The sequence below is a fragment of the Chelonoidis abingdonii genome, chromosome 21, assembly GCF_003597395.2.
Source record: "Chelonoidis abingdonii isolate Lonesome George chromosome 21, CheloAbing_2.0, whole genome shotgun sequence".
Classification (NCBI taxonomy): domain Eukaryota; kingdom Metazoa; phylum Chordata; order Testudines; family Testudinidae; genus Chelonoidis; species Chelonoidis abingdonii.
Genome location: NC_133789.1, coordinates 3,662,254 through 3,775,573, shown reverse-complemented (window position 1 = coordinate 3,775,573; position 113,320 = coordinate 3,662,254). Strand labels below are relative to the sequence as shown.

The window sequence follows — 113,320 nt, the reverse complement described above, 5'->3', positions numbered from 1 at the left end:
AGTTAAACACTGGAATAAATTGCCTAGGGAGGTTGTGGAATCTCCATCTCTGGAGATATTTAAGAGTAGGTTAGATAAATGTCTATCAGGGATGGTCTAGACAGTATTTGGTCCTGCCATGAGGGCAGGGGACTGGACACGATGACCTCTCGAGATCCCTTCCAGTCTATGAATCTATGGACTGTGCCCGGCACAATGGGGCTTCGGTTTTAGTCGGGGCCTGTAGATGTCATTGCACTATAAATGATAAATATTCTGTGGTGCTAAAATGTAGCCACCAAACTAGGCAATGGACAAGGGGCAAGTCCACTGGGGTCTTTGCTATTGCTGTTAGTTTAGGCAGCCAGACGCTACGGTGATGGGCAGCTGTATCAAACCCTGAGAGGGCGACTGAAAGATACAAAAGGCCTGATCCTCAGCTGTGCCAAGGCCCCCTGATGCCCATTGTGGATTTCTTAAAGTGGATCTAGAGTATCATATACCAAGGAAGTCACAGTTCCAGGGCAGGCGGGCTGGGAGGGGAAGTGACTTAAAAAGCCCCACCCAAGGAACAGCGTAGGGACTAAGGAGAAGGCATTAAAAGCTCCTCAAGCCGGGGAAAGGCCATCAGAAGTCCTGTCCACTCCACTGACCTGAAAAGGAGCGACTGGGCTTTGTGAGTGGCCTGGCTCATCAGCATGCGCAGCCGCTCCGAGAGAGAAGGAAGTGGAGACATGAGAAAGGAAGAGCAGATGAAAGGAGAGCAGTGAGATGAAAACCAAAACATGTCTTAATTGTGCTGTGGACTTTCTCTAATGGATGGCTCCCTTTCCCCTCCCTCTCCGCCCACCCCCTTCCTCGCTGGCCCCCTCCCCAAGCCACCTGGGAGTAGCAGCTGGCAGTTGGTCTGAGATGCAGATGTGGCCAGTGCAGGGTGGCATCAATCCCCCCTCCCATCCCCATCCCGGACACATGGGGCTGATTTTTCAGAGGGTTAATTCCTCCACGCCTCCCACTGCCGCTCCCACGCCAACGTTCAGCAGAATCCAGCTGCTACACAGACACCAAAATAAGGGGCTGCTTTTCCCCAGGGCTCAAACCCAAGGGTGCTCGTTGGACAAATCCCGCAGTGTCAGTGTGCGCTCCCAGATTGTGTCTGCCCGTCGTCTCAGGGTGTTGGTATTGGGGGTACCAATGAAAGGAAGGTGGGGTCTTCCTCCCAGGTCTGCATGCCTCAAAGAATTCTGCCCCTGCCCCACATTGTGCCCTCGATTGTAGGCAGGTGCCCAAGGTAAGGCCAGGTTTTAGGCAGCAGGTCTCTCATTAGCCAGATGCCCAAGCAGCAGCAGGACGCGTGACCCGCCCAGCACATCTCATCTGGGGATGATTCACATTTTTCCTTGTATTACGGTAGCACCGAAAGGCCCCAGTCATGAGCTGGGTGCTGCATCCAGAACAAAAAGCTGGTGTCCAGCTGGAAGAATTTACAATCTAAGGCACCAGGTATGGACAATGGGACCTGTGCTGTGTGGAACAGGGCGTCGCACTTTGTCCCTCCTCTTCCCCCCAGAGGTTTAGGAGCCAGGTAATTGCTGGTCCTTGAGCTCCCAGAGCTGAGCTCTGGCAGCACAGCTGCAGATCCCGCCTCAGTCCTCCTGGTGACCCGAGCCAGGGCATTGCTCTGTGTGTGGTGACCAGACCGAACTGGCCCTTCGTTCCAGACAGCTCAGGTGCTGTCTCCGTGCACGGGTGAGCCCCCAGGGATGGCTCAGCTGATGAGTGAGCAGCAAGGGTGGGCTGCTCCCAAACCCCACACGTGCCCACTGCCTGATACCTGGTGGGTTAGTCAGCTGTGCCGGGGAGGGGGGTTTTCCCCCTCCCCTCCTCACAGGGTGTCTGGCCCCTTTAAGTGAGGTGGGTCCTGCTCCCCAGGTAACCAGGCAGGTGCACCCAGCTTGGGCCACACGAGGGCTGGGGGGACTGCTCAGGTAGAGGATCAGAGGAGAAATGCCTGGCAGTAGAAGGGCAGTGGGAGAGGCTAAGGGGAAGGCCCTGAAGAGAGCTTGGGAAGGGGGGGCAGTTCGCTCCTGTGCTGAATACCCTGGGAGTGGGGCCAGAAAGAGAAGGGCCGGGGAAGCTGCTTGGCAGGAAGGTCAGTCCAGGAGTGGGGGCAGAAAGAGAAGGGCCGGGGAAGCTGCTTGGCAGGAAGGTCAGTCCAGGAGTGGGGCCAGAAAGAGAAGAGCCGGGGAAGCTGCTTGGCAGGAAGGTCAGTCCAGGAGTGGGGCTAGAAGGAGAAGGGCCGGGGAAGCTGCTTGGCAGGAAGGTCAGTCTAGGAGTGGGGCCAGAAGGAGAAGGGCCGGGGAAGCTGCTTGGCAGGAAGGTCAGTCTAGGAGTGGGGCCAGAAGGAGAAGGGCCGGGGAAGCTGCTTGGCAGGAAGGTCAGTCTAGGAGTGGGGCCAGAAGGAGAAGGGCCGGGGAAGCTGCTTGGCAGGAAGGTCAGTCTAGGAGTGGGGCCAGAAGGAGAAGGGCCGGGGAAGCTGCTTGGCAGGAAGGTCAGTCTAGGAGTGGGGCCAGAAGGAGAAGGGCCGGGGAAGCTGCTTGGCAGGAAGGTCAGTCTAGGAGTGGGGCCAGAAGGAGAAGGGCCGGGGAAGCTGCTTGGCAGGAAGGTCAGTCTAGGAGTGGGGCCAGAAGGAGAAGGGCCGGGGAAGCTGCTTGGCAGGAAGGTCAGTCTAGGAGTGGGGCCAGAAGGAGAAGGGCCGGGGAAGCTGCTTGGCAGGAAGGTCAGTCTAGGAGTGGGGCCAGAAGGAGAAGGGCCGGGGAAGCTGCTTGGCAGGAAGGTCAGTCTAGGAGTGGGGCCAGAAGGAGAAGGGCCGGGGAAGCTGCTTGGCAGGAAGGTCAGTCTAGGAGTGGGGCCAGAAGGAGAAGGGCCGGGGAAGCTGCTTGGCAGGAAGGTCAGTCTAGGAGTGGGGCCAGAAGGAGAAGGGCCGGGGAAGCTGCTTGGCAGGAAGGTCAGTCTAGGAGTGGGGCCAGAAGGAGAAGGGCCGGGGAAGCTGCTTGGCAGGAAGGTCAGTCTAGGAGTGGGGCCAGAAGGAGAAGGGCCGGGGAAGCTGCTTGGCAGGAAGGTCAGTCTAGGAGTGGGGCCAGAAGGAGAAGGGCCGGGGAAGCTGCTTGGCAGGAAGGTCAGTCTAGGAGTGGGGCCAGAAGGAGAAGGGCCGGGGAAGCTGCTTGGCAGGAAGGTCAGTCTAGGAGTGGGGCCAGAAGGAGAAGGGCCGGGGAAGCTGCTTGGCAGGAAGGTCAGTCTAGGAGTGGGGCCAGAAGGAGAAGGGCCGGGGAAGCTGCTTGGCAGGAAGGTCAGTCTAGGAGTGGGGCCAGAAGGAGAAGGGCCGGGGAAGCTGCTTGGCAGGAAGGTCAGTCTAGGAGTGGGGCCAGAAGGAGAAGGGCCGGGGAAGCTGCTTGGCAGGAAGGTCAGTCTAGGAGTGGGGCCAGAAGGAGAAGGGCCGGGGAAGCTGCTTGGCAGGAAGGTCAGTCTAGGAGTGGGGCCAGAAGGAGAAGGGCCGGGGAAGCTGCTTGGCAGGAAGGTCAGTCTAGGAGTGGGGCCAGAAGGAGAAGGGCCGGGGAAGCTGCTTGGCAGGAAGGTCAGTCTAGGAGTGGGGCCAGAAGGAGAAGGGCCGGGGAAGCTGCTTGGCAGGAAGGTCAGTCTAGGAGTGGGGCCAGAAGGAGAAGGGCCGGGGAAGCTGCTTGGCAGGAAGGTCAGTCTAGGAGTGGGGCCAGAAGGAGAAGGGCCGGGGAAGCTGCTTGGCAGGAAGGTCAGTCTAGGAGTGGGGCCAGAAGGAGAAGGGCCGGGGAAGCTGCTTGGCAGGAAGGTCAGTCTAGGAGTGGGGCCAGAAGGAGAAGGGCCGGGGAAGCTGCTTGGCAGGAAGGTCAGTCTAGGAGTGGGGCCAGAAGGAGAAGGGCTGGGGAAGCTGCTTGGCAGGAAGGTCAGTCTAGGAGTGGGGCCAGAAGGAGAAGGGCTGGGGAAGCTGCTTGGCAGGAAGGTAAGCTGGCAGGCCAGGGGGAGCTGGGAGCGTAGCTACGAAGGGCTGTGATTCCCCTGGGGTGGGAGGAGAGCCTCTGGGTTTCCTTTTGCATTGTTGGAAGAACTCTGAGGGCCCGTGCCCGGGAAAGGTCCCTGAAGAACCTGGTGCAGAGAAGAAGGGGATGACTCAGGGCTTTGAGATGAGCTGTTACTTGCTTTAAGGCAGTGGGGTGGGAGGTGGGAGCCCAGGGTTGGGATAGCAGGGGATGGCATGTCAGGATGAGGGGTCCTGGCAGATCTGGGGAGGGAGCCCAGGGCTGGGATAGTGGGGGAGGGGATAGATTGGGATGAGGAGCATTGGCAGATCTGGGGAGGGAGCCCAGAGCTGGGATAGTTGGGGAGGGGGTGGATTGGGATGAGGGGCATTGGCAGATCTGGGGAGGGGTGCCCAGAGCTGGGATAGTGGGGGAGGGGGTGGATTGGGATGAGGGGCATTGGCAGACCTGGGGAGGGAGCCCAGGGCTGGAAAAGTGGGGGAGGGGTGGATTGGGATGAGGGGCACTGGCAGATCTGGGGAGGGTGCCCAGAGCTGGGATAGTGGGGGAGGGGGTGGATTGGGATGAGGGTCATTGGCAGATCTGGGGAGGGAGCCCAGGGCTGGGATACTGGGGGAGGGGGTGGATTGGGATAAGGGTCATTGGCAGATCTGGGGAGGGAGCCCAGGGCTGGGATAGTTGGGGAGGGGTGGATTGGGATGAGGGGCATTGGCAGATCTGGGGAGGGGAGCCCAGAGCTGGGATAGTTGGGGAGGGGTGGATTGGGATGAGGGGCATTGGCAGATCTGGGGAGGGGAGCCCAGAGCTGGGATAGTTGGGGAGGGGTGGATTGGGATGAGGGGCACTGGCAGATCTGGGGAGGGGGCCAAGGGTTGGGATAGCCAGGGACTGCAGGGCTCTTGCTTAGCGCCTTTGTGGCCATTTCACCACCCCTCCCTCTGCGTGGCAGCGTTTGTGCACTCGCTGGGTGACACAATGCTCGTCGATGGCCACGGACCTGCACAGCCCATCTCGCTGGCTCGGGCCGGTTCAGCTCTCGGTGGTGGGTCACAAACCAGCCCAGCGAAGCCTTGTGGGGCATTGGGCTCCCCCCGGACGTCTGCGAGGTTTGCTGGGTCTGTACCCAGCTCCCACAACACAAAAGTGGCCTCGCCACTGGCACCGATCGGCCCCTTTGCTGGCAGCCTCAGCAGAGCCCATGAGCTAAATGGGCCACAAAACTGCCTCTGTCCTCTTGGCACCTTGTGACCCTGTCCAGGTGAAATCTGATGCCCATGGGCACCTTGTCACTGCCCCTGCTGCATGCACTTTGCATAGGGTAGAACAGGGGTGACCCTCAGGCCTTGAGTCCCAGCCGTGGACCCTCCACAGGGACATGAGCCACCAGGCCGCCCCCACCACGAAGCGGAGCTGACTCCACAGCTCTTTCTTGCTTCTCCCTAGCTGAGCCCTTCCCTGCAAGCTGCAGTTGTGGGAGAAGGGGGGGGAGCCCAGGCAGTGCCAGATGGAGCTGACGCCACACGGCAATATTTCTGGGAGGTGAAGGCTAGAGATAGATCGATGTGATAATGTGTGTAATGGAGCTACCGTCAGGGAAAATGGCAGAGGAGGGGGGGAGAGAGAGGAACCTTCCCCCTACACACACCCATCCAGCCCCCGTGGGCCCCAGATTCCTCCAGTGAATAAACGAGGCCTGGGCCCAGGATCCCTGCAGGGTCCGATTCTTAATGCTGCTTCCCCTTGACACAGATGTTCCTAATGGGCTCGAATCCTATTAATATCCCAACGGCTGCGCTCCATCATCCTGCGGGCCTTAAAAATAGATGGGAGCCGCATGAGCGGGTGCTGAATTTAAGGGGAGCTGGCTATCAGCCAAGCTGGGCGTGGGAGGGGCTTGTTCTTGGGGAGCAGTGTGGCCCGGTGGCTAAAACATGGGACTCCCGCCAGACTTGGGCTTTAGTCCCACCTCTGCCACTCACTTCCAGAGGGTCACAGCCCTGTGCCATGCCTCAGTTTCTCCACTTGTAACAGGTGGCTAATGCCACAGACCTGCCTGTGTTTTGAGATCTGTGAAGACAAAGGGCTATAGACTAATTGCCGTCCTTCTTCATTAGTAGATTTGACAGAGCTTCTCTAAGGGGGAGAGTATCATTATCTCCCTTATCCAGATGGGGAAACTGAGGTACAGAGAGGGGAAGGCACTTGCCCAAGGTTAGCCAGTGGGTACAGCCTGACTAGAACCCAGGGCTGCTGAAATCCAGTTCAGTGTTCCAGCCACTAGGCCACAAGGCTCAGCAGTGCGGTCTGACTGGCTAGTCCCTGCCCCAAAGAGCCCACCGTGTGTTTGGTGGGTGTCTGTACAGCACCCAGCACAGCGGGTTTCTGCCCCCAGCGAGGGCTTGTAGGCAGGCACGATGGTAATAATTCTTCTTGTTCCCAGGGCAGACCCCAGCTGGGAGGCTGTAGGCTCAGCCTTGCAGAGACATACAATGACCTACCTGGCTCATCTACAAAGTGGGGTGAGCTTTCGTGTTGGAGCAAAATATCTGGGGGTGGGGGGACTGTAGGTGTTCAGTGCTGGCCCCAAAATGGGTTGGGTTGGTTTGCCGAAAACGGAACATTTGGGGTGTAAAAAGAAGGGGGGGAAATTCCATATCCAACCACACAATGTTTTTCCATGGGAAACTGGTGACTAACACGAGGGGTTTGTTTGTTTGTGCTTGAAATTTTCCTTGGGGAGGAAATATTCCCCCCTCCCAGATGTATGAATCAATGATCATTATTGTGTGTGAGAGTCATGCCCAGAGGCCCACTGAGACTGGTGCTATGCAAACCTATGGGGAGAGAGATAGCCCCCGCCCTGAAGAATCTAGACTCTAAATCAGCAAGACTGACAAAGGAAGGCTCCTCACCCCCATTTACAGAGTTGGGGAAACTGAGGCAGGCACCCACACAGGAATCCATCTGTTGTTTCAAACCCAGATGTTCCTGATGGATCAGGAGCTCTTTGAGCAGGCCCAGGTGACTGATTCTGAGTTACTATCGGCAGGAGGAGGGGGCTTGTGGAAAGGACTTGAACAACGAGAAGGCAGTGGAGGAGAGAGTTAGCAGTGGAAGGGGCAGCATGGATGTGAGTGAGGAAGCAGATGAAGCACTGCAGGGGGTAGATAATAGGACTTTGCTGTTGCAAAAGGTGGTGTGGCCTTGCGTATAGATCACTGGCTTGGGCCTTGGCAGATCTGGGTTCTATTCCTGGTTCTGCCACTGGCCTGCTAGATGACCTCAAGCAGGTTGTGTGCCTCAGTTTCTCCCTCTGTAAAATGAGGCTCATGGTACTGCTTTCCTGCGTTAAATGCTTGGAGCTCTCCTGATGCACAGGGTGGTGGGGATTATTCCCTAGCTCTTTCCACAGATCTCAGAATGCTTCCTTAAAGCAGCTTGCTATCATTACCCTCCTGTTACAGTTGGGGAAACTGAGGCACAGCAAAGGGGAGGTGCACTTCCAGTGCCTTGCATGATGTGAAGCCTGCAGGTGCAGAGATGCCAATCAGCCTGTTTGCTCTGCAGACTCATGGTGAAATGTTGGCTCCGCACTTCCGGTGGTGCTAATTCCAGGTGTCTGTATCAATTGTGTTGCTGTTTCTGATCTCTAGCTCCCTGCAGAAGCGCCTGGCTCTGCTTCCCAGCTGTGCTAACCCTGCACCTCTGCTGGGGCCACGTTCCTGGGTCTGGCCTGTTTGTCTTCCTGCTTCCCAGAGGAAATTCTCCTTATTTTCAGGCGTGGCTGGATCCAGTAAAGCCCTGAGATCAGCTCCAGGACTTGATCCTGACCCAGCAACCAACTGGGCACTCACCTAGGCCAAAGGGGGAGGGGGGCAGAGGGGGTGAGCCAGAGTTTAGCTGATTTCCCTCCCCCTCCCACCACCTACCCATGCTCTATCTCGCTGGCCACTCGCTTACACACACTCAGCCAGTGAGACGGTTCCTCTGGGGAGACTGGCAGAGCCGGCAGCCAATCTGCCTTCCCAGCTAGAGGCGGGCAACTCCTTCCATTGCTGCTCAGTGTCTTGAGTGGGGAGTGGCAGCTGTGATGGGGGGGCGAAGGGGCTATCAGGCCCCTGTCTGTGAGGGGCAAGGGAGGGGCCCCTGCTGCTAAAAGAGCCTGGAGAGGGGGAGGTGAAAGGGAAGGAAACTTGAGCACAGGTTCAGTACTCTTGGAAGGGAGAGATCAGCGCAGGGTGCTTAGAGCTGGGCACAGTGCACGGTCTTAACAGGCACGGATTGGGTGCTGCCTCTCAGCTGTGACCCACTGCCCCCTACTACCCCAGTCCTGGGCTCCCCACTCCCACAGCTGTGGCAGTGCCCCTCAACCCGGACCTATGGCGCATACTCCCGAGTGCCCTCCCCATCCACTGCTCCAGGTGGCAGGACAGCAATCCCTAAGCTCCTGGCCTACGACAGGGGTTTACCTAAATCCATGAAACCCATTATGGATCTGTTTTGTGCCTCCCGCACTTTAAAATTGGCAAGCTCTCACTCCCTGTCTGTGTGAGCGGCCCTTCTGGGAGACAGTTCAAAGAGCCTGTTGCTCCCCCTAGGTTCGCTCTCAAGGAGACTTTATATTTGTTCTTTCTTTGCTTTCCTTGACTACAAAGCAAAATCCCATGGAACCTGAATGTGGGAGAACTAGTGGAGACTGCCTGCCCTTCTGTATTACCATAGCACCCCCCATTAGGACGCCACTGCGCTAGGCGCTGTACAAAACACAAGGTGAGAGACAGTCCCTGCCCCAAAGAGCTCAGTCTTGGCTACTACCAGGAGATCCCAGACCGAGCCACTTCTTATTGGGCCTGTGGTACTGCGCCACCTAGTGGACCCTGCTGGGATCTAACAGGAAGGAATCATGGCAAACAGCTGCTCCATCAGGGCACCTCAATGAAAATTCGACAAGCCTTGATTCTTCGGTCAAGCGAAGTCCCCAAAACCCCTACGCTCCCACCAACTGCCTCCCCCACTCCCATTTTATTCCCTCGAGCTCCCTCTACAGTCTGAGAACGTGCATGAAATTCACTCCTCCCTCTGAGCACCTGGGTAGCTCATGGCATGAAAGGGCTTTGGAGAGGGGTGATCATAGAGAAACTGAGGCACAGAGAGGGGAAGCGACATAGCAGGTCTGTGTTAGAGCCAAGGGTAGAACTTGGGCGCCCTGACTGCCCAGTTAATGCCCTCGCTGCTGGATCACACTGTCTCGCCTCTCTTTTCCCCTCTAAGCAATAGACACCACGCAAAGGCTGTGCACGTGACTGCTCCCTGGGCACTGGTAGCCCCACAGGAAGCAAACAACACACAAACGGGTCCCACTACAGACTTAAAACAGGATCCAAGCCCTCAGTAGGTTTCCTGTTGCATCTGATCTCCTCTCAGCTACAGCACCGTTGTCCCCCTGAGAATCCTGCTTTCTCTGTGCCTAATTTCCAGGCCAGTTTAATTGAGGCAAGGAGGTCGGCTCCCTTCCCAAAGGTCATGCATTGTGGAAGAGGGCATTTCAACTCCTCTGCCTGGTGGTCCTTTCCCACAATCTGCTGGACCAGAGGAATCTAGTAATTGCTGCAGCAAATCAGACCAATAGCTCATCTGGCCCAGTAACCTGTGGCGCACAGTGGCCAGCAACGGCAAGATGCAAGAACCCCAGCAGTGATTGGGGTGATCTGCCCCTAGGGGACATTCCCTCCTGACCCCTGTCAGCTAGAGGTTGGTCTATGCCCTGAAGCATGTGGGTTTGTAATGCTTCCAAAGTTTTTGGCTATTTTTAACTCTTACTATTACAGCTCCACCTAGTCCTGTTCTCCATATAAATGTTTGATTTTTCCCCTCCCCCACCAATCCCACTAAGCTCTTGGACTCAACATGTGGCAGTGAGTTCCACAGGCTGATTGCACATCACATGAAAAAAGCATCTCCCTTGTTTTACATGGGCCACCTTGCCATGTCATCCACTGTCCCTGGCTGTTGTATTATGAGACCAGGCCTGCATTTTACTGCCTCGTGGACCTGTCATTATCATGCCCCTGCTGATCACGATCACTCTGTTTCCCATGTATTTAATGCTCACAGCCGATCTCAAAACCCAGTGATTCAGGCTAGGGCCATGCTTTATTTGGAAGAATTTTTCTAGTGATACCTGCACAGCCCCTCCCTCCGCACTCTGTGACCTGGGATCTATCCAGTGAAAAAGAGGCATTTAAAAAAATTAACAAGTTCTGCTAATTGTTTTTCTCTTTGTTAAATGAAGGCAAGTCTAACACCCATGCCAAAAGTGTGTACCTTCCTTTGCTTGCCTGAGATGGTTAATGGCATTAACCGCAATTGCAAACTGTCTGGAGCAATGGATGGCTTGAGAGTTCGTACAGCACCATGAGCAATAGGTGCTGGTCCCTAATCAAGGCTGTGGTTAATTATTAGTATTTATTATACGTATTACTGCAGCACCTAGGAGCAGCCCCCCCCACCATGCCCAGCACCTTACACAGAACAATGAGAGGGTCCCACTCTTCCCACAAAAGCTTACAACCAAAGTCAAGTTAGAGTTTGGTCTAAAGTGCTTCTGTATTATAAATCGAGTGCTCTCCCAGGACGCTGATGGTATCATTTGAACTGAATCTATTGCACAGCTCTTTCTAAAGTACTTACGTCCACCCCATCAGGTACCATCTGAGCATCGGCAGAAGGTGGGCAAGTATTGTTATCTCTTTTTTACAGAGGGGGAAATGGGGGCCCAGAGCGACAGTGACTTGTCCGAGGTCACACGGACAGCCTCTTGTGGAGCTGGGAATCAAAGCCAGTTCTCCCAGCCTTGTGCCTGCATCACCTTAGCCCGCGCTGAGACCAGAAGCAGCCTCACCTGGTGCTGTATTAGATAAGCTGTGAGAAGTGTATCTCCAGCCACAAGGGGTGTTATTCCCAGCCCACACTGTTCTGACAGTGGTTACGTTTGTAACTGGACAATTCCCAAGTCATTATCTGCATAATCTGTGTCTTTAAAAATTGTTTACAAGTCCCCGGGTGAGTTTTGTAATTGTTGCATCTGGGAAAGAGCAGATCTCTGGGTCTGGCAATCTTGGGCCAGGGCTGGCCCCCTGGGTTTGGGGAGGGGCCTGCAAAAGCTGCAGAGAGGGAGAAGGTGTGCACTCTTTGGGGGTGGGAGGAGAAGGGAACAGTGAGAGACAACATGAATGAAAGAACCAAGAAGAACATGAATGGTTGGCAAAACAAATCCTGATCCTCTTAAAGGGAAATACCAGCCATCATTGTAATAGGAACAATACTGTCTGCTGATGCAGGTATCCCATTTCTGGCACCATCCTTGCCCCTACGCCCAGGAGTAGCAGCTGTCCCAGGCCTTGCAAGTTAGCTTCCCAGTGGAGGCTAAATTAGTGTGGTGGAGCCAGGGTTTGGTCTGTTCACACACTCACCAGTTCTGGACTGAGATGGTCTCCCCGCATGCAGGCAATCCCTACTCCCAGGGATCTCAGCTCAATAGGAACAACTCTGCCCCCAGAATTGGCCCTCACCATAGGCACAGTGCAAACTCTCCTGCTGCTCTTAGGGCTCCTGAAGCTGCCCCTGCACAAAATCTTGCTCAACCCAGAACTGACAGTGGCATGTCTTCCCAACTGTCTAAACTTGCTTGCACGCTAAGAACTGTGTGCAACAGCACCACCTGGTGGTGTCAGCTGTAATAATGTCCATGGTTGCCCAAAGGAATCTGAGGAGGGGAGGGAGGAAGCGCAGTGGGAGAGGGAGAGAAAAGATTTCTTGGAGGAAAAAAGTGGACATGGCAGCAGAGAGGGATCCTGGTGCAAATTAGCTCCAGCCTATGCTCACGATTTGGTGAGCAGGGCAGGCTGGGAGCTAAGGAGAACCACAGGGTGTGACTGTCTGTGTCCAGCTGCTTTTTTAAAATATCCCCCTTTCCATTCCTCACAGCTCTGCCCTGTCTCCTATTCTCACCCCATGAATCTGTGCCACATGGCAAGCCTGTGACATCACAAGCACTGGGCCGTGACCCCACAATCACAGGGTTGTGACGTCACACGCACCGAGCTATGATGTCACAGCCACTGGGCTGTGCCATCCCAAGCGGCAGGTGGTGATGGCTCCTTGGGGAAGGGCGTGGAGAGTGAGGAGGTCTGCAGGAGGCAGGGCTGGGAGGTTTGGCAGCATGTCAATCAGGCCATGGAGTGTGCTGATCTGGGGCCATTGGGAATGCAGGCAGGAGGGGGGCCAGTGGGAAACACTTAAACTGACCCTGCCCTATAGCGACAGGAGAGCCAGTTCCTCTCCTCGAAGCGCCCCCGATGCTCACAGCCCCCTCTTGTGGCTGCCAGGGAGCTGGGCGCCAGGGTAGACACATCCCCTACTTTGCCCCCACACTGCTTCCACGTGGATCTGATTTCAAGGGCGTTTCCCAGCCACCCCCAGGCGCGCGCGCACACACACACACACATACACACAGCCGCAAAGCCAGTGCACTCCTCCTGGAGTCGGCCGCCAGCCGGGCAGGATGGAAACGATCCAGGTTGAAGCCCAAATGCACCGTTGGCTCCCACACACCCACAGTATGTCATGGATTAACGAGAGCTCTTCTGGCACCAGGCACAGCTGGTCCGCGGGGAGCCAGAACAAGTGCGAAGGCCCGTTCCTCTTCCCCCTCCCCCCCATCCTGCAGATGGTGCCAGCTTAGTCCCCTTTCTGAAAACAGCGTGTGAGCGGTCACGAGCCCAGTGCTGCCAGGGTGGCAGAACCACGAGGCGGGAGCTGTGGGATGGGAAAGGGCCCCCCCACCTATCTTTCCCGTCCCCACGTGCTGCTGCATAGCGGGATCCACAAATTCTATCCCTCTGCTCTCTGTCACTGCCAGGGTCTCTCCAAACCCATGGGGCAGCACGTGGAATATTAAAGAACTGGCCGGCTGCCATGGCATTTGGAGCAGACTGGAAACGCTCCTGCTATCTTTGAAGCCTATGGCAGTGTACTGAGTCACGGCACACCTTAACTCAGACTTGGGGGGGGCAGAATGCCACCTCCTCTTTGCCCCCGAGGGGATCCCAATTCCACTTCCAGGGACCGGCATGACGGGGTCCGACTCATTATTGTGTCCTGTATTTATCCCCACCCACGCATTGTTGCCGCAGAGGCCCCTGCCCCAGCCTGGAGCACGCTCCCTCACTCTGAACTCCCCAGCCTGGAGCCCCCTTCTGTATCCCAATTCCCTCAGCCCCACATCAGAACTCCCCCCCAACCAGAGCTCTCACCCTTACACACCCTGTGTGACAAACTCATGGGGAAGATGTTGCTTTATCCCCTATATGGTCTCAGGCACTAAATTTCCAGGCCCGGCCCTTCATCCATCTCCCTGGCAGCCTGTGTTTCCCCCCGGGCCTGAGTCACAGCTGGAAGATGTTTGGGGGATCGCTATGGCTGCTTTGTTGGTGGGACCCCAGGCCTCCTGGACCATTGCACCGTAGGACGGTGCATGGACTGTCCAATCCCAGAAGCTGAAAGGCTGATGCCCGATAGCAAGACGCCCAGGCCACCAGCTTCTGATCTGGCTTTACAAAACCCCACCATTTGAGGGGGGCGTGGCGAGAACAGTCACCATGGCGATGGTGCTGGTAAGGACAGTTGCCATGACGAGGGTGTGTGGCAAGGCCAGTTACCATGGTGATGTGCATAGTGAGGGAAGTTGCCATGGAGATGGCTCATGGTTGGAATAGTCACCATGGTGAGGTTGCCTGGCAAAAGGCTGGGGATGTGGCTCAAGCTATGGCAAAAACAAGGGAACACTGGCAAAATTGAAGTGGGAGTTTGGCTTTGGGAATCCGCCCAATTGTGGGGGGTGTCCGGAGCTGGGGCAAGGGGTGCTGGTGAAGGGGAGGGAATGGAAACCAGGGAGAAACCAGCACCCCACGACCTCTCAAGGTCCCTTCCAGTCCTATCATCCTCCGAGTCTATCTCACGCTCCCCTCCCTGCAAAGGCGCCCGGCATCCCAGTCATCACTGCCGCTGGCAAGACAGGTAGGTGACAAACAGGCAGCGCTGGCAACGCAAAGACGGGCGAGTCTGGCTCGAAATTAACCCCCCACTTCACAGCGTTCCATCGGAAAAGGCCGCAGAACTGTGCGGGGGTGCTGGGGTTCCTCCCCCCCCACATCCCGGCAGTGCAAGAGAAAAGGCTGCTGCACCTTTAAAGTGGCCCTGCTCTTAATGCAAGGCCTTGGTTAGGGAGCAGCTTGTATCATCCCATTACACATAGCTTAGCTACAAAAGGGAAACATAATGCATAACAATAAGCTTTGATTCCAGCAAACTTGGACGGGTGCCATCGGAAGAAATAGATGAATAAAAGGGATGTTTGGGGGGGAGCGGTGAGGGAAAGGAGCGGGGGGCTCTGTTATACAGGCGGCTTTGATCTCGTGCATGCGGTGTGAGTGTGCAGCAAGTTGTGTTTGCACCCCCAAGCCTGGTGCAAACCCCCCCAGTGATGGTGCTCCCACACACCCACCCGCCTGGCTTCCTAGCCGGGATTGTAATGCTGCTAAAGTTCATCGGCATGAGGCTTTCCAGTCCAGTTCACACTAACATCTGACAAGCCCAACTTCTCATTTTCAGAGTAATCACTCCACTGCACTAATTGCACATGCAAATATGCAAATTCGTATTAATTAATTACTATACTAATTAGTTCTGTGGTATTTGCGAGTAATAAATCATTCGATGGGAGCGAGGAAGCTGGAGACCTGGCCCATTTACACTTCGCATAAAATTTTAATAGGCGCTCCGGCTGATCCGGGACAGCCGTGCTCTTTGGTAGCATCTTAAAGGGACAGTGATGCCGTTTAGGGTTTTTTATGTTTGTTTATTTGTCTGGCGCTGGGTTTAAAGGGTGGGGGGTAGGTGAAAAGTCCAGGGGCGTTGGGATGGAACAATCCCTCCTTCCTCTCAGCTAACTCCAGGCCTGTGTCGTGTCCGCTCCTCCCCAGACAATCAAGTGTGAGCCCAGCTTTGTCTAGGGGCAGGGTCTTATTCCGAGCCAGGCAGGGGGAATGAGAAGACGGGGGGATGGAGGTTAAGGGAGAGGAGGTGTCTGGACTGGGGAGAAAGAGCCAAGGAGATGGGTAGATATGGAGAGAGGGAGCAGGTGGAAAGGGAGGAAGAGGCAAAGGGACAGAGATGGAGGGAGAGAAGAGGGGGAGGTGAAATAGCCCTGTGAAAGGTCAGGGCTGTGAGGGCCTCCGTGGCTGTGAGAAGCCCAGGTCTCAAGGCTGGTGAGAGCTGGCAGCTCTCCCAAGGCTGGTGAGAGCTGGCAGCTCTCCCTTGGCTGGGGGGGCAGGGGGGGGCCTCTGGTTCCCTGGCCCTTCCCCTGCGCAATCCCAACCTGGCACAGCTTGACTGGCCGAGTTCAGTGGTGCAGTGGCACCATCGTTCCTGCCCTTTGCCATCATGCACTGGCAAAACGCCGGACGTTGCTGGCACAGGCAGAGACACAGTAACCAAGGAGGCAACATGCCAGAGAGCGGGCGCTCTTGGCTCCTGACCCCTACTACTCCTTGCACTAACAGCTGATTTTTAAGCAGGCCTCTAGCAAGTTCATCCCAGGGTCTTAATGAGATTTTCAGATGTTAATTAATGGAGCCTTTCAGACACCTCAAGGGGGGTGTTGGTATTATCACCCCCCATTCTGTAGATGGGGAAACTGAGGCACAGAGCAAGGCAGGGTCTCCCCCAAGGTCACACAGGAAATCTGTAGCAGAGCTGGGAAGAACCTAGGAGCCCCGTTTCCTTTGACCACTAGATACCACTGCTTCACAGAGCCAAGAATAGGACCCAGGAGCCCTGACACCCAGGTCCTTGTTCTAGCTGATAGATCACACTTCCTCAGGGGGTGGAAACATAGGAAGAGTGTGGCCCAGTGGAGGGAGTCCTGGAATGAGCCATGGGATACCTGGTTTCCATTCCTTCCTATGTAACCTTGGGCAAATCTCAGAGCCTCTGGCTCCCCTCTCTATTTAGACTACAAGCTTTCTGGGGTGGGACTGCCCCTGAGTATGCATTTATACAGCACCAGGCACAGTGGGGCTCAAGGAGCTATTGATATATGAGCAGGGCAACCCTGGCTCCCAAGCAGCTTATGATAAAGTGAACTGTGGCCATGGGCAAACCCCTCCCTGCCAAGCAGCTGACTCCAATGCTCCAGTCCTCTCAGAGGCTGCTGGGAGTGGGAGGAGCCTGGTTTCTATATAAGTCAGACCCCATGGGATAGCTACACTGAGTGGGGTGGTTGTTGTAGGAAAGACATGCTGAGTCTGGGGCTAGGTCAGCACTGCTGGGGGCTGCTTCCTGCGTCACTGGCCTAAGAGGTAAGTGAGCTTATGGTAAAATGGGGCAAATGATGTTGGGTGGTGATGATGAACTAAATACAAATACACCCTAGATGCTCTCTGGTGCCCCACCCCCATTTTCCAGCAGGATGAGCTCTTTCTGGCCCACCAGGTGACAGCTGTGCTTCCCTACAAAGGCCACAAGCTCTACCCCCTCCTGCAGCTAAGCAGACTTCATTCCCCTGGGCTCTAGGCACTTCTCTCTCTCCCTATTGGGTGTTTCTTACTTATCAGCCTTTGATTTCCTAGGGGATGGATTTCAGGGGCTTAAAACTGCCCTTTGGCTCTGTTCAGTCTGAGATTGACTCCAGGATTGTGTCCACTGGTCTCTGAGCTGCCTCACAGTTGCTGATCAGTGGGGGAAGTATCCACATCCCTGATGGATGGAGGAACTGAGGCACACTGAGAACATGTGAGCTGGTCAGTAGCACAGCTGGGGCTTGAGCCCAGGTTTTCCCAGTCCACTAGGCCACCAGAGACCTCCCTCTCCTGTTCACGCCCAGGGTGGGCTGCTAGTTTCTGCATATGGCTGCATCCTACTTGTTTTTGTATCTCAGTGATGGGTCCCACTCAGCTGGGACTTGCAACTTGCTCCTGACCTGAGGGTTTTGGTCTCCTCAAGTTCTTGCTGCCCTGTGGCTGGCTCTCTTTCTATTTCACTTGGGCTTCTGGCTCTATTTCATAGGTCACATGCTGGCCATTATTCGTGTCTATATTCCAGTAGTAGCTAGAGCCCCCCGCTGCTCTGTGCTGGATCCTGTGCAGACACCAAGTGAGAGAAGGTCCCCTGCCCTAAAGATCTTGCGCTCAAAACAGACAAAAGAAGGCTCATTCGCCATGTGACAGGTATGATGCTGACACACGCCGAGCTGAGAGCTGTACGCAGACCACCTAGAAATGCAGCGCAGGGAAGGGACATTGAGAAGTCAGCAAGTCCAACCCCCTGGCTCCTAGCAAGACCATTTCCCCGCTCCCATTGTCCAACTCCATGGGCTGTTCTGTAGCAGCTTCTTTCTTTGGCATGTTTACAAACCATTCAGTCGCTGGGGGAATCATCACAGTCTAAGTTTAGCCCAGGTATTTTCCTGCTTGGGCTGGAAGGTCTGTCAAAGAGCTTGGATTTAGTGCAGCGTTCTCCAGAGCGGGACTTGCCCTATATTCATGACGGCTGAGCTGCCCCTTCGCTGTCAGCCCCATTGTTTGATGTGTGTTACTCCCTCATCTCTGTTTTCTGTAAACAACGAGGGAAGAGTTTAGCTCTGGGCCTGACAGGCCTGTGTTCTAGGTCTCTGCCGAGGGCCTTTTACTCGTTTGTCCCACTGCTAGGCCTACCAGCAGCTTGTTCATGTGGCTCTTGTGTGTCTCTGGGCCAGCTTTGAAGCATTGTTTGTCGGTTCACCTGGACAGGGTGGAGCTGACTGAAGAATGGGGGTGGGTAGGTTATGAATGTCTTCCCTGGATTTGCAATTGCATCAGAATTTTGAAATACACAGATATAATGTGACCCAATATAACACCAATTCAGCTATAATGCAGTAAAGCAGCGCTCCGGGGGGGGGGGGGCGGGGCTGCACACTCCTGAGCCGATTCATAGCCCAAGTTTGACATAACGCCAGTTTCACTAAACGCTGGCTGTAGATTTTTTTGGCCTTCTCTGAGGACAGCTGTTATCAATGGGTTCGCGTAGAGGTGTGCAATAAAACATTGCCAACTGGCTTCTAGGTTGCCCAAAAATAGGGACGCCTCCCCTCACTTTTTAATTCAAATGTTCTGAAACTTGAACTTTCAACCAGCCCTCCACCCACTCTGAGCTGGAGTTTAGGCTTTCCGAAGCAGAGCTGGCATGCTCAATTGCCAATTTAGATCTCCTGTATCACCCTTCCACCAAGATGGCCTGGTCTAAACAGATGTACATGTTCACGGGCTGTAGGGAGGTGTTGCGCAGGCCTCCCAGAGGGCTGCAACATTGATAGTCTCTCATCCCTTCTTGCAGAGGAAAAGCGGCAGCCCACCACACTCTCTGAGCCAATTGTTTCGGCTCTCTGCCCAGACTCTGCGCAGATGCTTATGTATTCATCAATCCTCTTTCATGACCTGAGGTCTCTAGAAATTCCTTTTGGCTTTAAACAAAAGTGGCGTCCGATGCCATCACATGTGCCATGAGATGCCAGGCCTCTGGTTGATGGCCCCTATAGTCTAGCGCCTTTAATTTCTGGAAGTGGAGCCGCAACCCAGAGGGAAGCACAAAAGACACTGCCCTTGGTTACTGAGTGAGATTTCCATCCCTTGCTGCAGGTGACCCGACCCACTAAGCAAGCAACACTGGGCTCCCAGCTTGCAGCCTAAGCCCACATGCCTTAAGCCCATTTGCCTTCCAAGGGACTTACTGTGCTGCCTTAACTTCAAGCAATGTGCCTTAAATGCTTTGCCCCTGAGGAGGGTCCAGCATCTCCTCTTTAAGGTTCACTCACTAGGCCACAAGAACTTGAAAACTTTTTTTTTCTCTCCACTTGCCAATCCACCTGTGGGCTTGCCTTTCCACCATGACCCAATAGACCTGGTTCATGCTCTCCCCTCTTTGCACATTTCAGCCCCTCCAGGGAGCTGCACCCAGCCCACAGACCTGAGGCTGGTCGTGAAGGTGACATTTCTTGCTGACCGAAAAACCAGACACCGAAGGAACTACAGCGGCCTGTCTTGATCCGCAGACTCCACAAAGGCTTTTTATTCTCCAGCCGAATCAGCTATCTTCTGCTTCACAAGGGAGTTGCTTGCCAATCCAGAATCCTAACTGAGCTGCGCGGTACTGAGCTTAGCCCTCCTTTCAGCATGCAGTCTGTTGCCCCATTAGGCTAAGGCAGGCGTCTTTCATTTTAGGCGGCATTGGACAGTCACCATAGCCGTGACAGCATTATGCGGGGCGATGGCATTTTGCCCCGTGGGGGGGGGGGGCTGACAGCAGGCCTCCTCCAGTGGACCTGCCCGCAGGCATTTCTGCGGACGCGGTCGCTTGTTCCCACGGCTCCAGTGGACCTGCCCGCCAGGCATGCCTGCGGCAGCCTCCACTAGAGCCTGTGCAGGCCAGCGCGCATAGACCCAGATCGCATGAGGTGGCCCCGAAATGGCCCGGCTGCCTTTTTAGAGCTGCCAGAAACTCCTTGGTGCCCGGTCCTGCCGCCATAGGTAGGCATAATAAAAGGACTAAACATCCAAACCACCCTCGAGAGTTTCTCGTCGCTGCTATACTCTTGTGACTACTCTCACAAGTACAGACACCTGCTGTCGGGAATGGAGAAGCCAGCCCTTGTCTATGCACCTGGTAGGCTTTCTCACCAATAGGGACGAGCCATGCACAGAGGAAGCCCATCTGCTACTGCGGCTACAGCACCTCCGAAAATTCTTATCGGGCTATCTCCTCATAATCCCAGGGACTACGCTTGCTGGGTCTGTAGCTGCCGCAGAATTCTTAACTGGCATGCACTTACTTCTAGCATAATTTTATAACTATACATGTGTGACGCTATCTGCGAAACATAAGCCTGCGGCGGATGTCCCGGTAACAGCCTGTTAGGGTCAGCCGGCAGCTCCAGCCACACCAAGCGCCCATGTTGACACCTTGACGCTACAGGATGGGCATGCGCGGTGGGAGCCGCTCTGCTTGGTCGCCGGCGGAGGGCAGAAGGCAGGCTGCCTTCTGCAGCATGCCTGCAGAGGCCGTCCACTTAGGTCCCACAGCTTCGGTCTCAATGGAGCCGTCCAAGCGAGCCGCGCCTTTCACACGAGGCCGCCCCGCCACGCAGCATGCCGCTGTGCTTGGCACAGCGGCATCGATATGCCTCCTTAGAGCGCCCTGATCCGCTTAAGGATGACCAGATATCTAAGTCGGGAAAATACATCAGTAACATCACGGCGTGCTCTTTGTTGTGGTACATGTTACCAGCCCTCATGCACCTGTGGTAACCCCCTATCCCCATGTCGCATTGGCTACACTTCGTGGTGGCTGTGGTGAATTATTTTATGTAAAATACATCAACCCAGAGCGTCCAGTGGTCGAAGATTCACGTGGTGTAACGGCTATAGCAATTCGACATGAGGCAGCACTTCACTACGGTATTGCGTCATTTGGCCGGTTATTTATGGCGATCAAGTAGAGATAGCGTTGGAAGGTAAATCCTTCGAAGCCCATACCAAAGACAGAAGCACCCTGTTCGCCCCGCAATAGTACCTTTTCTTTATGGATTGGAACTTGTCCAGCGGGAACTCCGACTTGATAGGAGTACTCTCCACTCATTATAGCCACCAGCGAAATCCAAACTTATTGGCCGTAGCCATAATCGGCAACGTCAAATGCAAGTTTTCTGACTGTCTATTCTAGTCATTGGTGGACGATGGGGGACCAAACTCTTCAATAATACAGGTACTAAAGTTCCCTGTAATGTTTTTTTTATTGTGGATGTTAGTTCTCTGTGGCAACGCAATCCCTTAACATGCCCATCCTCGCACGTAAGCCCGCGGAACTTTTGATGAGAGACGTTCAGCGCATGCCCGCCTCCCGGCTCCCGCCCTCCTGGGCGCTAGTAAAACTGATCGTGCCATATAAATGCGGTTTGTGGTAGGCTCATGGAGAGTCCCTATTTCAGATTTCATATACTGTTCGGCAGGGCAGTCGTTACACATCGCTTTGTAATGCACCTAACAACACCCTACACCCTGGGTAAAGAGACATGGATGGGATCGTCCCCGATCGTCCCCTGCAGTCCTAGGGCATGGTTCCTGCGCGAAAGAACACCACATATAGTCAGTGCCCTGCTCTTGTCCCACAGACTTTGCTCCGTTACTGTTCCATTTAATTCCTTCTTGATTGCCTTCCATGTTCTTCTGTACTCATGCTCCTGCTGCAAACATATTCTCTAAAATGGCTCGGAAACCACCTCCTCCACAGGCAAGGCACCTTTTTGGTCAGCTGGTAAAACTGTATAATAAGAGATGCGAGGATTGACTTGTGTATATACGGAAGTAATGGACAGGATCAATCCAACAGGCACCTTGTATCGTTTTGTTGAAATGTCCCATTACACGTTGCCCATGAGCTGAGATTAGCCGGTGCACCCTACTGAACATGATACGGTGCGATATAAAACAGGTAGATCCCATATAAGACGTAGGGGTTTGGTTCCTAGTATAGAGGACTTATCACATCAAACGCTGTCTTCTTATTATTAAAGTTGAGAGCCAAGTCTATCGTCTAGATCTGGGGATCTTATCTCGACATATACCTGCCCCGTACCTTCTTCTTGGGGGGGGGGGCGGTAGGCGGCTCCGGTTGACCTGCCGCCGGCATGCCCGCGGGGGGGCCGCTGGTTTGCGGCTCTGGTGGAGCTGCCGCAGGCATTTCTGCGGACGGTCCGCTGGTCCCACGGCTCCAGTGGACCTGCCGCAGGCATGCCTGCGGCAGCTCCACTAGAGCCGTGAGAGCCGCGCGCGGGGTGGCGAAATGGCCCGGTGCCTAGAGCGCCAGAAACCCTGGTGCCGGTCCTGGCCATAGGTAGAGTAAATAAAAGCATCCCACCCCTCCAAACTTTCTCTGTGCTTCCTGGCTCCCACCCGCTGTGGAAAGCCGGCAAGCACTGGCTAGGCTTCTCACCATGGGAAGAGCTGCACAGAGGAAGCCATCTGTACTGGGCTACAGCACGAAATCTTATCGGGCCTACAAATCCCAGGGACTACGCTGGGTGTTCTTGAGTGCCATCTACTGGCATGTTATCTAGTAAACTATTACATACATGTGGACGCGGTAACAGCTGTTAGGGTCAGGGGCAGCTCCAGCACACCAAGCGCGTGCTTGGGGTGGCATGCCGCGGGGGGCGCTCTGCTGGTCGCCGGGAGGGCAGAAGGCAGGCTGCCTTCTGCAGCATGCCTGCAGAGGGTCCACTAGTCCCACAGCTTCGGGTCCAATGGAGCCGTGGGACCGGCTACCGGCAGAGCGCCCCGCCGCAGCATGCCGCTGTGCTTGGGGCGGCGAAATGTCTAGAGCCGCCCCTGGTTAGGATGACCAGATATTAAGGGGAAAATATCAGGACCATCACGGGGGGGTGGTGGTGGAATTTTTTAAAAAATAACCCAGTCCAGGAGTTCGGCAGCAATTCGACAGAGAGCACTTCACTCACGGATGGTCTTTGGCGGTATTTTGGCAGTAGGTAATAAACCTCGCCACCAAAGACAGAAGCACCCGCCGCCGAAATACTGTGGAAGACTGTCCGTGACTGAAGGACTCTCCACCAAAGACCAGGAAACCAAATATTGGGACAAATGGCGTCCTGACTGCATTCTGGTCGGGACGTGGGACAAACTCCTCAAAATCAGGACAGTCCTGATTTTATTGGGATGTCTGGTCACCTTAACAGCCATCTGCACGTAACCCGGAAGTGTCAGGGAGGAAGGATGGCCCAGTGGTTAGGGCATTGGCCTGGGAAACCTAGGTTCAGTTCCCTGCTCTGCCACAGACTCTGCCCGTGTGACCTTGGGCAAAGTCATTTATTCTCTCTGTGCCTCCATTTCCCTATCTCTAAAATGGGGAAAACCACCCTGCCTCACAGGGAGGCTTTGGGGGGAAACTATATATTAAAAGATTGCGAGATGCTTGGATAGGACAGTAATGGGGCCACACAGGCACCTTAGGGTGTCCCTACACTGCCATGGCTGAGAAGCCTAGGGAAGTTCTGATCCAAAGATCTGGAGTGGTTTGGCTTGTCTCATTATAAAGTTAGCCAGCCTCCGAGTTCCAGATCTGGGGATCTCTGAACTTTGGTCCAGAGATGATCAACATCTTTAGATTCTCCTGCCTCCTCCTCCTTGCGCTGGACGGTGCTCAGATACCACAGTTGTGGGCATCTGTCTACGAGCGTGCAGGGAGATTGCCCCCCCTTGTGCCAACCTTGCCCATTGTCCTTCCCCACCCCACACTGCAGCGGCTAGCAGCAGGCACTGCAGAGTTCCCCCTATAGCCACCTTTGGGGATTTTGCAAGCCTTTAATTGTCGTAAGCGTGGATTAATTAAGCAGCGATAAACACAAATCCATGCATTATTGATGAAATAAGGGTGAGTTCAGGTTGGTGCAAACGTTGTAATTAAATATAAACCTCAATCTGCCCATTGTTAACTTACAAATTACATTACTATTATGACATGTGGTGGTGTACCCAGCTGCTGGGAAGGGATTCACCAGGAAAAGAATTTAACCCTTCTAGACAGATTGAACCAGGGCCTGGGACTTCCTAAACCTCAGGCACAAAAGTCGCATTTGAGACTATGGGTGAGGCAGCTGGTAGCCTTAAACATGAACTCCTGTCCCCTAGTTCTGAATCTGCATCCAGGATCTCCAACCAAATCCTTCTTGGAGGTTCGGGGGTTGGGGGAAGAATTTGGTTTGTTCTTTACACTCTGTTCTGTCAATGGGTCCAAACTGTGTCTTTCACATTAAAGCCAAGATCCCCTTGCTTTAATGGTTAGATCGAATGCCCCAGTAAGCAGACCATGTCTCTCCTGCTGGGCTTCTCAAAGCCCTGCCTTCCAATAGGGAGGCGGGGGGGTTGGAGGTTTTTTGTTTGTCTTAATCCGAAGCCCCCTCCCTCTCTCAAGCACCCATCAGTAACAGCAGCTCCATGCAACCTGGTTCTGAAACTTTTGAACATCGTGAGTCAAAGCCCCTCCCCAAAGTGTGAGATTGGCTTAAATCATGATTTTTTTTTAAATAAAATCTTTAAAAATAAAGAGGTTGGGTTCTTTTCCTTTGCCTGTTTCAAAGCCTCTGAGGGCATTTTGGGTCATTCTCTGAAGCTTTTTCTCTGCAACCACGAGTGCAGCTTTTTATTTATTTATTTTTAAATGAGAACTGAGATTCTCTCATGATCACATGACTCCAGGAGCTTGGGCCTTTAAAGTAGGCCCGCAGGTGTTGGCAGTACTGCCTACCCTCCCTCCAGCCCACACTCTTGGGAAAAGTTTGGGCACCGTGCAGGTCTCCAGTGTTTCATCTAAGCCAAATCCAGCCCCTCCCCCTGAATTCTGAGCTTTCTGCAGCTCAGGCTTAGAAGGAAACAACACTGAAGCCGTGATTTTGATTTTTGCAGAGTTGGGGTCTGTTCTTTGGGTTCCAACTCTCATCTATGGCCCATTGAAATCAGGCCAAGTTAGAACAACCTTCCTCTAGGTATGGAAATACCATATGCCTCTGGGGGAGGTTGGAGTTAATGTCTTTACTGGTGATACTGAATATCTCCAAGAAGGGTTTGGTTCTGATCCGCCACGTTGGCTGGAAATCATCTGCAGCTGTAACTAGGAGCTGGCTCTCAAGTCCCCAAGTGTGTGTTTGCTGCCTTACTGTTCGCCCCAACAACTCTCCCTGTGCGATGAGTTGGTGGGTCTCAGCCCGATTGCTCACTGGGGAGGTGTCCACAGCACAAAGCCACTCAGCGCCTGGCCTTCGCTGACTCTAAAGAGCAGCCAGAGACTCGAACTCCACCCAAGAAGGGGGGAGAGCCTCCAGGTCAGGGGCAGGGCTGTTGGTGATGCTGCACCCAGTCTGCAGGGAGATAGAGGTTGGTTTCCAGGTACCTTCCTCCTCCCTCCCCGTGCCCTCTGCAACAAAGCAATTATCTGTATTCCACTAGCAACTAGAGGCTGCATCCGAGACCAGGGGCTTGTGCTGAGCACCGGGCAGCCACTCCCTGCCCCAAGGAGCAGGGAAGGGAATCCAGGGTCGTAGCTACAAGGCAGGTGGCAAGCAATGAAGGCTGTGTCCATCTGCCCCATAGGGATGCCGCAGGCGGGTGGGACCAAATCTGGCTGGACTGGCTAACGCTGCGATACCTCTGGGAGCCCAGGAGATGAGATCTGCAGGGCTGTTTCCAAGGCACGCGAGCTGCTAGATGTTTCCCCTCCCATCCAGATGGGAAGGGGCAGTGGCAATCAATTACTTCCAGAGTGCTTGGAGGAAATTCAAGGCTGTGCATGCACATGCAGGATGTGTGTGTGTCTCTCTCTCTCACACACACACACACACACACACGATCACTTGTACATCTACACACAAACTTACACAAATAGTCTCTCACGTGCTCAGTCTCTCTCTAGATATCAGCTGAACACACCTGATCACACATCCCTAAGCTGCACAATTACATGTACACAAGCCATAAACACCCAGTCATACACACATACCAACCCGCAGCCTCCCAGGGCTGTGTATATTCACATCCAGGTGCTCTCACTCACACAGCCCCATGCTCAGCCTGTGCCCTATTGTCCAGCAGGGATAAGATGCTCTCTTGTACAGAGAGATGAGACCTATGAGATTCCTTGTTTCTCCTCGCTCCTGCTCCAAAGAGCATGGGGCAGGGGATGCTCAATGGACCCAGCTTCTAAGCTGCACTTCCTAGGAGATGCAGCCCAGGCTGGGTGATGCATGGGGGTGGGGCAGAGAGAGAGAGAAAATAATTAATAGTTCCTGGGGCTCTAGGATCCCTGGCTTCTCCAAGGGCTGCCTGGGTCCCAGAGTACTCTGGCTGCTCTAACTTACAACAGCCCCCCTGTATCTCCCCAGCCATGCCCCTATGGGAGGAGGGGCTTGGGGACCAGGCCTAGGAGTAGGACCGTCTGTCTTGGCCTTGACACCTCTGCAGCCAGGAACTCCACACTCAGCCGAGCAGTTCCACCCCCGCCACAGCAGCGAGGGACTGAAGTGGAGTGCTGCATCCTTGCCCCCACCTCACCCCCAGGTTCCTACCCTGAAACACCTCTGCTTCAACCTGGCTGAAGGACACACATCAGGCTGCAGCTCAAATACCAGAGAGGAGCGCGCACAGGCGTGTGACCAGAGCTAGGCCAGGTGTGTACCATGCACAGAGCCATGTGACCAGAGCTAGGCCAGGCGTGTACCACTCACAGGGGCTGTGCATTGCTCTGGAACAGGGATACTCCGACCTCATGGGTTCCAGAGCCATATTAGCAATCTGCATGACCCGGAAGAGCCCCAGGCGTGGGAATTCACTGTTTCATTTACTGTAGTGCTTTATAGTCCTATTTAAACAGTGGGACTGGAGATACTTTGTTTTTAAATATACATTATTCTCACAGCAAAAATGATCAAGTGTTTTATCAACCCCTTTTGGTTAATAAGATAGTAAAAGCCAGCTGACTGGTTAATAATTAAATCACACTAGGTTTTAATATCCCATGTTGCAAAGCACTGAGAGAGAGATTAAGGCCCCATGCAACTGGCGAGCCTCAGTCTGAGTACCACTGCTCTATAGTAGAAGCCCCACTAATAATTTGCACGTCTGTTTCACTTTTCATCCCATAATCTCCAAGTGTTTTACAAGGGAAGGTCAGTGTCCCTACCACTTTTTACAGAAGGGGACACTGAGGCATTGGGCCAGAAAGTCAGAGACGGAGTTGGGAAGAGAACCCAGTCCTGTGCTCACCACACACATAACCATTCATAGCTACACAGCATGTCAATACACTGTACAGTCACAGCGAGCCAGACTTGCATACAGAACTGCTGGAATAGAGCTCTCCGTACACAACTCTTTTCCCTGGGCATGCCACAAGTCACCCCTTCTCCCTGCTCTCCACGGATGCAACTACCCCCAAAAGAATCCCGTTCATTCACTTATTGGGCCAGATTCACTCTGGTGAAAATGAGCCCAGCCACAGTGGACTCAATGGCCAGTTTGTATCTGGCCTGTGGGGTTTAGATTTGGGAGTTTCCTTTGGTTTGGGAGGAGAGTTTGGTTTTATTTCCCCCCCCACACACACACACAAGTCTGCCAATAATTATGCAGCCCCTCCTCCCCCATATTGCCACGGTGCCAATCGCTCCTAACGAAGGCACAGCATCTTAACAGGGCCCTATCCCTTTGGGAGCCCAATTAAACAGGCTGGGTTCCCCCCCACCCCATTCCTTCACACATGCAGAGAAACAAACACAAAAAAACCCCTATGAATAATTTCATTCTGAAAAGTAAGTGCTTTGCCCATATGTTCGGTCCCTTTTAAGAGATTTGCATTTGAAAGTCTCCTTAGCTGAGATTCCTCTGTGTGGAGCCAACTTAAAAGTGCAATTTCTTCATGAAAGGACAAGATTCTTTTCCATCAAACTCATTAGCAGATCGTTTTTCTCATCCCTTCCCCCCCTTCCCCGACTTTCCTGCCTGTTGTCTGTCCCTTTTTCCAAGGCATCGAACCCTTCCTATGTGATTGTGCCATCTAATCTAAGCCACGCTCTGCAGACCAGGACTCCCTCCAGCATGCAGTTCTGTGGGTTATTTGTTTTACAGTTTTGGAGCTCATGTGAATTACAGGCTGAGCTACGTGTGTGTGTTGGTGATACACACCAGGGACAGGATCTAAAGCCAAGAGAAGTCAGTAGGTGTCTTCTGTTGACCCCAATGAGCTTTGGATCAGGGCTTAGCAGAGGGTCAGGTCCCAGCCCATGTAAATCCAGGGTAGCTCTGACTTCAGGGGAACACCACAGACTCTTACCAGCTGAGGATCAGGCCCAAAGATGTTTTTTTGAGCTGCAGTGATCAAGCGTATGCTTCCCCCGCCGCACTTCCAGCCCCCACCGTATATCTCATTTCATGTAGGCTTCAAATAAACCCAGAGAACTCACCCCGAACTCTTCTCGTTTTGGCCAGAACTGGAGACGGGCCCCAAACCTGATCGCTGGAGCCAAACTTACTTGGGCTTTGGGATTGTTTGGATCTAGATATGGGCTTTACATCTGTACCTACCCTACCCCCAACCTCATCCTGGGATCAACAGAGCTCACCCCTTGAACTTCAGATTCCCAACACTCCAGGACCACCAGGTGCCCTCTGCTCACAAGGAAGCTGGTTCTATCTGGGTCCAGTTCAACCCCCACTCCTATCTCAGCCCTGCTTCATGCAACGGCTCATGTCAGCCCTGGCTCTGAGTTTTGAGTTTGAAGTGGATCATTAAAAGACCAGATACTTTCCACCTGCATTTGGATTTTTATGAGGGCTCCATTACCTGACTACGGGGTTGGGCTCCCATTGACTCCAGCGAATCTCATGAATAGGAGGGCAAGATCTGGGCCATAAGTCAGAAGACCTCAAAACACCAGGCGGTGTCATGCAGGCCTAAAGCTGAGACGCCTTCCCAGTGGAGTTTGGGCCTGAGCGATGGAGTCTGTAGCCGGGTTTTCTCAGCAAGCAGGTGGGTGGTAGGATTTCAGGCTTCTGTCTGGCATAGTATGGAATTAAGCCTGTTTTCAAGGAAGCCTCTGATTTGTGGGGATCCCCCCGGGATACCACAGGCTTCGCTTTCACCCTCACTCCCATAGATAGAACATTGTGGCTAAAGTCAATCTTAGGTACTTATATAGCCCCCATCACCAGAGGATGAGCACCTCACAATCTGTTGTGTTTATCCCCCTGATGCCCCTCTAAGGTACAGCAGTGCTGTTATCTCCATTCTACAAATGGGGAAACCGAGGTACAGTGAGGCTAAGTGACTTGCCCCAGGGCAGGCAAGGAGTCTGTGACAGAGCAGAGAATTGATCCCAAAGGTCCAGGCTAGGGCTCTGATCCCTGTGCTGTCCTGATTTAGCTACATGGGCTTGGTATGGCCAATACTTTTTGTTTGTTACTTGGTCCCTGCTGATCTCAGAAGAAGGAGATTAAAAAATGGAGGCTGCCAGTATCAACGGCCAACCCTGAAACAACTGGCCTTAGGAACTGTGGTGAGTGGAAACCTATGTTAAAATTACATGCTATCACTTTCATTTGTAATGGGTTTCCTGGTCCTGCTTGCAGGCTAGAGGCCTCTGTTGGGCAGCCTGTGATCTGAGTCAGTTCTGCAGCCAGCCAGCCTAGAATAAAGTGGGGGTAAATTGTGCCTCTCTGCTTTAGAGAGCAGTCTGTTTTGTTTTCCCCTGCTCTTGGGTTCCAATATGTGATAGTTCTGAATTCTAAGGAATCAAGCTGTTAGGGTGCAGCTTTCTAGCAAGAGTCTTATGTTTTTTTATCTAACTTCTGTGTGTGTGGTGCCATGAACGTAATGGGAACCAGCTGTAAAACTGCCTCCTGCCCAGGGCCTCTGGAGCTGAGCTCCTGATCCAGGCCTACCACCTCTCGGCGTGGCTTTGAACTGACAACTGTCTCCATCTCCCAGTTACTTGATTGACCGACTTGAATGACTCGACCGACCCCACAACCACAAATTAAAATCCAGCAGGAAAATAAAAAAGAGGAGGAATACAGCCTGTATGCTTTTTGATTACACACATCCCTTCTTATGGATCTAGAAACCTCTCCTCGTCCTAATGGGTGCAAATTGATTTTTTTCAGGGGGGAATCCACAATAATAAATACACAGGGAAGAGTGAGAAAGAGAGATGGAAAAACCATCTAGATTAATCTATTCGTCTCTGCCATCCCAGAGTGCCCCTCTCCTGAGCTGAGGGGTAGTGGATTTGGCAGCTGTTAGCTATTTATTAACCAGTCATGGTTAAATTGGTTTATAAATTAACAGATGTTTTAACTTTATTCTTTCTTCTGGGAATGCAGGCAGCAAACTGATCTGTGATTGTAGCTCAGGCCGGGTGCTGCTGGAGGAGAGGGGAAGGGGTGAGGAGCTTTCCTGCTTCTGTGCTAGCCACCAGCCCTTTCTCTCTGGTGAAGTCAGAAGATTCCTCTGTGGCAGAAATCTAGCTGTCATCAGTATGTAACAAGCCCCTTTAACTGTAGGATCTGAGCCCCTCACAACCTTCAGTGCCTTTCACCTCCCCAGCCCCACGTGGCAGTGCCACTGTTCCCACCTTGAGTGACGTACAGAGAAACTGGCCAACATAGCTGTAGTGAGGCCTAGCTCAATCATCAGTGGATCTCAAAGCGCTTTACAAAGGAGAGCTGGATCATTATCCCCATTTTACAGCTGGGGAAACTGAGGCACAGAGCAGGGGCGTGATGACTTGCCCAAGGTCACACAGCAGGCCAGTGGCAGAGCTGGGAATAAAGCCTAGGTTTACTGAGGTCCAGGCTGGTATTCCCTAGGCTAACCTGCCTATAGGGGGGGATGATCCTTCTGCAATAGCTATGTCCATAGAACTTCCCTGTGAGAACATTCGATTCTGGAAGTGGAGTAATTACTCCCAATTTCCCCATGTAGACGAGCCCACAGATTTGTCCAAGGTCATCTGTCTTTTTTTTTTTTTCCCCTGACTTAGAGCAAAGATATACATCTCCCTACTTGATATTCTGAACCTTTTCTCATCTTCCTTATACCACTCATGCATTCCCTAATAGCCCAGGGAAGCTATGCCAGAGCAGGGATTTGAAGCCAGCTCAGCGAGATTAGCAACCTGGCCACTGCATCCACCTTCCTCAGCTGGGCCTGGAGCCCCATTGGCTTGCACCGCATATTGCCCCAGACACCAGTCCAAATCCAGGTATGATCCCCTGACCTCACCTGTGGCTGTGCGGTGTGGATCTCTTACTAGGCTGACGGGTCTAACTGGGCTGCATCCTGAACACATGATGCATTGACTTCAAGGTGGCTTTGCTTGAGAGAGGGCTCCATGCTGGGTGCTGAGACAATTGTGTGTGATATGCATGGAAATATGGCCCTGTTAAGCTAAGCGAGGCTTTTCCCACATCTTTTTTCCCCCATCACAGATGGACGGTTGTAACAAATCCAGATTCTCTCAGAGCTCCTGCTGCCTGCCTTCCCCTGCAGCCTGATATCGCACATCCCACAATGCTTTGCATTGCAGTCATTTCCATGGCAACTATTTGTGAAGTCAGGGATGAGCTATGACATCAAGGTGAGACTGCTGGGGGAAAGAATTCAGAGGTAGAAAAACCAGCAACTGGAGTCCTTGGTTATTAATGCAGAACCACGGGCAGGTTCACTTGGATACAGGATTTTTCTTCACTTCTTGTCCCACACTGAATTGTGTAGTGTTGCTGCGTGCGGTTAAGCAGCTGTTGTGCGCCGCCCTAGAGATGGCTGCGTTTCAATAGTAGAGGAAGTGAAAGCACCTATTTTTGTTTTGTTTTTGGTCATGAACCTTCAGGCCATTCTATAACCCAGAAATGTCATTTTCAACAAAATCGGCATCTTTAACCTCTCCCAGGCGAAATTCTAAATATAGTGTTTTGATGCACAATGATTTTTCTCTTTAAACATTCAATTAATTTCTCTCTCTTTTTTTTTTTAAACTCTTGTTCAAAAATGGGTCTTCATTCCAAGGGGGGAAATGGAAGGTTTTCCACAAAATTGAGCCATTTGGGAAAATTCACAGCAAAAATACATATGAATATTATTGTGGGATTTGCATTCCATTGAGAACTTCCCCCTCAACCCTAAGAGCTGGGAAAGTGGGTTGGAGATGATTCACAATTAAGGTACTAGGGACTTGGAATTTACCATTATTTTATTTTGCTCTAAGGATGCCCAGCTCCATACGAATCCCAAGTGTGTATTTCAAGTAGCTTTGGACAAAAGTTTGGTTCAGTCCAAAATAAGGAACTGGGCCATTTGCTCAAATTTGAATTTGGGTTCAAAAAGTGGACACCCCGCCCCCTACCCAGAGTTCAGTGGTGTTAGAATCAGGGGTTTGATTTGAGCTTCTAATGTAAGCCCGAACTCCTGGGCAGATCATCAGCTTCAGGGATAGAACCTGGCTCTTAATGCACGATCCTCTACCACTGTTAACTATGGTTGCAGCAGGCTTCTCAATCGCTAGTTGGCCTAGTCACTGCAGGGGAGGACAGTGTGCCATGCCAAAACACTGTAGCTTGCACTAATTATAGGCAGTACATGTGATTAAGGTTCCCCAACACTTTCCATTATAAGAACCTGTTTTCAGTTGCTTGTTACCATTTAGGATGAAATTTACCATGGTGATTGTTTGCCTCAGGCTTAATATTCTGGGGAGACATTTAAGCTAAAACAGTTAGGTCATTTCCAAGAATGAAAGTAGGGAATGATGCATTGTGTTTGTCCATGTTTTTTTTTTTTTTTTTTTAAATTCTTCAACCCTTTCAGTGGGAGGCTCTAGTGCCTCCAGGGTGTGACGTAAAGCCTTGAAATTCAGCCAGGGAGTTGCTCCGGGTCAGGGATGTACTTTGGCTGTCCTTGTGAAAATCTGTCCAAAGTTGGCCAAGTTATAAGCCACCTAAGAAAAAAAAATCAGTTTGCACATGCTCAGTAGAGACTTGTTAGGGTTTAGCAGCGAAACTTTCCAAAGATTCCATCTGCATTGAACGTGCTCCAGCCCCTCGCAGCTCCTGTACACTAACCAGACCCCCATGTGCCATCCACACCGCGTGACTGAGCATGCTCTTGCTAAGGACTGCAGGGACCGTGCAAAACTTCCCCTGCAATTCCGGTGCTGGGCACCAGAACTGCAAGCCGGGAGGCAGCCTCTCGGTGATGCCCTCTGCTGGGTGCAAGCCCAAACCCTGAACGTTTCAATCTCAGAGGTGGGTGCTGGTTCATTTTTTTTCTGAAGCGATCAGCACTTGGGCTGAAAACACAACAAGAATGGACACCAGCTGCTCCCGTTAGATGATCTGGTAGTGGAGTAGACTATAAACTCTTCAGGCTAAGGCCTATCTCCTCCTTTGTGTCTGTGCAGCAACTCGATTCTGATTAGGGAGACTAGGTCCTATCATAATATACTTAATAAAGAGTAGGCCACAGTTGTCCGTGGATTAGAGTCAGTGGTGTTACACCAGGGATGAATTTGGCCCAGTCTGTACCATCATTTTCTCCTGTGCGCCATCTGCCTTTTGTGTAACTTGGGGTTTGTCAGTGGGATGAGGCCAGATCCAATCCAGTGCTGTCCTTGCAATACAAGGACTAGGGGCCAGCCGATCAATCTGAAAGGAGGCCCTTAGACAAAGGGGGTGCTTTTTGTACACACAGCATAGGTGGCACGTGGAACTCACTGCCCCAAGATCTGCAGTGAAGCCAAGAGATTTAGCAGGACTCTTTAAAACAGACGAGGAGACATTGATAGGGAGAAGCACAGCTACTAGAAACAGGATGAAATGTTTTATTGTAGGAGAGAGAAACACTCCTACTTCAAGGCCCAAAACCGGCCACTCACTGCCTGAATGAAATGTCCCCAAGGGGCTGCTTATTCCATAATTGCCCAGTCGGGGGGGCTCTTGCACTGCTCTGAGGCAGTTGGGGCTGGCGGGGGGCAGAGACAGGACACTGGGCCAAATGAATCTTGAGGCTGATCTGCTCTGGGAGTTGAGCCAGAATCTTCCCCCCACCCCTGAATCCAGGAAGGTGCTTATAACTTTCCCCCCAGGGCTCAAGTGGAGTTTGATCCCAGGCCGTTTGGCACCCCAGGGTGGGGGCCCAGACCCCTAGGCAGATATGCCTTCAGATGTCAATTCATGTATTTTTATAGCCCCTGTTGGGGAGCCAGGCTCTTTACCCCCATTTTGCAGATGGGGAAACTGAAGCACAGAGCCTGGAAGGGATTCGCAGCAGCTTGGAAGTGAACCCAGGAGTCCTGACTCCTGCTATAACTAGTGACCACGCTGCCTCCCAGTAGCGGGAATAAAACTGGGGAGTCTGGCTTCCCTGCCCCCCTGTTCTAACAACAACCCCCCACTCCTCTCTCAGTAATGTGACTAGAACCCAGGGGTCCTGACTTCCCCCCTGACTCAAGTTACTAGACCCCACTCCCCTGCAGAGCCAAGAGAGACAGCGGGCCTCCTGACTCCCGGCCCAGGCTGCCCTGTTTCCAGGGGGGAGATGACTGGATTTATTATTCTGGGGGGTTGGGTCTCACCAAGGTTCAGCTGTTCACACCTTGCTCAGTCATGGCAGTGCCACCTTCCCCTCACAGCCCAGCCCCTCAACATCTGAGAGTGGGGCTGTGGCAGGGATATCCACGAGCAGCTCAGGCCCTGTCCAGAGTGCAGCCGCCCCCTGCCCCCCTCCGCACTGCCAGCATTGTGATTCCAAGGGATTCTGTGACCCCCTTTGTCCACAGCCACGCTTGTTCTCTCCGCCCCATTCTTGCCCTCGACAGGCTCCCCCGGCCCCAGGGGGCTGTCTTCTCTGAGCCCTGCTGCAAGGTGGCAATGATGGAGGCCACAGCCGAAGCTGAGGCCCCGCTGCGATCTTGGAGCCCGAGCAAGCTCCTTGTGCTGCTGCCACGTCTGCGGCGGGGCTGCCGGGCTGTCCCCAAGCCTTGCATGTGGTGTGGGAGGGTGGGTTCCTGACCCCAGGGCTGGCTCCAGCTGGGGAGGCCTCCGGTAGCCCCCAGTGGGGTCTCCGCCATGGGGAGGAGCAGCAGACCGCAGGGTTTTCAAAGCCCAGGGGCTCCAGGTCTCAAGTGATCTCTAGGCCCAGGTCTCCCTGCGGCTGCAGGTTCAAATCCCAGCTGGGGTCACTCTGCCCATGGCCCTGCTGTGTGCAGTGGCCCCTGTGGGCTCTGAGTACCAGGGAATGTGCAGAACTGTCCACCTGTAGCACCTGCCAGCTGAAGATCTCAAAGCAGCATCTGTGGCTTGGTCCTCAACAAGGGCAGGCCCTCCCCACTCCCCTTGTTGAGGGAGCACAGGGTGCGGTTATACCCATTGTATAGACAGGTCAACTGAGGGGCAAAGGACACTGGGACATGCTAAGTTGGTGGCTAGAGCTGGCAAAAGAACCCTGGGGTCCTGACTGCTGGTCTCACCTGCTCTAAAATCACTAGTCCTGCCCCCCACTCCCCTTCCAGTATCAGGAAGAGAACCCAGGAGTCCTGCTTTCTAGCCCCCACCTACTCTGCTCTCACCACTAGACCTTGTGACCTTCCCAAGTCGAGCCCCTGCCGATGAGTTTTTCCAAGCCAGCTCAGCACCTACAAGCCCGACCTGCTGCTTTCCTGACACCGAGCCAAAGCACCTGATGGTTTGGTTGCCCTCGTGGGCAAGCTGGTGCCCAGCTCTTTGTGTGTAGAGATGGAGTGTTTGCCAGGAACCCCCCTGCCCCCAGGGGTGAGTCGTGAAATCTGACGTGTGTTTGCCACAGGTGTTCGAAGCGAATCAGTTGGCAGAGCCTGCATCCCCAGGCGGCAGGTAGAGGGCCCCCTTGGTCTGTTAATTCACTGGCAAACCCTTGCTCAGCAAATACCATCTGCCAGAGAGGGGAGAGGGTGCCCCCACCCCACAGTTACACCCTGCTTGCTACTCGGACGCTGGCTCCAATGGCACCCCTGGCAAAGAGGGGGCACTGAGGGGTGGTGTCTCTTCCCTGGAGCAAGCTTCACAGGCTTACTGGGCACAGGCTGGCATTTTCCCCTGGATCATAGGCAGGGAGCTGCCAGTGTCAGGCTCCGGGAAAGTGGCAGAGAGAGAAGGGAGAGAGACAGGCCACTGTTAGCGGACAAGCTGGGAAAGGACCTTGATTGCCCAGGGAAGCTTGGCAGAGCCGGCCAGCGACAATTTGCCAAATTTGCTCTGATCCAGCCTGTCTCCAAGCCGGATCCCCCGCGCCAAGGTCATTGATCTAATGCCCAGTTCTTAATGTGTGAGGCACCAGCCGTGCCAGCCTGCTGCAGGGTTCTGCCTGCCAAACGCCAGGCCTGCCTGCAAATGATGGCTGACGGCTGACACCCACTGGCTGTCGGTGGCTCTGCAGCACTTGGACCTTCGCTTGGGCAACACGAGGGTATGAAAATATACAGCAGCATCGAGCGATCGGTCCCATCCCCGCCTGCTGCTTAGGGAGGCAGCGGGGCTTGATTAATTTTCCTGTTGCAGCAGAATCTGGAGATCTCAATCAAGGTCCTCTTGGCTGGGCACATAGTCCCTGCCCAGGCAAGCATACAGGCCAGATAGGCCCTACAGAAAAAAGATGGGAGGGGAAACTGAGGCACAGAGCAGCACAGTGACTGGCCCAGGCTCATCCAGCAGGTCAGCAGCAGAGCTGGGAACAGGACCCATGTTCTTAAATCCGAGCCTACAGCCTGAGTCAATACATTGCCCTAGCCCTGCACAGCAGAAGGAGGTTAATGGACAGGACTCCTGGGCTGTGTTCCCAGTTCTAGGACCTTGTCAAAGTTATTTCCCCCCCCCCGTGCCTCAGTTTCCCCACCTGAATGAAGGGGGATAGGATGACAACAGGGTGCTAACTCCTGGGAAAGAGGTGGGTCATAACACTGCCTTCATGACCCAGGGAAGTGGTGGATTCTCCCTCACTTGATGGCTTCGGATCCAGAGCTGCTGCCAGTACTGGGATCACTGCGGGAGATTCTCTGCCCTGGGTTTTACAGGGGGTCATACTCGATGATCTAATGCTCCTTTCTGGCCCTAAACTCTGGGAGTTCTTATAAATGTCATGCAGCGCAACAACAGCCTGGCTGAGTCAGTAGCAGGGCTTGTCCCTGGGGCCTCTGGCTCTAGCCACTTGGGCCCCCCTGGCTTGAGCTAACCGGGCAGCCCCCGGGAGGAAGGCGTCTCCCCAATCTGGCCATTAGAGGGGGCGAGAGAGCTATATAAGACCCATGTGGGCTCGGGGCTGCTCGCCCCCGGACAGGAATGAGTTAAATTCACCCCACCTCCCACCCCCCACGCACTGCACCCACGCGCCACTTCTTCAATGCGCTCCCCACCCACCCCTGTTCTAATCCATCTCTGCCTCCTCCGCAGCGCAGGGAATATTCCCCTTGCCAGGGCGGCTGGGCCCGTCACGTATGCTCTGATCCACTCCTCCAGAGGAACTTCGGGTTTGCTAAGAGGGAACCCAGTTACTGGGCCAGGGGGCAGTGTGGCTCAAGCTGCGGAGACACGTGTGTCTAGCAATCCCTGATGTTGGTTGGCATGTGGGTGTCCTTCCCTCTGGCAGTGGGGTGACCCTGGTGCTTCAGAGGAAGGTGGAATTCACCCTGAGAACAGTGTGATGTTGCAAAGAGGGTAAGGAGAAAAATCCCCTTCCTGACCCCTGCAAGCAATGGGCTGCTAGGCCCTGGAGCATGAGGCTTTCCTCATTAAGTCCCTTCCCAGTGCAGTGAGCAGAGGCCAGTAGAGGTCACGCAGCTAGGATCCAAAAAGCCGCAAGTGTAGGGAGGGTCTGGTAAGAGGTCTTGGTCTCCGGGAATCTGTGGCAAAGGGGACACTTCAGGTTGCCTGTCATGTCAGTGGTTGAGCCAGGAATGAAACCCAGGAGTCCTGCCCTTCCAGCACCCTCCCCTGGCTCTACCCACTAGACCCTCACTGCCTGTTCTAATGCCGGTTGTACAACTGTGGACTGGGATCCAGCACTCCCTGTATGTGAGTCCACGGGCTGGGGGCTAAGTGAGGTGCAGTGGGTAGCGTGGTTTGGGTCACCAGCCATGGGAGATTTTCCTCCCCAGTCTCTTGTTTGCTGAAGCCTCTGGTGCCAGCCTCCTCATCCATGAGTGCTCTCACTCCAGCCAAACCTACCAGTTGCCCAGCTGAAATGGACAAAGCAGCCCAGAGACAGAGAGCTGAGGCAGGGGAGAGGCTGGCAAATCAAACTGCCACCTCCCTTCCCAAGGTCAAGGAGCAATTCCCTGCCAGAGCCGGAGAGCTGACTGGAACCGGACGCACGGGAGAGATGCTGAAGTAGCTGCTGAAGTCCCTTTGGCGTGTGCAGCAGCTTAGACTGAGTGCAGTCTCCGCTGCGATGCACAGGCTGTCATGCGGCAGGTGCCACTGGCCCGGCAGTGTGCAGGGAGGGTTTCCTGTTGATTCTTAGATCAGGCTTGTGGCCTGATTCTCAGTTCTCCCATTCCTGCCTGTGTCAGCTACAGCACCCTCAGGACTGCTCTAACCTGCACTCCGTTCCCCATGCCCCCAGGATGCAGAGACAACCTCTAAAGCTGTGCGACGCCCTTAACACACACCCTAATGCTGAGGGGGAGGGCGTGAGCACAGAGCCTTTTGCCAGAGCTACATCAGCCAGGGAGCAGGTGGGATTTCCGGGGTGGGGGGGATTTATACCCACTTTGAAGCCCCTTTGTGCTGCCGGAGCTGCTTAAAAGGCCCTTAGTATAAGAATCAGACCCCCAACGTTCAGGTGCCTATAACCCATGGCATTTTGCAGACCCCGATGAATCCAGAGCTAGGGTTTAATAAGTGAAGGTTAGCTCCGGTCCCTGGAAGCTAGTGTCTCCCCAATTCTAGGGCACGGGCCAGGTTAAGAGATTCATTAAGGTCAGAAGGGGCCAGTCTGATCATCTAACCTGATCTCCTGCATAGCACAGGCCAGACGGCCTCCCCGAACAGTTCCTTCTTCCAGCCCATACCCTGAGGTTAAGTTATACAGTGTATCTCTTAAAAAGACACCCAGATTTAAAGACTTCAGGCGACAGAGAATCCACCACAACTCTAGGTAAGTCGTTCCAATGGTTAATTCAACCTCACCAGCAAAAATGTCCACCTTATTGCTAGTCTGAATTTGTCTAGCTTCATCTTCCAGCCACTGGCTCTCCTTCTGCCGTTGTCTGCTGGATTACAGAGCCCTGTGCTGTCAGAGATTTCTTCCCCGTGTCGGTACTTGTACATCACAATCAAGCCACCTCTTAACCTTTGCTTGGATAAACTGGCTGAGCTTCTCTGGTGTCTCACTTTCAGGCAGGTTTTTCCAGCTCAAATTGTTTTTATAGCTTGTCCAAGCCTGTCGACATCCTTCCTGAAGTGTGGTCACCAGAACTGGAGACAGTATCTGATAGTGGTCTGGTTAACGGTCCGTACCCACTTCCCACCAGCGCAACTGAATCCTGAACTCCTGGGAGCATCTTGACTACCTGGGGCTCAGCCCCAAACCCAGAATGATTCTGAGCTCTCCCGCCTCCCCAGCTGTAATGTCAACGCTGCGTCATGGTGTCTCAAGGTGGCACAATGGCCAGGGGAAGTCTGGGTGCTGTTCACCGTCCTCCTTGCGGGTGGTACAAGGGACCAGGAGTGTCCCACAGATACCAGGGCTCTCCAGCTGGTCGGAAAAGAGGAGGAAATGATTTTAAGATAAATTTCAGAATTGTTTCCTTTTCCCACTATTCAAAATGGAGCCGTTTTCTGAGTTGGGGGATTCTCTCCCCCTGTTCTCTGAGATACTTTGCATTGAATGTTTGTATCAAATCAACATCATTTCTGGAAGTTGTTCTTCACCAAAAAGCCAGTTTTTAGCAAGAAAATGCCTTTTTCGGCAAATGCAAACACTGGATTAAAAACAGTGGGTGAGAATGGAAAATGTTGAGAACACCGACGGCTTTTCACAGGAAGTGTTGGTTGGGATGGGGGGGAGAGCTCTTTCTAGACCCCAAAGCAGTTCAGTTTTTTCAGCTAGTTCTAACCAGGATGGTGTCAGCTGGGAGGCGATGGGGGTCGCCTTCCCTCAGAGACTTTATGGCCAGAAGTGGGGGAGGGCACCGGCACATGAACTGTGGCCCCAGCCCCTTCACCACCTGTCCCCCGTAGGCCCTGCCCCTGCACTGTCTCTTCACCCCAAGATGCAGCCCCAGCTCGCTCTTCTCTGCCCCCCCCCACCATCGCTCACCCTTACAAGTGGTAAAAAGTGATGGGGCCCTGGCCTCGCCCTCCCACCCCATTCCGATACCCCTGCACTGGGTCCTTCAGCATCTCCCTCTCCTTCAGAGAGGCCACAGTCAGATGTTCAAGAGGTTTGGCCCAGCGAGGCTGCCTGTCACTGGGTGACTGCCCCTTTAAGGGGAGATGGGCCTCAGCCCCACCTGTGCCATGCCACCTCTCCTCCCCAGGTGGGGGAAATGAAGGTCATGTGATGCAATTCAGCTAGGGTAGGTGATAAGGGAGGGTCCTGGGGAGAGCAGCAGCTCTAGGAAGATGGAAGCTGAGGCTTGGTGTGTGCCCTGGAGGGCTGGCAGACTGTGCCCCTGCAGAGCCGCCTGCCCGGGTGGGAGAGGGAGGTTTTGTGCTCAGCTCTGCTTCCTGACCACCTGCCTGGGAACCGGAGAAGGGAATTGAAAGGTGGAAGGGGGGGCTGTGCGATCCCTTCTCCACGGGGGACGGGTTGGAACCTTGAGGCCACTGGAAAGTGTAAAGACCTGGTAAATGAGACCCTGGAAGGGGACCTGTGTTTTAAAGGCATTGGGAGGAAGCTGAGAGTGGGGAACCCAAAGGGGCCATGAGGGGGCACTCTGGAGGTGGAATCCCGCTTACACTGCTGCTGCCCAGGCCCCTTTGGCAACAGTCTCAGCAGAAGGGCCAAGGAGCATGGGGGCCATGGAGATAGGCCCAGGCCCAGGCCCAGGGAGAGGAACTTGAGGCCCCACTGCATCAATCTGCTCCCATTTCAGCCCCATTACAGATGTTTTGGGGGACCCCAGTTCAGTTGTCCCCCTTTCCCTCCCACTTCTCAGCCCTGGTGAGAACTGTTCTCATCCCCAGAGGGGGTCCCTCCCAGGCAGGAGAAATTCTGCCCTCCGTTACCCATGGATCTTGGGAGAGGGTGTGTGTAACCCATGGGCATACTGTGTGGGCTGTTTGTCCCCCCAAATCACCCATGCAGCCTTTCCCCAGGGTGCTGGAGGGGTGGAGGCTGGATCTGTGCATCTGGATGTCCCTGGTGGGGGTCAAGGGGGGTCACTGTCATCTCACCACATGCCCTGACCCAGAGACCTTCCTTGCACTGTCAAGGTCAGGAGAGGGAACAAACCCACTGAACATACAGAGTGGGGCTTGCAGGGGGGAGGCCCTCGGGCAGAGCTGAGCATGGGCAGGTGTGTAATTAACACGACTAGGCCTAGATCGTTAGTGCACCTGTGCGTTGACCATTGACATCAGTGCAGAGGGGGTGAGAAGCAGCTCCTGTGCTGATGTGGGGGGCTGGGGTCCCAGAGCTGCCCAGAAAAGCCGGGGCAAGGGACCAGGGACAATGGATGACGCCCCAGGACTCTGACTCCCATCTCCTTCTCTGCTTTGCCCTCTCTTCTGCATGAGCCCCACCCCTAAGGATCTTGCCTTCCAAGCCCCTCCTCCAAACACCTTCCTTTGCAAGCCCCCTCCCTCAGCTTCTGAACCCCCTCCTCTTTCTGCCTTCTTCTCCCCCCCCCCACCCCCTGCACAAGCTGAAGGCTTCTCTCTGCTGAAAGCAGCCCCGTAATGTTCCATCAAAGCAAATCAAAGTAATAAAATGTAATTTAATTCCTAGAGGAGGGTGAGCCTGTAAGTGGCAATTATCCGAAATGTTCTGCTATTTTTATTCGCTTTTTGCAAGAGAAATTGCTGCTGAGACAATGCTCAGCCCTTTGCACCAGCTCGAAAGCAGATCCGGGTCTTGCCCTCCTGCTGCCCCAAGCTCGCTGGGCTGGGGTCAGTGGTGCTTCTGCGGGGTGAAACGGGTGGGAGTGGGAGCACGAGCGGCCCCAGTGCATGTGGGTGATGTGTGTTTGGGAGAGGGGGGTTGTGTGTTAGCGATGGGTGTGTGTGTGCGCACACGTGTGCATTGGTGTGACCAGGCCTGTGGGAGCTTGTGTGTGTGTGCACACATGGGGATCTGTGTGGGGGGGGGTGTTGTGATGTGTGTGTTAGGGTTGGCGTGTGGGGATGTGGGGGGTGTACATGAATGTGTGTCCATGAGTATTAGGGGTGTTTGTGATGTGTGTGTTAGGGTTGGGGTGTGAGGGAGTGTACATGAATGCGTGTCCAGGGTGTTAGGGGTGTTTAGGGGAGGACATCCTGAGATTTGTCCAGTTCTCTCCCCAGGGCTTCTTGCCTAGGATCAGTCACCAGAGATGGGTCCTTATTGCTGCATCTAAACCCTCTGGTTTCTGGCTCCTGGAAGGACCCTGCCTTCCCTCAGACCCAGACTCCAGCAGGAATAGTGGAGCAAGTGCCCAGCGCTGCTGGTGCCCCTCAGCCCTGGCCCCCTGCTAGCCCAGCCCTGTGCTCTCTCCCCACACAGCTCTGCTGGTGCCCCTCAGTCCTGACCCCCTGCTAGCCCAGCCCTGTGTTCTCTCCCCACACAGCTCTGCTGGTGCCCCTCAATCCTGACCCCCTGCTAGCCCAGCCCTGTGTTCTCTCCCCACACAGCTCTGCTGGTGCCCCTCAATCCTGACCCCCTGCTAGCCCAGCCCTGTGTTCTCTCCCCACACAGCTCTGCTGGTGCCCCTCATCCTAGATTGGAGCAGCAGAGACTGGTCAGACCAAAGGTCCATCCAACCCAGTATCTGTCTTTGACAATGGCCAATGCAGTGCCAGAGGGATGAACAACGAGAATCATTGAGTGTCATCCCTGCCTGCCAGTCCCAGCTTCTGCAACCGAGGCTAGGGATACTCTGCCCACTGGCTAATAGCCATTAATGGAGTATCCTCCATGAACTTTTCTAGTTCTTTTTTGAACCCTGTTATGTTGGCCTTCACAACTCCTGGCAGGGTTCCACAGGTGACTGTGTTGTGTGGAAAAACACTTCCTTTGTTTGTTTTACACGCTGCCTATTCATTTTTTTTGCGGGACCCCTATTTGTGTTAGAGAAGGAGTAACTAACACTTCCTTATTTACCTTCTCCACAGTCATGACCTTATAGGACCTCTATCTATCCCCCTAGTCATTCTTTTCCAGCGGAAGTCCCAATCTTATTAATTCGTCTCATATGCGCTCCTAGCCTCAACCATTTTGTTGCCTTTCTGAACTGTTTCCAATTCCAATTATCTTTTTGGATGGGCAACCACATCTGCACGCAGTATTCAAGGTGGGTGTTACATGGATTTATATAGCCGCATATGTTTTCTGTCATCTTACTATCCCTTTCTTGAGATTCCACATGCTGTTTGTTTTTGCTGCACCTACATGAGTGGATGTTTTCAACGAACTATCCACAGTGACTCCAAGGCTTTCTTGAGTGGTACAGCTAATTAGACCCATCATTGTATATGTATAGTTGGGATTGTTTTCATGTGCACTGACCCTTGATATCCAGCCTGCTCTTGACACACAGCTCTGCTGATACCTTCACTCCCGACCCAGCACCGATATCCAGCCTGCCCTGACACAACCAGCTCTGCTGATACCCTCACCTTCTGACCAGCACCCTGATATCCAGCCCTGGCATCCCTGAGCTTGTGGTTTGTCCGCTTGGTGAGCTGTGCAGCCTGAGGCTACTTACCTGCATGTGCCAGGTTCGCTTCTCGTATGGCATGAGCTGGGGTGTGTGTCTGCCCGCTGGGGAGGAGTGCAGCAGCAGGGAGCGGGAGGGGGAATTTCCAACCATGGCATCTGGGGTGGCCAGAAACCGGTCGTGCTGAGCGCCTGCCACAGCGAATTCACCACGGAAAAACCTCCTGTGGTTAAAAAAAGTTCCAATCCTCTTTCAGAACAATACAAAAGAACCTGTTGCCATAACAACCTTACGGTCCCTTCCACTCGAGTGCGCCAGCCCCCTGCGAGATCCCACCCTGCTGCCTGCTTGGTGCCAGGGGAGAGCAGCAGGGCGCCTGCAGGGAAATGTATCCTAGCCCCATTCGCAGGCTGTCAGCCTGGTAACCCTCTGGCTCTCTGATCCTGGCTCAGGATGAGCCCCTAAAGGGGGCCTTTTGTGCAGCATAACTAGCTGGCTGCCGAGGTGCTTGTGGCCACGAAAGGAGCAGGGGGCCCCGGGCCCTTCCTGCGTGGGCCCCGGCAGAGACACGAAATCCCTTTGTGCTGCAGGCTGTGCTAGGAACCCTATCCATAGGGGTGCCCTATCCATAGGAACCCTAAACCCAGCTCCAAGTGCCCTACCCATAGGAACCCTAATCCATAGGAACCCTAACCCTAGCCCCAAATACGCTACCCTTAGGAACCCTAACCCTAGGGCGGGGAGCCCTACCCACAGGAACCCTAAAACTAGCTCCAAGTGCCCTCCCCTTAGGAACACTAACCCTAGCTCCATGTGCCCTACCCATAGGAACCCTAACCCTAGGGCGGGGAGCCCTACCCATAGGAACCCTAACCCTAGCTCCATGTGCCCTACCCATAGGAACCCTAACCCTAGGGCGGGGAGCCCTACCTACAGGAACCCTAAGCCTAGCTCCAGTGCCCTAGCCTTGCTGGTGGGAAGTCACATGTGTGGGCGGGCATGGGGTCGCCAGAGGTCGAGGGAGGCCCTCAGCTGGGCTCTGTCAATATCTTGGGTGATTTTTGGATGATTCCTTTCAAGCCAGGGGGGTTTCAACCTTCTTTGAATCATGCCCCGCCTTAGCTTTTTTTCTTTAATGTGGAGCCCTCCCTTACAATACAGGGGCACCAGAAGGGCTGCAGAAGTGTCGGGGTGGCAAGTGCCTGGTCACAGAACCAGTTCTGTGGATCCAGCCAGAGAACGGGCTCACCTTCCCCTGTGCTAGACCCACCCCAGGCCAGTCACTGCGTGTTTTCCTGTCCCAGTCCTCGGTTGGGAATGAGGAACGGGGCCATGTGAATAAGGGGCTAGATTGGGACTGACTGTGGAGACCTCAGCAGCCCTCTGCTTGCTCTCTAGGGCATCTCTTTAGGGGGCCCCAGCTAGCCCCCCTTACTCTCCAGGGTCCCCCTCCAGCGTACAGCCTCAGGGGCCCCCAGCGATCCCCACTCCCTGCAGTGGGGTTGTCCATATTTCACAGCTTGGAGCCATCCCGCTGGCAAGACCCTGGGAACAGACTCCAGCTGCCTCTCGCTTTTGCCTCCTGAGGGGCTGGTGACATCCTCCCACTCTCTTTGTAGCTTGGGGTGGCTCCCCCATCCCCAGGCTGCGATGGTGGGAGTGCCAGTGTAGAAAGCAGCCAGCCTTCCCTAGGCCTGCTTGGAGCCAGAGAGAGACTCGCAAGGTCTGGCTGCGTCCAGCAGCCTCCAGGTGTCCTAGCGGAGCAGCTCCATCCCCATCCTGTGAGCTTGCGTTTCCAGACCCCGGCTGGATCAGACCCATGCCCGGCTCACTGCAGGCAGCTGCCTCCTTCCCTCCAGAGCATGCCCCAGCAGTAGCAGCCACCACGCAGGTCTCCGGAGGGCCCCGGGTGACTCACAGCGCTCTGTGTCACGAGCCTCAAAGCTGCTGCTCCCACCTGCGTCAGGCGCAGAGCCACAGCTGGCACAGAGCTGTGCAGAGCGGAGTCCACTGGGGAGCACGAGGTGGGGGCGGACTGTGGGGGAGGCCAGGAACCTTCCGCAAAGTGACAGGGGTGGGGAAGGGGAGAGGTTCTGTGCTAGTTCCTTTTGCAGCGCAGAGCGGATTTGGTGCTGGCACCAGCTTCCTGCCCAGGAGACTTAGGCACTTTGAGAGCCAGGCACAGCAGAGGTGGCAGCACAATCAGTTTCCCCTACAGTGCCTGAGCGCTGGGCCCTGCGGAGCATTCTCACGCCATTCAGCCCTTGGCAGCTCTGTGGGAGGTGGCATGGTCCAGTGGTGAGAGCACTGGCATATCTGGAGGACAGAAGAGACCTGGCCTCTATTCCATGCTCTGCTGCGTGACCCTGTGTCTGTGCAACACCCAGGGGGCTCCAACCCCAGCGCGGCTGCTAGGTCCCGCTGCGGTGCTGACACAAACAAGAGGGGTGACTCAGCTCTCGAGGGTGGAGACGCCCCATGACTAGGAACTGGCCTGAGACTCCCCAATGCTGAGCAGCCAGGGTAGGCATCCACTCTGGGTCTGATGGTGCCGGGCTGGGTTTGAACTGCTGCTCTAGGGACTTGGTTCACCATTGCCGGATGCCTTGTGCCCTCGTTTGCACCCTGGCTGGCAGCTTTTTGCACCTGCTGTGTCCCAGGACCATTGATGCTGAATTGGGCTCTGGGCTATTTCCCTGGCCCTGCCCTTCCCCATGGGAGCCCCTGAAATTTGGCAGTGGGTGGAACTGAACAGCAGGGTCGGATTTTACCACTCTCCAAGCAGCCGGCCACAATTCTCTCTTTTCTTTTTGTCACTGTCTTTTGTTTAATACCTTGTGCTGAATTCCACTGATCTAGGTACCTCTAGCATGAGATGCCACTTACGGGGGGTCGCTTACAAAGGAGTGTTAAACAGTGAGGCTCGTGCCTTTAATTTGGCTTCCTTTAGGTGGGTAAAGAGGGCCCAAACCGAGTGATCTGCTTCCACCTTAAGAGTGACAAATCTGGTTCCCTCCGGATCACCTTCTGGGGGCTCTCTGAGCAGGTGCAGGGAGCCTTTCATACCTTAATGGCAGGGGCAGTGGTGCTAAACATTTAACAAAGGCAATCGGTTCATTAGCAGGGGTGATAGATTTATGTTAACCAAACTGAAGAAAGACCCCACAATTGTTCAGGAGGAAAACTTTTCCAGGCTGGTTTTCTCCACGGTCAAGATGCAAAATCCAGCAAAGCTTCAGTTTTGCTTTTCATTTTGCATGTCCTTTAACTGAGCCCTGGGCCAGCGTTTCAGGCACTTGGTGGTATTTTCCAAAGCCCCCCGTGTTGACCTAACTCTGTTCCCCATTCCAGTCAGGGGGCGTTTTAGCCTTTGAGATCACTGCAGGCTGCTAGGCTGGCTCAGGTGCTGGGATTTTGAGGTGATCCAATCGCTTTAAGTGGCCAAGTTCCAGCAAAATATTTACCCAGGCAGGGAATCTAGTAACCACAAACCCTGTTCACCCGGATCCTCTGCAGAAAACAAATGAAAAGGTATGGTGCAGGGAGTGTGTGGGGGGCGGGGGAATAGTTACAACTGAGCCACAAACTCTAGTTGAGACAAAATGCTCCTCCAGTGACATGCTCATATGTATTAAAACCAAATCCCGCGTCCACATCCGTGCTAGAACGCTGCCACATGTTGTTAGCTGCTAACGTGGCAAAAAACACACCTCATGTCCCAGCCAAGACCAGGCCAAAGCTGAAACCAGATGGAGCTCCGAGTTGAATGAACTGAGTGATGTGTGCGCTGGGCAAAGACTGGTTTGAGTCTGCTCTACCACAAACTTCCTGGGTGACCTCGGCTGACAGAGAAACTGAGGAACAGAGGCTCCATCTCAGAGGAGTGGCATGAGGATAAATGCAATAAAGGCTGAGAAGTGCTTTGAGATCGCCAGCTGAAAAGCATTCTATGAGAGCAAGGGATTAAAACAAGCATCAGGAGCTCACGTTCCGAACCTTGGTTTTTAGATGAGCGGCGTGGCTGCTGAATCTTGCTCTCAAGAGCTGGCTGGAAAATGGATTTTATTTCCCAACAGAATAAAAAATCATGACTCTTTTCACTGAATTTTCCAGCTTTTGGTTGAAAAACCCCCCAAAATGAGTTTTTTTCCCCTATATTCCAACAACCCCAAATGGACCCCTTTTGACAAATGAGAAACTGAAAATTAAAGTTTTTGCCAATGAAAACTTGAAAAATGTAAATGAAAACAACCATTTTCATAAGATTTTCAAGGAGGGTTTTTCCAAAAAAGTCATTTTTTGTTGGAAAAATAAAATGCTGGGGGTCAGTGCCCCTGGGCTCTGCTGTTGACCGAACACTCGCAGGCAGTGCCATTCTGGTTGGATGCATTATCAGGCAAATTGGTTCTCTCATTGTTTCTTATTTCATTACTGTAGCCCGCAGTGGCAGGCCAGGACCATGGGGTGTTAGGGGCTGTACAAACACCAAACAAAAGACAGTCGTCGTCCCCAGGAGCTTAGAAGCTAAGTACAAGGCAAGAGACACCTGCTGGAGGCAAACAGACCCATGGGGGAGTACGAGGAAACAATGTGACAACATTGGTCAGTGTGGCAGGCGGCGTCTCAGCTCAGCGGCAGCCTCGCAGGTGTCAAATTTGGGGGAAGTTTGAAGGAGGAGGATGTAGCTTTGTGGATCTCTACAGACAGCGCCTCCCAAGTGGGAGGGGTTGTACTCTGGCCTGCGACCAGCTCTGGGGTTTGCCTTCTCTCCCCAAGGGCCATCGATCTGCAGGCTAAACGAGCAGGACAGTGGGAAGCTGGCAGGGCATAGGTTAGAATAGAGACTGGGGGTGAGCTGCTTGCTTGTGCAATGGCTGGCAGAGCCAACACGTTCCAGAATGACCTGGGCACGTCCCCTTCGGTGTTGCTGATCCTGGCATTCAGGTCCGCAGCCCAGATGCCCCCGTGTGTGGAACTGGCTGGTTGCATGCATGTTCCCCACTTCCCCTCTGCAACTGGTGGCTCCTGAAATCAGAAGTTAGCATCCAAGGCCCTTCCTGTCCTTCCTGCATCCCCTGGGGCCAAAGTTGTCCCATTCTCAGTTGTACCTAATGCACAGTCCTAGGCTTGTTGGGTCAGAACCTCAGCTGGTGGCAATCCACAAACTCAATGGAGTCACGCTGATTTACACTGGCTGGGGGGCCCTAGGTTTTAAGCCCGGCATTCTGGAGAGAGCAAAGACACCACCTGCAAAGCAATGTTGAGAGCTAATGAAGACTGAGCCAATGGCTTTAGGTACAGAGTGGAAGCACTTTGGGGCCAAAGATAGTCTCTTTGTTCTGTGTTTGTACAGCCCCTGGCACAATGGGCTCCTGGTCCGTGACTAGGGCTGCGAGTTGCTAATGCAATGCAAATAGTAATGTACAGTGTGTGTCCAGAGATTTGTAGGTTTTGGGGGGAGTTTAAGGCCAGATGAGACCACTGTGACCATCTAGTCTGACCTCCTGCATAACACCAGCCAGAGATTCCCACTCAGCAATTCCTGCGATGAGGAGAATTGTTCTCCCCTGCCATGTAAGTGACACTAACGAGGCCACAGCGGAATGAGAGCAAATCTTTTAGAAAAGACATCCAGCTTCGACGTTAAAGACTTCAGACGAAAGGATCTTAAATAACTCTGAGTCCCCCGGGTGGCTTTGATGTGTAGCTATGGAAAGTTTTAATCAAAGTTTAAATGGGGAAGTTGGAACCGCATCTGTTCCACATGCAGCTAGAATTCTCTGGTATCATCTATTCCACCTGATACCAGTGAATTCTAGCTATCAGGGCCAGTGGAAAAATTTCAAGTGAAATATTTTTTCCATCAGAAAATGGGGGGTTTTGTCCAAAAATCTAGTCTTTTCTGAGGGGCAAGATCAATTCTGGGAGAATTTTCTGCAGGAAAATCAACACAAAATGGTTAGTTTGGGATCAGGTCTCCATTAACCTTTGCATCTGCCCACTGTAGTGTCTCATGGGAGTTGTAGTTGCAGGTCCCTCATGCATCCATTCTCCCTGTAGGTCATGCTCCCTACCTAGACTGCATCTCCCAAGATGCACTGTGGTCTTGCCTCTGAGTGGCCACCGTGCATCATGGGGAAACCGAAACATGTCGACGTTTCTGAGTTGTTTTTTAGAACATTTTGTTCCAAAATAAGTTCTAGTCTTTTGACCTTTTGTTCCGAAAACCAGCCCTACTAGATATTTAGCTGATCTTCATACTCATTCATGGATTTTTTTTTTCCTCCCAATATCCTTGTGAGGCAGGTGTTATCTCTATATTGCAGATAGGGAATTGAGGCTCGGGGAGATATAAGTGACTTTGTTAAGGTCACACAAAGCGTCAGTGGCAGAGCCAGGTCTCCTCTGCCCCTGCCCAGTGTTGTATCCACTACATCTACTAACCTTGCCCTTTGAAATGCAGCAGCTTCCAAATTAGCAGGCTCTTGCTGGGGGGCGAGTGTTTGAATGAGGTGTGTGTTACTCCACAAACACAAAGCTGTCATAAACACACCTGCAGGCAGAGCAAAAAATGCATGCTTTCATGTGTGCACATTCAGAGTGTGCACATGCACACAACATAACTCACCATGCCAACACGTTCAGCCGATGCACACACGTGCACACACACACACAGATGCATACACAAAACCAATGCGCACACATGCAAAGAGCATACACCATACACACGCACAACCTTAGATACACATACACATCCAGCATAGCTCCCCATAGCAAATTACAACAGCGATGTGTGGAGGGCTCGGAGGGCAGCGGTGAATGCGTTTGAGAGTTTGACATTCTTTTCCCTTCTCCAATCGAGATGAAATGTTGAAACCTCGAAAGAATTCGCAAACTGAAAAAACAATTGATTTTTCCCCTTGTTTTGCGTCAGTCGAAAACTTTCACTCAGCTCAGGTCGAAGCGCTTGGTGTAGGTTTCAACCTTTCTTCTAGAAACGTCTTTGCAGTTAAATGAGCTTTACAGTTGGGACTGAAACGTTGTTTTGTGCCAGGAAAACGGAATTTTTCCTTTGGCAAATGTCAGCGTTCTGAAACCCCAAACGTTTGGTTGCTTTGTTTTTCCTCAATATTATTTTCAAGCTGGGAAATTCGTTGCGCCCGACCCTGTCTCACTAACTGCCATTTTTCTGATGACAAAACTATTCACTGAACAAGTCCCAAGCAGCTCTAATCACTGCCCCTGCTGTCCAGCTGGGGAAACTGAGGCATAGGACAGCTAACTGCCTTGCCTTAACTCAGCAGCAGAAGCAGAATAAAACCCAGGTCTTCTGACTCCCAGCCTAATGCTTTATCTACTGGACAACATCCAGTGTCTGGTTGCCCCACTGGGCAACGCTGCCCATTAGAAACCATTTGCTTCTAGGGAGGCATCTCCGCAGCTGGGCGGTGAAAGGGTTAAGACTGGACGTGGGTGGCTTTGTTTGAACCCCCCGCCCCCACCAGTTGGCTCCCCACGAGGGCTAATTAAGCTAGCCCTCTGCCCCCCTGCCCAGGGAGATTAATAATTCAGGCTGACTCCAGAGAGCCAGTAATAACTTGTCTGTCCCCTCCCTCCCTCCCTCCCTCCTCCTCTTCTCTCCCTCTGCCTCTCCCCTCCCGTCTCCACCACTCACTGTGCAGCGGGGATGGAGCTGGGCTCAGGAGCTGTCTAACTCTGCTGGGGGACGGGGCGCAGGCTCACTCGCTGAGGAGCAGAGGAAGAGACCCTGCTGGGCTGGAAGAAGGAGGGGGGCACACAACCCCGTTCTCCCTGTGCTCAATTCAGGGGCAGAGCGAGACGTGGACTTGGAGACTCCGCTGGGAAGCGGGAGAGAGTGACGGTGTGATGGACCCCAAGGACCGCAAGAAGATCCAGTTCTCCGTCCCGGCGCCCCCCAGCCAGCTGGACCCCAGGGCAGTGGACATGGTAAGGGGAGTGTGTTGGGACTGGGGGGTGACGGGGCAGGGGGCAGTGACACAGCTGAGAAATGCTGGGTTCTACGGCTGGTGCCTGCTTGCTAGGGTCACACACACATCCCTGTGCAAACAGGCACAAGCTCTTAGACAGTCCCTCACAGGTCCAGTCACACACACAGGTGTGGAAACACAATTCACACACCTGGTCACCCAGCTGCTCGGTACACTCATCCCTGCGCACACTCACCTGGCCCTTCGCACACAACCAGCCCTCCCGCACACCCACCCGCAAAACCAGTGCAAACAAACTCACACCCCAGGCCATGTCTGTGCATCCCAGGTTCGTACGCCCAGCCGTGCATGCACTAAAATGCACAGTGGTCTGTGCACCCTGCATCTCTCACACCCCCGCCAGCCAGGACACTGGCACACCAAACAACCCTCCATCTAAAAAAAATAAAAAATCAAAGCCTGCTCAGGTAGGCACCCTGCCGCAACATACCCAAGCCCAGCGCACACTCACATACACATGCGTTCTTCACGCTCACACGCCAACAAACAGCAGGCGGGATCCACTGCTCGTGTGAATCAGTGTGGCTATATTGACATCAGTGGGGCTGATTTACACCAGCCGAGCATCAGACCCTATCTACCGAATGACCCCTGAACCCGCTTTCTGAGCACAGCCCCAGGAAAGCACCATGCCCCCACCCGTGCCTTCCCTGCTCAGCCCTAACTCCACTTCCTGTCCTAGAGCTGGTCAGCAGGCTGAGGCATCTGGGCATTAAAGGGCTGGAATTTCATAAAAGGCACCGTAGTCCCTTAGCAGCCAGGAGGGCAGAACCTGAGCTCTTTGCAGAAACATGCCCCTGGAGTGAGAACAGCCGTTCGGGTGCTGGCCAGTCACCACGCAGGGTTAAATCCGATGCTTGTCAGTGATCACACAGGGTTAAATCTGGCTGCAAAACCTCCCCTAGCTGCACAGGTGAGGGTGAGTTGTGTTTGTCAAGCCCAGGTGCCTCCAGACAGGCAGCACTGAGGACTGTGTTTGCTGAATCCAGATGCGACTTGGGTCCGGGCCCCACGAGCCCCCAGCAAAGAGCAGAAGGGTGGGGAGGGTATCAGATCAAAGTTCCCCCTGTCCTCGGGGGTCTCCTGCCTGAGCTAGGTGGCTTCCGAGTTCCAGGCTGGGTCAGGTGAGATTACAGACGGTGCATGCCAGGCAGGGTGCTGGAACGACTTGTAGACTGTGTTGGCGGGGGGGTGCTGAGAGCCACTGAACCAAACTGTAACCCCTGGATATAATGGAATCCACTTCAAGCCAGGGGGTGTGGCAGCCCCCCCCCCCGCCCCAGCCCCCCTCCTGCACCCAACACCCAAACTCCATCCCAAAGCCTGTACCTCTCCTGCACCCCCCGCCCCAGCCCCCCTCGTTTCGGCACCTATGATGCCAGATGCAATTTCACAAGCGAACCCGGGTTCTGCTCGTGCTGATGATCCTTGTGAATTGCAAGTCTAACCAATATGCCCCCCGCTCCAGCCACATAACCAGCCCAGCGCCGATGTGTTACTGGAGAGGAGCATGACCTCAAGGTTATCAGTCAGAGATGAAACCTGGTTTTCGTTCCAGGTGTGGGAGTAGTTTCACTCCTATATTTGGGGGGACAGCTCCAGTCAGGCCAAAGGCCCGTCAAGTTACCATCTCATGGAAGTCAGATGCCCCATGTGACCAGAGTTCAGGGGCTTCTATCTGGCGGACCTGCGTCAATGTGACAAATCGCACCATTAGCACCAACTGGCCTCCGTTAGCAGCCTCAACAGGGAGGCCAAAGGGCTGCGGAGCCTGATTTCCCTTCCCTTCACGTGGGGGCGCCAGCCAGGTGAGGGATGAGGCTGCCATGGTGGTCCCAGCAGCTTGCCCTGATGCTGCCTCACCTGTGCCCCCAGAATGGCCTGAATTGCCCCCCTGTAAGATGCACTCGGCTTTGATCTCACTTCCTCCAGGTGCTTGGCCTCACCAGCCTGGCCTCTGCGAGAGCCGATCTCTCTCCCTTCATCCCTCTGGGCTGGACTGACCAGCTCCTGCAGCTGGACTGCCTGCCCCACCCTCTCCTACCACCTCCTTGCGAGGGAGGCCCTGGGCTTAGATGCTTCCCAGGGATGCGGAGAACTTGGTACATCCCCAGGCCCGAGCCCCTTACATCTCCCGTCTCACACTCATGTACACACACTAGATCGTGTACCTACACATTGATACACAACACCAACACACACACACACACACAGTGCCTGTCTCACACACAATCACTTACACCCCGATACATACCAAGGCACACACCACTCAGCCACTTCCCCACAAAGCCAACTCACGCGCTCACACAAGGTCACTTACATACAGATACACAAAACTAACACCCCAACTTACACACCCGACACCCATGTAAAATCAATGCACATGCTAGATACTCTCACTCTCTCTCTCTCTCGCACACCTCCCCACAAGGGTGTTAGGATTGTCAGCCAGCCTGGCCAGCCCCAGGCATTCCAAAACCACAAGTCAAAGTCCCCCTAGAATATCACAAGATAAGCTAAAATATCATGAGTTTTTTTTTAACTAAATGAACTAGGGGTTCTTTTTATTCGCCTGCCAGTTTCTGAGACTTCACCTGCATCACTTTTCCCTGCTTTACCCAGCAGCCATGGGGGGGGGGCGCGGGGGGGAGCTGCAAACGTCCTTATTTTTAAAAATTGAACTCGGAGATGTTTATGATTCCAAGGGCCAGGGCTGTCCAATGTCGAGAGATAAAATCGCGAGCGCTGGCTGCTCTGTCATCTTCAAAGGGCTCCCAGAGGATGTGCGATGTCCAGCGATGTCCAGTGTGGCAGGGCTGGAAACCTGCTTCTACCCCTTGGGGAATCCCCATTGGCTGTAGCTGTTGCAGGGCTTATAACCTGTAGAGGGTATATATGTGCAAATCCAATACTGCCCAGTAGAGGGCGGTGATGATACATACATTGTAAGGGTTTGGCTGCAGCTTTTTGGTCCGGCCAGGTGGTGGGCTAGACTAGCAGCTGCCTGGCTTAGGGTGCTGGGTTACAGGGCCAGTGGGGGGCTGGAGAGGGCATGTGATGGTGAAGGGTTACCTGAGGGGTGCAGGATTTTATTATTGGAATTACCGTAGCACCTGGGAGTTCAAGTCCTGGTCCAGGGTCCTGTTGCGCCAGGTGCTGTACAAACACACAATAAACAGATCGCCTCTGCCCCCAAAGAGCTGGCAAGCAAAGCATAACACAAGAGATGGGGTCAGACAGGGGAGCGCCAGAAAACAACGAGACAATATTGGTCAGCGTGGTCGGCTGGGCTATCTGGGCTCCTGCGGCCTAACTGTTACCGTGCTCTTCGTAGGAATCGGCACCAAGGATGTCAGAGGGGGCTGCCTGGCTGAGCATCCCACTGCCCCGGTGCCATGTCCTGGGGACCACAACAACGGCTCTGATGGGTGGTGGGTAGTGGAGGCCGGGGAAACCTGTTCCCTGTGGGCCAGAATGAAGCGAGGTGGAGGGGAAGAGAGAGCAAGGAGTCATCACCTCTCCTCACCCCCACCCCAAATGGTGATGTTCAAATCGTTCTCCTCCCCTGTTTAGATCCGCCGCCGGAGGCCCACACCCGCCATGCTCTTCCAGATGTCGGAGCACTCATCCCCGGGTGAGTCAGCTCTGGGCGGGGGTCGTGGCCTCCGTCCCAGCCAGGGGGGGACACGGCACAGAACATGCGGGAGGCCAGGCAGAGGGAGGTCTCCACAGAGGCAGTGGCTCAGCCACCATCAGGGCCCTCATCGGCCTTTCTGGAGGGGAAGAGAGGGCTGGGGGGAGCCAGGTCACAGCTGGTGGTGTCTGGGCCTGGGGGTAGGGGACTCTCATGGCCATCACCAGTTAGCTGAGGTGCGCCGGGGCAGCGGGGTGGGCGACCCCTTGCCGAGGAGAAGAGGGATTGGGATTGAAGCCTGAGGACTCCCCACCCCAACGCCCCCTCCTGGTCCCAGGGGATCCCCCTCCCCTCCCAGCTTGGAGGGCAAATCTCAAACTGAGAGGCCTGGAGGGACACCCGAGGTGGCTCTCGGTGCCCAGCAGAGCGGGTCTGGCTCTGGGCTGCTATGGCCTGGTGCCGCGGCCCATGGTGGTGCTGCCAGGTGACTCTCTCCCCATTTGGGCACCTCCCTGCCTGGCGATCTCGCTGCAGCCTTGCCTGAGGCTGGCATGAAGGTTGGGGCAAGTGCCTGGCCTTGGGGCCCTGAACCGAAGAGGCATTTGCCTTCCGTTCTCAGCAGCTCTGGTCCCAAGCGCCCGGGAACTGGGCCCCTCTCTGACCAGGAGTGGGTGCCCCCTGCAGCCATCCCGCTCCCCTGGCTTGTGTCTTGATTCTCTTTTGCTTCTTCCCTCCTCTCGCCCGCCCTCTTCCTCGTGCAGAAGAGGATTATTCCCCATACCAGGTCAGTGACAGGGCCCTGCGCGGAGGGAGCAGGGAGGGTGGGCTGGGTGAATGGAGATGCAGTAAAATGACCAACCCAGGCTCTGACCTGTATCGGCAGCCCCAGGAGCCCCCTCCACCGGTGGCAACACGGATGCTAGAAAGGCCCCTTCCTCCAGTGGTGTGACTGGCTCAGAACAGGCACAAACGGGGCCTCCAGGGCATGACCCGTCCCCAGAGAGACTCATCCTAGTTCACCCATTGGTGGAAAAACCTGCTACCCTGGCATTGCCCGAGCTTGGGCTTGGGGCTTGGGGCATGGGACACAGAGACACTAAGGATTGGAATAGCAGGGGGATGGCAGTCAGGCGTGTGGGGCATTGGCAGAGCTGTGCATTGGACTAGTGGGGGACCGGAGGTCAGGATGGAGGGGCATTGGCAGGGGAAGCTTGCGCTGGTTGCATATAGCTGCTGCTTTCGGTCGCTACCTATCAGGAGCCCTGCAAGTCACCGTGGTTATTCAGCATTGATTAAGGGAGAAAATGTCAGGGCACCCCGGCCCATGGCCTTGGGTCTTTTCCTTGCCCTTGTGAAGCCAGCATGACAGTGATAGATTGCGCGGTGCAAAGTTACCTTGGAAGTTCCCAAGCAACTTGAGCTGCCGCAAAGCCCGGCTCAATCCCCACGCTCCAGGAGCTCGGAGCCAGAGATTATCTCTGCCCACATTTTCCATGCCTTCTCCTTGATCTCGAATGAAATTAAATTCCTTAATGCATGGCAAAGCGCTAAGCTGTAATGGGAGGCGAAGAAGTGAACAGGAGCCAGGAATTTGAAGCTTAGGAACCGGTTACGGGTTTGGCTGCTCTTCAAGCCCCCCCGCCTCCCTATGGTGCAGAGAACTCACAGTTCGTTACTGTAGCGGCTTTGCGACTTATCTCGTCATTGCCACGTACTTTCGCCACCTTGCAGTGTGCTAACAAAACCAGCCCCTGCCTGGTGGCCAGGGACAGTGCCACATGGAACCTTTCACCTCCGTGTGGCCAGTTCAAATCCTGCCCCAGCTTGGTATTGACAGTGAATGAAATTTGTAACCATCTGGTGGGTGTTTGACAACATATGTGACGTGAATGCTCTGGGCCTCAGCCCAGCCCCGCAATAGCAAGTGGCACTAACTGGTCTGTCTGAGGAGGGACATCCCACAACCTGCTCTCAGACACAGTCCACTCACATGAGTTAGAATCCAAACTCACCCAGCCTCCCCCGAGCACCATCCCCACTCCTTGGAGTCTGAGGAATTGACAGTGAAGCAAAGTTCACTTCAAACCCCTTTTCCTCAGGGCTGGCAGCTCCTAGGGCTCCTCCTCCAGGAAGTCTCAGCCCACCCTCTAGATCCTCTCTCTCCAGAAAGCCTCTCCCACCCAGGTGGAGTAAGGAGCCAGTTGCTTCCCGGAGTGAGCAGAACTGTGCTCCAGTCTGACACACACTGGCAGTGCAGTGACCGCACCGTCCCTGTTCTGTGCAGAGAGGCCCTCAGATCCTCAAAGATGTTTAGGTGCCAAACTCCTAGTGATGTCAGGGATAGTTAAATAGCTTTGCAGTGTTGCTGCTGTATCAGTCCCAGGATATGAGAAAAATGAGGTTGGGGAGGGAATATCTTTTATTGGACCAGCTTCTGTTGGTGAGAGAGGAGCTTTCATGCCACACCGAGCTCTCCTTCAGGCCGGGGGAAGGCACTCCCAGAGCGTCACAGCTAGATACAAGATGGAACAGGCTGTTAAACATAAGGAGTTAACACATGTTGCAAGAAACCATTCAACCTGAAGTGGGCAACTACCACCTCTGCAGTCTTTGAGGAATTGGACTTCTGTCTAGGCTGGTGCAACCAGTGCTTTTTGCCAGCGTCAAATTTAGCTGGGTCACCTGGGTGGCTGCTTGACTTGCTGTCCCAGCCCAGAGCTTGGCCCTCCATTCGTAGGCCCATGTTCACTGGAGACTCTTGATTTCTTTGCTCTGGTACTGTTGACAGTCCATTCTCCTCCCTTCCAGAGAACGCTGGGCGAGGGCCACCTGCTTAAAACAAAGAGGACCAACCCTTGTGTCTACACGCCTCCCTCTCTTAAAGGTACATGTGCTTTCATTTCATCCTTTGCAAAAAGAAAGCCTGGGAACAGCAGTGAAATTCACCCCGTGCCGAAAGACAGTGCAAAGTCTATGCATCACCTGTGTCCCACTTCACCCACAAGGTCTATGAATCACTCAAGTCCTGCTCCATCCCCATGGGATGCGTGGCCTTTTCACTGCCCTCTGCACAGCAGCGTGTTGCATCCTCATTCACTCACCTCCTTGTTGATAGACACCTTATTGGTCTTCCATCAGCTCCGGGGCAGTGAATCTTAGCTGGTCAATTTCACTTCCTGCTTCTAGTCAGTTTCACATTTCCCTGCAGGGAGTTTCGGTTTCCAAAAGTTACAAGGGAAAAGTTCAAATCCTTAAAGGCCACAAAATCCTCTGGATCATAACTTTGGGGCTTCAACTGCTGCTGCAGAGCCGGGGGAGCTGGCACATTGTTTATTCCCCCCACCCCATACCCCATTAAAAATAGCCAGTGTGTTTTATTTTAATGCCTCAGAGCTGAGTGGTGGTAATTGTGCAGCACTTTAAAAATGCTACAAGCTCTGCAGAGATCAAATAAGCCCAGCAGCAGCCAGAAGAGGAAGCGAAATAATTCCATCCTTGTTCTACGGGTAGGGAAACTGAGGCATAGAGAGGGGCAGTGACTTGCACTAGGGCCACACAGCAAGTCTGTGGCTCAGCTGGGCTTGGAATAGGGAGATCCTGGCTGCCAGACCCTTGTTCACTCCACTAGTCCCAGCTCCCTCTTTACAGAGGCTTTGTGTTAAAAAAAGACAGAGTTTTAGAGCCAGAATGTGTTCCCTCTGTGATTCTGACAGTTATATGGTCCGATCTTGGGGGTTAGAGCTGTGCTTTTCCCTCTGGGTTTGCCTATGGCCAAGTTGTCTTCATCAGCAAAAGACCTTTGTTGCCTTTTGTGAGCACTGGGCCAGCATATATTTTGTGCATTGCTGATATCCCACTTAAGCTTATTTTGAAGTCGTTAAATGGGACTTAGATGGTACATGAGGTTTGGGAAGGACCCTCTCAGCCGGGGTGAATGTCCCTCGCTCCCTCCCAGGTTCTTTCCCATTATTATATTACAGGACCTTGTGGAGGCCAACCAGATTGAGCCCCGTTGTGCTAAGCTCTGTACAAACACTTCTTCTGACTGATTTCAGTGGAGTTAACAGGCTTGGCCCTGTTTTTCTCAGCCAGTGTCCCTATCAGAGCTGTCAGATGTTGCCAGGTGAAAGAGTGTAATGTACCAACTCCACACCAAACCCAAATCTCTCATTAGCACCTTTTGAGCTGAACGAGTGTCAATGGGAAAATCAGAGGGCCCGGTTCTCCTCTCTCCTCTTCCCAGTGTAAATCAGGAGCGACGTGTCTGGAGCGGGTGGAGTTACACCAATGTCAGAGCGAGATGAATCAGGCCCAGCGTGTTTACTGACATGATCTATTTAAAGCCCTAATTTGACGCCGTGTGTGCATTCGACAATCTGTCTGTGCTGCAGACGCTGCCAGGTATTTAAGAGTTTACTGCCCCGCAGGGATCTCGTTGCAGGGTGCGTGGCGATGGGGCCGCCTCAACAGGGGGTGAGATCCAGAGAGAGGGTCCTTGCTGCGCCTAGCTCACCCCTTCTGACTGCCACCCTGGGGATCTCAGTGCGCAGGGCAGACAGCCTGGAGTTCAGGCTCACCCCACTCCCACGTTACAGACAGGGAAACCAAGGCCTGGAGCGGGGCCATGAATGGTGGATAGTGGGGATGAGGAGTGGATTTAGGCAACACGTTTCTTGCTTGGCTGCTTCTCCCTCTCCCACACATACACAATCACCCAGTTTCGCTCCTGCACACTCATATGCACACACACACTGTCTCTCTCTCACACGCACGCACACACACTGCGTCAAGCTTGCACATATGTGCACACACGCTCTCTACAGTACATAGCAATTTCCCATCAGCCACTTGCTCCCACTTAATCCACACGCACCTATTGTTCTCACCTGTCTCTGTCACATCTTGGGTTCTGTGAAATCTGCCAGGACTCAGGCTCTGCTCTCCCTCCCCCGTGTTCCCTCCCAGCCCCCTGCTTTGTTCCGTCGCTGCGTCTGAAGGCACGTTGCCTCCCGCATGGCAGCGAGAGAGGGAAGGACCCAGATGGTGCTGGGGGGCTGCGTTACCTGCTGGAGCTGAGGCCTATGGGGCTATAGAGGGGTGTGTAATTAGCGGGAAGCAAGGGGGAAATCATGCCCTGGGTCAATATCGCTCACAAAACAAGCATCCCAGAGGAAGCATGGCTAGAGAAGGGCCAAGCCTGGATGCTCCTGGGCCAGCAAAGGCCACACAGCTTGGAAAAACCCCAAAGGGCCTTGGGCTTATACCCTCAGCTGATGTGAACCAGTGCAGCTCTGGCGCAGGGGTGCCCGTTCACACCAGTGGAGGATCTAGCTCTGAATCTGGCTTTGTTTCAGCTCCACATGGTGAAATCCATCAAGCCCAGGACCAAGTCTCTCACACCCAAGATTTCTCTGGGACTTACATGCTGTGTGCGTCATGGGGCACATCTACACTGCCGTCTGAGCCCCGGTCAGCTGACTCACAGGGTTCGGGCTGCAGGCCTGAAAATAGCCAGGGGGACATGGAGGCTTGGGCCGAAGCCCAGGCTTTGGGAGCCACTCTGTACAGCAGTTTTACTGCCCTGCAGCCCAGGCCTGTGTCAGCTGACCCAGGCCAGCTGTGGCCCTGCCATGGGTCTTTTCCTGCTGTGCAGATGGACCCAAGGAGTCACAGGATTCATCAGAGTTTAAGGCCAGAAGGGACAATGGGCTCCTGTAGTTTGGCCCCTTGTAAATTTCACCCAGTTACCCCTGTACCAAGCCCAGAGAATTGTTTTCTCCCCCCTCCCCCCCCGGGAAGTTTTACACCCTTATGCCTTTAAAATGACCCACCCAAGGGCCAGTTCTTCAGCTTCCTATGGCCCCTGTGATCTGGAAGCCCCGTGCCCCATGAATCGTCCCCTTTCCGCAGCCAGTGCTGGGAGCAGGACAGGGTGGACAGGGGCAGGAGGGGGTATGGCCAGGGTGTTCCCATGCTCCGCTCCTCTGGGTGGCTCCGATGCCCATGGGCCATGGGGGCCTAAGGCCCCTCTAACTCTGTCCAGGGCCAGAGCAGGCCCCAGGCCTAGAGAGGCGCATCGCTCTCTCCCTTCGGTCCCCATGCCAGTGCTGGGGTGAATCAGGGCCCAAGGGTCAGTGGAATGAAGAGAAGGTCAATATTGCCCGGCCCTTAGTACAGCAGGGGCTGGGACGGTCTGTTCCAGCCTGGCCTCGGGGCATCCCAGCCAATGTTGGGGAGCCCCGAGCGTCGGCCATGCCAATTGCTGGCCCTCTGGCCGCCGATCCGGCCGCTCTGGCTTCGCTCCTGCCTCTTGGCTCCTGTGCAGGCACTGGCTGATTTCAAGGCCGGCCGGAGGGGGAGGCCCGTCAGGCTCCTTTGTGCTGCCTTCAAGGCTGGAGGAGGGTGCTTCCCCCCCCTCCCTTTGCCATCACTCTATCTCTCCCCCTGAGCTTATCACTAAGTTCTCTGGCTCCTCTCCCAACCTCCCCCATTCCCCTTCAGTGCATTGGCAGCAGCTCAGGCAGCTGGGCTGGGTGCAGGGTTAGCTGCCTCAGAGCCAGTGGAGGCTGAAGTGTGGCCTGGGGAGGGGGGTTGCTCTGGCACAGCCGCCCTCTCCTCTAATCCAGGGGGAGGCAGCAGGGCCCTGCCCGCCATTCCCCCTGCCATCAGTCCTACTTTACTGGTGGAACAAGCTAACCGGCGTGTTAAAGGGACAGTGGCTTCAGGTCGCACTCTGCCCAGGCACAGCTGGGATTTGGCCTCCCGGTTCCTGCTGCCTCAGTTCCTAGGATCGAGGGGGTTGAGATGCCTGCACTGACCTGCCCAGGATAGAACCCAGGCCCCTGCTCTAACCACTGGACCATACTCCCTCTCAGAGCCAGGAATAGCAGCCAGTTGGGGCCTCCAACCCTGTGATTCAGCCACCAGACTGTATTTCCTCTCTCTGCCAGGAACAGAACTCAGCTGTCCTGACTGCCAGGAGGCCCCTGCTCTAACCAATGTATCCCACTTCCTCCTGCGGTTACAAACCAAGAAACCTGCCTCCCTGCCTCCTGCTGTAATCAACAGCCAGGAAGAGACCCCAGGAGTCCTGCCTCCCTGTCCCCCCCTTTATCCCCAAACCCATATTTCCCCTCGGCTCAAAGATGCAATAGCCCTTGCATTTCAGACCACTGTTTCTGAGTGCCCGTAACCACTTCTTTCCAGCCCTGTGTACCCAGCCCCTTAGCTCCCACAAAGCAAATGTGTCCTTGTTCTTCAGCCTGGGCAGGGATGTAGATCTCAGCAAGGAGTGAGACCCGCATTGTTTGGGGAAATAAAACCGATCCGCGAGACAGAGACAAGAGTCCACTGCTGACAGTGGCTTGTTACCTGGTGGTGTTTATAGCCACCTCCGCTTCCTGCCTGTGACCCAGCTCACCCCCTCTACTGCATCTAGCTCTAATCCCTTTATTTTCATCCCTGAAATAAACATTTCAATTGCTTTTTTTTGACAAAAGGCCCCAAATCTAAGCTATGTGGCAAGTTCCGTCATCCCCCCACCTCCCCAAATCGGGTCAGATTTCCCCACCTGCTATGTTCTCAGCAGGGCCAACAAGAGGGTGGGGGAAGCCGGTACAAATTACTGGGGCCCGGCAGTATGGAAGGGGGTCTGAGGCCCGGCTTCCCGAGCTTCGTCGGCCCTGTTTAGCCAGCCTGCCCTTGCTGAGGGGCCTGGAAACTTTTTTTCACCTGAGCCCAAACCCGCTCTTGGCGGCCCTGCTTCTCAGCAGCCCCAATTTTCAGCTGAGCTCAGCTCGCATTGAGGCGTCTAAGTAAGGACTCGCCCCCCACTGTGACAGCACGGCCTGGTTTTCAGGTCAGTGGTGATCTCCCGCCTGGGAGGGCAGGTGCTGGCTCGGACAGGGTGGAAATTCTGTGCTGTTCGGACTGTTTCAAGGTCACTGATAAAGCACCAGGGTTTCTAGGGAGGGGTGTGGAGGAGCAGGCCGCAGAGGCTTTGTCTATGCTGCAGTTGGGAGCGGATCGCCCAGTCACATAAGCAGACTCGTGCTAGCAGTGGGGCCGTACTGGCTCAGGTTCTCAAGCCGAGGGGGTCGGGGGAGCTCGAAAGCCCAGGCACTTGCCTGAGCCAGAAGATCCATTCACCGCGCTAGTGCGAGTCTGTCTGCCTGGGCCAGGAGGCTGGTTCCCAGCTGCAGTGTGAACATTACCTGAAGCTGGGGCAGTATGAGCTCTGTAGCCTAGGGTCACCCAGCCAGGGCTGCCCAGACGGGGAGCAAGTGGGGAAATTTGCCCCAGGCCCCGCAGGGGCCCCCATAAGAATATAGTATTCTATAGTATTGAAACTTTTTTTTATGAAAGGGGCCCCCAAAATTGCTTTGCCCCAGGCCCCCTGAATCCCCTGGGTGGCCCTGCACCCAGCTGCAAACTCCCCTGGCTGGGAAGTTAGTGGCTGGCGCTGGTCCCGGAGGAAGCCAGATTTCATGAAGGCTGCCACGCTGCTTGGAACTCTTTTGAGCTGCCTCTGTACCATAGCAAGGGCGAGCAGGGTAGGATGGGCCCCACTTCGTCCTGTGGTAGTGAAGGGGAGGAGGTGGATGAAGACCCGGACCCGGTCAGCATGTCCAGTGATCATAGTGCTGAGGCAGCACCGGATTCATTGGAGGGAGGGAGAGTTTTGCCCTGTGTGCTTTGTCCGTTTCACTGGCCGTGAAGCTAATTCCTCTTGTCCACTGGGGTGTGAGTGGCAGCGTGATCTGCTGACAGGACAATCATCCCGGTGGGAGCTGGCGCCATATTAAATTCCAGGCTGCTTCCCCACTTCACTTCCTGGCCAGGTATTCCGCTCTGGCTCGTTTGATGCTTCATGAGATCCCATGGAGCCCTTCAAAGAGGAGTACTAGGGGTATGTCTACAGTGGGGGTCTCATCGCCCAGGCTCCAGACAGAGCCCAAACATCTCCACTGCAATTTGATAGCCTCACAGCCCGAGCCCCGCGAGCCCAGATCAGCTGACCCAGGCTCTGAGACTGGGTGCTGCTGTGGGGTTTTGAACACAGTAAATGCACTGTGGACATCTGACCTCTGAGCTTTCATACGATCCCCAGGCAGGCTGGGGGAAGGTCGTGGGAAGCTGCAGCATTGCGTTGTTACTCTGAAGCTGTGTGTCTGCAATCTGCTGGCCGGTCCGTTAGCAGGCTAGACGTGTCTGTCCGCAGCACACACATACACACACAGTCTGGGGCGGGGGAGGGGGGGGCGAGTGTATGCAGGCTGCCCTGTGTACTGCACTGAGCCAGCGTACCCAGAGGTTTGCCAGGAATGGGTTTCCAGGCACATGTGCAGATTGATTCAGCAGAGGGCTGATTTGTGCAGGCCTGGTGGGTCTCTACCATGCAACCAGGCTTTGCTGCTCCCAGGAGAAGATTGCCTCCTCCGTTGGGTCCGCTAGTCCGGGGAGAACCAAGGGCATCCAGAAAGCAGCTCTGCAAACATGCCCAGAGCACAGGGGGATCAGAGCTCAGGCACTGGCGCTTCTATGAAGGCGCCATCAGCACCTGCCGAGACTATCACTGCCATGCAATGACAAACCCGTGCCCGTGGGCCTGTGCTTACTAGCCACCCACAATAGCCAAGCAGTGTTCACATGTCACAGCACTTACCAGCAACCCTGTAACAAACAGGCTGGCATGCACATGGGATGGAGGGCAAAAACTGGTCAGGAAACAAACTTTAAGTTCACAGGTGGTGTTACGGGAACACCAGTGATGTGAAGAATACATTGTTAATGTCCTTTATAGAGCTCAGACTTGATAACATTCTCTCAGCAACTGAAATCAGGTTTAACTCCTCTGAAATCAGTGTGTAAACTTGGGAATAAAACTGATGCAAGTGAAAGAAGAATCTGGTCTGTGTGGAGTTCTGAGAGAAAGGTGAAGTAGTTAGAAGACAGGCCTCGGAGCCAGGACTCCTGGGTTCTGTTCCAGCTCTAGCCACTGACTGGGTTTGATCTCAGGTAAGTGACTTCCTCGCTCTGTGCCTCAGTTTCCCCCCATCTGTGCAGCAGGGATAACACTGACCTGCTGTGAGGGAGGCTGTGAATATCATCTGGGGGTTGTGAAGTGCTTTGCGATCCTACAGTATAATACACCCAGAGAGATGGCTTGTGGGGTGTGGCTCCCATCTCTCGGATCCCTCTGCACTCCACCACTTAGTGCCGGAGACCACAGAGGCTGGGTCACCTGGAACCTGTGCTGGCTGGACCCAGCTCCCACTGGCACAAGTTGACTCTTCCTCCCTCCTTGTGCGTTCCAGCCATGCAGCGCATTGTGCAGTCACACCTGGAAGCCGGCAGCGGCCTGGAGGACGAGGAGGCTGCCGAGCAGGAGGACAGCTCCGAAGGGGAGGCCGAGGATGACAAGTCCTGTGACCCAGATGACATTGACTCCGAGATCCCCGGCCCGTGTGAACTCGAGAGCAGTGGCGCTCCTGGTAAGAGACATGCAGTATAAATAGCCACTTGCAGGGAGGCAGGAGCAGCTGGTGCCCAAAGCTAGTGGTGTTGGGCTGCAGGTGCAGGCAGGCGCCCCTGGACTCGGCCCCACCAGGATCCCTGCTCTGGATCTGCACATCCTGCAGCACCCAAAATTCCCCCTTGGGGCAGCTAGTTGTCCTGCATCCCAGTGGCAGCAGTTGGTACTGCAACTTGCCATACATCAATGTAACACAGCGGTGCCATTGCCTGGGAAGAGGGGTAATGGAAAACCAGAGGGGAAGCTCAGGTCGTTAGATCTTCCCTCAGGAGAGGAGCCTAGGGCTGTGCGATGCAGTGTGATCATGTCCTGCAAGGACAGGCCTGGGAGCCAGGCAGACGAGCGTCCAGTCCTGGATCCCGTAAGGTTGGCGCTGTGTTTCCAGCAGCCCCGGGAGAATGGTCCTTTGCAAATCATGCAGCCAAGAAACTTAGCCGATGGCTGACAGCTACTGCAGCTCTCCCTTCACTCCCAGGCTGGGACTCAGGAGAGGTGCTTTCCAGCTGATCTTGGGGACTTGCTCTGGGCCTCAGTTTCTCCATGTGGGGACAGTGCTAGACGCCAGCACAAATCACAGCTCTCTAGCTAGAAGGGTTGTTCCATTCAGTATCACAACGATGGGAATTGCTGCTTTCCTCCCTGTGCTGAGTCCATCCCTGGGGTGGCTCGCGAAGCCTGAGGAGCCGTCCCTGAACCGGAGAGTGGGACGAGTCAACGGTTTAGGCTCAGCGGGAGCTCCGGAATGACTTGTCCTGCTCCTGGCTTCAAGTGTTGGCGGAGAGTTCGTATCTGTTCTCCAGCTCAAAGGGTGGCTCAGCAGTTCCCAGGGCATCCTGCTGGCCTTGATCTGCTGAGATTCCTCTTTGAAAGAAGAGGGTTCCAAGCCCGGTGCCCTGGAGCAATGGATCCCTGTGCAGGGCTCAGCTGTTTAGGTTCCCTGGATGCTCAGATACTCCGGGGATGAGCACCACCAGACTCCAGCAGATGGGGCTTGCTTGGCCATTTATGGGAAGCCGGGGGGGGGGGGGTCTGACCTCTCTGAGCCCTGGAAGGAAGTGATGTGGGGGACAGGAGAGCCATTGGGAAGGAAATTCCTGCTCATTTGCTTTAGTCCAGGGCAGTTTTCCCTGGATCTGAGTCTGGCGGTCAAGGAGTTTGGAAGCAGGTGGGAGGCTGCCAGCGTAGCAAGATTCTATTTAAAGGCCTCACTATTCCCCCTCCCCCCCGCCTTCCTTGGATCCCACTCACCAGGGGCCCGCTGCGCATACTAAAATATCCCTTCATTTAGCGCCTTTGCTGCTAGGGAGAAACCTGTAAATATTCCCCACCGCCACCACGCATACGCTTCCTCCCTGGTACAATGAGCTGTCAGTCACCTAGGAAACCATCCCTGTTGCTTGGCACGAAGGAGCGGTGAGCCTGGTGCCTTGGCATTCAGTCAGAGACACACACACACCCCAACCCACCCACCTGCTTTCCCTGCACTGTTGGGAGATGGGGAGATTCCCCCCCCCAATTAAATTCAGGGGGGTGGGAATCGGGGACGTTTATCTTGGCACTTCGGCACCTCAGCTCCCTTCCACTCTGGGCCGCGAGAGCTGGGAAAGGCTGGTTGGGGTTAGAGTTAAGTTCTTTGTTTCTTTTATCGTCCTGGGCTCCCACCCCACCGCTCCATCGATGCTGCTCCATTCAGATGCACATCCCCCTCTGCTATCCCAACCTGGGGCTCCCCCCCTCCACAGCTCTGTCCATGCCCCTCAGTCCTGCCCTGCAGCCCCCTCCCCTTCCAATCCTGGGCTCGCCACACACCCTGAGCGCTGCCAACACAATGGTAGTGAAATCTATTTGGGAATCTGTAATGTGCCACTCCCCCAAGCTCCTGAGGGTCCATTTCAGATTTGTGTCCCAGTAGCAGTTAAAAGCCCTGGTCAGGATCGGGGACTCATGAGGCAAGGCCCTGCACCAACACTTGGGAAAACTTGGCACCTGTCCCAACTCCCAGCAAACTTACAGTCTAAGAAGACAAGTCAGGTATGAAGTCGAGGGGGTGGCTGGGGGAGGGAAAGATATAATCAGACAGATACAATCTTATAGACATCAATACCTTTGCAATTAGCAATAGCCAGAGCACCAGCTGTCCCAATTTGCCCCTCCAGCCGTCGCCAATTGGCTGATTTCTGATAGGCCACATGGTAGCAGCGGGGGCATCTGAAGGAAGGACGGGTAGCAGCTGCAGAGAGTTCTCCCTGTGTTCTGTAATTTAGATCTATTACAGAGGTATCTAGAGGCCTCGGCAGCAATCAAGGGTCCATGGTGCAGGGAATTGTACGGACCTATAGCGAGAAGCAGCCTCTGCCCCCCCCCCCCCAGTTACTTACTGTCTAAATAGAGGAGGTAAAGGATGGGAAGGGAAAGTGAGGCACGGAGTTGCCCTGAGGCCCCTGCCAGAACTCAGACTAGAGCACAGGTCTTCTGAATCCAAACCCCTAGGCCTATCTACTAGACCGCCATGGCGGCATGAAGAATCTGGCCCAATCGGGCTGTATCCTGACATTGTAGGGCTGAGAGGGGCAGCCGATCTCCAGGCCCTGTTCAGTCCTTGGCTGCTCTGCTGCGGCTGAAGACAAAGGGGGATTAGCAGAGCCACCTGCAGCAGAGAGAGATTTTTCCCCAGCGGGGACACCTGTCTTATTTGCAACTGGGCCAAGACTTGCCAAGCTCACCCCACGAAACGTCCATCAGAGGGTAGCAAGAGCAATGGGGTGTTGGGGTAACAGAGAGTGGCTGAATTGGGTGACGGTGGAATGGGGGAGGGACAGGATTTGTGCTTCGCCGACAGCGCGCCAGCCGCCCTGACCTTCGTTGGTCGCTCCCCAGATGGCTTATCTTGCTCCTGTATTCATTCCAGGAGCCCAGGCGATGAAGGAGCTGCCTCTGGCACCTGAGGCAGCAGCAGCCCGTCCCAAGCCAGCTCTGCCAAAGCAGCACTCCGGTAAGGGAATGGCTCCCTCTTGTGAGAGGCCAGGGAAGAGGGATTGTACAAGAAGTACCACGGAAAGAAAGAAAACGGTTCCAGCCAAATCTGGGGAAACAGCTGACGCTGCTTTTCACAGGCTCGCACCCCTTCCTGAGTGTGCACGCACACTCCCCGCCCTGCTGCTAAGCTCCAGAGGCGCCGGGAAGCTGGTGATTACAGCAGAGAGAAATTTTATCAGGACAGGAGGCACATGTCATCGCGGCGGGCGGCGTCTGTCACCTCGGGGAGCCGGGCCTGGGGTTTCACGCCTGCACTGGTGTCCAGGCTTCTTGCAAACACAACATCCAGAGGTTCTGGAGGGGGCGGCAAGGCAGGTGTGTGGGGGAGGAGGGGCAGGTGGAGCATAGAAAGGTTGACACGACGGAACGCAGGCTGTTGAGCAAGTCTTGGAGACAGAGAGAACCGTGGTGTCCGTCTGCATCCAGCAGGCGTAATAAAGGAACTCCCTTAGCATTCACTGCCCCAGAGTCCTCTCTCTTTCCTGCCACAACAGATCATTGATTTGGTTGGCGCTGTTCTGTTTTGAAAGGGAGGTTGCCAAGAAAAAATTGGGGCCCAGAATCTGCTGTCAGATCCTCCGGGGCAAAACCAGAGAGACATGAACGGAGTCGCTCTGGATTTACACGGGGTAATTCACAACAGACGCTGGCCCCTGTGTATGGTAACAAAATCAGATTCTGATCTCATTTCCACCCATGTAAATCTGAAGTAACTCCAGCGAAGTCAATGGAATTTCTCCAGATTTATGCTGGTTTAACTGAGATCAGCATCTGGCCCGATGTTTCCTTCTCTGGATCACAACAAACCCCTTTGAGGATTAGAATTGAAAGCATCAAAAACCAAAACCCTCAACCTTCAGTTTAGTCTTTGTGGCTAGTGCCATTTTAACTTTAGTTGCCATTTCTGGAGTGTGCTGGCTCAGGGCACACGTGGACAGGGAGCAGCCTGCCCGGACTCCAGCAGTCACAGTTACACACACACAAGGAAACTAAGCCCATCAGTTTCCCTTTCTGCTACTACTTCAGTTTCCCTTGGCAGCAGCAAAGGACAAAACCCAGCTGTGCTCTTGGGGCTTGGCTGCACTGCAGAGTTAATACTCTAGCCCTGGGGTGAGCAGCAGGCAGGCACCAGTTAACGGGCCCTCGCTGGTGATGCTGCACTCCTGTGTGTGTTGCTAGGACTTCTCAGGGAGGAAGATCCCTTGGTTCTTTGCGTGCAGTGAGCTGGGCTGCTCTAGGATTCTTTGCCAGTCAGCTGTGGTGAGAATTGGTCTGTCCTGGGTGCATAGAGGGAATTGTGGGAAAGCACTGGAGGACAATAAAACTCAAGTGGTTTGGCTAGTGTTAAACTAGAGCCCGGGGCTAACACAGCCCCATCCTGGTCAGCTAACCTGGGCTTAAAGCATCTCCAAACCCAAGTCCGAGAGGGTTGGTTGGTGGGGAGAGGTTTGAGCTAAAATTGGTTAAGAGCCTGGGTTAACTGCAGTGAAGATAGACCCACTTGGGCAACAGGATTTTGTGTGAACAGAAGAGGGCTTGGAGACAATGCCAGAGTTAACTCTGCAGTGACGACACCCTGGGTTTGCAAAACCTTCTTCAGCAGGAGTTTGCTTTGTGATTCTCAGACTGGAGGCAGTTCCCTTCCAGGTCCCATTTTCCCTTCTCTCTCAGCCCCCAAAGCTGTGGGTGTGGAAGGGCTGGTGTAACCCATTGTTTTAGAGGTTAGCCCCTCTCAGCTTTCTGGCTCTCCCAAACTAGCTAGTTCCCCTTGGAGTTGGGTTCTTCCCACTGCAGGGAAGCATGTTAACCCTTCAGAGGGTGAGGGTGGTGGTTTCATTGACAGGGAAACAACAAAAGTCTGATCTCTCCCCATTCAAAGTGCAGGCAACACCTCTAGTTTTAGGGAAAGCTGAACACTGAGGGCGTAACTCACCTAGGGAGCGGTCTCATGCTGTGTAAAACCAATGGCAATGCCACAACCCACTTCCCCTGGTGGGGGAATCACTCAGAGGGCACCGGTATCCTCTAGCTCTCAGAGATGACTGTCCTAGCTCTGGGCTCCTCTCGGCCTAGGGGACCTGATCCTTTGACTGTAAAGGAGTCGCTTCAGATTGAGACCAGTGTAAATCAGAGAATCACTCAGGATGTATCTGTGCTCTCCCCCAACCACCTCACTCTGAGTCAGGGCTCTCATTGGGCATTTGATTGCCCCTAATAGTGTGCTGCTCACGATCTACCATCCTTGATTTGTGCCTGGACACGGTAAGCATGTCCCACCGTTCAGCTTAGGTATGAGAGGGGAGCCCGTCCGTACCCGTGCAGGGCTGTTGCTCAGAGCACATCGAGTTGTGACATGAGTTTGGCCCGCTTGCTGATTTGTTTATTCCCTTTGTTAATATTTCCGATGGAGAATTTGCATCCTGTTCTTTTTCTCATTTGTTGCTGCCCACCAAAAAGCCCCGGGAAATGATGCCAGAGCATTTGAACCCCGTATCTATCCAGCTGTCATCAAATCACACAAAAGGAAAGGTAATCTGCCGGCGCGATAGACAATGGCAGATCAATGGGGATTTGCTACAGTGGTTCGGAGACCCAGCAATGCCTCCAGGGTTAAGGGTCAGTTACCATCTCCATTATATTTTCAGGGGAGGCACCTACCTGGCTTGGCGCTAACCTGGGGGCCAGGCTTTATAAGTCCTGGTTTTGGTCTCCCTTTGCATTTTCCTTGTTTGGGTTTTGAAGCATCAAGGCTAAAATTAGCACCATTTTCAAGCCCCCAGCCCCAAGGCCAGGTGTCCACTACAAAGTCTTGTCAGAGTAGCTAATGTTGTTCAGGGAGGTGGTCTTGCTCTGGCAACAGAGAAACGCCATCTGCTGGCACAAGCTGCGTCTACACCAGCGGTTTGCCAGGATGGCATTTGTAGTGTAGACAAGGCCTAATTTTCAGAGGACATAGATCACCCACAGCTCCCGTCCATTTGTCCATCTGACCTCTTCTTCCTCAGCCAGCTGGGCCCGGGCCAAGGTGTCTCCGAAATTGAGCTACCCCAAATAGGGTGACCAGACAGCAAGTGTGAACAATCAGGATGGGGGTGGGGGGTAATAGGACCCTATATAAGAAAAAGCCCCAAATATCGGGACTGGCCCTATAAAATTGGGACATCTGGTCACCCTAACCCCAAATCAGTGGCTGCAAATTAATCAGGCTCCCAAAGGTCTTTCATTAGCCTTCCCGGAGCATGTAGATTGGTGGGCTGCCTGGGAGGAACTTTTGAGCCTTGGGTAGAAGAGACTAGGGGAAGGGTCTTTCCAGAGGATCCTAACGTTAATTTTGGGGGAAGGAGGGCTTGGATCTGGATCTGCCCTGGGCTCGATCGATCATCAGGATTTCACTGATTCATGGTGACGTTTTAAAGCACTTGTCTGATTGTTGTATGAAGCCTGGAACCCTCAGTGATGAGGGATGGAGACTCCCATCGTTTAACATGCGGGTGTTTACTCCCGGTAGGTGGCCAGAAAGTGTCCTTTGCTGGCGGGATAGCAGAGCTTGGGGATGAACTGAACTCGCTCGCTGAATGGGAGAAACCTGAAGCTACTGAAGGAGACGGGACCAAGGCCCAGGAACCAGATCCAGGACAGGACAGTCCTTCCCCAAGCGGTAATGTCATGAGCCCAAGGAGCAAGAATGGTGTAGGGGGTGTGTAGCAGGAGCAATGACATAATTAATCAGTGCTGGATGCAGAGTCCATAAATAGAGCCAGTTAATGCAGAGCACGTTAACACTTCAGGGGTACCCGCTCCTTGGGCGGCTCTCAGGCAGCTTCACAAACATTCATTAAAGAAGCCTCATCTAACCCACAACAGTGGAGTAAGCAAAGGAAAATGCAAGAGCCACATCCCCAGTGCTGAAATGCAGCCAGCTCTGGGGTGGAACGTGGCTACTGTTTTAACAGCACATGGCAACTAACAGCTGGGAACACAAAGTGAAGGGGGAACCTGCATCCTGTTGAAACCGCATGGAGAAGCTTGGCCAGCAGAAAGGCCTCCCCTGAGCTAGAATTTGGGCACAACACCGTGGTTAACACCCAGACTCTCACAAAAAGAGCCACATGGCTCTTTTAACAGCTACAAGCTGGGATCCCTGCCCCGCCCCCAGAGGCTCGCTTGGTGGGATCCAGGGAATGGATTTCCCCCTCCTAAACATGCATCTGGATTGCAAATGGTAACTGCTTTGCAAATGACAGAGTGTTGGGTGGAAGCAAGGTCCTCCCATTAGATAAAGGGATTTCAGCCTGGGGCAGTTTGGAGAGTTGCTTTCATGATTATTATCATCCCAGTAGTCTCTACGCATTAGGAACCGGGGCGCAGGCAGTCTGGCCCAATGGGAAGGACTTGGATCAGTGGTTGGGGGGTCAAGTCAGAATCAGTAGGCAGCCGACGAGCCAGGGTCAGTGCCGGGTCTGCTAGCCAACAGTCAGGAATGCAGCAAATGGGCGGTAGCCAGAGATGAGGCAAGGAGCAGGAGGATCCAAGGACAAGGGCAGGAGTGAAGTGGGAATGGGCTGGAGGCAGATTGCAGGAGATAGGCAAGAGCGGAATCTGATGCAGTGGCAATGGAGAGCACGCAGGGTCACTCAGCCACCCAGTCGGGTCACTTCCTGGCTGAAGCAGGGGGTGCACACCTTGGCCATTCCGACGGGACTTCCTGCAGGGCCTGACCTTCCAGGATTGGTGAGATGATTTTATAGGGACAGTCCCTTGGTGGTGACGAGGGAGTGGCAGAGACCCAGGGCCCCCACAGCCCCAGGCTCTAAGGACCTGCACCTCAGAGCCGTAAACTGACTCCTGTCAATCCAGGATCCGTGCACTAGGTAACATGCAAACAAATAACAGGTGATCCCTGCCCTGGGGAGCTCACACTCTACAGCATCTGCATCTTTTTTTTTTTCCTTTTCCCCTCCCCAGAACACAAGGAACGGAGACACGTTGGCTTTGCAGAGAGACCTCCACGCTCCGTTAACATAGAGAACTGCTCCGCCACCTCCCCGCTGGGAGGCACCAGTTAGCCTGGCTGGAAGAAAGATGGAGAAAGCCATCACAGTCGTGGAACGCACTCATCTTCCCGCTCCACGTTATGGATTCTCTTTCCTTAACGGCCTCGTTTACTTTATTCCCCCCTACATACACACATTTCCTTTCTCAACTTTCTGATTTTTCCTGTGACCTGCCAATGGATGACTTGTTTCTGTTAAGTGAATTTAGTTCTGGCGAAAGGTGGCAGCTGGACCAGACATTTGAAAGCCTCTGCATGTCCATCTAGATGATAGAGATGGGCAAGTCCTCTTCCTGTGGGGCACCTAATCCATCCCAGGCCGGAGGCTAATGCAAGATTTCCCCTATTCTCCATTTACTAGTGCCCTGTCCTGTCTGTCTAACAGTGCCAAACAATGGGGCTTCGGCCCCTTCCCTTAGGAGACAATCACACGTCCCAGTGCATTACAGGGGGCAGCAATGCAAGCTTCCCCCATGCCTTCAACCCTAAAGAAAGGCCCTTCCTTTAGACAGTTCAGTTTTTTTGGTCCATTAGTCCTTGCCCTCTTTGCTTGAGCCTGCTACAAGTGGGTGGGTGGGGGGGGAGTTAGTGTCAGCAATGGTGGTGCAGGGGAGGTGGAGACCTTGCCCAACTTACTAGAGTTGTTCTAGCAAGAGCTGCCCTAGGATGTGGAATCCTGGCTTGTGTGGGAGGGTCTGTGGGTGCATGAACATGCAAAGCTGGGCAAGAATTCCTTCCTTCCAGCGGGGTGACGATCTGGTCTTTATCTCCACTGGTTTGTATATTTCATTAAAGAAAACTGGCCCTGGGCTTCTCTGACAGACACAGAGCGAGAGAGGAGCAAACTCCAGCTCCGTGTGGCAGGGGGAAGCCCAGTGCTGCTAGGGGAGTGCTGACCAGAGGAGAAAGCTTGAAGATGATTCCACCCACTAGAGCATCTCCATGACTTTCAGTGGACCAGAGACTGGGTGTAGGGGCACCGAACACAGCGGAGACAGGGCAGGTGGGATTACTTTAAAATTAAAATGTGAAATGGCACAGGACAATTGAACAGAGATGGAGCCAAATCATAGTGTTGGTTCACCAGCCCTGGAGCCCGAAGTCCTCTAGTTTATATCCTAGGGCAGATAGGGTCAAGCTTCCCCCACCAACGTGCCTCAAGCTGGATCTGCAGGAAGGACCCTGGCTTGGATCCTCAAAGCTTTTGTAGGTGCCTTACTCCCCCTGAGTCCCTATCTCTAGCGAGGGAGAAGGCCTCCCACTCGATCCTTGACCTCTCTGCTGATGCTGCCTAGCAGAAGAGGCCAGTTTGTGACAGTGAGGGTGATTTTTGTCATGTGGCCACTTATCTACTGGGACCTGAGCCAAGAACCCACTAACTTGTTTCACAGGAGCCACCACATATCTTACAATGGCTAGCGGCTTGAGCTGGATTTGAACTAGCCCCCTGGAGGGAACGTTAACATGGAAAATGCAAGAAGTTCCTGTTTGCCAAATTCAAAATTCTCTTTTCCATGGTTATATCATCTCTAATGGGGACTGTGAGCAAGAGGCAGCTTCTTAGTTTAGTTTCAGTCTCTCTCTCTCCTTCTCTCTCTTTCTGTACCCTTTGATCCTGTATTGAGCAATGCCCCTTCCATGCACCTCATTGCGGTAATAAAGCTTTGTAAATAAATCGTTGCAGTGTGTTTTATTGGGAGAGGGTAAAGGAGGAGCTGCTCAGATACCAAGGGCCTGGCTAGTCCTCCTTCTGTCACCAAGTGCCCAGGAACAACTCCAAGGCCTCTCAACAGCAGGTTTGCCAGGATACAGTAAGTGCATGAGGCTGGCACCTAACTAAGGGGCTGGTGTAGTGGTGGTTAATGCCTCAATGCTGGTAAGTAGAAGACTCGGCTGCAACTCACAAACCCTTATGCTCCATGGAGTGCTAGGGCCTTGGAGAGCTGGTGACAGAGGGAGCGTGGGCTGGAGTCACTGCAGTGCCAGATGGTTAAAGAGTAGGTTCTTGTCTGAGACTCAGAACAGTGGCTGTTAGGCTCTCTGTATAAGGATGGGAAAGGCGGGAAAATAGGGTCGGGTACAGGATGGGCAGCACCTGTGCAAGCTTCCTCGTACTGACCTGCCAGGCTCCCCTCTCAGAGTGAAGGGGGCAGTCAGGATCCAGTCAGTCTTTGGCCTCTCTGCTAAGGCTTCCGTCAGGGAGGTGGAGTGGTGGTGGGTTTTTGTGGTATGGAGCCACATCTGCTAGGTTCAGACAGTAACAACTTCCCACCCAAGCTGGGCCAGAGTAGAAGCAGTAACCTAGGTCTGAGGGTCTCTGTAATCCACCACCAGCCCCTGAATTCAGTTGGCCATTAAGTCCCATGACCCATATACTGTACTCAAGAGATGCCACTGAAATCAACAACTGTTAGGTGCCTAAATAGTTTTGAGGATCTGGGCCCTTGTCTGTTTTCTTGCCTCTGGAGGTTATTAGTCCAGCTAATCCCACCTCACTATACCTTATTGTGCTCCTCCCAGTCTGTGTTTTAAGTACACACACGGGTTTGGCTGCCCAACGCAGCATTATCAAGGGCCACCTTTGTTTTTGTCCAGGAACTGATTTTTGCTTTGGCTGGCATCGGAACTGCTCACAGCAAGGGCATTGTTGCTCAGGAGCAGCATCTTGAGTGAAGCCAGCAATACTCTCATTCCACCAATTGACTTTTCACAAGGAAATAAATAGAGCTGCCAAGATGCAGTGTCCTGGCACCTGTCCCACTGTGGACAAGGGCCGGTTTCATGTTATTAACAAATTCAATCTGCATTCTCCAGTCAACACAAGCCTGTTTCTTTTCCTGATCCCTTCCAGTGGGAAGGTGGCAGACTTGTAAGGGCTTGTTCTCGGCTGATCCAATGAGGAATGCAGTGGACTACCCACGTCTCTGGGCTGGAAAACCTGGCTCAGAGGGGACTGGCTACCATATGGTACTGCCATTTAGGGCACATGGATTTGGGGGACAGAGATGAAGTGATTTCTCCAAGGTCATGCTGAATACAGATTTCCTGACTCCCAGTCCTCTAGCCAGAGAACCACAGACTCCACTGACCTCCGCAGGTTTCCTCCTGACTAGCAATGGCTACCAGCAAATGAGCTGAAAGTCAAGTGATGTGCAAACCCAATCCCAATCCATCGCTTTCCAAGCGCCTGCGCTCACCCCACAGCCTCAACGGCCCAACTCTCCTCTCGGTTACGCTTGCTTTGCAGCAAAGCAACTCCACTAACTTTAGTTGTGATTTGCCCCAGTGTAAGCAAGACGGGCCTGAGGAGTTTGAGGCAAACTGCTGAGGCTCCAAAGGGAGAACGGAGGCTGATGAACGCCTTGGACTGTTTCTAGACAGACAGTTGTCCATTCTCCCCTGCACCCTCCTGCTGCTTAGACCTCAGGACAAGCTCCTGGTCCTGTGCTCAGATCACAGCTCATCCCAGTCAGTTGAGAAAGTTGAAAATCAAAGCCGACAGCCCTGAGCGGGGGGAGAGGGGGGGCATCCGCAGCACGGAGAGGAGGCACCAGCTCACAGTCACGTTCTGTTACCGGGGGAAGAGGGGGTGTCCTAGGGCTCCTATCTCCATGAGCCAAGCAGGAACCAGGATGCTGGCAGCTCCACAGATTCCTTAGCCTGAAGAGATTCTGCCTTAAGTCTGCCTGCGCCGCACCCATCCCCACAGGGAGCCCCATACATTACACCCTTCCTACCGCAGGGGCAGTGAGAGGGGGCTCCCATCCATCCCCACATAGGGGTGTCCTCCCCCCACAAACAAGGGCTCCCTCTCCCCCCCACAATTGGGGTTCCCCCCATGTAGGGGTGTCCTCCCCCCACAAAGGGCTCCGCGCGCTCCCCCCACAATTGGGGCCTCCCCAGTAGGGGTGTCTCCCACCACAAAAAGGGCTCTTCCCCCCCACAATTGGGGCTCCCCCTGTAGGGTGTCCCTCCCCACAAAAGGGCTCTCTTCCCCCCACAATTTGGTGGTCCCACCATGTAGGGGTGTCCTCCCCCACAAACAGAGGGCTCCCTCGCTCCCCCCGCACAATGGGGCTCCCCCATCCCATAGGGTGTCCTCCCCCCACAAACTAGGGGCTCTCTCCCGCCCACATTGGGGCTCCCCATGTAGGGGTGTCCTCCCCTATCAAACAGAGGGCTCCTCCCCCCACCATTGGGGCTGCCCCCATGTAGGGGTTGTCCTCCCCCACAAAAAGGGCTGCCCCCCCACAATTGGGGGCTCCCCACGGTAGGGGTGTCCTGCCCACAGCTCCTCCCACAGTCCCATTCAGGGTCTCCCACAAGGTCTCCCCCCACAAATTGGGGCTCCCCCACGAAGGGGTTCCTCCCCTCACAAAACAGGGCTCTCCCCCCCCACACCCATTGGGGCTCCCCAGCATCTAGGGGTGTTCTCTCCCCACAAACAGGGGCTCTCCCCCCCACAATGGGTCCCCCACTGTAGGGTGTCCTCCCCCACAAACACTCCCAACAGGGGCTCCTCCACAAATTGGGGCTCCTCCCCCCACAGTAGGGGTCCGGTCCCTCACAAGCGGCTCCAGCTCCCCCGACTACGCGCGCCCACAAACAGGGGCTCTCCCCCACCACCCAGGGGCTGCCCCCGCTCTGGCTGTCCAGTGCCAGCAGCCGCTCAACCCCCCTCTCCTGCGATGGTTTTCTCCCAACGTCTCTCCGCCCCATCCGGTGGTCTCTCCCACAAGCGGGAAGCGGGAGTCTCGCTCTCTTCCGGGGTCGGGGTCAGGCCGGCGTCACGTGGAAGCGCCCTAGGGTAGCGCGGGGCCCGGAAGTTGCCTGTCCCGAGCCGGGATTGGCTTCCGGCCTGAAGCTGTCCACCGGCGCCGGGAGTGAGCGCGGAGAGAGGGCGGTTGGGGCCATGAAGCAGGTACCGACGGGGCCGTCCCGTGCCCGGACCGCGCGGGGTCCGCCGCCTGAGACCCCGGGCTCTGGCTCCTGCCCCCCCCGCGCGTCCGTCGTCCCTGCCTCCCCCCGCCCCCCCGCTCCGTGCCTCCTGCCCCCGCCCCCCCGCGTCCGTTGTCCGTCCTGCCCTCCCCACCGCCGCGTCCGCCCCTCCCTCTGCGTGCCGTTGCCTGTTTCCGGTCCCGCCTAGCGCCGCGTCCGTCTGTCCCCCTGCGTCCATCTGTCTGTCCGCCTCCCCACACCGCCGCGTCCGTCTATCTGTTCCGTCCTCCCCCAACACCGCCGTGTCTGTCTGCCTGTCCCGGACTCCCCTACACCGCCGCGTCTGTCTGTCTGTCCTGCCTCCCCCCATCCCCGCGTCCGTCTGTCCCAGGAACCCTTCTCACTTGCCCACTCCCCTCTCCGTGTCTGTCCCAGGCGCCTTTATTCCTCCCCCCCACCCCCTTGGTGTCTGTCTGTCCGTCCCCCTCGACATGCTGCGGGGTGGGGGGGGGGTGTCAGGCTTTCCCTTCTCCTGGGATGTGACCCCTGCTGTGATCCAGGACGGGGCGGGTTGCAGGCTGTGATCTGTGCCAGGCGTGGGGAGCTGGGGGCTGGTTAGCAGGCTCAGTCTGACTCTAATGGAGCTTCCCCACTTGAGGGGGATGCCCGAGGGGCAGCTCTTTCTGTTCAGCGCCGTTGTCCGAGGGGCCCAGCTGACACTTTGCGTGGCCCTGTGGTGACACTTTGGCGGTCATTAGTGTGTTGTTCTCATTGCGCACAGGAGCGGCGCCAGGGTTTTTGGTGTCCTAGGCAGGGGTGCTTCCGCGCTCCTGGTCATTGGTGGCAGTTCCGCGGCGGGGGGGTCCTTCCGCACTCCTGGTCTTCGGGGCACTTCGGCGGTGGGTCCCGGAGCGAGTGAAGGACCCCCCGCAGAATTGCCAACGACGACCCAGAGCGTGGAAGGACTCCCCGCCGCCGAATTGCCACCGAGGGCCGCCCTCCCAAATCCTGGCGCCGTAGTCGCCTAAATGGAAACACCGGCCCTGATTGTGCACAATTTGCCTGTTAGCTCTATGGAAAGGCAGCTGGTTTGGAGAGGAGAAATAAGAGAACACTGATTCCCACAAATCCTCTGGGGGTGACACGTGTAACAGTGTTCAAGGCTGGGGGTCCGGACTCCTGACTCTGCTACTGAGTGGCTGTGTGACTGGGCAAGTCCCATCCTCTCTCTGTACTCCAGTTTCTGTGTCTGTTTAAGTAATAATGATACTAGCTTCCATTTGTAAATTGCTTTGAGGTCCACAGGGGAAGAAGTGGTATCTATATATCACATCTCCTACTCACTCACAGGACAGCTCCGTCCATATAAGAGAGATTCCTCTCATCGGCCACTGCCAATACACCACCTTCATATTCTCTCTGTCCCGGTGGTCCCGAAAAGTCTTTGAGAAACGCTGGTCCCTTGGTACCAGCTATCATAGTGTGATGGCTTACCTGTGGGCTCAGATTCTGGATTTTTCTCCCATTGATAACCCAAGTGTTTGCAAATGTTTATTTCAAAACTTTAGCATTATCCTGATTCTTGATGGTATTAAAAATTCCCAAATTTCTAATAATTTTAGATTTTAAAAAACTGAACATTTAAAATGTTCTTTTTGTGGGGTTTTTGTTTTGTTTTGTTTTTTTATATAAATGTTTCTCACACTTCTGCAAATAAACACTTCAGCAGACTGGTTATGAAAATTTTCACTCTTTCCAGTCAGCCTTTGAGTCACTTCCACTTCTAATTTTTTTCCGTTCCACAGGAGAACGTATTAGGTTTCCATCGGAATTTTTTAAAACTTATGGAATTTAAAATCTGAGCCAGGTTTGACCCATTTACATTTTTGTACTAGCAGGAACTTTAAAAACAAACCTTCAATACTTATTACTCTTGTTATTGGTATTGCAGTAGAGCTTGAGGCCGTGTTCAGGACTGGAGTCACATTGTGCTGAGTGTTGTGTAATTTCAATTGTTAAGCTGTTAAAACAGGAGCTGTTTCTTATTCTGTTTGTCTAGCATAATAGATCTCCAGTCAGTCTAGATACTTACTTGGCCCTCATCCTATGGCATCTGAATGCATTGCAATTATTAATATATTTTATCTTTGCAACATCACTATGAGGGAGGGAAATATTATTCCCACTCGGAAGTTTTGTTGATTTGCCCAAGATTACATACGAAGTCTGGAGCTAAACAGGGATTTTAACACACATCTCCTGAGTCCAAATCCAGTGTCTTATCCCTTAGATCATCCTTCTGTATTGGTTGGGACCTCTGGATGCTACAGGATTACAAAGAAGAAATAATACTATCATAGTTAAGAGTAAGTAAGTCCCTGCCCCAAAGTGCCTACAGTCTGGCTAAACAAAGCAGATGAAGGACCTGGGGAAAGGATTGCAGCATGCTAAAGCAGGGGAGGGCAGACTTTTTGGCCTGGGGGCCACATTGGGGTATGGAAATTGCATGGCAGGCCATGAATGCTCACAAAATTAGGGGTATGGGAGGGGATGAGGGCTCTGGCTGGGGGATGCAGGCTCTGGGGTGGGGCTGGAAATGAAGAGTTTGAGGTGCGGGAGGGGGCTCTGGGTTGGGGTGCAGTGGGGGGGTGAGGACTCAGGGTTGGGGGCTGGGGATGAGGGATTAGGGAAGCAGGAAGGGGCTCCAGGCTGGGATCAAGAGGTTTAGAGGGCAGGAGGGGGATCGGGGCAGGGGTGTGAGGGCTCTGGCTGGAGCTGTGGGCTCTCTGTGGGGCTGGGGATGAGGGGTTTCGGGTGCAGACGGGGGCTCTGGGCTGGGACCAATAGGTTTGGAGGGCAGGAGGCGGATCAAGGATAGGGCAGGCTGTTGGAGCCTGGGGGTGATGGTGGTGGTGAGGGCTTTGGCTGCGTTGAGGATGGGGATGAGGGGCTTGGGGTACAGGAGGGGGCTCTGGGCTGGGATTGAGGGGTTTGGAGGGTGGGAGGGGGATCAGGGCTGTGGCAGGGGATTGGGGTGGAGGGTCTCAGGAATACAGGCTCCAGGCAGCGCTTGTCACAAGTAGCTCCCTGAAGCATGTCTCTACTCCAGCTACGAGGTGCGGCCTGGTGGCTGTGCATGCTGCTCTGTCCACAGGCACCACCCCTGCAGCTCCCATTAGCCGGGAACTGTGGCCAAAGGGAGCTGTGGGGGTGGTGCCTGTGGATGGGGCAGCACACAGAGTGACCTGGCTGTGCCTGCGCATACTAGATAGGAGCCAGAGGGGCGTCTTGCCGGCTGCTTCCTGGGAGCCACATGGAGGGGCATGGAGCGGGGCAAGCCCCAGACTCCACTCCCTGGCTGGAGCGCAGGAGCAGTGCAAGCCCCAGACCCCGCTCTCCAGCAGGAACTGAGGGCTGGATTAAATGGTCTGATGGGCCGGATGTGGCCGTAGTTTGGCCACCTCTGTGCTAAAGATAGGTAGATCCAATGTGTAAAATCGCACTTGATTATATTTCACATTAGTCATTGATTGATAGATAAAACCAAGAGCAAATAAGGGGCACCAGTTGTCTAAAAGAGTAGCAGTGCTACGGTTTGGGGTTCTCGCTGCAAATCTTGATTGGCAATGGAATCTGATGTTTGAGTGAGGGAGAAACTGATGATTACCAATGACTTTCTGATTTAAATCAAATCCTTCCAAAGCTGCTTTATTCACTAATTCGCCAAGGGCACCATTACATTTAAGTGGCTTAAAATGATCTGATCTGGTTTTTTGGCAGTAGTGATAATAAACAGGAGAGTCGACCTAGCAGTGAGGAGAGGAGAGGAGAGAGCACTCTGTAAACGGTAAACATTTATTAGAAGCATTCAGAGACAGGGAGATGGGAAGCTAAAAGCTGTAGCAATGTCCTAATGCCACGTTGTGCTTCCATCCAGAGACCTCAAGGTGCTATTATAAATATTAACTAATTAAGCCTCTTAACCCTTGCTGGGACGTGGTATCATCTCCTGCCTGCAGATGGGGAAACTAATGCATACAGAGATGAAGTGATTTGCTTAAAGTTACGCCAAATCATTGACAGAGCCGAAAGCAGAACTCTGTTCCTGACTTGCAGACCCCCCGCTCTATCTGTTAAACAATACTTACTAGAAGGAAGAGGTGAAGAACATCCCTAGAGCTTGCTGTGACTTCCAGTGTCGATGAAGCTGTGTGGTAGTCACTCATCTATAACATGTAACCTGAAAGGCTGGTGCTTATGTAGTAGTGGAATATTCTGTTTTTAGAGGCTTGTGTTGCAAACACTGCCTTTGCTGGGCAGCTTGTCAGAATTAACTTTGTTTTTGTTTTTTCTTGGTGCTATTTTTTTTTTTTGAAGTCTAAATACTACTATTGTTTCTCTTTTCTGGGGATAGGAGAGCATTTCATAGGGGTCTGACTATGTTTACAGCAGGAGAATGACTCATTGTAGGAAATGTTTATCCTATTAATCAGTGCAATTTTGTCCTGAATGAGGACAAACGTTCATGTTTTAAAAACATGTTAGCTGTTTGTGATTAACCCTAACTTGTCCTGTCTCCATTAGCTACTAAGTCATGTTTTAAAATTTTGTTTAAGATGTTTTCCGACGTGATGTGTAGTCATCACCTCAGAGCCTTTATGATTCTCCACTTTCCTGTTCTTGCTTTGTAGCTGCCCTTTCTTTTCAAGCTAAGGACAAAGCTAGAGGGCAGGACTTTCAGGGGTCTGCCTGTCCAACCTGCCCCGTGGTGTCCCTGCTTTCCAGTACTGCTTCCCCCTCACGCCCAACCTCTGCTGATATCTCGTCCCTTCTACTTCAGCCCTGGGATCCCTGCACAGCAGAAGTGTTGGATATGTCTGCTTTTGCCATTGCTCCTAATGATTTTTCACTGGGTGCTGCTTCGAGTATTGTCCAAACTTGGAGGCTGTAAAACTTTATGGTGTGAGGAGAATGCTGTTGTGTGTCTTGGAGCGCTGCATTGATCTGAAAACGCATACAGTGCAGCATGCTTCTTGTTGGTCTGCTTGAAAGCAAAGATTCAAAGGTGTGCTTTGGCCCTGGCAGCAGCTGCATGAGCAAACAGTGACCTAACTTTGCGAAGACTGTTGCAACTGTCCCCACCCTAAGTATCGCTGGTTACAGTCTAGAAGAACTTTGTGCTGATCAGTGGGCAGTTCCTCATGTGTTTATAAATCTGAATCTTTCTAAGCGTTTGTGTCACATGGCTCACCATTGGATCTGAGCACCTAGCGAAAGGTGATGACGCAAGTGAGAGAGGATTTTGTAACTTTAAATAAATCTCCATTAAAAGTACAGTGAAATCTGATCCGTCTCTTTACACTGTGTACTTGATGCACTGCTGTTGAGTGCATGAAACTTTGTAGACAAATACATCCACCGTTCCCTGTTCTGAGCAGCATACAAACTGAACCCAAGCCCTTGAGTGAATAAGTGGTCTCTTGGTAAAATTTAATGGCAGATTAAATTTAGATGAAATAAAAGGAAATGTTACTTCACATGGAATGTAATCAGCCTGTGGTAGTCACAATTCCAGGAAGCTAGTGGCAAACTGGATTTTATCCACGACTGCATAGTAACATCTGAAGTGCTACGGTGGGGCCTGAGGGGGTCATGACAGTTCTCCACCCATGAGCCCCTTAATGCTAGGAGTAGTTTGTGGATATGAGGTGAATTTTATTTCCTTTAAAAGCATCTGATATTGGTCACTGCTCGAGGCCAGAAACTTAATGGAGTAATGGCCTAATAGCAAATCTTACGTTTCCTAAACCTACTTTCAGATAAATTTGATCAGTTGCATGTTTAATTCTAATCTTTACATGAGGCCCTGAGAGTCTCCTCATTAAGGTCGGTCTCTAAACTCAAGCTGGCAGCTGCTGGTGATCATTAATAAAAACAGTGATTAATTACATCAGACCTTGAGATTTCATCGCACAGTTGTGAGACCTTGAGTTGCCAGTCTGCACGCTGGATTTTCGCAGCTGATCTGCAGTGGCGTGGAAATCAGCCTTCCTGAATACTTAGGGTGTTTTTTCTGCTGGCTTGCAGGCGCAGGGATGGGAGGGAAGTGGTCGGTGTCAGACAGTAAACTCCAGGGGAGCTGGGGAGGAGGGAAGGGAAGAAGTGTAAACCCGGACTCAAAAGTTGCTATGATCAGAGAGCACAATGGAGTTGGTGTGAATCAGAGGCTTGAACAATTAAGTTGCCACTGACGTCTTCTGAAAATTGTTTTGATAGTGTGAAGGGCTAATGAGGCGGCTGCACTGAGGGGGTGTTCGCTCGAGTGGTGGAGACTGCAAATTGGATGCAGACAGGCTACTGTCATTTTGAATAAAGAAGGAACCTAGATATGGCTGCATAGTGTGATCCTGATTTTTTTTCTATAGGTTTCAAGGGATGTTGGAAAAATGGGGTGAGTCACAAGGCTTTAGGGTGGCTCTTTTGATACCCTAGTCATAGAGCACGGCTGAGAGCTGCCGTCCGTCTTTATAGTTGCTCTCTGCAATTAGCACGGCCCTTGTAAAGCCCTTTGCCATTCTTCGCCATGCTCTGGATGGCCTCGGGCGCACACACCAGTGACATAGCCAGAATGCAGTAAATAGGGGGGCTGCCCTAAGGCTGGCAGGGATTGTGTGTCACACAGCATGCTCTGTCCAAATTGTTCTCCCCCTAGGAAAGGAGAGGGAGTGAGCTCCCTTAGGGCATGCTTAGCCAGGCAGGATCAGTAGGCTGCATGGCTCAGACAACACAGGGCTTTGGAGAAAGGTTCTTGAGGGCAGTGAGATTAAATGCCAGAAAAGAGCTCTTTGCGGGGCTTACCCCCTCATTGTGCTAGATCAGTGATACTCAGCAGCAAGTGGCTCTTTAATGTGTTTGCTCTTTGCAGCACATATTAAAACCCCATGTGAGTTAATTATTAACCAATCAGGATGTTTTACTATGCTATTAACCAATTGTAGTTGCTAAAATAATCCTACTAGGTCAGTCATTTTGCTGTTAGAAAATATAGAATATATATAAATAGTAAATAATGAATTCACACTGCTATGGCTCTTTTGGGTAATGGTGATCATTAATTTGGCTCCTGACCCACTGAGGTCTGAGTATCTGTGTGCTACAGGGTCCTGAATGAGCACACGGGATCGAAACCCCCACTCAGATGTCCGCATTTGTATCCAAATTGCAGTTTGGGTTCAGTTTCCTAACGTACCCCGGGCCGCTGCTGACCCAGGCCTATTAGGAAGACTGCTGATGCCTTGTCAGTTTTGATTGGCAGCAGGAGGAAGTCAGGGTGTGAAGGAAGGGGAGGAGGGGAGCCTGTCCTTCAGCAGTGCTGCTGTTGAGTCACCGCCGTGTGACTGAGTAACCCCAAGTGCATTGTTTTAAAATAGCCCTCAGACCAAGAGTGAATTCTCAAGCTGAGAATCCCTTGTCTGTCTTCCTGCTGCCCTAAATGTTGCCTGGTGTCTAGTGAAAGAAGCTCCAGACATAAAGTGGCTTAAAGGTCACTGCTCTCGTGCTTGTGGGGGAGGACGGACGCAGCTTTGGGTTTGGATTAATCTGTTCTTGTAACACCAAATACTTGATTACTGTTAAGGCACATGACTGTAATGCCCCACGTCTCCTGGGAGCATCTGATTCAGTGATGGAAAGTCTCACTGGGTAGGGGAGGGAGAGTCACCGGTGGAAACTGAGCCTTGTGGTAAGGAGTGTGTCATCGCTAGAACTCTGACAACAATTCGTCTGAGCTCTGGGATGGTGACCCCTGACAGAGGGACTGGGTTGGAGAAACAAGGGGCCTGTCTGCATCCGGGTCTGAGCAAAAATCTGAACTGGGAAGTGGGAAATGAAGCCTATCAGACAAATCCACCTTTGATTAATGTCAGGCCTACTCCATGAGGAGGCTTCACCCTGTTCCTGGGCGGGCACGAGAGCCGGTAATAAGGACTCGAAGAGTTGAGCGTAGTACAGTCAAATACACAGTCTGGTTCAGTTGGGACGTGGTGGGGCTGGAATTGTGCAGCATGAAATGGGGAGGCAGGGTTCTCACATTGCTGAGTAGCCATCCCGGCTCTCGGGGAGTCTCGTTTGACTCCCAAAGAAGATATGTGTCCCTGGGTCAGAGCTGGCTGCAATACCAGGCTTTGGGTGTCTGAAAGGAAACCGTATGATCTCTTCCTGGTTCATTCTCGTGGGGTAGGGTGGGGTGGGGGGTAGTGGCAGTTTGTGGGGATCTGCCCTTCAGGGGAAGGGAAAAGCTATTTCTGCAGAGGGGCACTTGGGTGGGGTACTGAAAACCACCCGGGGATAAATACAGCACAGGCTCACCCCTCCACCTGCTGGTATGTGGCCTTCCTGCTTTTTTGTCCCTCCCAGGCAGGGCTTTCATGAGATGAACCAGGATCAAGGGGTCTGAGGCACTGGCCCTTCAGCAGCATTGTGGCGTGGAGCATGAAGCAGAATCACTGCTGCCCCTTCACAGCCCTTCCTCCTGCTTGCAGAGTGAAATCTGAGGTCAGGCTGCCAGCTGTGGGGGAGGATTTAGGCATAGCCTGGATGGCCTTACCTAGGGCACCGCTCTGTAGGAAGGATTCTGCTACAGAAAGAAACGCTTTGCAATGGGCAATCAGCTATGCCATGGGAGAGCACCTTCTGAGCAAGGAGGATTGGCGGTGCCCCATGGAAAGGATGTGCTTGGATTCCTAAGGGAAGCAGAGGTGAGAGGGCACCAAAATATTGTGTGGGGCACCAATATACTTATGCCTAGCCCTGCTCCCAGCTCACACTTCTAATAGGGATGCTCTTTGGGGAGGCGGGAGGAAGGATTTCTTCTGTGTTGCACTTCTACAAACATCTCAGCAACTGTTTTCCCCCATGTGTGGAGCACCCTTCCTCAGCTAGTTCACATGCCCACCTCTTCAAGTAAAAATCCAGCTGTTAATAGTGGAGTTCATAGAGGATTTTGAGCGGCTGTTTCTATGGATAAGCCCCTACCCAAAACTTGTGTTAAAAGTAAAACTTTGTGTTATCAGAATGAAGTCAAGAACCAGATTACTACCTTGCTACTTTATTATTCGCTATTCTCCTCTCTCCCTCCCTCCAGCCTTGTCTTTGTTCTCTCACTTTACAATGTTAGCTCTTTGGGACAGGCCCTACCACAGGGGTCAGCAGCCTTTCGGAAGTGCTGTGCCGAGGCTTCATTTATTCACTCTTATTTAAGGTTTCGCGTGCCAGTAATACATTTAAACATTTTTAGAAGGTCTCTTTCTGTGTCTATAATATAGAACAAAACTATTGTTATATGTGAAGTAAATAAGGTTTTTAAAATATTGAAGAAGCTTCATTTAAAATTAAATTAAAATGCAGAGCCCCCGGCCTGGTGGCCAGGACCCAGGCAGTGTGAGTGCCGCTGAAAATCAGCTAACGTGCCGAAGGTTGCCTCCCCCTGCCCTAGCATTTTGTGGGAACTACCAGAAACAAATACATAATAGGACGCAGGCGGTAACCTTCAGAAGCATTGGTACAGATGCTAATTTGTCCTGAAAGACTTTTAAGAGAAGCTGCACAAGCTTGCTTTCAAAATCACGCCCCAAATTTTATAAGATTCCAGCACCAGGGGAAAGTGTATTCAGTAGATAATCTGTACCTGCCTTCTGGGGTGTTGAACATTAATTAACATTTGTAAAGTGGTGTGTAAGTGCTAATTATTGTTATGATCAAAAATGTAATTGCTGCGTGTTAACAAAATTACCTCTCTGCGATCCTGAGAGAGAGAGAGATCTGAGCTGTCTATGCTATGTCACTCTGGCAAAGAAACAGAGAAATGTGCAATGTGGATTTCTCCCCTTTATTAGGGAATACAGTGGTGGTTACATTTAAAAACGTGTCTATTCTCTAGGGAATCCAGGACTTTTTTTTTTTTAACTTCTTGTAAATCCTCTGTAGTTCATATCTTTGAAAGGATCCAAGTCTAATAATCTCTTGAGGCAATTTGTCTTCTGATACAGTATTTGGTGTAAAATCTGCAACTATCAAAGGAGGTGACTTCAGAATTAGTTGTTAAAGCCATTTTATGAGCTGAGAAGACACATCAGTAATGGGAAGTCTAGTGAGTGAGATCCAAAGAGTCTTCTTACTGCAAGACGTAATTAATATGCAAACACGTGCTAATGGGAAGCTTGTTACTTAAATCAGCAGAAGCCAGGCAATCCAAGTGTATGTTGACGCAGTAGGCCTGAAGTGTGGCTATGTGCAGTGCATAGGATGTGACCTAATCTCACACATCCCTGCATTGTTTTGACACCGGTGTCTCTTTTGGGTCATAACGTCTGTGTGTTAGCATGTCAGGCCTCAGAGGACAGATCTGCCTGAATTCTCTTCACCTTTATCTATACTTGAAAAGTCTATTGACAAGTTCGGGTTCTAGGGCCTACTCGCTGCTGACTAAAGGGAGGGGCTGGTGAGATCCCAGAGTAATGTGGACAGGTGCTATGCGAGCCACTTTGCCAGCGTCTCTCAACCCTGACCTGCAGCGCCGTCTGCTCCTCCAGGCTTGGCCTTGTCAAACAGACGAACAGCCACTGCCAATCTCACTGAATCCTGAGGTGTCTTTATGATGCAGATATTGATCTGCTGCTGGCTAGGTTGAGACACGTCCCCTTTCACTTGCAGTGTAACTACTATCTTTGAGTTCTTGGCATCTCTAGATGATACTTAGCACTGAGTAGTACAATATATAAACACCAAGTAATTCTTGCAATACAGCTGTGTGAGGTAGGTATTGTGCCCATTGTACAGATAAACTCTATCTCAGCTTCCCTAAGTGACTCACCCAGGGCCACGCAGTCAGTGATGGAGCTGGGTTTTTATTATCAGTATGCAGTAGCACCGAGGAGACCTGGTCGTGGACTGGAACCCTGTTGTGCCAAGCACTGTTCAGACACAGAACAAAGAAGGTGGCTATCCCAACGAGCTTATGATTTAAGTCTGAGATGAGAAACAGGTGGATGGAGACAGAAGCGGGAGCACAAGGAGACAATTAGACAATACTGATTGGAAGAACAGGCAGTGATCTCAGCTCACCAGTGACCCAACGGAGAGGTTTATGGAGGGATTTGCAGGAGGACAGTGAAGTAGGTTTGTGGATGTTGACAGTGAGGGGCAGCATGTAGAAAAGCAAGAAGGCACTTGTTTGAAAATCTAACAAGTGGGCAATAGAGGCTGCGGTTGGCCCATTGAAGGTGGGAGTCTGTATCTTGATCAGAGAATGAGATATGATGGGATAGGTCATGAAAGGCCTCGAAAATTAAGACAAGTACTTCATGTTTGATGCAGGAGCCTCCTGTCTCCCAAATTCCTGCTCAAATCACTAGAAACACTTTTTCTCATCAGAGAGGACAAAGTTGGCTAGTGAATTATCCCAGTGTTCCGCCCGTGCTTGAAACACTAATTCTGAGGAGTAAGAAAAAAAAACCCAACTCTCCTCCTTAAAGATGTTAATAATGTTACCGCTGCTTTTTGAATCAGAAAAGGGTCATAGGACATTCTAGCTTTCAGGTGCCTTTTCTGAGTCATATCACTGCCCATGGAATTTTTCAAGGCAGCGAGTGCTGTTTCTCTTCTCTCTGCTGCTCTTTCTCAAACCCTGTCTTCTCTGGAAGTCAACCATCACCCCTTGAGCAGCACCATAAAACCAAGTGTCTCTCTTCCCCGATTGAGCTGACATCCTGCTACAAAAAGAGAGACTTCAGAGAATATATAAATGGGTAATGGAGCACTAGGATGCTCTATAATTAATCTTTCACACAGAAGAGAGCTTGTGTGTTTAAAAAAAAAAAAAAAAAAAAAAAAAATGCCTTCTGGTATGCTGCTGTTCCCTCTCCAAACTCCATCCCTGTCTAATGGAATAGGCCCATGTTGTGATGCATTTCTTTTCTGGGTGCTCCCATCAGACCTTATAATGAGCTTCTAAGATCACTTGCTTATCAGAATTCTGCAGTACCGTCACCTGTGCTTATCCCTGTGCTTTGGAATTCATCTCTTTAGAATTGTTGGAAACAAGAAATCCTCTTTCCCTCAGGTCTGTTTCTAGCTGGGTTTAGCGCAAAATTTGACTTGCTGTTTGCATGTTGAAGGGCAGGTGGACTATCGCTAGTTTTCTCTCAGAGTTGTGAGTTCAGTCCTTGAGGGGGCCATTTAGAGAACTGGGGATTTGTCCTGCTTTGAGCAGGGGATTGGACTAGAAGACCTCCTGAGGTCCCTTCCAACCCTATGATTCTATGATCTATGTGTTCTTAATCAGTGTGTTGGTCTCGCAGCAGATCAAGTCTTAAACCCACAAAGTAACAAGGTCTATTTTGGTTTTCTCTAGAAAGGCAGAGCTATTTTAGACAGAGCATGGTGTGGGAACCAGGAATTTCTGAACTCTTAGTCCTGCTTGTGTGTGATCTTGGGCGAGTTACTTCCCACCCCATATCCCCAGCTGTAAAAAAAAAAAAAAAGGGGGTACCACTATTTATGTATCTGGCTGGGGGGCAATGGCTGTGAAGAATTGATGGCTGATTTCAAAGTACTTGGAAGTTGCACAGGACTGTAAGTGCAAAATGTTGTTCGAGCTGAGAACACAATGACACTCTAACGTTGAGAAGGGGGCACTGTGTACGTGTCGATATATTATTTAGCACCCACAGATGTCTTAACTTTTTTCAGTTAGAGACTCTTCCCCATCGCTCATAGCAGTGGAAGGGTTTGTTATTACTGTTTATATAAAGTGACATCTCTCTTCTAAAGTGCTGCTATTGTCAGAAACATGACTGTAAAAATGACTTGTAGGGCTCCATGTATATTCCCCCTCTGGCCCTTCCTATCCTACAATGATCCACACAGCTGGGGAATGTGGTGGAGCACCCTCGGTGTTAAAGAGCATGGTGGCTTCTTGCGTATATGGACAGGAAAAAACAGATTTGAACCATGTTAAGGTTACTGTGCAAACTGCACCTCCGAGCCTTCCTGGTCTCATCAAGTGCACCTGCTCTCAGGCCTTGAGCCATCACCTGGCTCGGGATGGTATCACATGATTCTCCCACTCAGACCAGGCTCTGGATTGCAGGCCCTGGTATGAACTGTGATGGCCTCAGAATATTGCTCTTAGGGCGTGTCTGTCCTAGAAACTCTGCCCCCTGAGCTCTCGGCTGCCCCCTGAGCTCCCAGGAGCCTGGCTGGGAGCAGGGAGCCAGTGGGGAGCGGGGAGCTGGGTGAGCATAGCCCAGGTGGGAGCCAGTGGGAAGCAGGGAGCCAAGTGGGCATAGCCCAGCGGGGAGCCAGTGGGGAGCAGGGAGCCAGGTGAGCACAGCCCAGCTGGGTGCGGGGAGCCTGTGGGGTGCGGGGAGCCTGTGGGGTGCGGGGAGCCGGGTGGGCATAGCCCAGTGGGGAGCCGGGTGGGCATAGCCCAGTGGGGAGCCTGTGGGGAGCAGGAGCCAGTGGGGAGCAGGAAGCCAGGTGAGCATAGCCCAGCAGAGAGCCAGTGGGGAGCCGGGTGGGCATAGCCCGGCTGGGAGCGGGGAGCTGGGTGAGCATAGCCCTGCTGGGAGCAGGGAGCCAGTGGGAAGCGGGGAGCCGGGTGGGCATAGCCTGGCTGGGAGCAGGGAGCCAGTGGGAAGCGGGGAGCCGGGTGGGCATAGCCCGGCTGGGAGCAGGAAGCCATGAAATTGACAAGAATGACAGCCAACAGCAAATAAGTAACCCACAGTGTCTGCACAGACACAGTGTCACCCGAATGACACCAACATAAGCCCTATGCATCTCATGGCAGTGGAGTTTTTCTATCGGTGCAGCAGGGCACTTACATCGGCGGGAGCGAGGCTCTAGTGTGGGCGCTGACGTAATTAGGTTGATGTAAGCAGCGACATGACTCTGTGGTGTAGACCAAGTCGTAGGCTGAGGCCCTGCCGTCTTTTCCCTCTGCGAGCAATGGCTGTGGTTAGTGCGGTGACCAGAAAGCCTCCTTGTGGCAAAAAGTAAATTAGAACAAAAGCATTTGAGAGAAAACATCAAGTTTACCCAGAGGCTGGCTATTCCCTGGACATGGGGGGGGCCCAGCTGCTTCAGACTCCCTCTGCCTACTCTCTCTGGCAGCCTGTCTCCATACATAGCTGTTGACAAGTGACTCCCCTTAAAAAGGACTTTAAAACTCTTGCTCTCCAGTCTTCTAGCTTGGGGAAAACCAGACTTGCAGCTTCCTTGGAAACAGGATCTTGGAAGCTAACAGCGTGTGCCATGGTCTTGTGCCTGCGCACAGGGGTGTTCTTATCATTGCTTTCTGTCTGCTCTTCCCACAGCGCCCTATCAAGCTGGATCATTATAGTCCCACAGGAAATTCTAAACACCCACTGTGGTGCGACAGGAACGATCTCGCTGACCAGTCATATCCAGCATTCATGAATTACTGCTTCCTAAAAAGTACTGAGGTGCAGTATCCCGGTACCTGGCAGGGTTAAACCCGGTTCTTTATATGATTGCAACATGGCATTTTCCTGTTGACCACAGACAAGGAAAAAACTAGTCAAGTGCAACAGGTTGCAATGCGTTTAAACCAGGTGTTGTAGGGCAGCCTAATGCTTTCCTGATCAAACTTGCTCTGCTCACAGGTCTGTTCTAAATGCCCAGCACCACCAGCTTTCTCTGGGTGTGAAAATGTAGCTGTTCTCTCTCTCTCTCTCTCTCTCTCTCTCTCTCCTTTAGTCTATGTGCAGCAATAAAGACGCTGCAGTCAGAGCTTGGCTGTCAGGGTAGTCGATACAGGAGGCAGAATAAAATCCACCTCACTTTGCAGTTCTAACAGGAGTTTTGAAAAAAGCATCTCTGTAGTCAGCAGCTCTGACTCAGGCGCACAGGGAGCGGCTCCGTTGTACGACTTAAACACGGACCGCACTTCTGTCAATGGGATGAGCAGCCAATGGTGCAAAGTAACGTGAATATCCCAGAGCCGTGTGCAACGGTTAGCCCTTGGGGACCATCCATCCCCCCTAGACTGACTTGTTCCACCACAGCTGGGTGGCTTGAGAGTGTTCCTGGAACCCTATATTAAAGAAGGACCACTTGCCCATCTCTCTGCAAAAACATCTCATGTGCATCTTTCCCCAAGGCCATGCCCCCCTGATCGCCTCGGTGGCAAAGGCTAAGATTCTGCGGTCAAAGCAGGAAGCAGGCCAGCTTTCTGTGCCAGCAAAGCATGTTCTGAAGCAGGAGAGCATGGACAGATTTAGTTTGGAGTGAAATTGCACTTAGTGATCACCGGGACTCTTTCAGCCAGACCCTTTTGTGGCACATCCTCACTCCCCTGAAGCGAGGGTGAATGTGGGGCGTGGCAGAAAGCTGAGGGAGGCGAAGGAGGTTCCTGCTCATGTTCACAGGCTTGGAGGACAGGTGTGAAATGGGGCAGAAAAAATAACCCAAATGCTTCCTGCTGATGATACAAGAGCTCTCGTAAACCAAAGAGCAAACATTGGCCTCTCCTGCGAGGTATTGCTTATAGCTGGGAGAATGAATTCTGTTGAATTGGGGGTGGGGATGATTTTCAAAGGTGGAGAAGGCAGTGAGGCAGCTGGCTCCCTTGTGGGCTGAATGTATTGGAGGGGCCAGTCTCCTAGCTTGGGATCCTTTGGGGCCGCAAGGCAGTTAATAAGAATTGGCTCAGCTAGTAAAGCAAACCAAGCATCCCTTTAAGTGTCTAAAGGTCTCCTCCATCTTCCCCGCAGGTGATACAGTGACGAGCTCACAGATGCTTCCCCGATTGCTGCTGGACATTGTCATTTCGGCCGAGGATGAACAAGCCCAGAGACTCGCAGCATGACCTGGAGCGGAGCCTCCCAGCCATAGCGTCCATGAGCACCTCCCTCTCGCAGAGCCAGGGCTTCTCCCCGCACTGTTACTTCCCGCCGGAGAAGAGGAAAGCCATCTCGGATGTCAGGAGGACTTTCTGCCTCTTTGTCACCTTTGACCTGCTGTTTGTCTCTCTGCTGTGGATAATTGAGCTGAATGTGAGTCCTGGGTCCTTTGTGGTGGGGAAGCAGTGACTGAATCTCTCCTGTTGGTTTTGGGATGCCGTCCACCCATTTTAACAGCCCCATTTTGAAACCCTGGGGCCAAGTCCTCAGCTGATTTCCAGGTACTGCACCACTTCACACCAGCTGGGGCTCTTGCCCATAAAGCTGTTACAAACAGAGATCCTCATCCATTCCCTGGGCTTGGCACTGGGCACATGGTGACTGTGACAGGATCCAGAGGGTGCAGCTTGGGACTGTGGGACTGCTGTGCCTCCTGAACTCTTTCCAGCCTGGGTTTCCTTTCACAATGCCTTGCGAGTGACCAGCAGCAAAATCCCTCCAGGTGCTGGGATCACTCAGCACAACTGCAGGTGGAGACCCAACACCCTGCTAGATTGCATGAATGCACCCAGAGCCACTCATGAAACACATGGAGAAAGGCACCAGCCAGGTCCCCCCCAGCTTCCAGCCTTGCACCTCAGGAATATACCATCCTGCACTGCTCAAGATGAGCAGTGCAAATTTATTTGTTGGTTCACCACTTCATCAATGGAAAGTGGATATACACCCGCCTTCGCAAAACCTGGGCAGGTTTGCCACACGCTTCATACAAAATCACCGGTAAAGATAAACAGTAAAACAAATGTATTGACTACAAAAGAGAGATTTTAAGTGATAGGCAAAAAGGCAGTCAGTTACCAAAAGAAAAGAAAATATAAGCACACAGTCTAAACCCTCAACCCTATTATGCTGGGTAACATCTAGATTAAGCAGTTTTTCTCACCCACTGGATATTGCAGTTCATAGTACGCAGATTTTAACCTTGAAATCTGGGCCAGTCTCCTCTGCTTAAGTCTTCTCAGTGTCCTTGTTGCTTGCAACATGGGTGGGGGCAGGAGAAAGGCAAAGAATGGGCCTGCTCTGTTGTATGTTATACCCTCAGTCCCATGTGCTTGGGGAACACGCATGTCCAGGCATGTCTAGGGGGCATTGCTGAGTCTTCAGGCAAGGTTGAGCAATTCCCCTGGTGTGGTCTCGTGCAGGTGAGTCATTGAATTGTAGCTCCTTTGCTGGACAATGGCTCCCCACTCGGACGTTGGTTACTTTCCTTGCTGTTGCCTCTGGGGAGCTAATAGCTGGCTGATTTCCCCAACTTACAGCATGTTTTAGTGACAACCATACGTGGTTTATATGCTTTATATGCAAGATCACAATTGTATATAAATGAGAAATGTGGAGGGGTTACAGGGTGCTCCCCCAAGGTACAGAATGTCACAGTGACCTTGCTTGTGATATTAATAAGTGGTCAGAAAAGCAGCATCTCAACAGCATGGTGCTACCATCCCAGCTGGAAACGAGTCTGTTTTGAGATCCTGTGGATACCTGCATTGCTCAGTCTGAGCATCGGGTCTGTTCTGCCCAAGCTCCTCTCCTGTGTCCCCCTTAGTAAAGGGGAACTGATGGGCTTTTTGCTGGCCACTGCCTGCGTCTTGGGTTGTGTTGTTCCCTGCCCTCTGCCAGGTGATGGTGATCTCACGTTTTGCAGGGAGAGACTTCTTGCTGACACATTTGCGATTGGGCATTGAAGCTGCATGTGCTGCTGTTCTATCTGTTATGGTAGGGGAAGAAAGGAGATGATCAGAGCTGCATTTCCAATTCTACATGCAGCCCTCACCAGCCTGGCCTTATTTATTATGACTGGATCCCTAAGGACATATCAGCTATTATCTTCATGTCCTGTTTACCTCGTTCAGAGTCTGCACTTAACAGTTTATCTCAGTCCGCAGTTCAGTTCACGCCACCGCCCAGAAATGATGTGAGTAGTACTGAGGGTCTGTCTAGGAACCACAGCAGCAAGGAAATTAACAGCCGGTGTTCCATTAGGGCCAATGGGTTACAGTGGAAACCCCTTGTGGGACCTGTCCTCTTGTGAATTCCCTTGACCCTATGGGATTGCCCTCCTCCAGGGCTGGTGGGAGGGGAAGGAGAGATCAATTGTATTTTGATTTGCAACGTGACTCATGGAAATAAAACTAATGTCCAAGGTACCAAATTATATTTCACGCTCCAGTTTTGCTCACAGCTATGTTAGCTCGTGAGTTGCCCTGAACTGAAACTAACTGGTAACCTATGGGCCTTGAGCCCAGAAGCTGTATGTTTGAAAATGTTAAGAAGGCTCATTTGCACTGCTGTGAAAATTACCAGGGTTGTGCAGTGACTCATGCTTCTAAAACACTCAAATGGTTCTCTCTCGCTTGTTGCAATATTGGCAACTCTTTCAGTTCTCATTAAGTGCACCAGTCACCTGCAAACTTGAATTGTCCAAGCACGTTCATTTCTGAGTTAAATGGAACTCCCCAGTCTCTTTTGTCTGTTCAAGGCAGCAATGTTTGTTTAAACTTTCATTTTTTCCAAGAAATTTAGCCCAAAGCCCTCATCCCTTCCCTCCGGGAGTGAGAGCTCTTGTCAAATTCAGTCATGGAATGAATTTTTAAGCTGCAGCTCTGTGAAACCTGCTGGATTGCCAGCCCTGGAGACCGAATTCCTCTCGCCACAAACAGATACAGCATGACAGCAGCAGTGCAGAACCAGTGCTCTCCTCCAGTGTGCCCCAGCCCTGATCTATGGGGAATGCTTTTTGATGGCTGCCTAGTCAGTCCTTGGCTTCTCCTCCAGCAAAGGAGTACGCGTTAAAGCTGCGGCTTTTCTGATATGAATCATTGTCTGCTAAGGACAAAGACCCCACCAACTGGTTTCTTATAGACCATGAAACAGCTGTCAGATTGTAACAACTTCCAATCCAGCTGGGCTGTATTCCACCCAATAGCCTGAAGGTGAAAGACTGGTTCCAATTACCTGAACCATCCAGTTCCTCATAAGCCACAGTTCCAAACCTCTAAAAATCGGGTTTGTGGTACAAAAATCCCACTGGCAGGCCCTCAACTATGCTCTGAAGCAGAGTCATTTTGACACAATAGATGCTTGACCCTTAATAGCATTCCTATACAGAATGAACAGGCTTCCTTTTTTCCCATCTGCCTCGAGCCACAGCACATTTACCTGGGAATTGACTGAATGCCTGTTAAGAGATATCATCCAAGAACAGATCTGAAGTAGTCTTAAAGAGATCTTATATGGAATAACTTGTCAAAGAACAGTAATATTTATGTAGACAACGCTCTGTGGAAGCAACATCAATCACACAACCTTCCGAGTTCTTTCTTCGTCAATGGTCCTTTAAGAAAACGAGTTATTTTTTTCAATTCCATTCAGAGCACACTTCCAATAACTGGATCCGAAAAGCAACACAGAGTCCTGTGGCACATTATAGACTAACAGATGTATTGGAGCATAAGCTTTTGTGGGTGAATACCCACTTTGTCAGAGGCGTGTCTGGATCTGAAAAGAGAATGTTTGTTTGAAATCCTACAGGTCAACGTGGCTGCGTATTCTGTGGGTGTGGGATTGCAAGGGGTCCTTGGTTAGCATCAGGAACCAAGTGGAAAAAAGACCCAAAAACAGTTTTCTTAAGGAAGCTTGTTTTCAGTGTCTGAGTCTTGTTTTATTTTTGTTTTTTTTAAATCTGGGTGTTTTTTCAATACTTTCTGGTACTCAGGCCCTTTCTTAATGCATTTACATGCTGCTTCTGCTCTGTGTTACTTGGGTGTGAAACAGACAGTGAAATGGACGTGAAGTGGGGTGTTGCATACATTCATGGCTAAACGTTTGCTGATGAATCCACTGATGCATTGAGCAGACAGCCCTGATACCTAACTTGAGCTGACTAAATGTTTAAACAAAACTGTCTGATTTGTATCCTCTTTAGTTTATCTCTGCACTCAACATCTCTCTGTTTCCATTCTCTCTAACCCTCAGACCAACAATGGCATTCAGAAGAACTTGGAGATCGAAATCATTGAGTACCGGTTTAAAACCTCATTCTTTGATATATTTGTAAGTATGCTAAACTGCCAAAGGGAAAGACATTTCGCTCTAAGATAGCGGCAAGGTGGCTTATCGGATAGGGCACTGGTTTCTGTGCTAGCTCTGCACTGACCTGCTGAGGGACCATGGGCTGTTCCCCTCCCACCTCTTGTCTTGACTATTTAGATAGTTCGTGCCCTCAAGATCTTGCTCTGTCTGTGTGGCATCCTGCATGTTGGGTGTGAGTGTAATGGAAATAGTAATGACTCTTTCCTTATCTGTGCCTTTTTTGTTTTTTAAAGGTCTTGGCTTTTTTCCGGTTTTCTGTGTTACTTCTGGGCTATGCACTCTTAAAACTGCGCCACTGGTGGGTCATCGCGGTAAGGAATCCATTTCCTGTTGTTGATGTATTGGACTTTCTCTTTCTTTAAACTGAAGCTGACATGTAGATTTGTGTAACTGTCTTCCCTTTTCCAGTTCACGACACTGGTGTCCAGTGCCTTCCTCATCGTGAAGGTCATCCTCTCTGAGGTCAGTCGCTCTCAAGGGCTCTGATGGGAAATTTTGTTCTGTCTCATGCGTGACTTCCCAGCTTGTATAAACTCCCTGTGGCTTTCTTTTCCTCCCCCAGCTGCTAGCCAAGGGGGCCTTTGGGTACTTACTTCCCATCGTCTCTTTCGTTATCGCCTGGCTTGAAACTTGGTTCCTGGATTTTAAAGTCCTATCTCAGGAGGCAGAAGAGGAACGATGTAAGTCACTTTCCTTCTTTGCGGCTGGAGCAAACAAACCGGCTGGGGCTTTGGCAGCAGCTTGTCGCCAGGTGGTGTGTGGGAAGGGAAACCAGGATTAGAAGTTATCTCCAGGCAGGTTGTGGGGATCAATTGCCTCGTCTGACTTGATTATGGTGTAGAAATGCCTTTCCAGCAAGACAATACCAGCTGCTGAAAGGACCCTTACCGTAAAGGGGAGAGGCAGAATGAGAACCAGTGGTTGGAAGTTTAAAGTCGGGCCAATTCAGATTAGAAATAAGGCCTTAATATTTTACAGTGAGGGTGATGGTGCCAGTGGCTAATCTTCCAAGGGGAGAGTTGGATTCTCCATCTCTTGAAGTCAAGACCGTGTGCCCTTCTGGAAGCGATGCTTTAGCCAAACCCCTGTTGTTGGGATCAACACAGGGGAGACTGGCTGAAATTCTCCAGCCCAGGCTATATAGCAGCTCAGACTGGATGATCGAATGGGCCCATCTGGCCTCAAACACTAGGACTTTTTCCAAGGTGCTGAGCACCCACAGGTCCCATGGACACAAGTGGGAATGGAGGGTGCTGACCCTGACTGAAAATCAGGGCCATGTACTCAGCCCAGGGTCCCACTCTGACCTGTAGCTCTCCAAAGGAGCTTCTCATCTCACTCTTGTCTTCCCTAGGAGGAGGACGAAAGGGGGTGTGTGTGTGAGAGAGTAACGCGTCTAGACCAGGAAGAATTTGTTGAGTGACACTTGATCGCAAATGCATCGATGGGCTGGGAAAAACCAGAGAATGTTTGGGTCTTGTGAGGAGGTTTTAAGATGAAAAATGAGCAAGTGTTTAATGCCTCTGTTGGATTAAGAGCGTGTTCTGGATTGCTTCGAGGGAAAGTTCTTATTTAATTAGGTGCTTAATCACCTTTGGATTTGACGGGCAAAAGAGTTCATTGATCTCCATGCAGATAAAGTGCTGTGTCTCAAATGAAAAGTGAGGGAAGAGGGACTGAAAGCTCCTTCTAGGCTGGGCTGTGTGTCCCAGAGAAAGCCTGGGTCCCAGTTCAGAGCTGTGTTCCAAGTGTTAATTAACTGGGGCAGCTTGACCTGGAGGAATGTTAAGAGTAAACGCTGGCTTCTGTGTATATTTACACTTTGTGTCCCTTGGTTCCCTAGGGTACTTGGCAGCACAGGCTGCAGCCTTCCGGGGCCCTCTGCTCTATTCTGGAGCCCTCTCTGATGGGCAGTTCTATTCCCCTCCGGAGTCCTTTGCAGGTGACGAATGTTTTTGCCTCTTCTTGGCATGCAGTGACCTTTTGTATGTGGGTTGAGTTGCTTTCTCAGCTTGTTCCGCTTGCAGGATCCCCTGGGTTTCCTTTTCTCTGTTGTTGCCTCTCAGAGTTCCTCGCTGAGCTTTGCCTAATTAGACCGACCTTTTGAGCGATGTTACAACGCAGTGCCACGAAATCCCCTTTGCTTCCAGTGCCAGGGGAAGGTTATGTTGTGTAGCTGCTTTTGTGCCCAGCTGTGGGGTCGGAAAGAGATTGTCAGGAGGTGAAGTAGCCACTTACTTTGCATTTGATGCCTGACTTTCCTGTGCTACCAAAATCCATTTTTAGCTGTATTTTAAACCAAAGCTCCAGGCCTCAGGACACAGGGTTTGAAATGCACAGTTGGAGGTTGCTCTGGGAAGAACAAAGGCCTCACCCTGGACACCCAAAGAGCTAGTGTGAACTGCACAGCTTGCTGCAGAAAAGGGTGTTCCCCTGGTGGCTTTGGTGCGTTTTCGGAGGGGACTGCATTGAGGCTGGAGGACTGGAGCATTTCCCATTGTAACCACTGTCGCTGTTCCTGTAAGAACACACAGACTAGCCTGCATGAATCTGTGCATTTGGAGGGTGAAGTGGGGCGGGAAGGAGGGCTGACCCAATGTGGGTCCCCCCCTTCATAAAATCATACCAGCAGGATCTCTAGCTGCCTCCCAACTCTGTACCTTTCTTTAGGATCGGACGACGAGTCTGATGAAGAAGGTGTGGGGAGGAAAGCGTTAACAGCCCAGGTAAATGGAGGAGCGGTGATCTTGCCATTTTAGAGACCCGCTTTTGCCACTGCTAGTTCCGAGCATCTCTCAGTGTCTGGCTCTGATGGCTGCTCAGTGCATGTGCACATGAGGGTTTGTAATCAGCTCATTACTCCAGCACTTACCCACCAGGGTGCTGAATAAATCGAGGGGTGAAAGGAGCCAGAATCTTTCTTCTTCTCCTCTCAGAACCGAAGGTCAGGAAATATGTTACTTGCTGCCAAGAAACATGGGCAAATCATTCCCTTAGCTGAGCGATGTTGCTCATGTGCTCTGGGAAAAACTGCTCTGAGTCAGTATCCAGTCACCCCTCATTACTGAGAATCCATCAGTTACTTTCCCCTTCACCCCCCTCCTGTAGCTGGCTTTTAAAGGCTTCTGTGGCCCTGACAGCAGCTCGTCTCCTTCCTGCTCTCTCCAGTTTCCTTTGCTCTTACTTGTTACATGGTGACTTTGCTGAAGGGGGTATTGACTCCACTATCTTGTCAAATTCCAGCTTGGGTAACAGCCTTCTACCTCCCTAACGTCCCACTGTAGTTTCACTTGGACACACGATTCTTCACATCCTTTCCAAGACAGCTGGGCAGCTAAGCCGCTGCTGGTTCACCCCAGAGGTGGCTGCAGCTCAGTGGGAGAAGAAGTGATCTCATTGTGGTTTGTACCATTTCATGTGGCTAGGCCTCAACTGGAGTACTGTGTCCAGTTCTGGGCACCGCATTTCAAGAAAGATGTGGAGAAAATGGAGAGGGTCCAGTAGACAGAGCAACAAGGAATGATAAAGGTCTTGAGAACATACTATGACAGGAAGGCTGAAGAATGGGTTTATTTAGTTTAGAAAAGAGAGATCTGAGAGGGGACATGAATAGCAGTTTTCAGGTACTATAAAGGATGTCATAAGGAGGGAGAAACTTGTTTATCTTAGCCTCCTAAGCGATAGAAATAAAAGCAAATGGGGCTTTAAACTGCAGCAAGCGGAGATTTAGGTTGGACCATCTTAGAAAAAGTTTCAACTGTCAGGGTAGTTAAACACTGGAATAAATGCTAGGAGGTTGGAATCTCCATCTCTGGAGATATTTAAGAGTAGGTTAGATAAATGTCTATCGGGGATGGTCTAGACAGTATTTGGTCCTGCCATGAGGGCAGGGGACTGACCTCGATGACCTCTCAAGGTCCCTTCCAGTCCTAGAGTCTATAAATCTATGAATCTGGCAGAATGGCAGGGGACTCTCTCGGGATGAAGGGTATCGCAACTGTGGAGAGACACAGGTAGGCCTGCTAGGTGCAACATGCTCGCCTCTGCCACCCGAGTGAAAGGAGGATATCTGTAGCAGGCACAGTAGTGGAAAGTCCCTTCCTCTATTGCCCAGCCACTAGGAGTCAAAATCACTCATTCGCACACCCAGGATTGTGACTAAAGGGAGCAGTAAATAGATTGCGTTTTCTCCTAGGAGAAGGAATACGTCCAACAAGGCAAAGAAGCAATGGAGGTTGTGGATCAAATCCTAGCCCAGGAGGAAAACTGGAAATTCGAAAAAAACAATGCAAGTATCGCCCCTCTCTGTCTGCAGAAAGCATGGAGGGGTTAGCACAGACCGCAGAACGATGCGGCTTTCAGAACCTGGTTTCGCCACTAAAAATTAACAAGCATTACAATGACATGATTGAATTAGGAATCTTATTCCAGTTCAGTTAAATGTAAATTGCCTCTTATTTAATTAGATGTTCAATTACCTTCGTATTTGACAGAAGAGGGAACCCATCAGTCTTTCCCCTCCCACCACCCCAGCCACAGGCAGGTGGAGGAGTGTGGTTAGCCTTTAATTGCAGTTATGGTGTGGAACTGCGAGAATGGGAAAGGATCAAAGGCATTTGTTGGTAAAACAAGGGAGTGAGTGATGCCATTTTGAAAAACACCATGCCCCGCATTAAGGGAGCTGTCACATGCAATAGACTCCTTCCCTTTGCTACGCATCCAGCTACAGATTCATCCCATTTCTGTGTCTTGTCACGCTTATGCCACTGCGTGTTGCATTCTGTTTGCAACCATCGATACATGTGGATTTTTGGAAAGTGTGTTAAAATTCAGCTGGAGACAGTCTTCACTTCCTGTCCTAAAATTTGCAGCAGAGTGTCGATCTGTACTTTTAAAAGGTCCCGCCATGGAGGGGGTTGCATTTTAGTGCTGACTCTAGTGATGGCAGCAGGGCTGCCCATTCTGCAGCCTGGCTAGTGACATAAGTCTAAAATGTGCATGGAGATCCTGGGGTGAAAGGTGCTACACGCGCATGAAGTATTGTGCATGTGAAGTGTGACTTGACTGTCTCTTGTACAGGAGTTTGGTGATGTTGTTTACACCATTGAAATTCCTTTCCACGGCAAGACCTTTATTTTAAAGGTAAGGACCTATGGCATCTACCTCCTTGCTTGGTAAGTTGCAGCTTTGTTGTAGGGGCATAACCCACGTGCAGTAACTGCTTAATGCCCCAGCACAGCTGGTCACTCATGCTCTTCTGTGGCCAGAGCAATACAGGTCAAACTGCAAACTCATGTGGCATTGTAAAGCCCGTTCTGCTGGTTCGTGGGACTTCCGGTAATACAACTCTGCTGCGTTCTTACACTGAGCTCTGTTCTACTGCCCGGATAATACCCAGGCTTGCCATCCAAAACTAGACCAGTCCAATCCCCCACAAATACACTGGCATCCAATGGCAGATAGATGGATGACGTGACCAAAGAATCCTGTTCCAACCTCAGCTTCCAGGACTACAGTAAGACAGTGACTGCCTGTCCAGTACGCTCAGGGTTGATCCTACTTCAGATACAATCTGGCATTAACAGATGTTAGGAAGTGACTCACTGTAGTGGCTTGGCTATAAGCAATCTCTTAGTGAAGGCCCATTGCCATGGTGACGTGTCTTTGTGCCAGTACGTACGTTGCCACACTTGCAAGAACTGCACAGGAAAAGACTCTTAATGAACGGAGATCTGGGTGACCCTATTACTGCATTATCCCTCTGCCTCTAAAGACCTATCCGAGGCTGCAGATGAATGCAAGTGTTTCGTTTTTGCTGACGCACTTAGTAGCCTTCCATGAACCTCCTGAAACAGTTGTCTGCTTTGGTATAAGCAGTAGACGTTGGAGTAGCCCAGGGGTGGAATAGCAGGGATAGTTCTGTTCAGGATGGAGGTACGCTATTCCCGTCTGCACTGTCTGGCTGCAGCCAGTAGTTCTGCTATTGCTTCTCATGAGCACTTGTTTCACTCTGTTGTCTCTAATGATCTTTATCTTGTGCTGTTGAATACACGCCCCAGGGAAGGCAACTGGGGCAAACTGTTAACTGTCTAGTCCTTTTCTCAGGCCTTCATGCAGTGTTCTGCTGAAACAGTCTACCAGGAGGTGATTCTCCAACCTGAGAGGATGATCCTGTGGAATAAAACGGTGGCAGCTTGCCAGGTAAGTGCTTTGTGACGATGGCATTTTAATAACCCTTTGGGGCTGGAACTTCCCAGCACAGAGCCTTCTGCATGCAGTGCCTGGCCCTGCAGGAGCTGGGTTGGCTGCATTTGTAATCCCGATGCATTGCTCATCCAGGCAGTCTGAACGTGCCGAAGTAGCTAGTTGCACCAAAAGCCGGTCTGTCCAAAAGCCCCAGGGCGTGGGCCGAGGAGCAGAGCCAACGTTGTTCTTGCTGCCCTGGTTTGGAGGCACTTACTCATCCTAGGCAGTTGCTGTGTCCAGGATGTGAAGGAAATGCCTGCTCGCTAGACAGAAGGGCAGAGTAGACCATTCCCAACACTAGAAGGCGAACGTGGTCATGCTAATGCTGGACTCTCCAAGTCCTGTATTCATCAGATCTGCCACTTTCACTTGTTTTAGATCCATGGGCAATTTTGAGGGAGGCTCCTTATTCCTAGCTGTTGGCATGTACGGATCCACAGGCAGGTGCGAGGAAACATCTTATTCTGTCCTCCTTTCACTCAGATCTTACAGCGGGTTGAAGATAACACCATTATCTCGTACGATGTTGCAGCAGGGGCTGCAGGGGGTGTAATGTCACCCAGGTGAGTTTATTCCACCCTGGTGCCTAGTCAGACAAGCACCTAGAACACATCAGGGAGATTTTGTATGAGGGAGCTCCAGCCAACCATCTTCTTAAGCATGAAACATACGATGAGTCCAAGAGGGCTCTTCTAGCCTGCCCTGTGGCTGGGTAACATAGTGGAGTATGTAGTGTAATGACTTGCCCAAGGTCCTATGCCTAAATTGATAGCCAAGCCAGGACGAGAACCAGGAGTCTTGGCTCCAAGCCTCTGTCTGAGTCACTAAATTCCTGGTCTGTCCCTTTAACCATAAATGTACATAGCGTCTCCATATTAAAATACTTTTTGCCACACCTTTTCTATAGGGCTTAGATTGAATGTTGGCCCTTCCATTTCTGTGCAGTCCTAAAGCTCCCATGCAGAGCCCAGAGCAGTTGCTTTCCCCTTTATTTACACAGGGACTTCGTAAACGTGCGTCGCATTGAACGAAGGCGAGACCGCTATATTTCTTCAGGGATGTCAACCACTCATGGTTTGAAGCCTCCGCTGTCCAAATACGTCAGGTAAGAGTTTTGATTTTGTCATGGGGAACTGTCTAATTTTTCTTATAGCACACACTGCTACGTAATATTATATGTTCATTGCAAACAGACGCTTGAGTTTAAAAAAAGGTGGGAGAGAATTTCTTGTCACTGTTTAAAGGAAGCTGCCGCTTTACAAAAACTCTGGCAGCTCATCAATCTGTGGAACTGTATCCTACTTCCTGTGTTCCTCTTCCTTTGTTTAAAGAACAATAGGTATGGAATCAGCGTGTTGCTTAGGAGGACTTCCTGTGTTCCTCTTCCTTTGTTTAAAGAACAATAGGTATGGAATCAGCGTGTTGCTTAGGAGGTGAACAGCAGCTCGGGTTGAGGCAGTGGGCCAGGGTAGGGGGGACAACAGATCAAAACCCCTGACCGACTCCACATCCCCTTGCTGTGGAATTAGCTCTCGCACAGGGACAGTTGCAACTTCAAAGGAGGAACTAAGCAGCTGAACTCCTCATGTGTTTTGTTTGTTATGCTTGTGCCTTTTTCTTCTCTCATGCCTGGCCTTAGTTTTAATAGAGGCCCAGGGCACAGAGAGACGGAGCAGGAGGTGTAACCAGAGGGCCCTTCCATACAGAGCCTCTCAAAGCCCTCGCCAAGGTCTCTGGTGTTTCTCTACTCCAAGCTACAGTGGCCGGCTGCCTTGTGATGCATTAATCTGGGTCTGAATCTCTTCCAACAAGGCCTCTTTGTTACAGTCAAGCTGTGCCTCAGGTGGCTAGTGACCAGCTCAGCTGCTTCTCTTACTGACTTTGTTTTTCTGAGTAATCTGATTAAAGTAATTGACATTTAACTCACAGGCTCAGTAACTGCCTCAGTCTATTTAGGTGCTGGGGCTTTTCAGGCCTCGAGAATCTTTTTAAGGCCATATCCAGCAGAAATGTATGCCGCGTCGCAAAGCTGGGAAGTGGTAACGCGCATCTCCTTTTAAACCTATCTGGATGGATAGGGGCCTTTCGCCTCTTAGTCACAAATCCGGCACATATCAGTCGGTATCTGCCCCTGCTAAGCAGATCAAGAGCAGGGAAGGGGAGGCTGCTCATGCAGTGCCTGTCCTGACCATGAAGGGTTTCGTTCTCTCCAGCGCTCAGCAACATGGGGCCTTTCCGCCAGCACCTGCATTCAGAAAGGGTTTGCTTTGCAATGTCCAGCAAATGTAGCACTGGTGAGACAGGCCCCACCGACAGGCACTGGAGCAGCGGTTCTCAGCCTGTGGCCCGGTCAGCACACAGCTGTAGCCCATGTGACATCCTCCCTGCCATACAGGTAGTGTATCTATTGCATGGATGTGGCCTGCATTATACATGGAGAGCTGCATATGCGGTCCACAATGGTAAACAGGTTGAGACCCGCCGCCCTCTCTGTCCCCAGAGCAGAGCCCAAGTAGCAGGACTGCAAGGCAGCGTTTGCCAGTGTAAGCTAATCCTGCCATAGCACCCCCAGCAGGTGTAGAGCGGCATCTTCTCAGCCCATCCATGTCTTGTCTCTGCTGGGGCCAGTGGAGGTAGCAGGGAATGTTGTGATTTGGAAACGCCTACTAGGCCCCACCATGTCCCTTCCCACAGGCCACTGGACCTCGCTTAGCTCTTCCCGTGGGAAATAAAAGCTGAAGGTGTGGGATGAGTGGGAATCCCTTACGTGGCAGCTGAAAATGCGGCATCCTCTGGCAGCGGAGCTAGCGAGCTCCTTCCGGGTTTGTTTCTCAGTTAGGTTTGCCCAAGGACTGCTCAAGCTCTGACATCCTACCTCTCAGTGCACCCAAGTGCAGTAATGGATCATTCGAACGTACTGGTGTCCTTGCGCTGCATGGGCGCGTTCAGGATCCAGGCTGCATGCATGTGTATCTGCCCGGTAGTGTGTGTTTGCGACACGGAGTCTACAGAGCCTCACACCTGTGCAATCTTTGTGCTGTTCCTTTTCCAAGGGGCGAGAATGGGCCAGGAGGCTTCATTGTACTGAAATGTGCCAACAATTCCAAAGTGTGCACCTTCATCTGGATCCTCAACACAGACCTCAAGGTAAAGCGGGTTCCATGTTGGCGTGTGCCTGGGCTCCCTAGAGCACAAAGTGGAGAATCTGGCTCACGGTTCTGTCAGTGTTTGCAAGCAGTGAGATCTTATCCCCACCCAGGAGAACTCAAGCCTATGATGCCAACAGTGCAACCAAACCCATCTCCTCGTGCCTGTTTCCCAAAGGCAGCCGGCTCACACCCTGCCACAAAGCCCTTGAGGATTGACATGTGGGTGTATCAGACGCTTTCAGAAATGATCTTGGGGACCCAGCTTGGGACACTTTAACGGGGTCTGATTCTTCCAGGGGTGGGTGCTGAGCCCTTTCAGAACATCTGACCCCTTTCAGGTGTGCTGAACTGCCCCCCTCCCTCAAAATCATCGCTGATTCCTAAAAATCTTGACCATAAATCTGAGTTCTTGGTGCAGAATAGACCGGCCGAGAGAAGAACTGTTTGTATTTTTTGTACTGCTTGGGTACCAGAAGTCAACTGTCCTCGTGCAGTTGTCTTGCCGTCCCAAAGCTTGCCCACCCTTGTGTCCGTTGCTGCTAGTAACTTGCAATCGAAACAGTCTTTCCTTGCACACTTAGCTTCTGCATGCATGGAGCAAGGCGCCTTAAACACGGTGAGTGGTCCCGAGCTGGAGCTATTGGCTGCACTGCCGCATTTGCTCCCTGCTGTCTGCTCGGACAAGGGCAGCATACAAAAGAGCTGCCAGCTGGGGTCAGATGTGGGGGGCTGGTGGGAGGTGAGCTCTCACATTGTTGACATGGTAACCCGCTGCTGCAGCAGGGAAGCACAAAGTCCTCATTCATCTGGGAAGTCAGTCGGTTAGTCTGTTGCTCGTAACATGACTGAAAAGCACTTGCAAAATCAGCCATCCTGCCGGGATATCAAATGCGGGGCTGTAGCCGAGAGCAGCAAAAAACAGCTGCACCTCTCACGCGGGCTGTTGTGTCCAGTGCTTTGTGTCTGGGTTTTCTTTATGGGAACTGACTCTGGAGTTTGTCCAGCCTCTAAAGGAATCAGCTGTTTGCACAGTTCGGTGCGACAGGCCCTCAGGCTCTGCTAGCTGCTGCTTGGGAGGAAGAAACTTCTGTAGCAGCAAAGCTATTTGAAATTGGCCATTAGTCAGCTCTCGCCTGACCCTGAGGCATCTGGGGCTAGCCACTGTCTGAGACTGGCTACCGAGCCAGGCGGATCCACTGGTCCATCCCTCCTGGCATATCATGTGTCCCTGAAGAAATGCCTCTAAAACACACCCATGGTTACATCCTCTGTGATGAAGGCCGAGAGCTCCAGTGAATTTGTTCTGATCTGAAGATTCTCCCAAGCTCTCTGGGTCCACGTGTGTTATAAACACAAATGCCCTGAAACACCCTTGGGTCAAAATTCTTCTCCTCAGTGCCCTGGGGGACAGCCTTTGGTGGTCTTTTTGACCAGAGCCTAACGCAACAGGGTCCTGGTCAATGACAGGCTACCAGGGTGGTACAGCAGTACAAATACTTCATGGTACCCTGCAGAATGACCTCCCACTAAACACCCTCTCAGCCCCTTCCGTGCAGTCCCCACAGGGACAGGCTGGTAAAATCGGCCTTGCAGCGGGCCCTCCAAGTTACAAGATCTGGGCCTTGGTGGAGATCCCGTGGTGAATTATTGCTGTTATTGATGATCTGTTTTGCGGTAGCATCTAGGGCCCCGTCTAGACTATGCGCGAAAATCGATTTTAGATATGCAATTTCAGCTACGAGAATAGCTTAGCTGAAATCGAATATCTAAAATCGATTTACTCACCCATCTTCACCACGCGGGATCGATGTGCACGGCTCGCCATGTCGAATCCAGAACTCCATTTGTTTTGGTGGAGTTCCGGAATCGATCTAAGCGCGCTCTGGGTTCGATATATCCCGTCTAGACCAGACGCGATATATCGAACCCCGAGCAATCGATTTTAACGTGCCGAAACGGCGCGTAGTGTAGACGTAGCCTAAGAGCTGCAGTCATGGACCAGCACCCCACTGCGCAAGGCATTGTACAAACGCAGGAGTCAGGTTGCCCCTGTCTCACCTTCTGCCCTCAGCCCCCTGCCATTGGGTGAGGACTATCTGAATGCCACTGCTGCTGGCTACTGCTGCAGTTTGGCATGGGGCAGCTGAGGACTCCAAACCATGCAGGGTTTTTATAGACCTCCAAACACTTTGTTGCACTCAAAAGCAGCTGGGAGCTGTCACTGCTGTTTGCTGTGGTTCTCATCATTCTGCCAGGCAGGGCCCGTCCTGTTACCGCACTGATGTGGTCCTTTAAAAAAGCTCTGAGATACTCTGGTTAATACTCGGTGGAACCCATCTCGAGCAGCCACAGAGACCTGTGCGGGAAACATGGTGGCTTTGAGTGGGACTTAAAACGAGCAGTGCCTCTGAGACACGGTCCGGAGCATGGCGTTCCCCAGGATTCAGGTGCAGGATAGGAACCATGGACAATCTTAATCAGCAAAATAACCCCGTGTTCCCGTTTTGTTGTTTTTCTGTAGGGTCGGCTTCCCCGTTACCTTATCCATCAAAGCCTGGCAGCTACCATGTTCGAGTTTGCATTCCACCTGCGGCAGCGGGTCAGCGAGGTGTCGGGCAGGCCTTGAGCAGCAGCGCCTGACCCTCCACAGGACATTCCTTCACCCTCTCTCAACGCGGAGTGGGGAACAACTTCCAAGGGGCGGGAGCGAGCCTGCCACGGAGCCGCCTGCGTGGAATGCAGACCTCTTTCCTCCCCCCAGGAAGGGCTGAGCCAGACCATGTACCAGGGAGGTGTATCACTGCAGCAATACTAACACTGGAGCAAGCTTTGCAAGATTGCGGAAAGGGGGGTGGATGCCTGGAGAGGCCCGAGGGATGCCCCAGTCCCGCCCCACTCCCCCAGATCCCTTTCTCTTCACTCCTCCAGTCAAGGATCAGACTAACTGAGCTGCTATGGGAATCAGCGGAGACTTTTGTGATTTAAACATGTGCCAAACCCCTTTGTTGGTCACTTTGTTTTCCCTCGCCGTACCCTGTGGAGGTGGCAGTTTCTGGCTGGATAAGCCTACCACTTCCCCAATTTGTCTCCCGTCCTTTTTTAAAATGTTCTGATAATTGGATGTGACTTTCATCTGTCTGGAGCTCCTGCGTTTACCTAAACGCCTTGCGGAGGCGAGGGAAGGGTGGGGCCAGGCATCCCTGTTCATTTTGCTGCTGGAGGATGGTTAAAGTGGGAAATGGAGGAACTCTCACCATCAGGTAGCGTGCGACGGCCTTTGTTTCTGATCTGCTGCCAGGCATTGCTGTACGTGGCATGGCTGGTAGCTCGCACCCTGTGGGCACTTGGCTACCCCTTGTCATTCCTCAACTGCCAGGGATCGGGATGTGCGCACACACTGATAAAGGTATTGCCAGGCAGTGGCAGATTAGTTTAGGCCTTTGTGGTCCACAAAAGGCTGTGAAATATACCCAGGGCAGCGTCTCTGCAGGTCTAGAACGGTTCTGCAGCCCCAGCTGGGGGCATCTCTGGGTCTCCACTGTGACTGGGCCTGGGGGAAGGGCACCCACAAGCAACCTGCCCCTGGTAAAACACTATTCAGATAACAGCTTCTCCAGCTCTCGCAGCTCTTCCCTTGTTGAGAAGTCGTGTCCCCCACAAGCTCCGGCGAAGGGTCTCCGAGCAGTGGAGCCTTGCCAAGCCTGTTCCATTGCCGTAGTTCACTGAGTACCAGCCGCGGCGCCTGGGGGCAGGGTGCTGGTGAGGGAACGGTTTGAACTCGGAGAAGGATCGCCCAATTCCAGGAAACACTTCAGGCCGGGAACGAGCGGCCTTGGCAAGTCCCTTTTGGCTGCATAGGGCAGTCAAAGGAAGGCGATGGCTACTGGGCCTCTGAGGCTGTGACCCTATTTTCATAATGAAGTGCCGTAGTCCCCTGCTCTGGGGTTAGACTAATGCTCCTGAGCAGGAAGGAGAGGGGAGTGCAGGTGAGGGGGGATGATGCAGCCTTGTGGGGCTGGGGGAGGAAGAAGAAATTCTGACCTCTACTTGTTCATTGCTTTCAACTGTCCTGTGAAACCAATCTCCGTCCTGTTTGTTCAGCTTCTTTACATCTGAAAGTACAGTTAACTCGCTCCCCTGACCCCGATTTCCCCCGCATGGCGCACACAGGGACGTGAGGCTTTTGAACAATCACCTCGGCATGAAGCGCCTATTGGGGACCTCATGCACCCCTTGGGGACAGTGGTGAGTTCCAGGGGGGTTGTGGTTCTTCCATGGCAGGCAGGGGCTCCCCATGAGCCTGGTTAGAAAGCCTGTCGCTCTAATAACCTGCTGCCTTCCGCCTGGAACCTTTGTACCTTTGTCTAATAAAAACCTACAACCGAAAAGAGCCTCTGAGCCGTGTCGCCCAGCGTCACACCACGCCCCACTGTGTTGTCATTTGGGCCTCTCAGAGCCGCTATAGCCCAGTGGGCGTGCTGTATAAACATGTGCTTACGCGCTTTCCTGGAGCGGGGCCGTACAGGGTAGGGGGATGTGTGGCAGATATTCATTGGCCAGCTAGAAAGCAGCCCTGGTGCGCTGGGATAATGACAGAAACAAGTTGCAAGTGCTTAGATCTGCAGTAACTTTAAGCGTGATCATGAGAGGTGATGGGGCTGCCCTTCAGCCTTGTGTTCGTAGAGTTGGTTCCCCGCTTCAGGCAGTGTGGGCCAGTGGCTAGCGCAGAGGACTGGGGATCCAGAGTTCTGTGCCCAGCTCTGCTGTGTGACCCTGGGAAAATCAGTGACTTTCCCTGTCCTGGTTTCCCCACCTCTAACCCATCCCCCATCCTTTGGGTAAAGTGCTTGTGATCTTGCTGTAGCTAAGGGCACAGGACGGTGATACCTGTGGCTGGTTATGAATCTGAACAGCCGGGAGACAGAGGGCTCCCATGCACCTTGCCTTGCATTCTGGCACTGGAGGCCCTGAAGATGATGGATCAAATTCGCCCCTGCTTTTTCCAAAAGAGTCTATCTCTGTGGGATCACTGAAGGCTCTG

The 113,320-nt window shown here is 52.7% G+C and overlaps 2 protein-coding genes across 3 annotated transcripts; both read left to right on the top strand.

Annotated features, from left to right (window-relative positions):
* The first annotated feature begins 51,218 nt into the window (after positions 1-51,218).
* Positions 51,219-75,546, top strand: PPP1R1B (protein phosphatase 1 regulatory inhibitor subunit 1B). The gene is made up of 9 exons (XM_032791309.2): positions 51,219-51,552; positions 55,188-55,248; positions 56,010-56,032; positions 58,057-58,132; positions 65,565-65,741; positions 68,691-68,774; positions 71,276-71,347; positions 72,327-72,476; positions 73,784-75,546. The coding sequence occupies exons 1-9, from the start codon at positions 51,472-51,474 to the stop codon at positions 73,882-73,884; spliced, it is 825 nt and encodes a 274-aa protein (XP_032647200.1). The 5' UTR covers positions 51,219-51,471; the 3' UTR covers positions 73,885-75,546.
* Positions 75,547-76,824: 1,278 nt separating this feature from the next.
* Positions 76,825-112,667, top strand: STARD3 (StAR related lipid transfer domain containing 3). 2 transcript variants are annotated; one of them, XM_032791306.2, is made up of 16 exons: positions 76,825-77,016; positions 94,604-94,885; positions 96,513-96,707; positions 98,768-98,845; positions 99,118-99,195; positions 99,293-99,346; positions 99,447-99,564; positions 100,728-100,826; positions 101,555-101,610; positions 103,080-103,172; positions 103,964-104,026; positions 104,990-105,085; positions 105,614-105,693; positions 106,131-106,235; positions 108,184-108,277; positions 110,801-112,667. In XM_032791306.2, the coding sequence occupies exons 2-16, from the start codon at positions 94,670-94,672 to the stop codon at positions 110,903-110,905; spliced, it is 1,530 nt and encodes a 509-aa protein (XP_032647197.1). In that variant the 5' UTR covers positions 76,825-77,016; positions 94,604-94,669; the 3' UTR covers positions 110,906-112,667. The 2 variants fall into 2 exon arrangements, with proteins under 2 accessions (XP_032647197.1, XP_074915866.1); XM_075059765.1 differs by lacking the exons at positions 76,825-77,016; positions 96,513-96,707 and adding an exon at positions 78,644-78,792.
* Positions 112,668-113,320: the final 653 nt, after the last annotated feature.

Coding starts and splice junctions, on each gene's coding strand:
- PPP1R1B (XM_032791309.2), top strand. CDS start 51,472: ATGGACCCCAAGGACCGCAAGAAGATCCAGTTCTCCGTCCCGGCGCCC. Junction 71,348..72,326: donor CAAATCACACAAAAGGAAAG/GTAATCTGCCGG, acceptor TACTCCCGGTAG/GTGGCCAGAAAGTGTCCTTT. Junction 72,477..73,783: donor GGACAGTCCTTCCCCAAGCG/GTAATGTCATGA, acceptor TCCCCTCCCCAG/AACACAAGGAACGGAGACAC.
- STARD3 (XM_032791306.2), top strand. CDS start 94,670: ATGAACAAGCCCAGAGACTCGCAGCATGACCTGGAGCGGAGCCTCCCA. Junction 96,708..98,767: donor CGCCACCGCCCAGAAATGAT/GTGAGTAGTACT, acceptor TCTAACCCTCAG/ACCAACAATGGCATTCAGAA. Junction 103,173..103,963: donor GGAAATTCGAAAAAAACAAT/GCAAGTATCGCC, acceptor TCTCTTGTACAG/GAGTTTGGTGATGTTGTTTA.